The sequence below is a fragment of the Astatotilapia calliptera genome, chromosome 6 (assembly GCF_900246225.1).
Source record: "Astatotilapia calliptera chromosome 6, fAstCal1.2, whole genome shotgun sequence".
In the NCBI taxonomy this organism is placed as follows: domain Eukaryota; kingdom Metazoa; phylum Chordata; class Actinopteri; order Cichliformes; family Cichlidae; genus Astatotilapia; species Astatotilapia calliptera.
In genome coordinates this window covers 9,515,701-9,631,590 of record NC_039307.1, presented here as the reverse complement: position 1 = coordinate 9,631,590, position 115,890 = coordinate 9,515,701, and the positions used below count along the sequence as shown (strand labels likewise).

The following is a 115,890-nucleotide window of genomic DNA, read 5'->3' as shown; positions in this document are numbered from 1 at the left end:
ATTATAAGGCTTTTTTTTTTCAATGTAGGTAAAAAAAAAAATGTCTTCGTTAAATCGGTATATTCGAGCCGTGTGAAGACGATTTTTTTAACTTTGTGTAACGTCTTTGCATTGTTGTTTTTATGCGTGTTTTGTTATATTTATGTTTTGCAGACATGTGACCACTAACCACATGAGCTTAACTTGTCAGCCATTCTAGAGCCAAGTGAATAAAACCTTAGTCATACTGGTGGTTGATCAGCTGCCAACCACCAGTCATGAGGGGAAAAAAAGTATCCCAGACTGGTTGGCAAAAACCCGTGCCCTTTGGTAGAATATTGCTGAGGTGTTAGTTTGAATGGAAGTGATAGACTTGTCTATAAACACTGTCCAGCTACTCAGAGCTGTAGTGAAAAGTGGGATAATAATGGTAAATGGTAAATGGCCTGCATTTGTATAGCGCTTTTCTAGTCCATAGGACCCCAAAGCGCTTTACACTACATTCAGTCATTCACCCATTCACACACACATTCACACACTGGCGATGGCAAGCTACATTGTAGCCACAGCTGCCCTGGGGCGCACTGACAGAGGCGAGGCTGCCGGACACAGGCGCCACCGGGCCCTCTGACCACCACCAGTAGTCTGGAGACCATTTGCCTTCACAGTAAAAGCTTTCTTTTGAAACATGTTGGAGCTCTAAGGCACAATTTGTACCTTGAAGGCAAACTTTCACCATTTCCAGTTGCGTCACACTTTTTTTTTTAGGTTTTACTACCCCTAATACTTAGCAGATGTTTGAAGACAAACGTGGAAAACTACAGGCAACCAGGTAGTAATCAACGCAATCAGTAGGTGGTTTTTTTTGTGCAGCACCTTCTTTGTAACCGATTTCACCCAATGAAAGCCAGTAACCTCCAGAACCACCGCCAAACAGTCGGGGAAAACACATTTTTCTCTAGTAATGGTTATATCACACCCAGTATGGTGGAAAACACCTGAGCAATGTGTGCATAATGTCACAGGAGAAACCTCTATATCTGTGTACTGTCCCATGTCCGGAGCAGCTGGCCTGCTTGCATCTTTTTTGCTGATGTCCCTTAATGTGCACTGTCCCTCTTAAATAAACAAATAAATATAGATACCAAAAGCTAAATAAATAAACTTATTCCCATGGAAGATGAATGAAAAACTTATATCAGAGCTTTTTACCACTTTTTACCACTTTAACTGTATTGAATGTTTTTGACATGTTAATCAAAAGCATTTAAACTATTCATCAAAAGGAAGCAGGCTCATTCTTTTATTTCTCCTAACATCTTGGGTGTGGTGTGGATTTATGCAGGTTATGGATACAATTTGTTGTACATAAGGAATGTATGCACATACACTTGTAGAGTAAACAAAATATGTTGAAAGTATGGTGGTCACGGTCACTCAAAGACTTTAACTGTGGCCTCACTGTGTCCTTTAATATTGACTGTGCATGTTTTTCTCCAATTTGATCAAAATCTTTGTGCACATTTTAGCTATATTTGCATTTGACATCACAGAGATCCTTAAAATGAAGTTAACAGCCCAGTATGTTATCTGCTTGCAACACATGTGTAACACCCTTGCAAGCCTTGGCAAGCTGAAGAAACCATGCCCAAAGGTACATGAGAGGGTTATGGAGAAACGTCAGGCTCTTAATTTTTTGCCAGTTTTGGGTGAGTTGATTAATTTGATGTAAAACTGGGAAAATTTATTATTGTTATTATTGAATAATATTGTTAATGTGTGTGTTGTTTTTTCCAGCTGTGGCAAGTTTCCTCGTCAAGATAAGTAAGTGTGTTAACTGGGTGCTTAAGATATGTGGCTAAGATGACAGAGATCTTCACGCTTTTCAGATGTTTGCTTCTTAAAAATACTCTCAGAAACAAGGTTACAGTAATGTGGACAGTCAGTGTTCGAACAAAAACAACAAGAAAGTTGATATTTTCTTTAGATTTTAAAGTTTTATTGTTCACTTTAATGAAAAGCATTCAATAATGTCTGATGTGTTTCATTTTGTATCAGTCAGCATAGTGGTGCTGTGGTTATCCCTGCTGTTTCACAGCATAAAACTTCTAATGTGTCTTTGTTTTCCCTGTGTCTGCTGGCTGTAATTACAGATATCAGTCAGTAGTCGGTAATACCAGGAAAACCACTTTTCAAATTCTATAAAGCAAAATGGCTTAATGAGTGTCCTGTATGTGATTTAGGACCTTTTTATTATTATTGATGTACAAAATTGCCAACAGCAGTTAAAGACTGGTCCCTGTAAGGTGCAAATCACCATTGCTGGGGTTGTTACTAAAAGAAAAGTAATAGATTACATATTACTCTTAATTTTAAAGAAATGAATGTTTTTTGTAATTTGTGTCACAACTCATTGAATTTTGCCTAACATGGCCTGAAAAGCTTTTGTGATTCCACAAAGTGCTGTAAACATCCCTCTGAGATTTTGGTCCATTTTGACATGATATCATCACACAGTTGCCTCAGATAATCTGAATCTCTTCTAACATCACCTCTCAAAGGTTGTATTTACGTGATTTCTTGATGCAACAGGTCTGCCGGTAATCAGGCCTGGGTGTGGCTAGTGAAAATGAAATCAGCTTTTAAAAATTCCCAAATAATTCATGATTTAACAAGCGGGGGAAATTACCTTTCCAGATAAGTCCAGGTAGGTTTGGAGAGCTTTTGCATTTACTTCTTAGTTTAACATTAAAAATGTTTTTGATTATCTGAAACTTTAAAGAGTGACGAATATTTAAAAAAAAACAAAACAAAACTAAGAAATCAGGAAGGGGGGAACAAATTCCACATACATATGTTTTTTCCATACATCAAAGGTATCTATAATTTTGTACCAGTGTCGTACTAACATTACAGCCTGGGAAAAACAGTTCAAATAAATCATTAAAAGTCCAATATTACAATGAAACCCATGCCCACGCAAGTTGTAAATAAACTTCTGACCACAATTGTACGCTCAAAGTCACTTACCTAGGTCGCTGCATGTTGATGCTGAATAGCATCTTTACGCTGAGCAAACATATCATAGAGTTCATCACCTTGTCTCTGAGGCCGACCCCAGTCACCCTTTTTAAGAACCTAATTTCTACAATTCAACCCACAATCTTCCTTCAGTCACTACACACAGCTTAAGGTCACAGGTAAGAGTAGCAACATAGACTGAACGGTACTTAGCCGGTGTTATTGAGCATAGTTTTAAATCTTTTTATAGTTTCAAGTTTGCATGCACAGTTGTTTCATTTGCTTCTTTAGGTGGATCAAGCTCTTTTCGCCCGGTGCTGACTGGTCCTGACCTGGCCTTCAGTGGCCCGAGGGTGGTTTTCCGTTGTGTTGCATCTAACGTCTCCCCACCAGTCATCTATGAGCTGATAAAGGATGGACGTGTGCGAATTGGCCGCAATAGAGATTTTCAAGGTGGCCAAGTTGCATCATTCCCTATCAAAGTAACTGCAGCGTCAGAAGGGTCATACCACTGCAGGGCCACAGCTGGAGGAACCAGAGAAATCAGCAACAGCATTAAGCTGAGAGTAGTCAGTGAGTATCGGATGCTGGGTAGTTCATTAAAGCTTACTCAACTGACTTTCCCCTTTTCTTCACCAACTGTCTTTTATTCCCTGATTTCCAGCTCCACCATCATATACCAGAGTGACCTCTGAACCCTTCCCCCCAGTTGCATACGAGGGGTCACGCATGGCCCTGAGTTGTGACGCTGAAATGGGGTCCAACCTTTCCTACAGCTGGTTTTTTAACAGGAAGGAAATAACATCTTCGACTTCTCTCCCCTTCCACTTTGTGGAAAACAAGCTGCTGGTGGAGAGGGTAACTCCTGAGTATGCTGGAAATTATTCTTGCAGTGCTTGGTCCAGCGTGAATGGGATCAAAAGGATTTCCAGCAGCACAGAGGTCCAGGTGACAATCAAAGGTACATATTAACAGAATTTACAAAGTTTATAAATACTACGTTTGCTACTTGGCGCTATCAGCCAGTTTAGTTCAGAAATATCTCATGAAACACTGAATAGATTTGCATGCAATTAGGTCCATTGTAATGTTCCCAGAGGGCATTTTTAATGAGTTTTCATTAGCACTGAGGGATTGATATTTTTTCCATTTCAGTGAAGTTAAAACTCTTCCTCCTTCCTCCTGCACCAGTCTATGTTTCAAAGCCAGAGATCTCCTTCTCCGTTCATAAAGAGGGAACCAGTTACCATGGCAATGTGACGTGCTGGTCAACAAGAGGGAGCCCTCCGGTGAACTTGTATCTTTTACTAGACGGTAAAGAAGTGAACTCCGTCACAGCAGCTCAGACCCTGGCTGCCTGGTTCCTTGTAGTCGTAGTCCCCGAGCTGGACATGGGAGAGGCACGATGCCGGGTGAAAACCGAAAATCAGGACCTCACAAGTGAGCCTGTGAACCTGGAAGTAGGTATGAAGATGTGTGAATGATCTCGGTCTTTACCATAGACTGTAGATGGATGCAACCAATGCAAAAGTGACTTAAAGGTGCATTCTTTCTCCTGTTGCCCATTAGAGATGCTTACATTACAATACAATATGAAGTTCAATGTGTAAACGATTCAGATCGGGGGATTATCTAGGATTTCCATCGTGATTTGTCACTATTTAAATAAAACTGAACTGAATTGAAGTTGCGTTCAGTAAGTGTTGATGCAGAAAAGGATCCAAAACAAAAGACTGACCGTTATTTAGTTGAGGTTTATGAAAATCCACAACAGAGAATCAACTAATGAATCCAAATGTCTGAAAAAGTCATAAAGCATAATCAGCAGGGAGAACTGAACTGAACAGGCCGACAAAGGAAGGCAGCAGCTATATCCACAAAGAGGTGAGAGACACCTGGAAGAGACAGAGAAGTAAAACTAAATACTAAACACACAGACGCTGCCAAAATAAAACAGGAAGTAACTAAAACATAAACACGGCTCCCACAGACCAAGAATTAACAACAAGACATGGGAACAAACTGAAAACTCAACCTATGAAAAAATTAAAAAGCTCAAACACATAATTAAAAAAAACGAAACTAGAATTACAAGAATAGAGAAAATCACAAAGAGGAAAACTCTTAAGTAAGGACAGACACAGGACCAAGACAAGTAGACTCAAACCTAAGAGCACAAATTCATGAGGAAAGCGTCGTTTTTCTAGACTTGTTTTTGCAACCAGACGAAACGCCCCCTGCTGGCCATTAGAAAGACTGCATGTTTAAGACACCTCTGCATTGATATGTTTTACATGAAGTCTATATTTTATGTGAGATTTGTGACCCTCTCTTCCTTCTTCTTTGTCTGTCAAGCTCCAGTTGGAGGAAATGTGAAAGTGGAGGTGGAATATCTGTACACAGCTGATTCCAAACTGACTACAGCAAGGCTGAGCTGTCACGTCAGCAGAGGAACTTTTCCTTACATCTCCTGGCTCTTCAATGACTCTGTCCTTCCCTCTGAGTCTCATCCGGATTCCCACACTCAGCCCATCCTGCCTCACATTGCCTTCGCTGACCGAAGACAATCCCTCATCCTCACTAAGCTCAGCCCTGAGGAGTCTGGGTATTACCGCTGCAGGGCCAGGGACAGCTACGATGACTCTGGGCCCTGGGTGGAGAGTGCAGCTGAGCTGGTCCAAGTCACAGGTGAAAGACCAGGACTAAGAGAGGAGTAAAACTTGTGGAGTAGTCATTTTGGGAAGTATACTAACTTGCTTTATTATTGAGGTTTATAAACTCCATGTAATGGTTCTCTGCAAGAAAACATACAGTACCAATTGAAATAAGCAGTCATGATAGATCATTTCCACCTTAAGACTGTCCCTTGAATCTTTATGCCACAGTCCAGACATGAGTGTGGTATTGAGCTTTTTGTCTAGCTCTCTCCAAGAAGGCCAAATTATGCTTTAAAAAGGATTTCTGTTCAACCCAGGCTTTTGTTCACATGCATCATTTAATATAAATGTGTCTTCCTGTGGGTTTCTGCACTTTTTATGCCTTCAGTCAACTCCATGTCTCAAGCAGCGTCCTCAACCGAAACGCCACCAAGTCAAAGTAAAAATATTTTGTTTGTTTTATTAATCTTATTTCTGCACAAAAGTTTGGGGTCATGCAAAAAAAATAAAATAAATCTAAATATTTTAAAATATTTGTATTTATTAAATGAAAGTGCAGAGTGATGAAAAGTACAGTCGATTAAATAATGAATTTGAAGTTATTTTGCCCTCTAAATTCTACTTTTGTCCAAGGAGTAGAGTTACAGCATTGTAGTCTTCATTGATTGTCAGTAATTCATTTTTTTGAATTCTTTAATTTTCTTTTTTTTCCACCCTTTCTTTGTGTCTAAAGTCTTGATTTTTGTGATTATAGTTAGGATTCCTGTTATGCTTCCTTTGTCATTCTAGTGTATTACAAATCTTAGGTCTGGTTTTGTTTTAGTTTTGTTTGTTTTGTTTTTAGTAATAAGTTTTGGTTTGTGATTTCTTGCATTTAGGATTAAAAGAGGATGCTAGGGATAGGGTGAGATGGTGGCAGACCCCTACAGGGAGCAGCTGAAAGAAGAAGAAGAAAAGAGGGTTCTTGATTATCATGATAGCCCCCCTTGTGCTTCCTGCGTCATCTTGTTAGTAGTAGGTGTCAGTATTCATGCCTGTCAGTCTCTTTGGGTTATTCTCTGCTTTTACTTTGAAGGATGTTTTCTCCTGTGCCCTGTGTCAGCGTTGTTTCCTGTCTGTCTTCTTTTGAGTCCTCATTATTCTCACCTGTTGTCAGTTGTGTTCACCTGTGCCCCCCACCCCCACGTAGCTCTGCCTGTCTTTGTGACATAACCTGCTTTGGCTGTTTAGCGTTAGTGAAACTTCCTGTTCTGATCCTAGTGCAGTCTCTATCGCGATCTTCTGCTCTCACCCCCTTTTTTCAGATTTTGAGTTTTTTGCATTGCACTTTTTAAAAGAAAGTGAATTTCAGCGGGCTTTTTGTTTGTGAACTCCATTGTACACAAAGCACCACCTACAAGTGAGACTGGTTTCATGGGTACTGAATAGATGCAAAAACATCACCTCAATAGGCAAAAACAGATGTGTTTGGTGGCCCAGCCAGACATACAACCAGCTGTTTCTTTCTTACATAATTCTTGCATATTTTGGATCTGTGCTGATTGACCTGTTGTACGAGGAAGCTGGCTCCCGACAAGAGCGATCCTAAACGTCTGTCAGCTAAATCCATTTTAATCTGCACAAATCTTATATTTACCTCCACATCATACCCCAAACCAGAACATTTCCTCCATGAGGCTTGACAGATTTGTTCTGTTTTACACAAATTTTCTTCTTTTTAATCCAAACATATTTGGACATCTGTAGCAATTTTGCAGCTCGAGGTTTGTGGGAAACAATGAGGTGTTTGTGTCTCTGTCAGGAGACTCTTTGTATTCTTGCTCAGTCCTGCAAGTTTCCAGCATTGAATGTTGTTCCTTTGTTAGAATAGCCTTTGGCCTTTTTAATGAAAACAAAATTGCGTAAAAATGTAACTGTCATTTAAAAGTCATTAATGATTGATTGATAACGTTTTATTGCTTATTGCTTGTCATTTGCAACATTTCTGGTACAGTTTATACTATTTTATTTCAAAACAAATATGCAGTTCATTCAAACTTGTAGATGTCACAGGTGACCCTAAACTTTTGTGCAGCAGTGTGTGCGCTGCCTCAGAGTGTGAAACTGTCTTCGTCTCATCTCTTTCAGGTTTTTGCATGAACATCACAGAAGCTGTCACCATCGCATTCTGCTGCTTCGTTCTCCTCATGCTAGCAGTGGGTTCAGCCTGCGTGTACAAGATGTTTGAAAACAACCAAGGTGTGTGTGAGAACCAGGAATCCACTGATTGGTACACACGCAGGAATTCCTATTAAAACTTCTTGTCTTCTTGTCATCTTATCTGTTGTTCCAGCTCATACCAACAGTGTTCCAGCAAAGTAAGTTTTACACCTGAAACACTCCAACTATAACTAAGTGTGATCATCTTATATTTACATAACACTTTAAAGCCTGAAAAATGAAATAATGCAAGAAAATTCTTTTTTTTAATGGAGTATTTAGCGAACTTTCTGATGAAGTAAAAAAAAATTAATTAAATACTAATTTGCATATAAGAGTTGTAGTTTGTATCATATTTGCTACATGTGGTATTGTTCTGCAGTCAAATGTCACTGAGCTTTACCTCCATAGGTAAGCTGTTACAGTCAAAGCATCTTGGAGTTTGACTTAATTTCTGAAGAGTCAGACGGGTTCGATTCAGCTGCAAAGTGGCTCAATTTTTTTAAATGAGCTGAACCGAATGTGCTTTAAAAGGGATCAGCACAGAGTTGAGCTTATTGCTTATTGCTTGGAAACTTTCAAAGTTTATGCTTTTCGATGGAATATAGATATTCTGGCCTTTCAAAATATTTTAACCACGAACGGGCTCATATCTAAAATATCTGGACTTTGATATGGCTCTTTTGTTGTTGTGTTATTATTTGCATGTGCATTCTTTACATATTTTCTTTTATAAACTGTTTAACGCTAAGGAAGGATTGTTTGTTAGTTACATCATCCTCTTCATAAATGTTTGTGCCATCTCACCCCAGCTCTGATGCACTCCAGTCTGAACTGACGCCCCAGTCAGGGGGAAATATGGCTGATACTACTGCTACAGATTGTGATGTTCAAAATCAGGTATGCAAGCAAAAACTATAATACTACTATTCAGGATCAGTGAAATGTTAGTGTCCAGTCACACTCTTAATGTCCCTTTCTTTCCTATAATTAAGAAATAAGTATATGTAAATTCACTGAAGGATTTCTGTAAAGAACTACTGCATTTGGTACATAAAACAAGGAACACATTTTTCTCCACTTTCCTTAGTGTGTCAATTTTCCTGTTCTGAGCACAAATTCTATATTTTTCTCAGGGGGATATTTTTGGAATCTGATAGGAAATCACACATGCTTGAACAAACTGATAAGAAATAATCAGTGTACAGGAGACATAAATATATAGCATAAGCTTTCAGACTCAAACTATGTAAACTACATGAAGATTTTGAAGATGCCAAACCCACAGACTAGTGAGCTGCACCAATGGTTCCTAACTGTAACAAGAAAACATTAATTTATTTGTCAGTTCTTAACCTCTACACCATAACCTCCACACTGGCATTTGCCAAAAAATGATTGAGGGAATTTAAGCTGTTATAAATGGCTTTTTGACCTAAAATCTGTCAAAAATAGGTGAGTCATATCACTATATATATCGATCACATCAAGTAATTTAGAGCCAGAAAGAGCATTCCTATCAAAAAGCAGCTGCTGCAACCAGACTTTTACAGTATATATCCTTTATTTATCCAGGTAAAAAGTGTCATTGACATTAAAAATGTGTTTTTCAAGAGAGATCTAGCCGAGGAGGCAGCAGAAACTGTAACAAATATAACATCACAGTTCTAAAAACTTACTGGAAGTAAACAAGAAGGACTGGATTGATGACAATATTGGCACAAATATGCAGAGTCATAAAATACTTCAAAAACAAGTCATTTCCTTGTTTTACGTAAAAATCCTTCATAAATCCTGTTCACTACAGTCTATTTGCTAAAATAAGCGACGATATTAGACGTTAAAAAAACAAAACACAAAGACATTGGAAATCACTTTTTGGCACAACACCAGTGTCCTGCATAACTACTGGTATGTGTGCTTGTGCCCTGATGTTTCATGTGTGGTGCCAGCTAATAACAAAAACAGTTCCTGAGAGTCCTCGCTCTCTGTTGTTCGTGTGTTTGTGTGTTTAGATGTGTGACTGCACAAAGGCACTTATTTTGAACTGTCAGTCATGCAAAACTGTTTTTTCTGGATCCAAGAATAAAAAAAAGTGAGCAGAAAAAGTTGCATTTAAGCCAAAATCAGCTCCCTTAGATGTGATTGTAACATATTTCTCTCTCTCTCTTTCAGATCACTGAGGTCACAGTATGATGCACAAGACTCCTTCACCTCCTAATACAATATTTAATTTTAAATGTTTATATTATGTTCATATTTAATGTTCTTGGGTTACTGAACTTTCTACATGGCACTGTTGGAACATTCAGTTATAGACAAGTGCGAAATTGCATTGCCTACCTCCTGTATACTGTTATTTTGATGCAAATAAATTTTTAATGATTAGATTACTTTTTGTTTCTGGTGTTTTTGCTTTTTTTTTTATTTTATTAAAATAATGCAAAAACACATCATAACACTTACTTTCAGTTTTACTTTACACTGTGTTTCACGTGATATTCATAGCAAACAACACCAGTTAATTAGCTGATATGACAGAGGCACGGAGCAGGGAGGTCCAGAGTAACACTATCAGTTATTTGCACATGTTTCGAAGAGGGTGTGTGCGTACTTTTCCACATGCATTGCCTAAACACACAGTTTAAAACTGACAACTGTCACACTTGTGTCTGACAGCAGCTCCCTGTAATAATTTTCAAGGACTAATGTTGTATTAAAGTCTGTTGTTTTTCCAGAAGATGCTTGCTTCCTTCTTTGTGGTCATTCTGGGTAAGCAACACAAAGGGAACCACAGTAAACTTAATATTTCGCAATGTTAAAATCTTCCAATCTCTTTAGTTTCTTTCTCGTTTTTTCATCCCTGCAGGGTTGTGCTGCTGCTTTAAGGAAAGCAGTAAGTGAGCGTTACTGTTTGTATGTGTGTATTTTAATTGTGTTGTTGTTGATTCTTTTTGTGATATTTTCATTGTCTTTCCTTCTATTCTTTATAGGTCAGTTTTTTCTGGGGCATCCACAACTGTATGGCCCCAATGAGGCTTTGGTGAAAACGTATGTAGAGTTTCAATGTGAAGTGCCGAACCACCCGATAAATCACGAAATCCTGCTGCAGATATTTAAGTGGGTACATTCAATTTAACCACTGTGGTGAGACACGTTACATTAAATGATGACATTTTTCTAATTACTACCCTTTTTACAGGGAGGATGACCCCAACAAGGCATTGGGTGAATACACTTCACTGGAAGGGGAGGCCGCAAACATTCCCATGGTTATCAAAAAGCGTTATGACGGCTATCTGAAGTGTGTGGCTAGCGTACAAAACCGCTCCATCTCTCATATTAATTCCACATCCAGCAACCTACACTATTTAAAGGTTATCGGTGAGTCCCTTTATTTATATGCATATAAACAGTTGCTGACTATCACTCTGGGTTGTCTTTATTATATTTTAATTATTTTTTTAATAAAACTGTTTCATTGTGTTTCACCAGTGCTTTGGATATAAAAAAAAACATAACTGCTTTTGTTTTTGAAGTTGGGGGCTGAAGTTTGGGGAAACAGTAGTCAGTATCAATAAGCATTACTGTTGTTCAGAAAGTGCACCATGATCTCAGCCTGTTCTTGTGTCTGTCCTGCAGAGCCGGTGAAAGGTGCACAGATCATCAATTCTGGTCCAGATGACTTCTTTGAGGGAGAAACACTTCAGCTAATCTGTCAACTTAGCGCTGGAAATTATATCTCCTACAAATGGCTGCACAGTGATCAGCTTGTATCGCCGTCTTCCCTCCGTCGTATTTATGACAACCAGCTCACGATCTACAGGTTAGTGACAATCAAATGAAGCAATCCAGCAGGTGCATGTTACTAATAATCAACAGTCCACTTACATTTGAGCTTCTGACAGCGTAGGATTATCTAAAAAACCACGTGCTGCAAATCAAACGCACTTGATTACCTGATCATCACCAACTGCAACCAAGTTTAAGTTTAGTGAAATACAAACACAGCCAGCAGCTCATACTCACTGTCAAGCATGATGGAGAGCTGATGATTTGGGCTGGTTTTGCAACAACAGATGTTTTCAGTCATTGAGTTGTTCATGAACACCTCTAAGTATTGCACAGTCAAATGTGAGGCCATCTGTCCAACAGCTAAAGCTTTGCCCAAACTGGGTCATGTAATGATTCCAAACATACATACAAATCTACAACAGAATGACTGAAAAAGAAAAGAATCAAGTTCTGATTTAAATGCTGTGGCAGGACTTTAAAAGGGCTGTGCGTAAATGAATACTACTAAAACTCAATTAAATCAAGTAGTATTTTAAAGAAGAATGGGCCAAAATGTCTGATGTTTTACGGTGGCCCTGAGAGGCCTGCAACTTAAGAAAACACCAGTAATAAGAAAAACGCTGCAAAAGCACACAAAATACAACGGAAATAGGAAAAAAGAAAATAGAAATAGGAAAAAACTGATTTCCAAAAGCACAAGGGAAGTGTTTCTGGGGAGACAATAACCCGACGGACATGTTGCAGGAACCCAAAACATGGTAGGTGTGTTTTATCATGATTCATATAATACTGATGATGGATTTTTAGGCTAATAGTTAGACTAACACACTTACCTCTCATCTTTTCTTTCCTCACAAAACCGATAGATCCTCCACTTCTCCACAAGTGTCTCCCAGCGCAATTCTTAGCATATTTTGGTTCCTGCAACTGGTCCGTCGGTTTATTGTCTCCCCAGAAACACTTCCCTTGTGCTTTTGGAAATCTGTTTTTTCCTATTTATGTTTTCTTTTTTCCTATCTCCGTTGTGTTTTGTGTGCTTTTGCAGCGTTTTTCTTGTTTCTGGTGTTTTCTTAAGTTGCAGTCCGTTTGGCCTCTCAGGGCCACCATAGATGTTGCTGTTTGTCAGTTTAAACAAGAGAAAACATTGCATAACCATTAAGAATAATCATTTAAGACTGATTAAGAAATCATCAGCTAATTTATAAAACAGTCATTCAGACCAAATGTTTTGACAGATACAAGGTTTTTAATTTACCAGGTAGGCCCACCCTAAAGCATACCTGATATTCTTCTTTTGACTCTAACAGAAACTAACAGGGACCTGAAACTAGTGTGATTAGACCATAAACTTATCAGAAAATGATTTAAGAGTCAATCTCTCATAGACTCTAGAACTCCTCTAGACTTCTTTTACGTAACTGGAGGAGTTGCCCCCTGCTGGCCATATATTGACACCTATTTTTCCTGTACAGTCTATGGAAACAATAAATTCAAATATTACAGGAATAGTTTTCTTTGTCACCCTCAGAACAAATCCTCAAGACAGTGGCTCCTACAAGTGTGTGGCTACCAACGTCTTCAACAAAACAGTCTTCACCTCCAACAGCTCTGAAATTGAAATCACAGTCAAAGGTTAGCACTCATTTTGTGGGGAAAAATCCTTCTGGTCATGTTTTCGTAAATTCATCATGGTTTGTTTTTTTGACAGCAGATCAACAAAATAACATCACTCTTCTTACTCTTCTTTCAGAGTTTGTGTCAACCCCTGACATCTCCTTCACTGTGTTAAAGGAAGAGCCACAAAATTATTTTGCGATGGTTGTCTGTAACTCAACACGAGGAGATCTGCCTATCACCTACTCGCTGTACCGTGGGAAAGAGCAGGTCTTCAACATGACAGTGGAAAAGAGACATTCCATATTTAAGCTTCCTTTGGTCATGGACCGCCACTTAGGCTTTTTCAGATGCCATGCGAGCAACGGAGAACAGACCACATACAGTCAGTGGTTGCCCTTGCATGTTGGTATGTTTTTAAAACTGTTAAGAAATTACTGAGATAAGCATGTGTTTTTACAGTTAACATCTATTTGTCTTGACATCCCTTTCTGGCATCCAACAGTCCCTGTTAGTGGACCTGTGACAATGCATTATGACTACGACACTGGAGAAAACTACGCTGTAACTGGCCTGAGGTTCTACTGCAAAGCCGAGAAGGGATCACATCCACACTATCAGTGGTTCCACGACAAAACCCTCCTACAGGATCGAGGAACCTACTACTATGTGGTGGACCAGATGCCACAACGATCGATACTCCTGCTATCTGTGGGGAGGGAAAGCGCCGGGACGTACTACTGTGAAGTATCAGACAGCTTCGACAACAGCACCGCCATAAGCAGCAAGAGACGATATTTGGATAAAGAAGGTACAGTTGATTTGAGTCAAACATACAGATACCAGGTGACAGCTTAAATCATCTCTTCATCTTCCTCCCCCTCTAGTGCTGAACCGCATTCCTGACTTTGTAGTGGGAGTTGTATTTGGAAGTTTTGCCTTTTTGATTTTCCTGATGTCTGCTTGTTGCTGGATTGGAGTGATTTTCAGTGAGTACAGATGCTTTTTCTTTCATCTCGTTTTGCAGCCTTTGCATTTGCTGCTGAGAAATAACATTATTCACTTTCGTTTCAGGGAAGAGGCAGTATGGAGAAAAGTCTCTGTGAGTTCTTTGTTTAATTCTGAAACTGCTGAAAAGTATAGTAACTATAATGTCAATGCTTCCTATGTGAAGGGAACTGTGCTACTTCCTCCAGAGTCAGGTTTTTCTTTGTTTTTATTGGGGTGTTATCCACCATAGGCCACTGAAAGAAACAATGGTGGACTATAAGTAACAAAGTAAAGTGGCCCTGCTTCCTGTTTTCCTTTTGCAGCACAGCGGCTTTTCAAAGAACAGCAACAATGAATGTAATGTTCAAGCCTAGATTCTTATTTGTTTGTGGTTAAATATTAAAGCTATCAAGGGAAAAACTCTACTGTATATTAGATGCTACACCCTTCTTGTCTACAGTTAAGACTCACCATCACAGGGTTACCAGAGAGCTATGAGTACATTTGTGATCCTGTCTTTAATGACATGTAAGATTTGGGGAGCTAAGATTGAACATGGGGTGCTGTGGTTTGGAAATTTGGAAAAATTGGGGATTTTTTATGATAATGGAACTGAAACAAGTGATCAATGTGTCTTATAAAAAATGTCACATGAAATGCTACTTACTTATTTTTGACTTCACTAAAATGGGTCAGCTTTCAACAACCTAACAGCAGTTTAAGATATAAATAACGAATGAAATAAAATGAATAACATGGAAGTCTGTGGAGATTGAATCACTTTGGGGTATTAAAGTAACTGTAGTTGTTTTGAATTTGACCACTTTTTTCACACCCCTTTCTCTCCTTCCCTTGTATGGGACTATAAAAATGTCTGTGCTTGCACACTTAATCATTCTTAAGACAGCTGTAGCCTACATGTGCATTTTGTCTCTTTGCAGGTGGAGCTTGGAGATGCAGAGAAGCAAAGCTGTATATGAGGACGAGCTGGTAAGTGGCGATTTCTTTAGTGCATTCAATGACATACTGATTGTATTGTACCACTTTACTCCCAGCACAGTAAGCACCACTCAATAATGTCTTCTTATAGGACTTTTCAGTCCACAGTGATGATTCTGATCTGCTGAAAGCAGCGAGAGAGGATGAATTCGATCAGGTGAGGCCAGATACGTTTCTTTTGTTACCCAGTTAGAGATAAACAAGCCGTTGAAGTATTTTGTTTGTTTTCTCCCCTCAGGCATCTGAATCCTCTGAAGATGAATGGCCCCAGATTCAGAAGAAGACTTTGAAGGATGAACCAGTTTAAAGAACTACGTGGATGTTTGCTCTCTAAACGTGAACTGTTGTAGTGAAATAAACATTTGGTCAGTGCTGCAGCGTCCTTACAGCATGAGCACTTTTACCAGTTATCTGTAAAACATTGTGAAGGACAAGTTAAGTCAGAGGTGCCAAGTTTAATACTGATGAGGATGAGGGAAACAAAATTAAGAAAGAAAGAACTCTCTTTAACCAGTGGAATCATTTTTGACCCCAGTTGTATATTTATATGTGCCTGTGTGATAATTTTTGATTGCAAAATTATTTTCTAACACGAGTTTGTCAGTTTACTTGTTCCACGGCTTTTCTTTGTGCTTTACAGGAATTGGGCGATTTGTATGCATGGATTAAGGAAAGTTATGTGGGGTAATTAATGTGTTTGTTTGGTTTGTTTATTTTTATCATGATTTTCACTCGTAACCTCTACATTGTAATGTTTTGCAGTGAAAACTGGCTAACAAACCAGGATATAGCAAGCTCCGAGTGTTGCAGAAAATATTAAATATTACACATTTAAAAACAACAAATTTGTTCAGACTGTGTCTGGGCTATGATGATTTTATTGTAATTATTTGTTGGTCAAACTATTACAAAGTTATCAGTTCATCTATATTTTGGTGTGAAAAATGATGATAGCATATAATTTAGCATAGAAATTTTATTTTATTTTTTTTGGGCGGGGGGGGGGGGGTGGAATGGTAAAACGTTTAATACAAGAATTCTCTAAATAAATCATCTTTCGTTTGTACATTCGTGTTTGTCTTAACTCATTTCTGGATAAAGACTTTTGAAACACATAATTGACTACATTATAAAATTTGTGAATTTTAGTCATACATGAATGAGCTTATGGCCACTATAGTCAGTAAAACCACTTGGTTACTTGACAAATAATCAATTTGTTTCTAAAATGTTTTTTAGAAACTTTGCACACTTTCTGTTCTGCACAATGTTGCCGCCATTTGTGTAAGCTTGTATCTACCACTGGAAAAAAATACTTTTTTTTTGCCACCTATGAGTAAAAATCTGGGGTTATTATCTACTTTTAAAAATTCAAATATCTAAAATTTATTTTTCTAAATTAGATAATAACTTAAATTTTGTGTCATTGCTGTGAAATTTTCAGATAATAACACAAGATTTTGGCTTTCTTGTCTGAAATAAGCTTCTTTATTCTTAGCCTCACCACACCTGGAATAAAAATGCACTACATTAAAATAAAACAAAACATACATTTAACATTGAATACATATTTGATACATTGGGGTGGCTGTAACTCAGGAGCTAGAGCAGGTCACCTATCAATCTGAAGGTTGGTTGTCTGCTCCATTCTGCTCTGCTGCATCTATCGGAGTGTGAATGCTAGATGAAAAGCACAGAAAAAAGTGCTTGTGTGAATCGGTGAATGAGGTAAATTGTATAAGAGCACTTTGAGTGCTCAGTTATATATAAGAACCAGTGCATTACCTGCAGTTTTCAAACTCTGCAGAACCATTCAGTAGGTGTAATTGGTCCAGTTCTAGAAATTCTGGTAAGTAATGGCTCTCAGAAAATGAAGATTTCTGCAGGGAACCTCTGTAGAGCTTTAACAGGTAAACAGGGTCATTCCTGAATTATGCTTCAGTGGGAAATCTACATGACCCCTACACCATTACCTCCATGGCGGTATTTGCCAAGAAATGACTGAGGGAATTTAAGCTTTTAAAAATGGCTTTTTGACCTAAAATCTGTCAAAAATAGGTGAGTCATATCACTAAATATCGATCACATCAAGTAATTTAGAGCCAGAAAGAGCATTCCTATCAAAAAGCAGCTGCTGCAACCATACTTTTATATATTCTTTATATATCTGGGTAAAAAGTGTCAGTGACATTAAAAATGTGTTTTTCAAGAGAGATCTAGCCAAGGGGGCAGCAGAAACTGTAACAAATATAACATCACAGTTCTAAAAACTTACTGGAAGTAACCAAAAATGACTGGACTGATGACAATATTGGCACAAATATGCAGAATTAAAAAATACTTCAAAACAAGTTATTTCTTTATTTTATGTATAACCCCTTCATAAATCATGTTCACTACAGTCTATCTACTAATATAAGTAACCAACCAATTTCTGAGCCACACAAGTTTGAAGGCATTTTTGACGCTCAAAATGTGGTTTTAGTGTTAGTGTGTTAAGTTCTTGTTAGGTTTAGGCTAAAGGTTAGACATTCATATTTGAAGGTTAGGTTTAGGGAACGCATTGTGTCAATTAGATTTCCTCACTTAGATATAAAATGCAAGGATGTGTGTGTGTGTGTGTGTGTGTGTGTGTGTGTGTGTGTGTGTGTGTGTGTGTGTGTGTGTTTGTGTGTTTGTTTTTCAGAGGCAAACTTATTTGTCCCACTAGCGTTTCCATATCTCATCAGTTCTGATAGTTTGTCTGCGTTTTTGAGTCCTTATGTTGACGCTGTTATTATTATCATTTTTGTTATGATCGTATTATCGCGATGGTTGTTGTTCTCTCGCTGAAGACTGCAGTAGCCGAAAACGCGCAGTAAGCGTCGGTAATCCTGAGCGGACCAATCACAGTAGCTGATAGTTACTTCGCCACCAAGTTTTGTTACGACGTATTTCCCGCTGAAGAGTAACTTGGCCACAGTTTTCTGTGTAGCTCCGCCCCTTCTGCGCACAGCGGCTACCTCAGGTGTCTCCGAGCTGGTCCCACTTGAGTGCAGGAGGCGGCGGTAGCTGGTAGTTTTAGTCGACTGTGACCGGAGCGTTGCTTTCCCCTTAGGTCTACTCGCACCGGAGGATCGGCTGAATGGCAGACATGGAGGAGACGGGCGGTGTAAGTGCGTACGGAGCTGCGCTCGCAGGAGGAGGTTTCGACTTTTACAAGTTTATCCGCCAGCCTCAGACCATCGTGCGCTTTCTCAGCTGGGTGAGTGCTGTTTGTGTTTGAAACTAAAGGTCCAGCGGGGTATGTGAGCAAGTCCGCGCACAGAGGTGAAGATGAGATATGTTGGTAATGCCGCGGGACAGCGGGCAGCTTTGTGCGCTTCCTCCGGCGGGCGTCGTATTTACAGCAAGACTCTCCGTGACAGCGCCGCAGGTCACCCCCGCTGCTGCTGACTGAAAACTGCACTTCCGGGAAAACACTACCTGCCAGATATCGGCATTAATAATTAACTCCTTATAATCCACAAGATTACGTTCTCATAATTTCACTTCACACAGCGGATGGAAGTCGATGTTTTTAAAAGTCTTTATTATTCGAGGCTGAAGCGTCAGAGTAGGTGGTGTTTACATTAAAAAGGGGAAATCGTGCTGAGAGAAAGTTCTCGGAACTTTTACAGCCCTAATCACCTGTTGCTGGGTAAATCTTAAGGCACGCAGAATTTGGGATGTGCAAAGTCCTAAATGAATCTCAATGAGACCGTTGATATAGTGAAAAACATACTGTTGTGCAACCCTGAGTGACTGAGCAGACACCGAAGGACCGTTTTCTGTCCTTGAACACTTCCTAGTTGAAATCGAGCTACGACATCTCCACAGAATGTACTAAGCTTGACTGTCGTGTGCTTTGTAAATGAAGATTAATATTCTCCCGTGCAGGACAGGCCCGGGCAAAGACGAGCGCACACATTAATCTGCAGAGTGAACAGTTTTTAGTGTGGCAGATGAGGACAGACTGTGCCCTTGGCTGTAGCTGTTGTCTGTGTGCATGTGTGTGTCAGTGGTAAACAGGGGCTAACAGGCAGGTAAGGTGACACCCGCTACTCTGTTATGCTTGTTGAATGTCTGCTACTGATCTCCCCCTGTGACTGGCACACATATGCAGTGCAGCTGTGCTCATCTCAGATTCTTCCAGGCTGGATCACTGTGTATCTCTGGTGATTTTAATCTTAGAAAATGACACCTGCATGTATGATTGCACAAAAGAGGAGCACACCTGGTCCTGGGACCAGTGTTATCATAGTTTTTATTTAACTTTTTTTTTTTCATTTTCCATTAACGCTGGCATTTATTGCAATATTGTGTGTCACGAATGAATTGTGTACCAGTGAATGGAATATGTTGCCCGGCTGTTGTAACTAGGCAATTTTTTTTTTTTTTACAAAAACTTTTGCAATATCATTCAACACAGTTTAACCTTTATTAGAATACCGCATTACCACATAGTGTGCTCCAAAACATGGGAAAAGGAGAAGTGCAAACCGCCTCCAGTTCCCCAGAACTTTCCAACAACATGATTGTGGGATTTATCTTCCTATTTTATACCAGTTTTCTTAGTAAATATGACTCACCTTACATTCAGTCATCTTACTGCTTTTCGTAGCTTCTCCTGGGCAAACTTCCTACATGCCTTCCTGAGTTTGCACTTATAATTCCATATGATTGAGAGACCTTTCTAAGTATGAACAGCAACTGTTGTTTAAATAACAGTTTTGACCAATCTGACCACAAACTTAAGACATTTCCTGTATAAAGGGTATGTCCAGTTGTTTCTTTTCCACAGAGTCTTTATATTTTGTTATTTTGATCACTTGTATTGTTACATATTTTTACACACCTGTTTGTTTTGGGTTTTTTGTTTGTTTGTTTGCTTTTTGGGTGGAAGGGCTATAACAGCCTTACCTGAAACAAAAAAGGGCATACACTCGCTCCTGGCCATTAAAAGTAGCTACACCTTCCCTGAAACAGTATATTTGCAGTATATTTATGTAACTAAATGCGTGTCATTTAGGTTTAATGCAAAAACAAGTCATCCAAACAAATCTTATTTGCGTTGCTTATTGACTGAAAGTTCAAATCAACATGTGACACTTGTGCGTCGGTTCGACATTTGTTATTCATTGCACAAATACTTTCAGTTCTTTTAAAAATGTACAAAAATTTCCATCTACTCCTCTGAAAGTCCCTGTCTTACTTTTGTTCCATTTTAGGGAACCCCCCTCCCCGCTTTTCACTTCTCCAATGTCTCTGTCTGCAGCTTATTTTCTGTATCGTTGGTTTCATCCCACCAGCAGGACTTTGGCCTTCTTTCCCTTCCCACCAGTTAAACAGTCTCTCTCTGTCCTCCTCCCAGATCTCATTATAAGCAATGTTAGGGAGCTGGTGGCATCTCAGGAATCACATGGCAGGCAGCTGCACTCAGAAGTAGGTCACATGGTTAGGTGGGTAACCAGAGCACAGAGAAGCCAACCACGGGACAGCCTGTCAGAGGGAATAAACACTCCACATACTAACATGAAGGAAAGTCCATATTTCAGGGGTTGATAGTAAGAAAAGATGTTATGTTATAATTATGTAGCTTGTCCATTTTCCACAAAAATCACCCGCTTTTGTGACTTTGTTGTTGCTAAACAGTTTCATTTCATTTTGATAGATGTGGTGTGAAGACAAGACAAACCTGGGGGTGTTTGCTAACTTTCTCACATGAGTTCTAAAACAAGCCTCTTTTTGATCCTACTTCCAGCTGTTGCATACAAAAACACATTGAAGAATTGGCTGCTTAAAAAGTATTTTACATGTTGCCTTCATGCTACAGCACATTACGTATTTTCTAGGAACTTTCATTTTTCATAAAGTTAGAACAACGGCTGTCTGGAAGGAGCTGAAAAGGTCATGTAATGCGTTTGAAGGTCTGAAAAACAAATAACACTTGAAAGCACAAAGTTCTTTACTTGCCCAACAGGTTTAATTTTTGATCTGCACGCCAACGTTCTGTAAGCTACACTGAACTCACAGATCCAAAGACAGGTGAAGATCTTTTCTTGGTTTTATGTTTATTAACACCAGCATATCTAAAATGCAGATTGTTGTTTTCCATCCATTTTGCCAATTTTGGTGACCTTCACTCTAAATATCCAACCTCTGCTTGATGCAGAGACACAGACACACAGTGATACAGCACTTCTTTAGTACTAACACTGATGTCGTTGGGTTCTTGGCAATACAAAGTGTCCAGTGTAAAATTCATAAACTTTATTCCTAACTATAAGTAAACATCAGACATGGCATAAAAAATGACTGAAACAAAATGTAACAAGTAAATAAATACATAAATGTAACTATTCATCAGTTACTTAAATAATGCATAGTGCAACCAAGAAAAAATATTTGTATTTTTTTGTCATTGTAGTTTGGTATGAGAGTCATTTCTGCGTTTTCCTGTCGTTTAAAGTCATGCTGGTTTCTCTCCTCTGGTCTGTTTCACCGTGTGCATGATTGGAGACAACAAGTAAAGGATGATAATGTTACTGTAACTGACAATAACCCTGACAAATGTTAAAGAGAGAGCGAGCAAGAAGCTGACAGCGACAGAGCTGCCGCTGCATTTTTATCAGGTTTTCTGGGTGTTTTTTTTTTTTTTTCTTCTATTTTAAACCACGAAGAAAAAAGTAGAACTTGTTGGTTTAACAAACCTAAAGTATCTCCAAACTGCTCACACAGTATCTTCGTCTAGCCTATTGTAGCTCTCCAGGGCACAGTTGTACATGCCGAACATCACATTGGATGAATTTTATTTTTAAACAACAATATTATAATGGTGGATTTGCGGCACATGTTACACATGATAGAAAAATATCTGTTTTTGTTGACTCTTAGCTTATTGAATTCGCTATGAGCGTCACATTGAGTCAAACAAGATCATCTTAAGACTGGACACCTCTGCCAGGGCTGAGATATCCCTGCACATCATTCATAAATTGAGTCCAGGAGGATGTCTGGACCCTGATTAGTTTGAGATATTTTGAGCGATGCAAACATCAGCTTTTACCAACAATTCCGCGTTTATTTACTCTTCATTCGTTTTCATTAATGCCCGCCTTCTTTTCTCTTTTTCTGTAGATTTTTGCCATGGTGGTGTTTGCCTGTATCACGGGAGAGGGCTACGTCAACACCCCCTACGAAGCTGAGGCCAAATGCATCTTCAATCACAACGACTCGGCGTGTCATTATGCAGTCGGTATCGGGGTGATTGCTTTCCTGGCATGTGTGGCCTTCCTCGTGTTGGACGTTTACCTGCCTTTTATGAGCAACGCAGAGGAGAGGAGGTTTGCTGTCGTTGCTGACCTGGGATTCTCTGGTGAGCATGAACGTTTATTTTTATAAAGATTGCACAAGGAAGAAGAGACTGACAGAAAAACCTGAGGCAATGACAGGCAAAATAGTTGGTGGTGATGCAAAGTGGGTGGGTGTGTTTGCAGAAGTGTGTTTACAGCCTGGTGCAAACATAGTTTCAGCCTCTATATGTAATTTATCTATTCGTAGCAGCTGTAAAGAGGGCGAAACCATTTTTAGAACTCACTCATTTGGATTCTGTGAAGAGTTAAAGTTGGGGCATGGCTGCTTTGATTGATAGGTGATTGCTATCTCCTGGGCCTCACCTCTGCTAATTAGAGTCACCGAATTGTACCCTCGACTCTGTTTGTGCTGTTGTTTCCCTTTGGAGCATCTGTCCTTGGGAATATGAATTACCCACTCCTGACATAGAGGGAAGGGTCACTACATGTTAATACAAAGTACCTCTTAGTGATCACCTTTAATCCTATAATGCAAGGGTGTCAAACATAAAGGCCCAGTGACCAGAATGGGCCCAATAAAGACTCAGGTCTGGTCCACTGGATGGCTTTGGACAATGTGCAATGTGGAAGGCATAGATTTTTGCATTTTAACTGTGTTTTCACAAGTTTTAGATTTATTTATTTTTTCTACGGATAAAGAGCTCTCCCATTGCCATTCATACTACACCAAATTATGATAAACAATAAAATAACAGAACATTTCCCGATTTTGAGGTCAGAAATATGTGTTTCTTCTTTCATTCATTTCAGTGACCTAGATAAACTCAAACGTATTGTTGAAATGGCGCTTCTTTCTTCTTTAAACTTGGTTCTCTGAATCATTCGCGTCCTGATGGGAGTGCTCTCTTTCAAGATGATACTCGCATCCACTTGGCATGAGCTAAATGGCTACAGCCTTTGCAGTCATCACATCATAAACTAATTGAGCATCTTATGGAGATTATAGATTGAAGTGTTTTCACCACCATCGTCAAAAACGCAAGAAAGTGAGTGATTCATGCATTCAAGCTGTTCCTAAAGCGTGAACTTGTTCATGTCGAAAGCCTCTGAGTGTTGGTGTAATCTGGGACAGGCTGCTGACTGTTTCCCTGACATAACGCAGTATTCATCATTGCAACATTAGACGTGGAATGAGCTGCAGGGTGGAGGAGGAGTATGACCTCACATATTCAGATGAAAATAAACAGACATCGGCTTTCCACAGTCAGCCATTCTTCAGGAAAACAAAAGAGTGTTAGTTTGGAAAAACGGCGCGTTTTCGTGCGAGCAGATGGAGACGGGGGAATCCTGTTGTTTATCTTTTCATATCTGTATTTTCAGCTGAACGCTTCTGTTCCTCCATCCAGTGAGGAAAAGGTGATCATTTGTGCGTCTGTTTCTCTGGATGTTTGTTTTAGGAGTGTGGACCTTCCTGTGGTTTGTGTGTTTCTGCCTGTTGGCCAGTCAGTGGAGTAAAACTCCCGATGACCACTCAATCCCCAAAGACGCCGCACGAGCCACCATAGCTTTCTCCTTCTTCTCTATCGCCACCTGGGTGAGTGGGATTGCGGCTTTGATTTAGTCACTTTATCATTCAGTAAAATTTAGTTTTGAAAGTATTTTGTAGATATTTTGATCGTGTACTTGATGATGCTTTTTTCTGATTTAAAAGAGTGCTTTAACATTTTAGAAAATGTACTGATTCCCTTAGATGTGTTTGTTAACCCCAGTCTTGTAGCTTTTCATTAAGATTAAGATAACAGTGTATCTATGACAGAGGATAAGGAAAAGCCTAATAAGTCCACTCTAAAGAGCTGCTTACATCTTGGTGCCAGATACCACAGAGCCCTTCAAATTGTATTTCTAGCCTATTCCTCAGCAGGTCAGAGCTGCTTCTGGCAGAAAACAGAGGTTTAACACTTTAGGCAGGAATGCTCAGTGTTTTTGGCTCATCAGTGCATAATGAGTGTCTCCCATTAATTTTTTAATCTTGTGTAAAATTTGCATTATTTCTGTTATCGCTGAAAAAAATGCTCATCGGCCTCTCGTGTGATTAATTACTTGCACATTTTTCACAGAAGCTTGAATGACTTCATCATTTTTATTCTCATCATGCAGGGAATCCTAACATACTTCGCCCTGGGTCGTTTCCGCCATGGTGTAAAGGATGTTGCCATCCCTACCTACACGGAGACGGTGCCGGATATTGCCACCCCTTATCCTCCAACCTATGCCCCCACCTCCTACAATCCCACCACTTACACCCCCACCACTTATACAGCCTATCCCAGCAATTTGCCTGACATCCAACAGCAGCCTCCTCTCGCCCAAAACCTCCCGCCCAAGGTAGATGCCGGCTACCAGCCGCCCAGCTACTGAGACAGAGGGGAGGTCACATGGGCCAGGTGGTGTTCGTCTGTCGGTGGACTGACTGCAGTTGCACTGCACACCCGCAGAGCTATATCATATTGATGTGGTTTCACGCTGATTTAACGATGTCAGATTTGAGAGCCTGAGCAGTGCAACTCCATGTTAGAGAAGAGGAACACTGCTGTTTACGTCAGTGGGTCTGTGATCAGGTCTTAAGACATCAGGCTGACTGCTGAGATTAGTGCTGATGATTGGGTAATCTGACCTTTGACCCCTGTGCAAAGATGCAACTTTTACCTCAAATGAGCAGATCCTGGAGGTAGAAGAGGGTCACATAATGTGACATTATGAAGAGTGCTTATGACAGCCACAAGTGGAAGAGGCCAGCATTTAATGTTTTGCTCATGAATCTGTTGGAACTTGAGGATATGCATTTATACAAACAATTCACAAGTAAAACTGCCATTTTCATGGTTGTATGTGGCTGATTATATTTTCTTATTTGGTCATACGTTTTGTTTTGTTTTGTTTGTTCAATTTATTAAGCCTGTGGAGATGCAACTAGTTTACGAGGTATTAAATTAATTTGCAAATGCGAGTTGACTGTTAGTGTGAAAAACTACTGTAAAGCCAAATTCTGACAGAATTGTATTTTGTGAAACTTGGGAGTCTACATACAACCATAAAATTATCTATCCATAAATGTATTCTTTTCCATGTTTACTAACTGTGAGGACCCTGAATTTAATCAAGTCTGACTGAGGCAAATACAGCAGATTTGTGTTTGTAAAAAAAAAATTGGTTAAATGTTTCCAGCCTGCAGCAGCGTTCATTGGACTTTGATCCCACCTTTAAGATAGAGAGGGGGGAGGAGACTCTACACAACTATGCATTCATTGAACAGATTTACCATATCCTAATACAGACGAGTAATTTATTAACTGCCATTAACAATGCTTTCTTGCTAGCCTGTGAACAGATCAGCCTCACACTTCCTCCAAGGTCTCAGTGACATTTTGTTTCCTCAACACTGATTATTATCTGCTTCTTAGTGTTCACTGTGGGAGAGGAAATATACCCAGTGTGTTAGTATAGTTACAGAATAAGTGCTTAATTTGCAACATGTGCATCCACCACATACACTTAGAAAATCTGGGGTTATGCAATGTTGCTTTGTGCCCAACAGTTAAATGTTTGCTGGTTTTTAATCTCAGCTGTTGTCGATCTGATTACACTCAAAACTTGGCCTGGCATCAGTTTTGGCGTGAGTGTGCAAACTCTGAATTGTCAGTTGGATGGGCTCATACTCACTAAACATTTTTCTTATGCTTCTGCTTTTATATCCGTGGATGGGGAATAAGGTTTGTTCCTTTAAAGATGTGCATAAATTACTGAAGCCAACTGTATGAAAACATTGCTTATTTATCATTTGTGCATCAAAGGGAGAAATTTGAATGACATATGTAAGATGGTGAATGATAGTAAATTGTGCCATGATTAAATCTTGAAGTTATTTTAAGGTTAAGCAGCTGTGCATCACAGCTGCCCTCACTGCTGTGCGTGAATGATTTGTTAATTTCCATACTGTTGAAAGTTCTGAAATCAAAATTGGCAACCCGTAGTTGTCAGTGAAAGGAGCTTGAAATGATTCAACTATATTTTTTTTTCTTTAACATTATTTCCTGTTTGCAGCTTCAAAAGTAAGCCATATCTGCCTCAGTGACAAAAATGTAAAGTGATTATTTGCTGCACGTATCAAGTACAAAGTATCCTGCATTTGTGCTTTTGCTTAAATGTTAATCATAACTGGGTTAATGCACATAGCCTCATGTTTTAGATGCGAGACTGGTTTGATTTGCATGGTCTGCAAGTTTTATAAACACTGATCAAATTGTGCTTGGTTCATTGGTTTTTCTATCATTTCCTGTTTTGTTTTTGATCAAGTTCAGTTTCTTTTGCCTTCGTGCCAATGTCACAGATGCACAACTGTTGAATAAAGTCATAGGTTCAGGCGTCTTGTGCATGCTGCGTCATTCATTTGCTGCAGTAGTACAAATTTAATATAGTTTGCAGAGGATATGCTGTACTTTCCCATCCCAACATGACAGCTCACAGCACAGCCTTTGAGTCTGCCTGGATTTAAACAGGTTATTTTAGGCCTCAGATGCTTGTGAGTGTATTTACCGGTAATTACATGTCACAGTATGCACTAAACATTTACATCTTAAAAGTAAAGAATTCCACAGAAATGGCAAAGAGTTTAACCACACATTTTACTTACAATATATAGTAAAACGTTGAGTCTGTGTTTCCATTGAGTATGGCCTTGTGAATGTCAGTACATTTGTTAAACACCTTACATTTACTAATGCTACAGTTCAAGATGTCAAAAGCAACCTAAACTAATGTTACAGATATCACCAAAACACTGAATTCTGTGACAGCAGGTTGTTTACTTAGATTCAAGGTTATTAAGTGCGTCAAGTAAATAATATATATATATATATATATCTATCAAATAGACACCAAATACAAACCAAATAATCTGATTTGATCATATTCTTTAGCAGACATACAAATAATTAAAGATTCAGTTATTTCAAATAAAAACCCATTTACTCTGCAATCTGCTCACACACACACACACACACGATTAAATGTCTGAACTTGTACACCAAGTCTTTGTTTCGTCTTCAGAGGTGTAGAGAGGAGAAGAGCTTCCTGGGAACACCGCTGTCCACGAGTTTTCCTATGAGGGCATTTTGTGGAGTTTCGTTCCTGAAGGGAGAACTGTTCTCTTTGTCAACCATCAGACCTCCGTAACACTTTCTGCACACCGCCTGATATTTGTCTGCTCCACCAATCACTTCCACCTATGACACAGACAAGACTTTATAAGTATACAACAGATTTATTGCAGACTCTCCATCTCCAACTCTAAAGCACTGGAGAAAATACAGGAAATGGTGAGAAAAATTCTCATTTTATATCACTGGATTTTCTATGGCATATTTTCATTCGTTTGAAGTCATCAGCATCATGCTCATCAAAGATCGGTTAGTTCCAGTTAAATCCAGAATCACTAATTAAATATAAGTGAACACTTCTTTTATGTTTTTAATATATTTACTGCATACAGACACTAAGTCTGTCTCATCACCACCCTTTGAAGAGTTCTTTTATCACAGCCTCAGTTATGCCTCCTCACCTCCTTTTCAGCTCCTATCCTCTTGGTGTAGGCAGCTTCTTTGAAACACTGCATGCAGACAGCGTGGAGCTTCACTACACTCTCCGCCAGAGGAACAAGGTTCAGGATGTTTCCAAACGCCTACAAGAATGTGCAGGACAGCAGAAAAGCACAGTCAATATCACTGAATGAACAGAGGTATAATTGCATTACAAGAAAAGAATAGACAATGTAGTGTGGAATAATGAGCGCATTGAGCCGTCTGCATCAGTTCTGCTCCTGCAGATTGTTCAGCATTTCCTTAAAAATGTTCATCGTCTGGGACATTTTGTTACCCCTTTTTCCCAGAGCGGTGCTTGGTGTTGCCCTGCAGCAGCCACAGTCTACCTGTATCACACCGATATGTGGACACTACTCACCTTTCTCTGGAAGGTTCCATCTAAGGCAGCTACAATGATTGTCTTCCCCAAATTAGCCATCTCCTCACAAAACTCCACAGCATCTGGGAACTGCAACATGAAGGAAGCAGAGAGTATTTAATGAAGGTCTCTATGCAAGTAAAGACCTATTAAATCAAATAATTTTTTTAAGCACTGGTCATTCAGGCTAGTGCAACTAGCAACCTCAGATGGCTGACAAAGTAACAAAACAAGATTCAGTGACGACCAATTTTAAATAAATTAAAAATAAGCTAAAATGTAAGTTTAGAATAGCCTAAGGGAGCACATCAAATGAAATTCAGAAATTACTTTAAATATTTTAAATCCAAAATTTTAAGAAAATGGATGAAAAAAGTAAAAATATATAAAAGAAATAACTAAAAACAAGGCTAGAGAAAATAAAATAAATTAATTAAAAAAAATAGCACAATGGCTATTAAAATTTTAAGAGTGTAAGAAACCAAAACAACAAAACTGAATAAACCCAATATATTAGTTAAAATGGAAAAATAAATAAAAACAAAGTAAATGTCTATCAAAATATCTAATAAAAAAAAAAAAAGAAGGACTTTATTTTAAAGTCAGAAAGGTAGCAGTATAGGATTTTTTTCAAAAAAGGAGAGAGAAAAAAAACAAAAAACAATGGGGTAAATGTAAAATGTAAATATATAGATAGACTTACAAACTGTCCTTCATCGATTCCAATCACACAAGCTCGTAGTGCCAAAGGCCGCACATCCGTCAGACAATTTGCTGGTACAGCTTCCATTGTGCTTCTAAAAGATGTACCAGAGAGAAGGAACTTAACTTCAGACAGATGATGTGCAGTCATTGCATTTGCTGTGACTGACCTGCTGAAATATTTACACAATCCATTTGCACACTAACTCCTCCACAGGAAAATGCACATCTGAGAAGTCTCACCACTAGAGGTCAGCTGGTGCTAACGTGTCATAACTTGGATTAAGGTAAAAGGAAGCAGCAAACGCAGCTTCTCCTCTATTTTTATTAAAACTCACCTTTTAGAGAATTACTTAATTGCTGTATTTGTTTGATGTTCATTATTATATGAAGACAATCAGTGGGATTATGCTTTCAGGTGTTCTACCTCTGCTGTATAACAAAATTATTGTTAAGAACTAATGTGTCCAGAGAGAGCACTTCCAGCCTAAGGTGTACTTGTCGGAAAATTGCATGCAGCTGTGCACAAATTAAAAATGAACTACTAAGCAAGACTGCATTGGGCTAATGTCTCCTCTTCCTCCTATTATGAAAACCAGAGGGTATTTCTGTGGATATGAACAGCTCAGCTAAACAACAAAGTAAACAGAAAAAACGAGGCTTACTTGTCATGAGTGGCCATGCCCGTGTCGGAGTACCGTGTATCTTTGGCATATTTGATCACCAGGCAGTTGTACTGGGCTATCTGGAAACGGCGCACTCTTCTCATCAGTTCAGTGCTGCAGAATAAATAAAGTTTGCAAACATCAGTTAAAGCTGGATGTTTATTTTCTACATGGACATAAAACTATAGTGCAGACACTATACACGTAAGCGCGGTAACGAATGCTACATAACATGATTAGTATGAAAATAGTGCAAAAATCTGTGCACTGATCGTTAAAATGTACCATATGCTGTATTAATGTGTATCAACTGTACGCTGTACAGTAACATGAACTGTTTTTATGAATGGGAGCCGGATAAACAATGCAGAATTTGGCGGGAAGTTTTGATTTGGGCGGAAAATCTTCATATAGTTTGTTTTAACATAATTTTACACGTTGGGCACGTAAAAAACTGGCTAATTAACGGCTCTAAAAATGCTTTCTTTAGGTTTATAAGTGAAGAACCCACCTTTTGCCTGAAAACATAGGTCCAAAAATTACCTGCAAACGACAACAAAGAGTCGACATCAGGACGTGAAAGTCGGTTAGATAACAGTTTTTATCACCACAGGTATGCACCGTTTAAAGTTATTTATATTTTCTTAATTACCTGAGGGTAATTTTTGTTGTAGACACCTACCTGAATTTGTCCTCGGGCTTTCCTCGGTGAGTTTGGTAGGACTCTTGGGAAATCTACGCAGTCCATGTTCATTTAAAATACACAATAACTTAGTAATAAAAAAAATAACAGACAAAAAACCAGGTAATTACAACCGCTACTATCAACAAAACGATAACGTAGTCAGGACACAAGAAGTTGAATTTGCCGCGCCGGCAGTTGTCAGCGGATTTATCCACAGTTCCACCAATCAGCACAGAGTCACGTGATATAGTTTGAGCCAAACAGGCTCAACGGCTCATGTCTGCCACTATTGACCAATCAGAGCCAAGAGGGGTGTTTCGTTAGCCTAAAAAATGGAGGGCTAAAGAAAAGCTCTCTTTTTTAGGCTAAAAGCGCATATTTTCTTTAATAATTTACAGTTTTATGTTAATATTTGTAAAGTAAGACCCCTATGCGCTTACGTAAAATAATGTAAGTGATGTTTGTATGTTGAGTATAAAAGCAAAAGGTGTTGTTTCATATATTTTATGCATTAACATACAAGAAGTATCTACTGTATATGCATGAGGTTAATTTTACAAGTTTGATTGCAGGGTCACTTGATGACATTTCACTGTAATATACACTGGCTTGTCAGTTTATTAAGTACACCTGTTCAACTAGTTGTTTGCACAAGTATCGAATCATGGAAGCAAGGTGGTCAAGACAACCTGTTTAAAGAAAGTTCAAAGAAAGGTGATCATAAGTATTTCAGAAACTGCTGGTCTACTGGGATTTTTTTTTTTACTTTGATGGTTCAAAAACGAGAAAATATCCACTGGATGGCAGTTCTCTGGGTGAAAATGCCTTGTTGATGTCAGAGGACAATGGCCAGACAGCTTCAAGGTGATAGGAAATACAACTCAAATTTGTATTTGAGTTACAATGTAACCATTGTAACCATTGTAACGAGTGGTTACAATGTAACGAGTGGTTACAATAACCACTCGTTGCAATGTGTGCAGAAAAGCCTCTCTGAATGAACAACATGTGGAAGCTAGCGCAGGAGACCACACCCGGGTAACCCTATTTCATCTAAGAGCAGAAAACTGAAGCTACAGTTCACATTGGCTCATCTTAATTGGACAATAGAAGAAAAAATGAAATGGAATTGGAAAAATGCTGCCTTGTATGTCTGCTGAGAGATTCAGATAGGGCCAGAATTTGGATGCATGCCTTGTATCTATCCATGGTTTTATATTGTATATTTTCTTGACGAAGTTTTGCCCCCTTGGTAACAACTGAGCATCATTTAAGCACCACCTTATCACAAAGCTTGTTTATTTATTAATTTTTTGTCTTCATCCCTTTTATAAAAACAATGATATGTAGATGGAGTTTAGTAATTATTATCTTTGGTGTTTATGAAACAAAACAGTGGGCCTATGTTTACTTATTTTGGCCAAAGTATTTATTCACAAGGCTAAAGACCCACAGTATTTACATGCTATTCCTCTGTATGTGTATTTATTAAGCATGTATCTCTGTTCTTCAAGAAATAACCTCACCACTGTTAACTGTAACATTTTTTAATGTTTCATTTTGTTTAATATCTATTTAGGTTTAATTTACTAAACATCCGATTTTTATTCAATGCACAGTCTGTATTTTCCATCAGCTGCCCCATGGGTCATCCAAATGACTGTGGTAAATAGATTCCAGCTACCTTCTGTTTTCCTTGTTTTGTCAGCTTTTTTGAATAATTTATAGTTTATGCTATTACTTGTCCCTATGGCTCATTGTAGTGTAGGTCAGAGGCGGAGCCAGACATTTGAAACACCGGGGCTACCAAAAGGTGTTCTGTGGATTTTTTTTTTTTTTTGGGGGGGGGGGGGGGGGGGGGGGGCGTAGAAATGTGAAAATTAATAGGCTCTGTTGAGTTTTGTTCAATGACTTCATATAGGAATAAATATTCAATTCAGGACAACTTAAACTAGTTTTTTATATTAGCAGCGGGCAGAAAAGTCGGGCTGTATCAGACACGAGACTAACCCCAATTCACAGCCCAGAACTGATATAGATTAAACAGGCTACAACAGTTCAAAATCAGGTCTGAGGACTTAACCAAAACAGAACCACAATCAAAACTAGATGATAGTAGCACTAAAATCACCATAGACCTGCACTACACTTGTTTTTTTAATTCTACCAAAGTACAGTATTTCGATTGAGAAAAGTTTATATAATTATTTAGCCTTGTTGTGCAAACAAGCCTGCAAAACTTAATAAATATAGAATTTGAAAAATAACAAACCTAAAAAGAAACACTAGGTATGAGATACATGAGTACCTATGATACGGTGAAACCAGATATTTACATACTCTTCAGATAAAAACACTTTTTTAATTGTAACATCAAATCAGACTAAATGTTAATTATTTTTAGATTGATAAATATAAAAAACATATTTGTTTTTTTTATAATTCAAGTATTTATTAGATTTTGCATTTTATAACAGCAAATACGGAGATGCAACAACCAAAAGCAAGAAGCAAACAAACAAAAACAAACAAAATAAATAACTGTAGCGCGCGGCGGATACACTAAAGCGGTCGCGCCAGAATGCCACGCTAAAAAGAAAGATTCTTTAAAATACAAGGGGGAGCAAGCGAGTCAGATACCACGGGCACAGAGAGGAAGCAGGTCTGATCAGAAACAGTTTATTACTAGGCCAGGGAGCACAAATAAAAAACACCCTTAAAATGTATGTAATAAAATGTTTGCCCTCTACTAAAAACAATTCTAAAACCCGTAAAACTACCATTTTCTACATTCACTAAAAACCCCCCTGCTATAATTAGGCCACATGTTCATTATGGGTCCATCAGCAGGCCAGGAATTCCTCCTTTAGAGCAGAGTCCACGCCAGCCCCGTCTTCAGCAGAGAAGAAAGAGCCACCCATCTTCTTGTCCTTCCGCTGGCCCATCGCTTCCCAGCCCGGCTTGCGTTCTGCACCCGAATCCATGATGTGACCACCGCCACAGCTCCCCTTGCGTCGGTGTCCTGCAACATAACAAATAGGGCCAGAACAATGGTCCCAGAAGCGGCCCTGGCTCATGGCCATGGTGACCCTCTCCCAATCCAGCTGCACCCAGTAAACAACAGTAGAGACCCTACTCACAAATGCAGGCAGAGGTAAACCTCTGCCCTGCTGCCAATCACACGCGTTGTCTCTTACTGTTGCCGTTCCATGAGGTCAGGACTTGGTCGCCGCATCACACTTGCCATCTCGCATTAACCTTCCAGTCTGGGGCCTCTCTCTTTCAGTGCACAGCTAGCCTGTTTTTAAAAGGTCTTTACACAGCTGATAGGCCACCTCTGGACACACCCCTGCCTCAGCAGGTGGTCCCTATCAGCTAATTTGTCCCATGTGCAGCCAGTCCACAGTGGATAAAAACCATGTCACATAACACACTAAAAACCATGCAATAGAAACAGAATAAAACCATGCAAATAAAACACTCATAAATAAACACTAAAAATCAGAATAAAAACAATATACAAGATAAATACAAATTTCCACTGTGTGACATAACTAAAAAAAAACCCCACAACAAAACAAGTGAAGTTTTAACATATGTTGTATTAAGCTCAAATGTCCAAAAACATATTTGTTAACTTTAAGAGTAAAGAGAGAAACTATCTGTATTTCTTAATTGTAAATGGCACCAAATTGTATTCAAACTTGAGCCACACTTATGGAGCTCCACAATTCTTTTCCTAGTGTTTTGGTTGACATCTCTTGGTTTTCCCATGTCACAGAAACAGGCTCTGTGTTTCGCCTTACATGCATCCACAGGTGTGCCACCAATTTACTCACATGGACTCTACTAACCTATCAGAAGCTTCTTCAGCTCAGAATGGAATCGTCTGGAGTTTCTTATTAATTAACAATAAACTTAGTGTATATGTACTCCTCTCTCTCTCTCTCTCTTTATTCTGACATTTAACTAATTCAAAAGATATTTCAATATTTATTTATCCAAAACAAAACAAGTTTACTCTAAATTGATGTTGTACAGTAAAAAAATGTTCTTGTGTTTTCCATAAAGTGTATGTAAATATCTGGTTTAAACTGTGAATATACTGCTGTGTATTGAAGTTCCTCTTGTTTTGCATAGAAATATACTGAACAACATACAAAGCATAATATATAAAATACTACCAGAGTTTTTTCTTTGAAAGAAGCCCCTTATGTCCATTCTTGTATATCAGTGCATTACTGAAACCGATTTATTTAGCCGTGGAGGGTAACAACTGAAAATATGAAATAAGCACACATGTAAGCTAAGACTCGCTAAAGAAACATTATTGTTGTTGTTCGGCTTTTCATTTCGCCGTTTGCTGATTCACTGTTTGATATCAATCTTTCGTGATGCACCGTCATATTTACATTTTTTTTTACAGTACGAATGATTTGCTTTGGTACCTGGTCGAACTTCAGTTCTCCTCTGTCTGCCTGGCTGCGTTTCTCTAACAGCGCACTCGCAGGCAGCAGCTGCCCCGCTTAGTGTCTGAGCTCGGATCATACCAATATTAGGGGGGATTTACGCACAGTCGTAAATTCCTACAGTGTAGGTTCAATGAATTAATTAGTGTCACCTGACTGTTTAGTTAAGCATCTACTTCCTGCTTAGCTGTGCTTAGGTCACATGTTGTAGTTTATTCGACATTACATTAGTGTCACCTGCACTGTTTGTTAAGCTCTACTTCCTGCATAGCTGTGCTTTAGGTCACATGTTTGATCAAATCCCGGAACTAGATATAAATAAAGAAAATGTAGCTTTTAGCAACCGTTACTTCCCATTTTTGTAAAGTAAACAATACGGTTTTAAGCCTCTACCACTCCCTGTCTGACATTTCTGATCTATAAACGACCACGTCCACAATAGACATGGCTGATTTATTTACTTTTCTGAAATGAGGGTCAGTCTGAAGTTCAGTCCACAGTAGAGAGCACGTCTTCTGTATTCATCAGCCAGCGACGACTTTAAACACCACAGGAGAAAAAATAATGCACTGGACAGAGATGAAGAAAGACGTAAGAGCTTAATTTTTATGATTTTTTGTTTTTTCTGTGTTATTAGGATTAGTTCAGTCTTAATTCAGTGTGAAAACAAGTAGAGATCACCCACCCTGCACAGGATTGAGTTAGGAACCGTCTGCAAAATTACCTGGCTTACTGAAACAACAGACTTGGGCAGTAATATAAAACCTATAAGACATGTTTTTCTGCTATTATTTTTTTAATCTTCCGTGTAATGAGAAAATGGAGTGCGCAATTAAATCCCCCATAGAGGGCAAACACCCGGATATTGGTACTTTGGATTGTAAGATATGCTTTATTGATCCCTAAAGTTGGGAAATTACTGCGATATCGCAGCCAAAACTCAAACACAACCCACAACAACATAGTCTAATAAAAAAGAATAGAGCAATAAAAAATACAAAGTCACACAACAAAATAGTTTAATAAGGTAAAATATTCAAATAAAAAAAGAATTCTGTTAAATAGTGTAATAAAGACCGATAAAAAGTTTAAATAAACTACAACAAAAGAAATATACAGAAATTATATAAAAAGCTGAATATAATGTGATGAAGTGCCTCTATAAAGTTGGTGTGTCTGACATGTCTTTATATTCCCTGTAAAGCACTTTGTAATAGATTGCTGTCTTAAAAAGTGCTATATAAATACATTTTACTTCCTTACTAAAATAAATTTAACAAAGCAAAATAAAACAGAATAACACGTACACTACTATAGTTTGTAAAAGTAATTGTCAGATAACAATGCCCAATACACAGTCTAACTGTAGTGGACAGTTCCTGCAGTGTGCATTTTATAATATTTTTCAGTAGAATTTTTTTCCTTTCTTTTTTTTAGCAGCCCTGGTGTAATTTCACTCACCTATTTCACCTTCCAAATATTTTTTTAATGTTTTCGTCACAACTATATCACAGGACTCCCATTCTGATAGCAATAAAAAGAAGTTGGAGTAATATAAGCACCAAAGCAGCGGTGTAATTGCGGCAGCAGAAGGCGCTGTTCACCGTATTTACGTCGCTGGTCGCCGGCTGATGGTGGTTGGTGTCTGTTCTTTCATGGCCGCGCAGCTCTCATGAGTTTCTCTCTCTTGCAGGAGCTCGAGAGGCAGTATTCCCCCAGCAGGTGGTCCCCCAGGATGTCGGCCGACGACGTGATCAAAGCCCACGTGAAGGCTTTAAAGGAAGGTGGGTTTGTTGTGAACTGGATACACACGACTGTGAAACCCGGCTGTGGCGAACAGGCAGGGCAGCAGGAACACAGGTGTCGTGCCAAATGTCGGATACTCGGGGACGTCTGTGTCCGGGTCGATTATTTGTGCCTTACTTTGAAGCTTTGACACGCATTCTGACAGAGAAGCTACAGTTTTTCATTGTGCAGCATTTATAAAAACACTCACAGTGCTTAATGACTTACTCTAAGACTTCCTCTTTAATCTGCCAGATTACAAGATCCTACACCTGTGCATATTACGCATAAAACTACGTATTTTGGATATTTAATGTAGTGTGAGTACTTTTTAAAAACAAAACCTCAGTGAATAAGTAATGCTAATAAGTCTCTCTGTCATCATACGTGTAGTTTTAAGGGCTATAAACATATTTGGGGCATTTTTTTTTTTTTTAGATCTATAAGTCTTAAACCTGAGACCCTTTTCCTGATAGAAATCACCAGTTTTGCCTGTTTTCATTTTTGATAAATGTTTTTAATTTAAGTGGTAAAATCTTTTTCTTTAAACAGAAAACAGTCTACTGATATGAAAATACGCAGCATTGCTCAGAATGATTTCTAATTAATTTGTCAGCAGTAGACAAACATGCATTTGGTCTCTTTGTATCTGTAATCATGGCGTTGTACCTAATGCTGTCTGCTGTTCAGGTACGGAGCGAGCCCGTGGTATGGCTCAAACTTTACTCAATGTCCCATATGGGGAAGGAGATGGAGAGAAACTGGACGTCTATATACCCAACATCAACTCTCTGGGTACGGACATGCATCGTTGCCCCACACACTGTTATCCTCCAGGTACAGAGCTGGTATAGGATTAACAGGCCTCATCCTCTCTCTTTCAGATGTCCACCTTGTTGTTTACATACATGGAGGCTACTGGCAGTTTCTCAGGTCTGTGCTGTTGCTGGAATCTCTACATTTCTAACCATAATTCGATTTCTGGGTCATTCATTTTGGGTTTTTGTGGTCACACAGCAAAGAGGAGTCTGGGTTCATGGCTGTTCCGCTCATTGATAAAGGTGTAGTGGTGGTTGCAGTCGGTTACGACATTGCACCCAAAGGTAGTCTTTCCATTTTTGACAGTATTGTTTCCGTTCTCTCAGGTGAAAAAGGATGATTTAAGAAGATGAACTGAAAAATGTCAGCTTCCTGTTGTGACCTTTCTTTTCAGGTAACATGGACCTGATGGTATCACAAGTTCGCAGGAGTATTGTGTCTGTCGTTCAGCAGTATTCTCACATCAGGTAGCATTGCTTGTTTTTTATATTTGGATTGGATTGTATTTCTTTATTTCTTTAGTTCTTTAAACCTGATGATGAAGAATGTGAAAGCTCATCATCGTCAGGCTTGAAGGATGTCATCTTAAAGCCTCCCAATCTAATGAAATTGTATTTGCAGCTGACTAAAATGTCACTGCCTCTGTTGTAAACGCACTGTGTGTCGTTCTGATGATTCACTCAGTGGTCTGTACCTGTGTGGCCACTCTGCTGGGGCACACCTGGCTGCAATGGTCCTCTCAACTGACTGGTCGCAGTACAGCATCACTCCCCAGATTAAAGGTGAAGGCTGTCAGTTGAAACGGGACATGTAATCAGTAATATAATAAGGCAGAAGTAATTCAGTATTAATAAAATAGGAGGTTAAAACATGATACATTTTTGTTTTCTGATTGTGTTTTAGGTGCTTTTCTTGTGAGTGGCATCTATGACCTCCTGCCCATCTTGTCCACCTACGTCAACGAGCCTTTGAAGATGACAGAGTAGGTGCCTCACTACACTACAGACTGCGGGATAGCTTGTTTAGTACAACTACATACACCATCCCTGTTGTGTTTGCAACTCACTTTTTACAGTTATCTGAGTTTAGAAACACCAATGTGGACATAGACTCTGTGCTTGGTAACAGTAGTTATACTTAAAGACGGCGGTTTTCAAAAAGTTAATATATTAATGAAAGCGACTGATGCAGGAATGCGGTATCATAGTATACTCGCAACTGAACATCTGTTGAAGCCCTGTCTTTTTGGTAGTCCAGCAGATGTATTCCCAGCAACATTGTCCATTCAAGGGGGAAATGATCCAAATCTAATTCTAAAAGTGAATAACTGGAAATTATTTTTTCCCTTTAATGTTGAAGTTACATTCTAGTTGGTTATTATACCAAAAACAGATCTAAGTTAATACGCCCTGATAAAGGCCAAATTCACCAGTTTTGCCCAATTTATTGTTTATTATGAGCGCTTAAGGCCTCAAAGCCCTTTAAAATTCGTTATTAACTAGTATCTTAATATTTACATATACAGATAAAGTAAGCTGGACTCTTATGAATAACAGGAAAATTATGGTGTTACAGTTTAACCTTTCAAAATTAGCTAGCAACCTACCTCTTAAGCTGTCCTACTTTACTACATGTGCTGCAGACATAATAAGAGTATGTTCTAGAGAACGTTCATATGATGTCTCAAAATTTTTATTTAACTTCTTTGTTGTCTTGTGTTTTATGTAATGGTTGTTATAGTTGTAAATAATCCTATCAGAAATTCCTGGATCCAGAGCCGGATCAGGATCAACTGTAAAACTGAGTCACTTGAAGTTTGGCTAAACCTCACTTCTGTTCTTAACGTTTTAGGAAAATTTCTTTCTAACACACAAACTAAACCAATCACTTAACCTTCTCAGCAGTGTTTAAAAACAGAGTGGGTGTAGTTAGAAATAAGTTACCAGACCTAGCCTGCTTCTCTTCTTGAGGCTACATTAATTGGTGCTAACACACCTGAATGTTTGGAGATTGCCTTGGAAGCTTAGTGGTGTAATCCCATTGTTTACAAACTGAAGTTGGGTTTAAAAAGTAATTAGATTTTCACAACTTGTTAACACTTTATGCAATTTCCCAATTTAATTATCGTACTTTCTCAAACTTGGTAGCTGAGGTTGGTTGATGTGCACATTTGTCTTCCATCTCAATGTGTAAATCTAAAAAGTCCTTAAACTCATTTGTCATTGTCCAAATGAGTTTAAGGACTCCTGCAGTAATCCATTTGCATTTGGCTCTAAGTGCCAGTCCGTGTGACGTAAAGAGCATTGTGTGAACGAATGTCGTGATGCTCAACACAAAGGAGAAACTGTGCGTGTAAATGTCCTGGTGTTCATCCGTGTGTCCTCCGTTGGCCTGTGGTGCCAGTCAGTGCCTCATTCCTCTGTCTCGTGGGTGTCTACTGTTTGCAGGGAGGTGGCAGTTAGGAACAGCCCCAGCAAGCTGGTCCCTCAGCTCAAACTCTCCTCCTGCAGCTGTCAGATTGTTGTGGCTGTTGCTGAGAACGACTCGCCAGAGTTTCGCAAGCAGTCTGAGGAATTTTACAAAGTCAGTACCCGTGTCTGAGAACAGATGCAGTTAATGATCGGTGTATAAGAATAATTCAAGATAAATGATTTAGCCTTTAAAATTCTGATGCTTTGTTATGCCTTTTCTTTGCTCCACTGCTTGTTTTGTCCAATTTTCAATTAGAGCTCGTATTCAATTTGCAATACAAGAAAAGCTCCCAAAAATCTAAATTCAAGCTAGGAAATGCTTGTCATTGTTCTTATAAACAACATTTAGTGCATTCCTAAAATATTCTGTTAAATCATCTCCTGGCCTTGTGGTGATTTGGTGTCTCCACCCAACAAGCAACAGTCTTTTAAGATGTAAATCACAAGCAATATGACCTGACTCGGAAACATGGGGTCAGGCTTTTTCGTGTGTCTTTTGTTGGTGGAAACATCAATATACTTTCTAAATATGTTGTTATGCAAATCTGATATTTCCTCTGCTCTTTTTCTTGCTACCTCTTGTATTTCCTTTTAAGACTTTGGAGGCGTCAGGGCTGAATGTCACCATGGAGGATGTGGCGAATACAGATCACTTCAGTATTATTGAGAAGCTGGTTGACGGAGAGTATCACCTAACAAAGGTAAATATGCAAACAAAACCAAAGTTATTGAAAATTATTATGAATGTCAGTGCTTTTTTTTTTTTTTTTTTTTTAACCACTCACCCTGTCTTTCAAAGCTTTATGAGATCAATATACTGTATTAACTTATAGCCTACGGTAGTCAAATTTCACCTCCTAACATTCAGCCGCTCTTTTACTAAAAAGACTAAAAGTTTACAAGTCAAAAAAGTATCTCTGTAGATTATCTTTTCATCAAATGTTCAACAAATGTAGTTGTTTTTAACCTAATTTCTGCTCATGTTTATGGACTATACGTTTTGTCATCATCTTAATTTCCTGGTTTCTTTGTAGCTTCTCCTGAAGATGATGGGGAAGAGCTGAGGTGTTTTATCCATCATCTAATATCAACATACCTCGGTATCAATGAACACCTCTGAACAGAGCCATCATGCAGCAACACTGACTAAAATATGCATTGTTTCAGATTTGTACTCTGGTAAATCTACATTTTGTGTCCATTTGGATCCTTTGTCAGTGAGGTGCTGTGGATTGTTTTGATGTCTAGTTTCACTGTTTATGACCTTGTTCACTGTAGTTACTGCTTCTTTTTTTCTTTTTAAGGCCTAAGCTTTGTATGTTTCAGCCACCATGCTATGAAATTGTGTGCCTAAAACTAAGTCACATAAAAATGGCAATGGTACTAAAACTATAATTTTAGATTCAGTTTGCACAATAGCTGTTAAGTAATCTCTTAAAATGTTTGTCCTGTCTCGTACCTTGCAAAGTCTATTGTTAGTTTTGGTATATTTCTGGTGTTTGTGTGTGGGTGGGTCTGTCTGGTTTGTGAATTGTATTTTTTTGGGGGGGACAACAATAGGAGCTTATGTCAACAATAATGAAACCGAATGTAGCTTTTTATTATAACTTCCACAATGCTTATATGTCACCCAGGGAACTTTAATATGTTGTTGCTGATAAGGAAAATAATGTGTCTTTGCACTTTTTATTTGATTATAATCTAGTTCAAGAATCTGAATATTCAGGCGTTATTTTAAATTGCAGATACAACAAAACTGAAACTGATGCACATCACTACTTATGGCCATTACTCTAACATCTGACAAAACTGTTTACATGACTATGTACACTGTGTTCTGTTTATCGTTACTTATAAAGAGAACAATCAGTAAATGTTTATATTTGAGAAGCGTCAAGTCAAATTTATCTTTGTTTATTGTTTTCTTGTTTAGGAAATGATTTAAACTTGGATACAAGTGTGCAAAGGTAGTGAGGGACTCTAAATCCATTACTGTACTTAGAAAACAACAATTACATATTTGTGCAGTATAACTAATGAAATATTCTATTTTAAAATATTACAGATACTTCATTTATATTGAAAACTATAAATGGCAACTAATCAGTGATGTTTTATTGTTCTAAAGGCAGTTCCAGCAGCAGTTTTACTGTACAGTTTGGCCCATAAGTTTTTGGATAGTGATAGATTTTAACTCAAGCGGTGATTGAAGTGCAGACTTTCAGCTTTAATTCAAGGGCTTTAACAAAAGTGTTTAAGGATTACAGCAATTGTTTTTCGCATAGCTGCTCATTTTCAGAGGCTTAAAAGAAAATGGATCAACTAGAGTAAGTCACAATATTAGGACTGTTTTGACCCTTGGATGAAAACCCTTCGCAGTGTTGTACAGCCTGAAGTCATGGACATCACCAAATGCTGTTTTTCCTCCCTTGAAATGCTCTGCCTATATATATTTTTTGAAACAGTCAGTGTAATACTTTTTGTGTGTTGTTGCAAACCTAACTTTAGGCTATAGAAAAAAACTTCACATTATAATGTAAATAATTCCACATATTGAGTACTAAAGTAATAAGGTAGTTTGATGCTAATTGATGCTAACTGTAAGTACCCCCTTAAAGTCTGGAAACCCCCTTGCTCTCTTTTAAATGACACAATCATGCCATAAATAAAAAATAAATACATACATAAAAAGTTAAAGTACATATTTTAAAATACAAATGTGTGTTGTTTTAACTGACGTAATTGTGTACTCGGTTGGTTCAGGAGCGCTTTGTTTTGATCTTGAAGACTTTTAAAACGACGATAGTGACGATTACAGTGGTTATGATGACATTTCCCCTGTCAATAGTAAGTTAGTAGTCATGGTGATTACTGAGTCATAATTTGGATGTGCAGACGCCCAGTTTAGCTGCTCCGGAGTCTCGGAACAGGAGGAGCTAATCATCGAGAAACTTCCAACCGAACCGTCCCAACAAAGATGGACAGCCGGGCTGATTTACAGACTGTCTACACCAGGTGAGTCCTCAGAGTCTCAGCGAAGAACTCGACCTATTGAACCCTTGAAGCAGTTCACTGATTTTAAATCCGAGGAATAAATGTTGGTAGTAACGTTAAGATGCTAGCCGACGCTAGCTGCGTGGCTAACGGGAGCCGGTGCGTTTCTAACTCTCATAAAGTGTTTAGCCAACTCTTATGTGGCTACTTTAAATACGTTAAATCCTTTAGGTTTTCACAGTTTGAGGCTCCAGTCTACGGCTGTGCTTGTGTGAGAAAGTCGGGCAAAGTTTATAAACTGCCAGGAGGTGATTTGTTTGGTTTTTTACAGGTCGCCTTATCTCTGCTTTCGTGGCCGTGTGGACGCAGGTAGGCACAAAGCGACGGGGGGTGGGGGGTTGGTTATTCAACAGGCAACTAGTGAGAGATGCCTCACTTTATCTGGGACTTCAGCGTTTTTATTTTGTACTTATTTACACGTTTAAACAGTGTCCCACGTATTTACTAGCTTAGAGAGATGTGCTGATCTGTCCCAGTTGTTAAGATGATGAGCAGAAAGGAGAGCAGCTAAACTAGTCTTTACAGTAGAGAAGTGAACGCAGAGGTTTACAAAACTGTAATATAAGACCATAAAACAAACAGGATATATTGTATTTATCCCAAAAGTTGTGAAACTCTCAGATTTGTTATAGATGTTAAATAATGAACACAACTTAAACAGAATAGATTGAATAGCTCTAATAAGTAGATTGCGATAAAGGTCATTACAAATAAAAAGGCTATATTATCTATATCTTATACAAATCATTTAAAGTTAAAATATATAATATAATATTAAATGGTTATTAAACACGTAGTTCGGTGTAACAGTTTAAGAAGTAGAAATCACAATTAAATACAATGCAATATATTATTGATGCCAAACCTTTAATCTGCCCAGTTTGTGATATATCAAACTTAGAAATTAAACAAAATATAGGTATTAATAATTGTGCAGCTCATTTTGCTTGTTAAGTGATATCACAACAGAGATGTGTGTCCTCAGACTGTTGTAACTTTATGGTCCATCCCGTGGTAAATGGAACTGCATTGTTTCTAATGAGCACCAGGAAGCAACTCAGGTGAAAACGGCCCTCTGCCCCTATGCTCTGACCTCAGTCAACCCTTTTCCTTTCAGGTCATACTGAGTAAAACTCAAAGTCTGTTTTATATAATTATGGTCATTTTGAGAAACAGAAAGGAGGATTACCCAGGATATCGTCACTGGTTAAGGATTTGTCAATCAGAAGACATTGTATAACAGGAATTCACAATATGACCACAAACCAGTGGGTGATGACACTTTGACTCCACCCATCTTTCGTACCATTCATGGTTCCAAGCTCAGCTTTGTTTATTCAGCCTTAAATAAAATACGGAAGAAGTTGATGATTGGTAACTAGAGAAAAAATGATATTTTCCTTCATTTGCTCAGAAAGGTTTTATCTTGACCTTGAAAACAGGGTGTACTTCTTAGGTGATAGCTTTGTTAACACAGCTGAGAAATGACCAGGGTTTATTGGACGTTGAAAAGCAGTAAAAGTCAAGAAAATAAACTTTGTCATTCGACCACTTTATAAAACATGGTTACAACGTCCTTTACAGAACACAATAAAAAACAGATCAAAGTAGAAATGGAGTTTGCCAACCTTTGTGCCTACCTTTATTTGTCTTTCTTGGTTCCCTGTTGTTCATTAGTTTTGTTAAAAATGTAACCAATATATTGTTGGAAAGCAAAGCTTGGTCCTGATTCAAAGTGCTTCAGGATGACCTAAAGGTTCATTGAGCTTACTCATCTGTAATTGCTGACCAGGGCTCCTTTGTTCTCCTCAATTCATTATTGAAACTTTCTTGGCTCTGCAGGAAGGGGGAGAAATTTGAGATAGCCGACAAGGAGAGAAAAGGAGGAGACTCTGCGAGATCAGATATTCATGTTGAACGAGGGCTGGCGGAAGGGGGGCAGGGAGTTTATTATGGGATGCGTGCAAAGGAGAAGAAACATGACAGTCGTGGCGTGTTCAGGAGTGAAGAGGCGAGGCAAGGGTGAATAATTGAACTCTTCATACAGCGTACAGTGAGGCTGTGTCTGGCTCTCCAGGGATGTGAATTACGGGCCGTATATTCAGTAGCAACAATGAAGGGTTTGTTTCATAGCCAAGTGCTTGCTAATTTGACATGTGTGTATTTGTGTATGTGGTTTGGAGAGCATGTTAATCGGGAAGTCTGAACTTGTCTAGAGAACTGTTCAAGAGGCAGTTCTCTGGAAAAACTGTGGTGGGAGATTATGTGAAGTATTGCAATAACACGAAACAGGATGTTGCCAAGTCTTTTCTGGTTTGCTTTTTTACACAAATTTTCAGATGCGAGTCTTTCGAAGCATAGGCTTGTTTCCTGTTTAATGTCGTTGCTCTTTAACAGAGAGAGACAGAGTTTTATTGATGCTGCTGTAATGATGCTGATATAATTTGACTATAATTTTGTTTTATTTAGTTCTGCTATTAGTGTTTAATTTATAGCTGTAGTAATGTTCACTGTTTAGGATTAAGTTCTGCGGGATTGCAAGTTGTTGTATAGCAAATAAAGTGAGGTAATCTTTTAAGATGTATGCTAAATATATTTTTTATAGTTATGATAACGGCACATTATAATACTTTATTAAGAGCTCAATCTGTTTTAGTGGTGCAGCTTTTTTTACTGTGCCGGTTTATCGAGGGTCACCTTGGCACCCTTTGCTTTTACAAAACAAACACACTTCTTGTGTTTCAGGCAACTTACTCACTATTTGTGAAACGCGCAAGTACCCATTTTTAACTGAGTAGACTGTGGTTTGTTAAAACAGTCACTACTGTTGAACTCAACGTTTATTGAGCATGCTGTTTAACTTTTGTCTTGGTGTCAAGCTTTAATACATTCATTCACTTAATGTACTACCAGCAGAAGATGACAAACTGATACAACCACACCTCTACGCATCATAAAAACATGTTTACCAGGATAATTTTGTGTCACAGAGTAACTAAAAAATTGTGTTATCAGGAACTGAGCATCCCAGCCTTGCTTGTAACTGGATGACATTGCATTTTTCTTGTAATCTGATGAGCTTTTCTCTGAAACCACAGAGGGACAGTGCTTAATTGCTTAGTGTAGTACATCCTGTACCGCCACCCAGATCCTAGCACATCTCCTGATGTGATATATGTTGCTGAATCGTATTTGCATACAAAACGTTAACTTATAGCCTGCAAGTCCCTTTATTCTGCACCCTCCTGTTCTGTCCTGTTCCTGTTCTGGTTGAGAGTAACAAAAGAAACATGAGGTTCACATTTTGGGGGGGGGGAGTTAAATTGCACAGAGGCTTCCTGTATATAGTCTGATAAATCTGCCCTGTTGTTTTATGTTGCCTCTGTTTTATGTTACTATTAAACTGATTGTTTAAAGTCTTAAATGTCTAACCAGGGATGGCAGCTCCACATGGTTAAACATTGTTGTCACATAGCTCATATGCACCAATAATATTTACCAGTGCTTTCATTTTTAAATAAACTGATGAAATAAACGGAGCAAAGATCTGGTAACTGGCACCCCCTCCATTCAGAGGAAGTAGGATGGGTCAGCTACCTCCTCGGTTTTCTGCCTGAACAGCACAACAAAGACCTGCTGTGAATACAGAACAATAGGAACAAGAGCCCAGTTTTCCTTCTGGTCATCCTCTGCCCTTTGTTCATTCTTTCTATATATTTCAAGTTTTAGTCATTTTTCTACTCAAAATTGAAAGTTGAAAATTTGATTATCAGCTTTCATTTTTTTACAGTATCTCTTAATGCACATGAAATGTTTGACGTGATATGTGTCGATATCATTTGTTTATTGTTTCCATTGTTAGAAAGGGAGAGCTCATCATCATCATCAGTTTCTGTTTTGAACATCAAAACGCAGTTACACAAATATTCAGTAAAGCTTGGTTTGAGCAGTTTGATGTAGGAACCGTTTTCTTTTCCAAGCACTTTGTTCTTTGTCAGATTTAGACTTTTTATATTTCATTTTTTAATGTATCCTCCATCATGCCCCTCTGCTGATAATCCTCTTTGTGTTCATTTCCAGGCCATAATCACCCCCAGACCACAGACAGTAAGGATGAAAAGGATACTTCAATGACCTCCTTTGGCATGGCTGCGCGAGGCCTCCCTTTGGCCTTAGCATCCATGACTCAAACTGCTACCTCCGACACGCGCTTCCACCCAAAATGGCGAGCGATTGCCGTGGCGACCCTGTTCGCTTTAGTGCTCATGTTATATTTGCACCGGACCGTAGAGGACTGGGAGCGTCCAACCAAAGGTTACTACCGGAACAGGGTTCACAGCTTTCAAATGCTCGATGAGGGTGAAGATGACTTATTCAGGGACACCAATAGACAAATTGCACGAAAACTCGGCCGCCAGCAGAGGAGGGAAAAACCGTACAATCACACATATCCTTTGAGTCCACCTGAGAAGACGCTGCACGGCACCCGTTACCGCATAGGAGTGATTGCAGACTTGGACAAAGCGTCACAGAGCTCAAAGGATCAGACGTGGTTCAGCTACATGAAAAGAGGTCACCTGACTGTTTCAGCCTCCGGCGACAGACTGGAAGTGGAATGGGATGCGGAGACGGTCACCCTGGAGAGTCATCTGGCTGAGAAAGGACGAGGTACGTGAACTCAGTGAAGGAACTCAGATTTATAGTTGCATCTAAATATTGTTTTTGTGCTTACATGTGTTAACTCCTCTGCAGGTATGGAGCTATCTGAGCTGGTAGCATTCAATGGTCACCTGTATACTGTGGACGACCGTACAGGTGTGGTGTACAGGATTGAGGGCAACCAGGCAGTTCCTTGGGTTATATTACCTGATGGTGATGGCTCAGTCTCCAAAGGTGAGTCCTTTTCAAAACTCCTGAAGTCTCAACTCACAAACTCCACAGTGCTCTTCACACAGCTTCACACTGGGAGCATTTCAGAAGCAAATAGTTTATTCTCTGTTTTGTTTTTTTTTGTTTGTTTGTTTGTTTGTTTTATCTTTCTGCCATGTTCTGCACCTGCTCTGTGAAACTTGATCTGGCTTCTCTGAAAGATAAACCTGGTTTCTCTGAAAGATAAACCTGGTTTCTCTGAAAGATAAACCTGGTGTTGAAAAAATACACCAGGAAGTGTCCCTGCAGGGAGACTTCTGAAACGTGCCAGAATGCAGCGCTTTCAAATATAATCTATTACTGGGTTTATAGGGATCTTTGTGTCCAGAGGAGGAAAACAATCTGAACAATATGCTGGTCTTAAACAACACAATATGGTTCTTAATGAAATAAAGACAGATAACAGCAGCTGTGGATATGCTAAGGTGGACTAAAGATGGCCAATTAAGTTGGTAAATTAAAAACACAACACGGACTCCAAAACTTCAGGGATCATTTCAGGGAACAGTCACCCTGTTGAGACTATTCAAACCAGTTTATAATGCAATAGAGAGACTGCTGTAATGAGACTTGTGATGCACTCTCCATTGGATGTTAATGGTCCATTTATTTAGCAATAATTCAGCGTACCACTGCTCATGTAAATCCACTATTAGGCAATAAATTAAATATGATAAAACTAAACCACTGCATGGTAGTCCACTTGGTTAGTCAAACACCGGCGCTGTCAAAACCGTTTTTCTTTGTTCATTTGAAAATAAACAACCAAAAATGTCTCACTCGTGTGTCTTTTGTTTGCTTGTGCAGGTTTCAAGGCAGAGTGGCTTGCAGTAAAGGATGAGCACCTGTTTGTTGGAGGCCTGGGGAAGGAATGGACGACGACTTCTGGGGACGTCATCAACAACAATCCCGAGTGGGTAAAAGTTGTTGGTGTCAGTGGGGAGGTGGAGCATCAAAACTGGGTGCCGCACTACAACGCCCTACGGAGTGCAACGGGGATCAAACCACCAGGTACTGTTGGGTGTGTTTTTGGGGGTTTTTTTGTTTTGTTTTGTTCTTCAGTACAGTCTGAATTAGTAATCAGGCTTTATTTCTATTTATTATTAAACTTCTTGAAGACCAACTTATAACCTATAAATTTTGTTAAATGCTTATGTTATATTTGCCTATTTAATTAAAACAAAGATCGCTGATTTACTGCTTTGAGGTTTTTTGTTTGTTTGTTTGTTTTTGTTAAATACAGATTTCATATCTTTTTTTAGGACTAGTATTTGCAGTTTTCTTCTGAAACTACAGTCAGACCAAAATCAAGCTGGCCCAGTTTTCCCTGTTAGTGTAGCGAAATGCAGACGGAGACAGGAAATGTTTTGTAATCCTCTCATGAGCCAGCATGGCTGCTATGATGACAACAGCAGTCCACAAAGTTGTACGTTACCAAAAAACCCAGCTTAATCCAACTTTTGGCTCTTTTTACCTTCTGTGCATCCAAAAACATTTGGTTTATGGGTTATTTAACAGAACAATAACACACGGGTAACAGTCAGCACTTGTTAAGTAAGAGGTCAACTACTTCTCTCTCACGAACTGGCTAAACATCAGAGAAAGTTGCACTTTTGTCCTCCCAACACTTTGTCTTCTGATGTAGTCAACTAGATATGCGAGCTAAGACTTCCTGTTCTGTGGGAATGTCATTGTTAACTGGAGGGGAAAAAAATTATACAAAGCTAAGTTGTCTTCAGACAATTGTGAGTGGGTTTCATTTCATTCCCCTTTTGCATTCCACATGGCTCTCACATGTGATTTAAAATAGAAACCAAAACCTGAATCCTTGTCGTGCCAATAATCCTGCCTCTTGCCCACAGCTACTGCTATACATTGGTTTATAGAGACTAAAGACTTTAAGCATAAATTGTGTTTGAATTCTGGTATAACTGGGCTTAATGGGAAGCTTGATAATGTATAAAAGCCAAATTCAGGCACAAAACAAAGAGCTTAAAAAATTATTGAAACCAAAATATTTGGGAAAGGACAAAACATTGTGAAACGTGGAAATTACCTCCAACTCCTTGCATTCATTTCTGTTACCTTTCCTTGCTCTCTAGGCTACCTTATCCACGAATCAGCAGCTTGGAGTGAGCGTCTCCAGCGGTGGTTCTTCCTCCCTCGCCGTGCCAGTCACGAGCGTTATGAAGAGACGGCAGATGAGCGGCGTGCCACCAACCTCCTCTTGTCCTGCCCTGCAGACATCCGCTCCGTCAGCGTGCAGCGCGTCGGACCGCTCAACCTCACACGTGGCTTCTCCTCTTTTAAATTTGTCCCAGACACAGATGATCAAATCATCCTAGCCCTAAAATCAGAGGAGGATGCAGGCAAGATTGCCACCTACATCATAGCGTTTACACTAGACGGCCAGGTGCTGCTGCCTGAGACAAAGATAGGAGATGTAAAATATGAAGGGCTAGAGTTTATTTGAAAGAGGCAGTGCTGAATATGCAACGTTCCTGTGCAATATGATGTGACCAGATTCAGAGATTATATAACTACGATTATTGAGAGACACAAGAAAAGTTAAAAGGGAAACCCTGAAGCATAGCTGTGTGTCGCCAACCACAGACTGGCTGACTGATGCAGCCAAAAAACAAATGTTTTAAAGGCATTACTACTAAATTTAAGCACTGCTACATTGCCGTCTAAACTTCCTGGTTTGACACTACTGAGTCTGTTAAACACCAGATAAGATGTAGATCTCTTTTCCTGCAGCCGAACTCTGCTGGTCAGACACTCAGGGAAATGAGATGAAGGAGCATTTAAAAAAAAAAAAAGTTAATGTTCTTACATTACTTGAAATATTTAAGGTCACTTGTTGCTTTGGATTTTATTTATCCTTTTGGATACACTGAGGTTTTGTCATAATAGAAACGGAACCGGCCCAAACATGTTCACTTGTTTTATTTCGGCTGTTCTGTAAATGATAAGTTATGCTACGTAAGTCTAGAGGGGTGTACTATGCAGCAAAATTAAGCAGGTAGTGAGATATGTTGAGTTTGGAGTCAAAGTTTTCAGTGCCACAAAGGTGACTTCTCTTTTACTTTCGTTTGAGATCATTATGCTGAATGTAATCTGGGTTTTACAGACCAGCATGCTTTACTCACTTGTTCTCTCATGACATGAGTGACACGTTCCCGTCTGAGGGGATACATTTTTATATAGAACCTGTTCAGGTACTACTGAACAACAGTGCAGTAAAGTTACTGTGGCACAAACTGTGTCAACTTAGTGATGCAGAAAATGCATAAATAGGTGTTTTTCTTTGGTCTTACTTTGTTACTAAGTCTAGTTTACACTGTCAGTATGACATCCTGATAGAAGACCAGAGAATTGATTAGTCTGTAATTATTAAAAAGAATATTCACTTAAGAAAATCAAATATTCACTTTAATTCGGTCCAAAGACTGAGTGACCCATATCGTCTTTATTATGAGGAATTCTCAGACTCAAATGCAGTTTGAATGTTTAAATGGATCCCGTTTAAAAGCTGTAATACGCAGCTGTCATATTAGAAATAAACCCCAGCATGAAGTTTGCACTGCATGGAAAAACGGCCTAATATTTTTTATGTTCTTCATATCACTTCATGACCCATTTCTGCTGATTGGCACTCCATCTGTTTATGTTGTGCAGAAGAGAGTCAAAGGACATCAAATGCCCCCCTTTCATGGGAGAGAGCACAGAGCCTGAAGCAAAAGGCCTAGGGCTGCTTTCACACCGTTTTCAGATCTTCCAGCAGGATGTCACTCTGATTTCTTTACTTCGTATCATTGTTACCGCTTTAGCTTTAGTAAACCTGTAGACTTATTGATTGTTTGGATTGAAATGTATAAGGCCTTTAATTATGTGGTCTAGTTACAAACAGGTGTACAGTTCTGTACACACACACTATAACCTCTTCTTTGATTTTCTGTTAGCCAATCAGAACACAACCAATGGATTCTTGGTTTCTTTTGGCTGGTTGGTGGTCAGGCTCTACGTCTTTTTTTTTTTTTTTACTTTGACCATGGTGCCAGCAAGAGATCTTGCACTCCAGATGTGCTTTGCTTACTGCTGCCCGAACCATTGAAAATAAAGGTTTTCAGATCACAGGGGTACTGTCCACATGTTCTGCGTGTAAGCTTGTCTGAGCGCGCGCACGCACACACACGCGCACACACACACACACGTTAATTGTCACTGAAGGTTTTGTCAAACCAGCTTATGCAAAGAAAGCCTGGCTAAACCAAACTTGCTTCCTATTACACCCCTCAACTTAAATGTTGCCTCACATGTGTTGAGTAATTATGATAAGCTTCTCAAGCCAGAGAACATGAGAATCACCAGCTGTTTAATGTAACCATAATTAATCATTAATATATTCCCTGTATCCCCTGAAAAGATTAAAATTTCTTCTTTAAATGTTCGCGTGTGAATCGTGATTTTAAACAAGAAACCAAAATCTTAATGTTGCATTTGCTGTGGTATTTCGTGCCATTTATTTAACTTGATTAAATCAACAAATTCATCTAAAAAATACCTATACAGTTTCATGTCTACAAAATCAATAGTAATGCATTACACTTCACTATACATTAGTTAGTATTCAGGTTTAATCAGGCCTTTCAAAGACTTGGCAATGGGTGCAGGATCACACCGATTAACCGCCTAACGTGAAAACATTTTGAATCAGTTTAACATGCTCCAAAGTTAGCGATTAGTCACATAGCAGATGTTTATCTCCTCACTTCAAACCTGAGGAAAGTACTCGTGAGCAGTTTTTTTTTTTTCACAGGCTCGTTGCCATTACAAGGATGTCTTGCGGTAGCCCGTCCATCTGTACGAGTTTGAAGGAGCCCAGTTTGGAATAAAAGTCGAGCATCCTCCGATTGCTCTGCCTCAACTCACAAAAGGCTCCTCTAGACCCTAAAAGGAAAACAACAATGGTAACTTTGGAGTTTTGTAATAAAAGAAGCAGTAAAGGCTTTATGTGAAGTATTTCACAGATGCAAATATTCTGAGACTAACTTTATAATTAAGTATATATGGGGGTGTTAAAAGGAGACCATTATGCTTTTCCTTACTTTCTTCCATACATATACTGTTAGAATGGTGGATACACACAATCTTAGAAAGCATTTCAAATCATAAGGTCAGCATGTGTAAAAGTAACCCCTGTGAGCTAACAGCGTGGGCTTCAACCTGCTCAAAACACTGTTTCCTACAGTTTCTCTTTATGTTGGTGACTGCATGCATCCCTAGTATGGTCATCAAAGCCCCACCTATCTCCTGCTTAAACATTCTTTCTGAGTGGGGCAGCCAATCAGAAGAAAGCTGCCTTAAATTGAGGGTAGCTTTAAAGACAAGAGGAGCTAAATGTCTTATTTCATACAGGATGAACCTATACACAGCATAAGATTATTATGAACTGTGATTCATGCAAAGCCACTCTACTGGAACCCAAGAACAAACACGTGGAGTTGGAAAAGACCATAACTGGGCCCTTAAACAGCAAAGCAGCTTATATTATAAACATCTATAGATATAGAATGATATTGCTCTAAATGGAACAGCTCCCCCATGTGGTTAATTTTCTGCCTCATAAACCTCAACATGTGCAGTTAGATGAGCTTCATCCAGAATGATCAAGTTCACAGTGTGAAATCTCGACCTACCACTGCTCCTGATGGAGGACAACAGCTGACCAATCATGCGCTTGGCTGGAGAAGGATCAGTGACCCGAGGGAGCATTTCCAGAGCAATCACTGAGGGGAACTCTTCAAACACTGAACCACTTACTGCCCTCTGGAGTTTGGAAATAGAATACAGTCAAGTGACAGCATTTATGGTTATACTGCATTCTAGAAAAATTTTCACATCTTGCTTTGAATCACCTGGATCTTGGCTGCAGCTGGTTTGGCATCAGTGAGGGCCAGTGCATAACCACACAGCCCGAGGTCATCCTCCAGGATAAGACCACAGAGAGGGGAAGGAGAGATTTCACCTGCTGACAGGCTGCAATGCCCCAGGGGAAAAAAATAAGATGAAGAGGAAGATCACATTCACAGAAGAAAAAAGGTTTATCATCCCAAGTAATTTAAAGTGCGTTTTAACAATATACCCGCTGTATATAAAAGATTGCTGTAGCCATCGTGACATCACTTGTTACTATCTTGGTGTTTTGAAAATAGACGTTCAAAGTGAGGGGCGGTTTTTCCTGAGAACTCGAGGAGTGATGCATGCTTCCTGCTTGTGCAACTTGTGAATCACGTGGACTTTTAATAACGAGGACCACAGTTTCCAAAAATCAACATGAGGAAAGTGGTTAGTGAGGTCACATCACTAACAGAGTAGCTAACTCTTACCTGTCACTGATAAGTGGAGACTGAGCCATCAGAGCAGAGTTGCCTTCTCCTGCTTTCTGCATCTCCCTAAAAATCCTCTCTACCTCTGGCTAGAAAGAAAAAGAAATACTCCATAACATCACTCCTGAATTTTAATCGAGAGAAAACTAAACCACTGATGATCAGCATCTTCACCTTGTCCTCAGGGCAGTAGGGTCGTATGCAGTAAACTGCTGTCATGGGAGGATGTCTGAACAGGTCTCTGTTTCCATGTCCTGGCAGCATCCTCTGTTGGTGCGGAAGAAAACAGATACCAGAAACCCAAAGTTTAAAAATCAGGTGGATCTAGCATCACAAGGTGGTGCTTATATAGTATGCACTACAGATGGATGGTAACGTTAAACATGAAAACAATAAAATAAACGTTTGTGCACATAATCACTGTAGCCAGAAGCTCAGACATCAGATTGCTTTTGTTTTCACGGACATTTTTTTTTTTTTCTTTAAACTCTTGGACCTTGATGATGTCAAGGCACACAGCACTGGAGGCCCCGCCCACCTTTATGAAGGGCAGCCAATCAAATGAAAGCTGGCTTGAAGGGAGCGGATATAAAGCAGCTTGTTTGAGACAGTAGAAGAACCAAGGAGCTGCACCAAGGCTCAGTATAAGATAAAGATGCATTATTTTGAACTGTGAATAATGCAAAGCTACTCTAGTGGAGTGCAAAAATAAAATATGGAGCACAAAACATCAGCTGGAGACCTTGCCTTGTTACTGACTATTATCACTGCTGTGATTTTATATAACAACTCACTGCACTGCTTAGTTTACCTGGAATTCTCCAGACAGGCCTCCTCTGAAGCCCCAAGGTTCAGGATCATCGTTCAATAACTGGGCTGAGGGTTGGCTGTGGCCTCCTGTGGAAGGCAACACACAACAAAATATTAAAAGCTACAGTAAGCAGCTTCAGTTCACACTTTCACACCTCATTTAACCAAAGCATAATCACTTCTCTTAAAAAGATAGAAGGATTAATCATCGAGCTGATAATCTAAATGCAGTTCCCTGCTGATTTTCATGGCTGCTGCAGTTTTTGTTTGGAAAAAAAAATGCTTACAAGCTCATCTCTTATTACAGGTAACAGTGGGAGCAGAAAATCACACAAACTGAATGAGATGCTCCAGCATTTCTTAGTTTCAGAATTCTTCAAAGAATTCAAGAAATATCTGTTTATATAGATGTAAATGTGAGTTTATTGTTGTTTATCAAGTGTTATTTTGTCCGTATTGTGATATGGATATTTTGCTACTAAGGGGTCCGCAACGTCTTCATCTATAGAGCAGTCTTTCAGTGTTGGTTTGCAATATGAGTGGAATATATTCGTTTTCTCACCTAGTGTTTTCACGTAGGCTCGAGCCAGACCGACCCCACTCTTGATGTCACAGATGTAGTTGTACAGATCGTACAGGATGCTGCGGTTCGGGGCATTTGACAGGCGGTTGAACATCTGCACCACTGCCTCACACATGTTATCGAACTGCTGGGCTCTTGAGCACCACTCTGCTGTCTGAAAAAACAGAAAACAGCTGTAGGAGGACAACATGTAGAAAAATGATCTGCGTTTGCATATAAATATAAATACTACCTTGTCTGTCTCTGCAGCTGCTGCCTGACTTTGGTTTTTGAGCCAGTCCAGCTCCTGCAGCATGGTCCTGGCTGTGGTACCGTGTTCGTAGGGCAGGTAGAAGAGGTCTGACAGCAGCTTCAGGTCATCCAGGGTCAGAGGCTCAGCTGTGTACAATGGGTTCTCCCCGGGACCAGGAATGTAGGGGCTCTCACCCATGTCAGTCTGCATGGGCTCCTCTTCTGATGACTCTTTCTTCAGGCGAGGATGACAAGGGCCTGGAAGCACAGACATACCGTGTATTAAAGTGACAACCACCCATTCATGTCTTTTAATATCATTAAACCATATTTAATAAGACTCTACCTCCTGGTTGATCTGTGCTCATGAACTCCTCCAGCCAGTCAGTGAGGGCCAGATTCAGGGCTTTCTGTGGGCTGTAGCAAGGATCCTGCTCTTCATCACCTGGAGGTGAAGGTCAGAGAAAGTGAGACAATGTTTAAGCTCCGTGACCTCACAGACAGCATGGAGTGGATTCCAGCAAACACAACGACAACACTGACAGCATTTCCTGTCAAAACTGGAAAAATAAATCTGCACCATAAATAGATGTTGATGTTGCTTCCACAGACAACAGTGATTCGGGCGGGGTGGGCCTTATGAAGCAAAAAATACTATTCAAAATATTCCAAAAAGTGCATGTTTTTATTTTTAAATATGATGTCTGACTGTCATGGCGTGGTTGTTGGTGTCAGGCAGGCTGAAGTACTCTTTGCGAAAAAAAGGAAAAGAAAAAACCTTGTTGATGCCAGAGGAGAAAGGCCAGACTGTTGGCTTTGAGCACTCCTGAAAGCATCAGGAGCAGGTTGGGTTCACTATATTATGATTGCAAATTACTTTCTACACAGTCGCTGAATGCACTTGAGGGTAGTCCTGTAATGTTTTACCTTCTACAAAAGAAAAAAAATGCATTTGTTAAATCATGACTAACAGAAACTCACCCATCTCCACATCCCTCGGTGTTCCTTCGGCAGGTGCTTTACACCATGTCGCCAGAGTGTGAACGGCCACGAAGTTTGGGTAAAACTCACAATTGGGATTTGTGAGCACTCCTTTCAGTTTTGGGATCAGATCAGTGGGTCTATCCTTTTTGAAAAAAACAATAATATATAGACACCGGAGTCATACTGGTACATACACACAATCTAACACTGTTAAAATAAAGAAGAGAAAAAAATAACCTTATAGGGTCCAAGGAAAAGCCTTTGGGGATCATAATCATTGGCATGAATGTTGTCCCAGATGACTGGTGCCCTCTTCAGGACTGAGGATACCTCCTCTATGGATTCAACTGAGATTTTGTGGGATACTACTTTTGGACCTAAATAAATGAAAAAAAAAAAAAAAAAGTAAAAACAAATGAATAATTAACCTTGGGGAAATTCAAGATCATGGAAACAGGTTCAGGCTCCGGCTGAGTGTAATCTTACCAGTCCACAGTACGTCAATGCCAGGTAGGAGCTTCTCTCCCACAGTGTTCAGGTACGAGGACTGGGTTACACTGGGCGTACAGAAGACAGCACAGTAATCTGAAGATAAAGAGTGACTCATTAAGAAACTGTTAGAATAATGTGTATTATTTTCTACCACAACGCTCCCTGTTTAACTGGACTGTAACTGGACTGGACTGTTTTGCTGTCTGACCTGTAGGACAGAAGAGAAAGACTTCGGGCTCTCCTAAGTGCATGTACACCTCGTTAGTGATGGCCACTTGAGCGTGGGCGAAGGAGCTGAAAGCCTGCTTGTCAGCTGGACACATCTCAGTCTCGATGTCGTCAAAGAGTAAAGAGAAAGACCTGCAGCCAAACTCCTTGACCTAAGGAACAAATGTAATTTCTGTCAGTGAACAGGGTCAAGTGAAAGTTAGCATCGCTTTGCTTACAGCCAAAGACATAAAAAAGGCTATTCCACCTAGAATTACACCAGCCTCTGTATAATTTTACTACCCCACTTTAAATGCATCCATTTTACTGCTAAGCGATGCGCTGTCCAAACCCTCGGAGAGCCACAAAGTGAGATACAACCAATTATAAATTATATTATATTTTTTCCTGCTGCACCCATCACCTCTGCTTCCAAAGTCCTACCTGATCTAGTTTCCTCTTCAGGGCAGCTACTTCTTTAGGGTTGGAGAAAGTAATGTCCAGACCGGGTGAGATTGCATAGACGAACTCGACGTCGTGCTGTTTCGCTGCTGATATCAGGCTCGTTAGTTGTTCTATGAAAAGAAAAGGGACAAAGAAGAAATGCTATTTGATGATGCAGTTCACAAATTCTGTTAATGATCCCTTTACTTCCCATCAATGAACAGATTTAAAACAAAGAGTTAAAGTGACATGGTTTAACCTTAGATTTAGCTGCTTTTGTGTCTGCGGGGAAACTTTACGAGCATATACAGGTGGGTCTGAAGTCCACTGACTTGATGAGGGGTCATCAAAAACATGATAGTTTGAAAAAGGTTAAACATCAAATCATCTTCACTGCACTTCAGATTGTAATGTTTTTGATAACATCCAGACAGTCGACCCAAAGACACTTTAAACACGTCTGAGGAGATAACAATGAGTCGTAAGGGGATGAGTTCGGAAGAGCTGACAGCTGCAAAATGACCAAACTTTTATTATTTTATGTGTTTTAATTTACTTTTATTGTTTGGGGCTCAATTTATAACCAGTTTTGCACGACTATTGAATGAGGACTCAGATATGCACACGTAAATTTAAACACATAGTTTCAGTTCCATTGCAGTTAACTGGACGTTGCAAATTAGTAAGTTGTCTGAGGAGGAAATAGAGTACAGATTTTTTATTTAAATGAGCATTTGTTAAGGTAGCGGACTATGCATGGAGGCACAACTGCTCTGCTAATAGATCAGGGAATTAGTCAGTGTTACTTTTAAAATTAAAGACAGGTGCAACTGAATTTCATCTGCTTCCAAGACCAGAAAGATTTTTGTGGTTTTGAATTATGAATGTGATACGGTGAGACTCACCCGCCTCCTCAGCAGCGTACAAGTCTCTCCAGTACATCCTGTGTTTGTAATCATCCTTGGGGGCGTACAGGTATGTGTTCAAACCCCACTTCTGTTCCCTGCAAAACCAAAATATTATGCCAGAGGTTAGAAATTCTCAGTGCAACATTTCTAAATGTTGGTGCGCATCCTGATCACAATAAAAGCTTCTAGTAATAACAGAAAATAACAACCGAAATTGCCAGTGTAAGAGAAACTGTGACAAAAGCAATGCAAATCACCTGCATGTCATTTCATTCATGCAAATGATTCACCGCAACTACTTTTGGATATTTAAAAAATAAATAAATACATGAATATGAATACAGCTATATTACATATGTCAAAATCAGCAGCTGCTGTTATTACTTTCAGGAAGTGTGTTCATCATTTCCAGTTCTTCGCTTGGTGCCTAAGACCACATACCTCTTAAACAGTTCTGTTCTTTGCTCCATAGTCCACGGCCGCCCATAAAAGCCTGTAACAAGCAAAGGTCGACTTACACTTCAAAACGCGTCATCTTACCAAAAGTGATCAATGCATGATTGATTAATCAGATGCATTTTAAAGCGGGCAGCTGGAAGCATTCAAGAACCTGTAATCTAGCGGAGCCGCGGTGTTTGGGCCCCTGATTCCGGGTCTGCTCACCTTCTACTACGCCGCTGATGAAGCGCCCAGTCCCGGTGACGGGCTGTCGCTTGGTACTGTCCGGTTTCGACATGTTTTCCTGTAATATTCAGTCTCTTCCTGCTTTTTGACTTTAACAGTGCTCAGTCTGCAGCCCCAGCTGTGACACGGCGATACTGACAGTCATGCTTCTGCACGCCAACCTTTGAATTGATTCGCATTTATTGCACCTTATTCTCACGCCTGCGCAGTAACAGTCGGGTTAAACACCTGCAGCATTGCGCAACATCGCGCTAACGCCAATAAATGTCCAAACCTGTAAATGGTCGAAACAGAATCGCAGCTATTGTTTGGTGCGGATAACTGAAGTTCAGCTCATATTCAGACGCATGTGTCTGACTACCGGGTGGACGTCTTAAAGGGACAGTGTGCCCACAACTTAAAGGGACAACACACCAAAAAAAAAAAAAAAAACACGCAGGATGCCACAGGAGTTCAGTATCTTCTACTAACTTTTACAGTTTTAATTTCAACATACCCGGTAGTTTGTTAAGTTAGTTTCGAGAGGGTTTTTTTTTTTTGCTTCGTTTTAGTTTTTATTCTTTAAAATTTTTTATTTTATAGCTTAGGTTTTATTAGATTTAGTCTTCTTAATTATAGAAATATGTAACAAGCAACCTTATTAAGTACACCTGTCCAGCAGCTGCTTGTAAAGGTGGGTGAATCGATCCAAGCATCTATACCAAAGCTGGTCTTGGTGTCTAACGTGACAGGATCGATATTTTGTTTTTATCTTTGAAGTTCAGCATGTAGCCCACTAAAGAGTTTTAAATAAACGGTTTTACTCTTCTTCTTCTTCTTTTTTTTTTTTTAATGAAAAACATCTAACTCAAGATCTGAACAACGTCTGAAACTTTCTGTGTTGATTGTCACATCTATTTTATTTACAGCCTATAAGACATTTACAGATTGACCCAAAGTGATTTAGAGAAAGGCACATTTATATTCCAGGTAAAGCGGAAAGAGTGAAAGGTGTGGTTTTTGTATTAATCAATAATTATTGTGGATAGTAAAAATCACCTACCCTTAATATGTGTTCAGAATTTGCACATTAGTGATCCCATAAATCATGACACAATGCTGGCACATTGATAAGCTGCGTTTATAGATTAAAAGTATCTGTATCGGTACCGCTATTGGTAGTACTGGCCCTGTATTTACTTGGTATCAGATTGATACCAAAATTTGTAGTATTCCACAGCAGTTTATGTAAATAGCCAATCACACTGCAGAAAATCAATGCATTTAGGCCTCTAGACACGATCAAGGCAACCCTCTGAAGTTCAGACTGAGCAACAGTTCAAACATGGCTGGTTGTGCCAGAAGTGCTGGTAATTTTCCCGCACAAACGCCTGGAGGGTTTAGAGGGATGCTCTCTTGGTGAAAATGCCTTGTTGATGGAAAAGTCAGCGGAGGATGGCCAAAAATAACCATTTGTTACAACCAAGGTATGCAGAAGAGCATCTGTGAACAGACAACCTGTTGAACTTAGGTGGGCTACAGCAGCAGAAGACCACGGCAGTGCCACTCCTGTCAACTCAAAGAACAGGAAACCGAAGCTACAGTTTGTAGGGAAACACAAAAATGGGAAAATGGAAGACTGAGAAAATGTTACCTGATCTGATGAGTCTCACTTTCTGCTGTAACCTTCAGATGGTAGCGTCAGAATTTGGCATGAAAGCAGCAAGTCTCGTATCAATGGCAGGATGGATCCAATGGCCTTATATCACACTCCCTTATCTTTTCTGAGGCACAAATTGCAGTTCTTCTTGGTAGTTAATTACTGAAATAAACTGTCTAGATCTTTGCATATAAATCAGCAAACTCTTAGGAGATCGCCCAAAGAACTCCCACTCCCTCTCCTGAGTGTGTGGTTTTGCGAATGCATCATCAGGCTAATTTTACTTTTGTCCACAAAATTGCTGGCCCTAGTTTTTTGAAGCCAGGAGAGGATTTTGTGGCGTCGGAAACTAAGTCTAATCCTAAGTACTGTGATGATGTTAAGATATGTGAACAGTCTATAACAGTAAAAACACCTTCGGGAGCTCAAAATCTCAATATATCAAGTCTCCACAGATAATTGGTGCTTTCTAGTGATTCTAAATGTAGATTTTTTTTTTTAATATGCCAGCAATTTAACTAGAGGTGCAGTCACTATCAGTAGCTGCAGTCCAGAATCACAGGTTTGAATCAGAGGTTTTTTAAGGACTTTTTAAAAATGGGGTCACTGCATAGACCAAAAGAATCACTTGTGTGGGCCCACGGGGAATTATTTTTATCAGAAATAAATTTCACACTTGATGACAATCACTTGAAAATTCAACAGGTTATGATTTTAATTGTCAACCAACAATTAAGGAGACCCCCCTGAAAAACATAGCAGCCAGATTAATGCACAAGATGAAACTGAGGTAATGCAGTGTGGTTACAGCCATAAACATTGTTTATTCTATGTAAAGAGCAATATATCACACCCTTTATTTCAAGCTCACCAATGGAAAGTAAAGCAGTGGAGCAAACCACTGTCTGCCACAATTATCTGGATCTGGTTCAACATCAATATGATGTCACCAAATTTTTCTTGTTTAAGTTTGGTATATGTTTGTGAAGATATAATCCTAAATGTCTAATAAACTACTAGAACAGATCCAAATGTGGACCTACTGGAAAAGTGAACCCCTTCTACATTAGTCCAAGCCCTCAAAAACGTTCATTTAAATCAGTCCGGAACAGCAAAGAAACACACAAATCAACACAATAACAAAAGCTCCTTGTCAGAGGTAAATATCTACATGAAAATATCTAATCACTCAAATTAACCCAAGTAAACAGAAAAACAATAAATTGCCTTTTTTCCCTATACAAACTTTTCTCAGTGCTCTGGAATGCCATAAAAACCTTGTCTCACATCAAGTGCTACATGTCAACTTTGCACACGATTAACTGCATGCATACAAGTGCTACATGTTTGTACATATAAACTGTACACATAAAAACCTTCATGCATTTACAATATAGTTTAGCAAAACATGAAAACTTATAACAAATTTTTCCCATGCCAGTATAAGCACAATGCTCTGAGGTTTGTGGAAAAACCCCCCCAAAGCAAACGCTTCCATCTTTTCTTCCAGGCTTGTGCTGCCGTTCGTCCTCTCGGCTCTGCTACGTCTTTAATCCTCTCTGAGCCTGCTTCAGCAACGAATCAAAGTCGAGGTCCTCAAACTTGGTCCTGGAAGGAGACGCTTCTGCGTCTCTGTTTGCATCTGAGAAAGAGAGGGATGTGCACATGTTCACTGCTGTGTTCAACAAGGTGATGAGGGTGTCCGCGATGTGTATTACAATATTGTGTGAGAGCACTGTAGCAAATACAGCTTTTGTGAAGCTTCAAAATTTCAGTTTATGATAACACTGTTGCACTGTAACTCTTGACCAGCAGTGACACTGGCCCTTAATCCAAGTGCTTCATCTGTCTGCGGAGGCTGCGTGATAACCCACTCTGCCCTCCTTCCCTCTCAGCCTGTCTGTGTGGCCATTCTTTTCTATGAGCACTGGAGAGGATGTGTGCCTTATTTTCAATCAGCAGCACCTGGGCCAGAGCGCCGGTGCTCTACAAAAGTCAATAGGGATTAGTTGCTGGGTGGCTCTCCTCCCTGAAGCCTGGAATGTTTAGAGCTGCTTAAAAAGAGCAACAAGCCCGTTTACTGGACCTGTGTGGATTCAGATACAGATGCACCTTCACCTTTACGAGGTGCCTCGGGCATAAAAAGTTAGAAAATCACTCACCTAATCAATTTATAACTTACACTAGTTACACCATCATCATCATTCATCTTTCTGATTAAGGTTTTCAGCTGTACACAGCGGTGCTGTTGGAGTGCTCTATTCTCACAGAAGTGAGTGGACTGTCATGATAGACTCGAATCGAACATGCTAGTCCTGCTGGGAAGTCATGAGGTGTTTTAGCAGTTGGTTTCTGTTTGTAATGAAACAGATTAAATGTGCACAATTATCATATATGACACCAATTTTAATTCCCAACCCAAAGAGATGACCCACACTGTACAGGTTGGGACACCTCTGGGGTGGCATCTTTGGCTCTGCAATTAAAGAGCATAAACAACAGTTGACTGTGTTGGGTATAAACCCCCTTTTTCCTGTGCTGAACATCTCAGCCTCATGTCTGAACGAGTACTGTGGTTTCTTTCTTTTTTTTAAATGCCTGAGAGCAACTTTCAATTTTAATCTGTTGGATTTAGTCACAATGTCACATCTCTACAACTTCAATTATTTTTTTTGGTTGTCTGGCTACATTTAATATGATTTCATTCAACTTCTTTTTTTCCTTTATTCTGGTAGAATAAACCAAGCGTGTTTCAGCCTGTCCATTCTCACACAGCTATTATAAGGCCGGGCTTTTATTCCCTTGCGGACGCCACAGATGAGTAGTTGTTCTTATTATATTTGTAGACCTTAGCTTGAAGCCTGCATGTGCTGCTGGTGCTCTTATACTGTGCAGAATACACAGTATACTGTCTGTACAGTCATAACAAATTGAAGGATACAGCATGTGTAGGTTCACCTGCCGTTTCATAACACAGTAGTTTTTAGGGCAATTTTTTTTAGTCTTTTCCAGATAAATTTTTTGTTTTTTATCGATTTGTCCGGTAACTCTCTCCTTTCACTATAGTGTAGTGTTTGTCTTGGCTGTTGGTGTTAGACCTACCAAGATCCGTGTAGTTTGTATTACAAAACTGCCGTCTTCCACCAAAGCAGATGTCAAAGGGCAGCTCATCAGGTTGCCGTAGTTTCCCACCATTATCGATGGCTGCGAAAGCATCTTCCATGTTGTAGAAAGTAACAAAGGCATAGTGGTCACTGTGGGAACCAAAGATGTTGAGTTTAATGGTGACCCATTTCACTGTAAAGCCAATAAAAAACGTGTTAAACTGTAATGGTGCATGCTTACCCCCTATCTCTGAAGTGAAGTGACACACACTCCACCTCTCCAAACTGAGAGAAGCGTTCTCTCAGTTCATCGTGAGTCATGGACCTGCGGATGCGGCCGACGTACACCACCCGGCGCTCGTCCTGTGTGAAAGAATTAAATGCGATATAGTTACCGCCCACTGGAAAAGCAAAAAAAAATATCAGTACGTCAGATGAGTTTTACTCACTATGGCTTTCAGTTTCTGAATCCTTATCTCATGCTCTCTCCTGAGCTTCCTGGACTCTCTGCTGCTGCTGCACGGATGAAGAAAATGGAGAGTGAGATTTTGCTCCCACTGAATGTGTCAGTTATCGCATAAAATCAGGGGCAACGACAAGTCAGTGCGATTGTTCTTTATGTCAAAAGTTCGCACTAGTTCTCTAGCAGTTAGCAACAATTGCACTGTATCTGAACTGGATGGTTACAGCTCATCAACAATATTCACTGACCTGCAAAAGTCTCTCCACCGCTTACAGCATATTTGTGGAGATGGTGACCGAGACCGGGATGTGGACCGGGACCAAGATCTGGACCGTGATCTGCTGTATCTTGGTGTACAGCACCCTGACCTGTACCGCCGAGGAGGGGATCGGGACATGGAGCAAGAGGGGGACGATGAACACGAGCTGCTCTCTGAACGCTTGCGATGGAGCCTGCAAGATAGACATATTGTAGCCACAAAAGGCAAAAGCTCAGGCTGAACGTGAATGATAGAAGATGAGTACCTTAATCTTTTTGGAGAGCGAGATGAAGAGCTGGATGAGGAAGAAGAAGAGGAGGACCGGGAGCTGGAGCTTGAATCGGACCGTGGTGATCTTCTCCTGTATCTCCTCTTCTCTCTGCCTCTGACAGGAGGGCTGGGTGGAGGTGTCGGGAAGGTGCATGGAGCGGTCTTGTCTTCACTCCTCCCACGATCTTCTTTGGCAGCACAGTCTGCAAACTGCAGAGCTCTGTCTGTGGTCTCTGATCTGGCCCTGGGCTGATTGAACTGATGCTGCAGCACTGACTGTGTTTTAACAGTTGTAATCTGGTTCTTCTCTTCACCTGCAGCTTGCGAGCCCTGGGTCATCACATGGTGCTCATTTGTGGTTTGAGAAGCATCCTTGAGTAAACGGGGCTTAGCTCTGCTACGCTGAGAAGCATTTACAGGAGAATGATCTACAGAACCGCAGTAATCGTGATCGGCAGATACGTGCACAAATATGTGGGAAGAAGCAAGAGCTGCAGCTGACTCTGACTGAGTTGTGTGAGTCTTCCTGGACGGCAGAGGACGGGGGTCAATTATCTGAATAGCCTTGGATGGAGGATTTTTCCGTCTTGCAGGCTGCTTAGTGCTCAGAATGATTTCAGTGCTGAGGGGCTCAGGGATATCCACAGCCTCCAACACTTGGAGTTTCTGACTTTCTGCAGTGCTTAAAGATTCAAGTGGTCCCACAGAGGACATCGCCGTTAATGAAGCAGCACGGAGAAGCGCGGGCTCGTTCTCACAAACTCTCTCTTCTTTAGCTGGAGGAGGAAAAATAAAAAGAGGTTATGTATCGCAGGACGTGAGCCTCCATAGTACACCGCTGCTAGTAATCTGACAAAATTCACCTTGTGTTTCCTCAAACTGCTCCAACAAGCTGGTCAGATCAGTCGCTTCAATTCCTGATGAAAGAAAGAACAAACGTGAAAAGATCGCTTTGGAAGATGCTCGCCTTTAGTTCTCTCACACTCCTATCATCATCACATTTAACTCAAAATAATAACAACACCATGTAAGCTCAAAATCCTTGGGCTTTCTTATTAATATGTTCTATGAGAAAACAGTAAAAATGAAGACTGAATCTTCTAGTATGCAGAGTTTTTTGGACAGCCTTTAACTTTGCATGCGTCTCCTGTCTGCACACCTGTCTCCACGTCATCGTCCCACACAAGTTTTACCAGTTTTTCCTGGTAGTTCGCAACATGTTCCTTTCCTGCTTTTGTTGTGGAAAGCAAACAGCTTATAAGTGCTCTACTGCCGCACTGTGGTGATCGCAACATAGTATATACTAGCAAAAAAAAGAGAAAGTATGCTTCCTGGCACAAAACATAAAAAATAGCTGTTGTTTTAAATCAGGCATATTTTGCCTTTGAAAATGTTTTCCCCAGATTCCAGTCTTTAAGTCGAGCTAACTGGCTGCTTCTACATTTATTTCACAGTCAATCAACTCCTGTATATTTCCTAAAATGTGAAACTACTCCTTTGTGTTTACCTGAGTCAGCTGTTGCTCCCTGCACTCTGCACCTGGATTGAGGAGGTGGTGGTTCCTCAGGAGGACTCATACTGTGGGTTAGGACCTCGGTTACTGCTCCAGAATCTATGTGAGTGAGGGGCTGACTGAAATGTGGGCTGACAGAGGAACATTTTACTGGTCTCTGTGCGTCAGGACTCGGTGCCTGTGGAGTTTCTGGTAAGCGCTGGGGTCCTTTGGGTGGGCTCAGACTGCATTTTTGAATGTGTGATTTTATGCCCTGTGAGTTTTCTTGTTCCTGAGAGATATAGGAATCATCTGCTATTTCACTAAATGCTGTCTTCGTATCCTGAAGTGGTGCAATGCTCTCTTGGCTATAATCTTTGATTAGAGGTGACACCTGGGGATTTAGCTCTGAGGAACATGTCTGTCTCTGAAGAGGTGCAGCTGAGGATTCAGTGTGGAGTTCTTGAGGCTGTCTGTTGCTCTGCAGGCTTGAATCCCTGGACAGAAACTCCACTTTAGGTGCTGATGAAGAGTTGGAAGTGGATGGTGATGCTGCCTGAAGAACTGGCAGGGAAAGGAGGACAGGATTTGGGGGGTCACTACTAAGTATTGTTGGCTTCTTCACTGGACTTTTCTGGCTTTCATGAAGAATGTCCGGCAGTGGACTGGCAGGCGAGAGGACTTTGGATTCAGTCCTTTGGTGATTTAGTCTGCTGTGATTTACATAAGTGGAAGATTTGGCTTCTGAGGAGTGAAGCTTGCGTGGTGAAGAGGCAAGATGGGATGACTTGAAATCAGGTTTACGGGGGTCTGGGTAGTGATGCGGCATCTTAGGTTTGCAGCCGTTTTGTTTCTGCAAACAGAGGATGGGGGTCAGCTCCTTAGGGGGCTCAGGAACAGAGGGCCACTTGGTAGTGTAGTTCCCCTGTTTCTCTACCAGGGGTTGTCTCTTCTGGCGCAGCTGTCTGTACTGTTGGAGGCTGAGTGATCTGGCCTTTGTCTGAGCTTTAGGCTGCTGGTCCTCAGTTTTGTTATAATTTACCTCCGAGGACGTTGCTGAGGCTTCAATTGCTGGATTTTCAAGTGTGTTTGTGCTGTTCAGTGGAAGTGACTCACTTTCACTAGTATGGCAATTTGTGGGATCGCTCTCATTTAATCCATTTTCCGATTCATCCAATGAAGCCACTCGAACGGGGCCAAAGCTCACTCTTTTCTTCCCTTTGGATGGGGGTGATCTGGAGTTTCCATTCAACAGCACGCTCTTCAGGACTTGCCCGCTATCTCTTCTTTCATCTACCTCATCTCGTATCTTGGTCTCTCTTACAGGCGCCTCGTCATCAGATACTACATTTATCTCTTCATCACTGTCTCCAGTTGGTCTTTCGTACTTCCACACCTCTTCCTGGGAGAATATGGTGGGATGTGTCCTCGGCTGATCCCCTTCCTCCACACGAAGCTTCAGACAGTAGGGATGCATGAGCTTCACCAGGCTGACGAGAGAAGTCGAGGTAAAAACCTCGACTTCGGCATCTGCCTTTTTATTTTTGGGATGAAACATCTGGCCTTGTAGCTTAAACATCTGTGACAGACCGCTTTTCTCTAGTTTGCCCCCCTCGCCTTTCTCCCCATCACTCTGAGTTGTGGATGCTGTAGTTGGTGTTTTAGATCTTGGTCTAAGTCTCTGAGCAAACGATGATCCCTATTAAAAATGAGAGAGAGGGGTCTCAAGATCTCATACTGCATCTGCTGCGAGTAACATGTCCCTTCCTTCCTACCTAAACACAAGTTACCATGGTGATCTAAAAGAGCTGAAGTTGTGACATAGAAAAATCTTTATTTTATTTACAGACACCTCACTAACACACTAATCCTGCTTTGTAAATTTCCACATTAGCTGATCATCATTAGCTTCATGATGAAACAGTCGAAACGCTTCTCCTACTTCTTCTCTGATTACTAGAACAGACTGTGGACAATACAAGTAATTCTTCATTCTAGTTTCTACTCACCACGGTGTTGTCCCTGTACTCTGCCTGGCTGAGGAACTTGGTGTCTGGCAGGGTGTCGAAAGGAGACAGAGTCCTGCCGTCATCCTCCACACAATCCAGCATCTCAGTCAGGGCGGACAGCAGGCGCTCGCTTTCTTCCTCAGCTCTGCTCTTGCACTGAAGCGAGAACGCCAAATCAAAATACATACACAGCCAGTGTGACTGAGTGAAATCATTTAGATGAATCTGCTTTGACTCTGACCTCCGATGCAACAGTGGAGTCTTCCAAGATGGCCAGGATGGAGTGATCCACACAGGACTGTGTGTCCATGTCCACGCCTTCCACACCTGCCCTGCTCAGGACTGGCTGTAAACACAGGCATGACACTTCAATGTCCATGTTATACTGATTTGCATGCACACACATTAGTATATTTACACCTCCTGCTTAATAAAAAACAAAAACCCCAAAACACTCATTTCCCTGGGTGTGACCAAAAGATCAGGAAGCATGACTCTAACTCCAGAGCAAAAACAGGAAGTCCCAGTTCTGACAAAAGTTCAAAAAACTGTGATCAGATCTGATACTTGACTCATGTTTAAAAAGCGAGTACTTGTCTATCACACATAAACCCATACTGACTTACGTATCGTCCTAAATGAAATGCTGTTATTACAGAACATGATAGTTTGATTGCTTACTGCACTCAGCACTATCTGAAGCATTAGAGCAGCTGAATGGTGGTGCAGCTAAGTTGTTTATTAGTTTGTGGAATACAGCAGTTGTGACTAAAATATTAAGACTGTCCATAATGTTGTCCATTTCAGGGTTTAACATAATCAACATCTCAATGACTGTGGGCCAGTAAAAAAAAGGGCATCACATGGACAATAGTAATGGACCACATCTCTTAATCTTCAGGTGTGTTCAGTCCTTCTGCCAAAGGTGCAGAAAATCAAGTATCTAGTGAAACATTTACAAACATTCGCGAAGAACAGTTTGCTGTAAAGAGCTTGATGAATTTGAGTGAGCTGCTGTAATAGGATGCAAACCTTTAACAACTCAGTTTGCGACATTTCTTCTCTCCTAGATTTTCCACAATCAACTGTAAATGGTATTACTGCAGAGTAGAAGCATTTAGAAACTTAGCTCAGCCACGTAGTGTCAGACCACGTAAAGTTACAGAGCGGGTCGCTGAGGTGCACAGGGCACAAAAGTCTCACTGCTCTGCTGACTCAGTAACTCCACAGGACCAAACCTCCTCTGGCATTAACATCAGCACCAAAACGGTCCACCAGCAGCTTTTTCTTACATCATTATTCACAAAATATTTTTTTCTAAACTGCGTCTTTGGATAGCTTAAACATAAATGAAGCCATCCTTAACCACTCCCACCCACCACCTCATTACTATACAACGAATAACTCAATCAAGAAGCTGGTGAAAGGAAAGGTGCCTGTGTTACGTTGGATACTGGGTCTAATAATTTGACCTAAGAAACCCTATAAAATACTATTTATTTTTTAAAGATTTAAATCTGTGACAGCACACTTATAACTCACTGGGAAGCAGGAGTGCGCATCTTTGTTTTAACAGTATTTCATGTTATTAACAAACTTTGCCTATTTTTTGTGGCCGCTGTTTAAAAGACCCCTGCAACTTTTTTAGGCTCTAAATGTGATTATGTGGCTCATGCTATTAAATCAAGAACTGTGTGGGGTATTTAATCGATATACTATAACTAAACACAAAGAGGAGCAGACACTCAGTCAGACAGCAAAGGATTTCTCTTAAAGGAAAGAACAGGAAAGTGAAACCTCAGTTTTTAAGATCAAGTTGTGATGAATGAGTAGGAAGCCGGCTACGGCCCTAGAGGCGGGTGTAACATCTGTACAGCACCTCTGGGAAGTGAAGCAGCTCTCATTTCCTGCACTCCTCTAACCAAGCATTTGCTTGACAGGGCAGCGGTTCATTTCAGTGCCTGGAAATATGTTAAAATTAGGCTTCCGGCAGTCAAGCAAGGACAGCAGCTGGGGGATAGTTGAGGGAAATAAAGCAGCGTGGGTCGTACGGAGGGCGATGCCTTATCTGAACATCTTGTACCTTCGCGGGAACTCACCGGCTTCCCTCCGTTTAAACGTCCAAACTAATAAACATCAAACTAGACACGAACAGCCTCATTAACTAGCTTGTCATTTAGCATTTCCCGCATCCAAACCGTCCAAATGACAGGCGGATCGATCCGCTCCCTGATCACTACCTGAGTAGTACTACGAGCTCGTTTCAGCCACGTGTCGTTATTCGCGCATGTGGCCTCGAGAGCAGGGGATACACGCCCGACTAATGCACCGAAACCCGCCACTATGCGGTCTATTTTATGACCGATGAGCTAAAGTGAGGAAACCGGTACCTCGTTGGGGGTGTTGCTGGCCATAAAGTCGCTGTTGCCGGCATTTACTTCCCCGTCTTTCCCCCTCCACCGCGCCGCCATCTTGCCTCTCCACATGGTCCGCTGGCAGGCCGGAGGGAGACACGTGGTCACCGGTTGGAAGCGCGCGAAAAGCACTGATCTGAGATCGGATTTAACTACGTTAATCAGAGCGAGGACGCGAGTAGAAATCAGATCCCAGGTCAGCTGTCTGCTCGTCACGTTTCTCATTGATTATTAATTAGTTTTAGCTTAAAAAATAGTTTTAGTGACCCACAAAGCGAGACGAATTAGGGACAAATAAAGGAAGCGGGTTTTGACAATGAAAGGTAAAATAAAAGGCAGCTTATTAAAGGAATCGTTTTTCTTTTCTTTTTACAGGATCGTATTCAGAAGCACTTAAATGTTTCTGGACTGCTTTCATTCCACCCAAATTATAATCAATTCAAACAAATAAGTAAAAAATTAACTTATTAAAAGTTGATTCTTGTTACAGGTTTAAAATTTTCATTCATTAGTTATTGCTCAAAGAGACACCTTGTGGCGGAAGAGTCTTGTTACAGATGTTATGTACAAATATAGATATAAGCGATAAAAAATGTGAACTCTCTATAAAAAAACAAGTTATAAAACCAATACACTCAAAGTGAAATGTTAAATTAAAATTAATTATTCTAATATGAATATAAGTGAAAATGGTCCAGGTAGGAGTGATTTCCTGTTCCAATGATAAAATATACCTGATCCACATCAGTATCTATCTAGTGAAGTATCTAGCAAAGTGAAAGCACTATTCAGGATTTCTGGCTCTTTAACTGATACCTTTCTTCTTCTTAATTTGTTCCCTAGGTTTTGCATTAAGATTTCATGAGGTACCCTACCACTGCTGTAAGAAGACCCACCCTCACAGCCTCCATAGTCTGGCCTCGCTGCTCTTCTTGCTCCCTGCTGGCTCTGGAGAAAAGATCTCACTTTGTGCAGAGAAGGACACATGCCACACAAATATGTATAATTTATAAAGTAGCATTTTAGCAAAATAAAGGCAGAAACAGTCAGATACAGCTCAGGCTGCCTGACATTTGTTTGAATCTGTTTTATGGCATGAAGCTTTGATGGAGAGAGCACTAATGGTGTAAGTGGGAGTTATCTTCTAGTGCTTTATTATCGCTGGTGTTATAATTGCTGAGAGTGTGGTAAAAATATCAGTGCAAATGTTTGGCATCAGCGGCTTCATAAAATGTTAGATACCATAATAAGCTACATTAAAACTCAGTCCTTGAAATGGTGACTGTAACCTCCTGGTTTCTGCCCCATCTACAAAACAGGCTAACTGATTGTGCGCATGTTCAGACATCACAATATTTGCTTTGCCAGTACTTTTCCGTTAGAGATTAACAACGGTTTTACTAACTTGTTTAACTTGAAATGGGACCTTTGTGAGGTCCAGTTTTTCCAGTTTAGTCTTCACGTGGACTCAAGGCCACAGAAAGCTTTAAATGAGTTTGATTGATTGTATTTATTGCTTGTTACTCATACAGTTCGGTGTGATTGATGCTTTGTTTCGTTTCTTTCCTCTTCATCTTGTGCAGCTCCACATCATGTTAAGTCATATATGAGAAATTGTTATTATACATCTGAGTAATAAATACAACTGCTCAAATCAGTATTTTCAGCTGTGGTTGATTACATTTGCATATTCAGTACATCAACTATGTGCTTTCCTCTTGTTTCCTTTTCTGTTTACTGTTACACTTTGTTTCTATTTGATTATGAAGTTGAGCCAATCATCGCTCAATCATTTCTGCAGGAGCTGAAGAGTTTGCTTGGTTTTGTCTGTTTGTTGCCTCTGTCTGCACCATAACCAGATGAGGGTGGCCGTCAGTAGTTATAATGTCTCCCCATTTTGTGTGAGTCTTCACCTGCATGTGATGGCAAATACACGAAGCTTCAGACTCTGTTCAGGTGTGGCTATATTATATTTTTAGTTTATTAAGGAACTCCCTGATCTGTCTGACTCTGCTAGCCATTTGCCTCATTGCATGTGAATAAGCTGGGAAGAGGAAATGAAATAAAGAGACCTGGACTCTTATTACCTAATAAATAATAAGCTTTAAAAATAGAGATCTTTATTCACTTTTTTATTCACTTTATTCACCTGGTTAGCACTAAGTGCAGGATTTAACACAAAGGTCTTTTGTAAATGTAAATGTTAGATCTCCACCAGGTGAGAAGAAGCTAACCGCCCACCCACCCAAGTGCTGAACTAACTCATAAAACCTATGCGACGAAGCACACTATGAGCTTTTCATAACTGACTGGATATTTTACGTAAAGGAGACCGGTGGTTTTAAGATAAACTGCCTGATTATTCGTTTCTGTACAAGCCAGAGGAGAGATATGCAGCTGAAGGTCAAAGTTGTTGTGCACACATCAGATCCTTTTTTAAAAATTGTGCACAAGTTGTCAAGCTGTATTTCCTTGAGAGTGTGGTGCTAATTCTTCTAATATATTATCCCAATAGAGCACCTCTCTCCCAGACTGCAGGCTTGCTTGTATTTTCCAGAATTTCCAAAAATAGAGTGGGAGGCAGGTTTCAGCTATCAGACTCCTGTTCGTGGAACCGGCTCCCAGTTTGGCTGCAGGAAACAGACACCCTCACTACTTTCAAAATGGGGCTTCAGCTGTCTTTTTCTTTTAATAAAGCTTATATTTAGGGCTCAATCTGGTGACTGTAAACCATTTTTAACTATGCTGCTATAGACTCAGACTGCTGGAGGATTTCCCATAATGTACTTTTCACTCCCCAATGTGTTTATTGTTTGTGGTCTCTCTGTGCTCTTGTTTTTTCTCACCTCTTATTCTTGTCAATCAACAACAACAACCACAAGTTGCATGTAGATGCTCCTCCCTGAGCTTGGTTCTGCTGGAGGTCTGTTCCTGCTTGCTCATAGGGGATCACCTGATTGCCCCTCTGATATAAGAGAAGCTTTACTTGCAATAAAAAGCACCTTGAGATTACTTTAGTTGGTGATCTGATGCTAAATCAATAAAACAGAATTAAACTGAAATCAGCTGAATTGAATACTCAGCATAATGAAAGTCAGACAGATTAATTTCATAGCATTAATTTTACACTTTTATATGACTGACATAATTTAGGTCCTGGCTATTTAAATATATTTCAGGGAGAAATATCTCATGTTCCTATTTTTGGGTCATGGAGGTGGAAATATTCCACTGCTGCAATGTATTTTCTCCACTAGATGGTGATATTGTACACCTGCCATTACGTTCCACTCATTCTTTTGTTTTCTATTGGATATCAGAAGTTGTGAATCAGTTCATTCTCAACTCCATACCAGCCACCTACAGTTAAAGCTATTTAAATTGCCATAGGCATTTGCATAATAAATGTCAAGGTTGTTCACCTTTCTGTTTGTGCTATCTCGTATTATCTTGTCTTTTTTTTCCTGTGGAGGACTGTGGATGTGTCTGTCCTGTTATCTTGTGCATACCAGGAAGGAGCTGACCTTTCTGCTGAATGTCATGGTGGAGTCAATGGCTGCACCAGATTAGCAGGGAGGAAAAATGTACTCTCTGATATACACTTTTAACAGGGTACCACACATACCCTGCTCATTTACAAGTCTGCCCGATATGTACCTATACTGTACGTCATGTCTACCTTGCAGTCTGCTCAGCTTGTCGCCTGTTTCCCACTCTTTTTGTTGCTTTATATAGTTTAATCCCCTGTCTTCTTCTGTTCTGTTGCTTCAGGTCTCTTCAGCTGCCACACACCGACGACCTCCCACCTCATCTTCCACAACTCTTGAAACACATTACTGCCTGAAATGGGGCCAAAGCATCCTCCAGTCTCCAGTGTGAGTGTGTTCAGGAGTGTGCAGAGGCAAGTGTTTGTGTGTGTGTGTGTGTGTGTGTGTGTCAGGAGAGACAGTTCTGTGTAAGTGGGTCACCTTACTGCCGCATCCAGCGCACAGCCACCCTGCCAGTATATGTCCCCACAATCACGAACACCCACATTTAACCCACTCTCCACACACCACATGCCCCCACTTTTATCCTTTTTCTTCTTCATTTTTTATACTTTTTTAAACTTATTCCTTAAAAATAAGGAAAATATAAAATTCACTCACTAAGTTCTTTTAAGTGCCAGCCTTCACTTTCATTCTTGGTGGGAAGAAAAGCTCTCCTGCTTTTCTTTCATGCCTCATCTGTCCTGTACTTCTCATCTTTTCCTCACTCTTGACCTGCAGGAAGACTCCCACGGTGCTCTTTTGGCATGTTTGAATTTTTAAAGAACCTGTGAGGTCTAAGGAGTCGGGTATAAGCTTTCCTTTATCACTCTAACTCACACTTGCTGCATTTCTCTGTGTGTGTGTGTTTGTCTATATGACTTCCAGTCGTCTTGGCTGCTCGGTCATGCAATGTTTTACGTGTCTCTTATGTGACCTTTCAAATATTGTGTAACACTGGGAGCAGTGTGTTATAAAAAGGCAAAAGCACTCTGATCTTTAACTTGACACCTTCTCTATGGGGGAAAAGCAGGACACACAGGCATTACTTTGGAGACTGCTGAGTTGGGGAGCTCTGTTGCTTTCGTCCTCGTTTGATTTTTTTTTTCTTTGCTTCAAGTAAGTCTTCTTTTTTCTTTGCTTTCAAAGCAGAGTGGAGGAATGCCCTCCCACATGGTTCAGAGAACATCTGTTAGTGAGAAATGAAGGCCTGAGAGAGAAAGAGAAGGAGGGGGAGGTGGTGCAAGGGGACTTACATTAATACAGAAGACGAAAGGAGGTGAAGAAAGAACAGGAGAGCATGCGGAGAGGTGGAAAGGGGAGGAGGGAGAGTGACAAGACCTCAGCTGGGGGAGACCACCCTTTCTGCAGATCAGCAGAGGTGAGACTATCCAGAGGTATCCGAGAGATAGTGACTTACAGGTGCACATGTTTCCGTGCACGTATGCATACAAACACACTCGGCATGGTAACAGAAACCTACATCAATAATGTAGCTGAGAGAAACAGGATGCAGTTTCTGCCTTACATAAGAGTTTACAGACGGCTGGCTCGCTCAGAACAGCCTCTTTCATTCTCTGCTTTGCCCTCAGGCTGGATGCACACAAGATTTCTTGAGCTAATTAACCACCACATTTGCCTTCCAAACAACTTTAACAGATAACTATGCAGCTACAAAGGCATGAGAGTGGCACTAAAGCCATTTTTAACTTCAGTCTACTGACTTTAGGTGATTTGTTTTACTCTCTAGAGCAAAATTTTTCAGCAGTGCTTCTGTAGCTGCTAATTTGCTGGTTCCTACATTATTAAAGTATTGCAACAGGCTTGTTTCTAACAGGCATGACTAATGACCTGGGAAATGAACTTTTGTCTTTGCTGCTGCGCACATACTGATTATAGTCAAACCTGGCAGCACCTAAGCGTGTGGCGTGTTTAATCCAGGTCACAGAGGGTCGCAGAGACATGACAGAGGTTCAGTAGGACTTGGTATATTAATGTTTGATGGGCTATATCCTGTGAGGTAAAGCAGAACAAGTCAAAATCTACTAGAGCATTTTCTAAGATGGCAAACATTGCATCAGCTTTACACGAGTATGTTAGCAGCATACTGACTTCAGCTACTGTTAAACTTATTCCAATAACATTTTTAATACTTTTTAAGTAATGCGACACTGTCGACACAAATAAGAAACTGTTGCTGTAACACACTCTTTAATCTATATTTGAAAAAGAACGGGCAATTTTAGTTTTTTGTTTAGGGGTGGCTGTAGCTGAGGAGGTAGTCCAGGTTATCTTCTAATAGGAACTAAGCTCGATTCCTGGCTGCTCCAGTCTGCGTGCCGAAATATCCTTGGGCAAGATACTGCTTTCATCAGAGTGTGAATATGTGTGAATGCTAGATAAAAAGCACTTCTATAGAAAAAAAGCGCTTGCACAAATGGGTGAATGAGACTTGCTGTATGAAGGCCTTTGAGTGCACAAGTACAAGTGGGCCTGTTAAGTAGGTCAGTTAATAAGCTGACTTATTGAGGAAGAACTCAACATATATACAAGCAGAGCAGTACAAGTCTAAACCAATTGTGCATAGAATTATTTAGAACTTCACTAAACAAACCTAAAGTTTTTATGTAAATCCAGAGAGTGAAACAGAAATAAACCTAAGTATAGTGCTGATGTGGGAGAGTATGAAACCATAAATCTGTATGTTGGATTTATGAGGGGATGAAGATTAACAACCTGTTATTTCAGTCGTGGGGCTGTGAAAATCACCATCACAGGAGCATTTCTGGCAACTTCATCAGTTTTGTTCCTGTTCTGGTGTCAGCTTGGGAATTCCTGATATACCTGCTGTATGCTACCTGCTGTGCACCACACACAGAGTCAGCAAAATGTTGACCGCGTAGACAAACTTCCCTCAAGAGCTGTCTGGCATCACGGAGGAGCAAAAAATGAGTAAATATTAAGCTAGCATTCATCAGGTGGACAAAAAAAACATTTCAAATGAGCATTAGTGCTGCTTTGCATCTTCTGGGTGCATAAATTGGCAACTGCTTGCTGATGCATTAGCTATAACAAGTAATTGAAGTGATAATTTGTCAATATTGTATTTGTCTTTCCCCAAGTGGAGCCAAAATAATCAGTTAATGCTGGGTTTACTGAAGTGTTTTATAGATTAGTGAGAAAAAAGGGGGTAAGAAGAAAAAAACAAGTTAAAGGAAATGCGCATCATAATCCAATAAAGTCTATTGTAAGGCAACACAGCAGGCAACGGTGATACTTGATTAGGTATTTAAAAAACTGCTTTCTTGTTCTCCTTTATTATTTTCTTCTCCGGTGCCTTTTCTTCACCTTCTTGTTTTGTGTTGACTGCCTGTCTTTTATGCTGTAATCTCCCTCCACGGCTTCCTTTGTCTCGGTTATTTCTCTGTTATGCAGGCTTTGACTATCTGCAAACTGGCAAATTGTTAATGCGTGTGCATGCCTGTGTATAAATGATTGTTGTAGAGTTTAAGACGCCGTGCTTTCTGCCCACACCCATTTGAAAGTATGAACTTGTCAAATATGTCTCCATGAAACTGTTAATGTGGGCAGATACATGTGTGAATCACAGTTTTCATTTATAAAATTGCGTGTGTAGAAGCTCATCATGCTTGTGCTATCCTTTTTCTGCCACATTGCCATGGCGACAGTGCCCTCCCGGGGTAATGGGGGACGAGTGCGCCAGAGCTATTTATTCTTTCACCCTCCCTCTTTCCCGCTCTCCCTCCATCCATCTCCCTCTCTTTTCCTTCGTGTCTCTCTCTCTCATTCTCTCTCACCACCTCTCTCACTCACTCCATCTCTGCCCTCTTCCTTCTGCAACCTCGCCGTCTTTCCCTCTCTCCTTCTCCCTCCTTCCTCTGCTCTTTCTTCCCCTCTCTGATTGGCTTAACGCTCTCCTCCTCAAAATGAGATGCTGCCTAATGAGACAGAGGGTGAGGAAGAGAGGGAGGGGGGACAAAGAGCAAGTGTCTTAAAAAAGGCAAGTAGGAATATGTGGGGGAGGCAATCTACGCAGACTTGTGTTGCATGTAAAGAGAGAACCAGATTTAACAAAAACTCTGTGATGTCATTCTGGAGGGAAACGGCACGCTCTTGTTTATAATTAGACATCTCAGGAATGTGCGTATGTGCAGAATGTGTTGTATTCAGTCTTAGGATGTCAGTGGGGGTCATGACCTTTCTAATGGCTAAAATCCCTGAATAAGCACAATTTATACACTGCTCAGCCACAACCATTAAAAGCACTGACAGGTGAAGTGAACAACATTGATTGTCTTGTTACGATGCAGTGTTCTACTCAGAGACCTTGCCCTCACAATAAAGGACACAATAAAGAGCCCCTATGTTTTGATCCGACCGTCAAACCGGCCCAGATCCCGATCCAAATGAGCATCTTTGGGATGCACCAGAACAAGACCAACCCAGCACCCAAAGTTGCTGCCAGGTGTCAGACATCACAGGAAAACTCCACATATTCTGATGGGCAGAGCTGCTTTTGCAGCACCATATTATAATTGGTTTAGCAGTGTAGCTGATTGGTGAGTAGGTGTTTATTTTATTTCTAAGGTGAACAAGAAAGATTTTACCAGTATTTTACGAGAAAATAACTGCAAAAAATTATGAATATGGAAATAAAGATAAATTTGGGTAACTAAATTCTACAGTAGCAACCAGAGCTGGGTGACTTAGTGTGGAAGCAAATGGTTAATTTGCATATAAGCTTCTAAGCTCCTAAGCTTCCAACTTGCAAGTCTTAAGTTATGAACTAATAAGCTGCATAAAAACAGCTAACTGCTAATTAGTGGTAAGTAACTTATAAATACAGTGACAGAACTTCACATGTCAAACCCGAGCACAGATTTCTTGGACATCCTGTTAGTACAATTAATTTGTCTTATAATTGCATTTGCCTTAAAGTGCTCCAAAAGGTGGCAACACCCACACTTGAGAAGTCCATTTCAGTGACTTAGATTAGCTGAGGTGAAGTGTAGCAGACCTCCATTATCTGTAGCGGCCTATGTTTGCATCTACATCAAAGCAGACCTGCCACTAATAATATTTTATGTGCCAGGCTGCAAACTTATTTGTGCCGAAGGGCTGAACATGCAAGTCTGTGGGATCAGACCTGATTCAGGAGCCAGCCTCAAGTGGTCATACAAGGAACTGGAGTTTTTGGCACCTTTTCAGCATTGAAATAGCACCCTGGTTAGGGACCACAAGTTTACAAGATATCAAATGCCAGGAAAAGACCACAACCATCCATGTCGGTGGCACTCAGCCACAAAGCCAATTTGTTCCAAGTTAAATCATTTAAGTATAATATCTATCTAAACTTACAAAAAAGAGGTAATGTGATTTTCCTCAAATTACTGGGTTCTGGGGCTTTGATCAAAAGCAGACATGCATTTGTTGGGAACTATTGTCAGCTGTGGATTAATACGCATTTAGTTACAAACTGAGTACTTTGGAGTAGCAGGGAAGTGCACTCAGGATAAACTGCAGAGCTCATGTATAACTACATGGCTCAGTGATGTAGCTTAATAGTTCTTTGGCAGAGAGGAAAAAATACTTGTTAATCGCAACAACTCGCTGTCAGAGTCTTGTCTTTTATTTATTTATTTTGGCAATTAGAGTAGGATAGTACCTGATGTGTCCTTAAGCAGTCAGGTGTCATGTCGCTTTTAATGTGGGCCTAACTACTCTCTCCTCCTGACACAAACTTGAGCATCTGACCGAGAAAGAGAAATGACATAGTGATGGAGGGAAGATTAGGGCGAGATGGAGGCAGTGGGAGGGAAAGGTAGAATGGAAGAAAGAGTAATAAGGACCGAGAGAGAGAGAGAGCGAGGGGGGAGGGAAGGGCAGGAGAGATAAATGGCCGAGTAGACAGGAAGATGAGTGAAGCGAGAGAGCAACACTGTGTGACATACTGCAGACAGGAAGACTAACGGAGCGAGAGAGCGGATGGGTGAGAAAGGGAGGCGAGAGAGAGGGCGAGAGAGAGGAGGCATGTTAGTTGCATCCTCCTCCCTTTTTCCTCACCCGTTTCCCTCCCCCTGCCCGTAGCAGACCTTGTCCGGATGGTAACAAGCCACTCAGACAGCTGCAGCGTGCACACACACACACACACACACACACACACACACACACACACACACACACACACACACACACACACACACACACACACACACAGAGCCAGATTTCCTGAGGATCATTTAAAGCTTCACTTCTCTACGTGTGTGTGCTCACGTGTGTGTGTGTGTGTGTGTGTGTGTGTGTGTGTGTGTGTGTGTGTCATTGTAGCAGCAGCAGTAAAAAAAAAGGGGAAAAAACAGTCTCTACATATTTAAAGGAGGGAAAAAAGGGACCCACATCACATGGTTGTTATTCTCTCAAATCTGCCTCTCAGGTCACTTTGACAGTCCACTCTCTCTCTCGCCCTAGCTTACTCGCTTGCTCGCTCGCACACACATTCGCACACACACACACACACTCTCTCGCTCTCTCTCTCTCTAGCACTCAGCTGCTCATTCCCTCCCTCTCTCTTTCTCTCTTACTCCCTCTCTCCTCCCACCTGAGCTGTAATTTGCAGGGCTGATGAGGGTGAGGGCAGAGCAGAGGCAGGAGCAGTATTCTCCTCACTCGACAACACGCACTCACTTACACACTTGGACACACACTCGCAGTGTGATTCAGTGTACAGCTACAACTGAGAGAATCTGATCCTTTGTGTGTGTGTGTGTGTGTGTGTGTGTTTGTGTGTGCTCTTTTTTTTAACCTTTTCTTCCCCTCTTTCTCTCTTTTCTCTTTTCCTCCCTCGCCGTCACTCACTCACTCCCTCCCTCCCTCACTCACTCACTCCCTCTTCTCTCTCTCTCTGCTCCCTGGCGGTGTGTATATGTGTGTGTATGTGTCTGTGTGTGTGAACCGTGGGGATAACAGACGCTCATGTGAGCAGCCTCAGTGGCGGCAGCAGTGACTGGTGAGAACGAGGAGAGAGAAAAGGAGAGGAAGAGAGCAGGGATAACAGAGCCACCACCACCATCATTCTGATCGGATTCACACCAGACATGTGAGAAGATGTCCGTGGGCGGCTGCGCGTGTCCCGGTAAGTAGCTGCCGTGGTGATGGTTGTCTTTAACGACAGCCCTGCCGCTGCTGCCTCTGCTGCTGTTGCCAGCCGCTGACTTTTTCTGGTTGTTGTTGTTGTATTTTGGTTGGTGAGTGCAGCGGCTGCTGTGGCGTGACCAACTGGGGCAGAGAGATGGGGAAAGAGGTGCCCCGAGGCCCTAGGGCTCTGTTTGCAAAGGCTCATGGGAGGTCACCCTCTGCGATGGCTGATGAAGTGCAAAGAAAATACTAGGACATATGCAGCAAACATGCATTCTTCTTATCATCGTACTCTTTTAGTTTCAAGATGAAACGCTGAAGATATTTGCTTGCGGCGCGCACATCTGTGCATGAAGTTGTTGCAGTGGCGCCACCAATGCAACTTCTTCCTCTTCCTCCACCAGTTGTTGTTCTTGCTGTTTCTGCTGTTGCTAATGATGCTGATGCTTTCTGACTAATGGCCCAGGTTAACAACAGAGTCCTTTATAAGTTACTCTCTCATCCAAAGTGGAAATCTGACAGCGGAGGTAGTGGAAAAGAAGAGAGGAGGGAAAAAAGGGATCAAAGTGTGACATTTAAAGGGCAAAGATCAGTGGCATGAATCAAAGGCTTGAATGATTGATTTTGCTCCTCTTTTCACAGAAGAGTTATTAATGAATGCTTGATGTTTCGTAGCTCACACAGGAGTATGCTGTTTAGGATATGTGAAGAGGGAGATGAGGGGATGCTCCTCTTGCAGGTACAGAAGCAGTTTTTATCACTGATATCAAAGTGGGGAAGAAAGTGCCCTGCTACATCTGTGGGACGTGATTTTTAAAGATTCAAGTCTTGTTCCTTAACCAAAGCATGGATGTATAATAGCCTTGTTAGGGAGCTTTTTACCTAGAAGTTCTCTTTAAGTTCACAAAACGAGGTCAGCAAGTGCACGGTCGAGTGGGAGAAGGGCAGACGCTGATCTTACTCTAACACAATTACTTGCACCTCTCTCTGTTCGCTGCTGTTTTCTGTGACATCTGAGGCTTCTTCATTCATGTTAAATATCTGTCTTTGGGGTTGAAGAAGTGTCAGTCATATCGCCACAGTCGTAGCTTCATAGGCCGTTTTCATTTTGCGCCATGATAACAAAACAGCCCCGCAGTCCGACTGTTGTATGTCACCATTTTATTAAAATTGGTTGAAGTTGAGTATCGGCTACAGGGCTTCTGGGAACAGCGCCACGGAGAGCGACCTGGAGGGAGTAATATCCGTCATATTAGGCCACCATATTGAGAGGCGTGCGACTTCTGAGGAACTCCCCGCAGTCCCCAAACAGTTGTGTTTAGGTGTGGGACGCCTGACAGCAAACAGATAATTCTTCTGGTTTTATTGACTTTAATCAGGCAGAGGTGGAAAGAACAAGAGAAATAAAGGTCTAGAAATAAACCCTGCACTGCTCAGCCTCAGGCAATATATTATTAAGTGTTACAGCGATTTATGTAGCACTCCTGATAGGATGTGTAGGACATGAAATATAATCCTATAGCTGCGAATGTATTCATAATCATGATAGATGCTCTCAGAATCTGCTGCTGTATAATTCTCAGCAGCAGGAGAGGAGGAAGGAAGTGTGATAAAGTTGTGAGCTGCTGTGTGTATTTATGTGCGTGTAGGGTGCTGCATAACCCTGACGTGGCCTCCTCTCTTCTCCTGCCTACCAGGCCACAGCGGCCACAGTGGTCAACCCTCAAACAGCCGGGATGTGGATAAAGAAATTTAGCCAACCACTCATCGAGTATCGTATTTCCCTGGTGCCAGTCTCGACTTTAGTCATTAGAGAGATGGAGCACTAACTGGTCCCATGTTTTGCGGTCTGGAAACTCTTTAGCATTGCAGATTATTTTAAAGGCGGAAAGTTTCAGAGAAGCAAACTGAGAGACAATGTCAGCTCGTCTCGGCTTGTACAGTTGCAGCTTGTAGACAGATGAATAGGAAGAGACACGACCGAGGATGACGGATCAGAAAGCTGGATAGTATAGAAACATGTTGGCAGACAGATTTGGTATCAGCAAGGGCAAACTCTCTAGACGCACCAGATAACAATTTGTCTGGAGCGCACAATGGTACAGGGAATATGGTGCATCAGAGTTTTCGCCTGTGTGTGTGTGTGTGTGTTCAATCATGTGTTTTCAATCTCTGCGCAGCGCTCCGTGTTACAAAGGCAAACGCTGCCACCTCAGCCGTTAAACAAGCCTGCACAGCAGAGGCGAGAGCATTTGTTTAGAACCGGGCCTTAGCTATCTTGTGGTCAGATTGCATACTTAATCAACGTGGTCATGGAAATTTCCAAAAAGACGTATGACTGCACTCTTCTGCGCTCCACTTTTGCTCTCATATTGTTCTCTCTGGTGTTCCCCTTTTTGCTTTTGGCTTTTTTTTCTGTTTTCTTTTGTATTCTCTTTTTCATTTTCTCCTCATTTTTCTTTTTTTTTCTCACTTAAAAAAAAATATTATTGACAAAGTAGCTTCTTGTCTGGTGACATCTTTCACTTTTCAGCTCCTGGCTTCATAGATGTCGACACATATTTAGCAAAACCCAAACTTTAAAAAGACAACACAACTGTGCAATCTTACTTTCTCATGCACATCTGGTGACCTTAAAGAATACGTGTGATTAATACAGCTTCAGTCACTCACACAGATACACATGTATACACAACATGAGGTAACTGAAAACCAATGTAAACACTGCCTCCTAAAACGGAACAATCACTTCCATTCATTCAAGTCAACTTCAAATGAACCCAAAGCTTGACCCTAAAGTGACGCTAGTTAATTTACACGCTTAAGTTGCCACCCTCTTTATATAATTAAAACACGATCAGAGACTCTGAGAAAGCTGACTAAATACAACAGCATGTAAAATGTGAAACTATATAATTTCTGCCTTTCGGTTGCTTTCGTCTTGTTCTCTGTTGTTTACATTCCTGAGCCGTGTTCAGCGCACAAGGATCCTCCCCCTTCTTGTGTGGGCTCACAGTTTGTACGTGAGTGTGTGTGTGTGTGTGTGTGTGTGTGTGTGTGTGTGTGTGTGTGCGTCTGGATGCACACACACAGCATGTGTCCTGACATGTGGATGACATAAACAGTGGGCCGAAGTGTGTGAGGGAATAACTTTACTCAATGGTTATTGTGTTTTCTGCTTGGAGATCAATTAGATGACTTCATACTATTCTACACTGACCTTACAGTAAAATCCACACTACTCTGTGCCCCCCTCACCTCTGTGACATCTCCCCCCCATACCTCCCCTGTCTCCCCTCTCCCACACAGTTTCAGTCTGCACTGTGTATATACCTTCATCCTTCTTTCCCCTCTCACCCTCCCCTCACTCCCTCTTTTTCTTTGACTCCTCTGATTGCTAGCGTATGTTGGCTGGCTGGCTGGCTAGAGTGGGGGAAGCGGTGGGGAGGAGTAAGGAGGGAGACGGGGAAAGGGAAAGAGAAGGAGAGAGCGACAGAGAGAGAGAGAGAGAGAGAAGGGGGAAGGGACTGTGCCCTCTCATGCAGAGAGTCACATGGTGTCCCTGATTGGAGGAAAATGAGTAAAGACTGCAGCTCTGGCTGAAATGGCAACAGACAAAAACGCACAAAGGCTGAGCTGTTTAAAAACGGGTTGCACAACAAGAGAGCCTGAAGAGGAGGAGGAGGGTGTGACAGAGGGGAAGAGAGAGGGAGTGAGCAGACACCGAGGAAAGATGTGGATTAAGGGAGGAAGAGGAGGAGGAGGAGGAAGCAGGAGAAAGGAGGGAGAAGAGGTGATGGGGGGGGGCAGAGTGCAGAAGAGCCAAGAAAAGAGAAGCAAGTAGGAGATGAACACTGTAGGAGAGGGAGGGAGATGGAGTGGGTGAGACAGAGTGAGAGAGAGAGATCAGACTGTGTTTCTATGTTTTCTGCAAGGCTGAGCGGTGACGTGATTGGCTGAGGGTGTGTGGGGTGGGGGGGGGGCAGACCTGACTCTGAGATCAGAGACAGACAAAATGGCTCCCAGAGAACAGAGAACGCAGCATCAGGGCACTGTCATCTCCACTCACACAGCTGCCAGCTGACACCAGCCACCGCCACACACACTCTCGTGCACATCTGTCACACACACACTTAAATCTAAGCTACCTGCAAAATGCCAGGGAGAAAAGGGGGTGGCGGTGTTGGGGGGGGGGAGTGCAACAGTGAAGATGATGGATAATAATATAGATCATTAAGTTACTACAGCACATGCATGATTCTTTTGACACTTAAAGTAACACACTCATATAATATATTTCAATGCCAAACTGCCTCACAGCTGAGCCTTTTCCTGATTTAATCCCTTCACCTCTTGGCCTGTTATAACATGTGACGCACTTGCCGCTGAACTTCCCAGGTTGCAGTGTGTCTGTGTTTGCCTGCCAAAAAGATCCTGAGTAGGGAATTCACCCAGTGAGTGAGAAAAAAAAAACTGTAGGGCAGCATGAAAACAAAGACACTGGCTCATTGTGGCCACGAGAGGGCGCTGCTATCAAAGGACAAGCTGCAGATTGTAGGTCAGTCCGAATTTTCCACAGTGATTTCTCCTGACTGTAAAGCAGATGAATGAGTGATGGATCTCTGCTGAGCAACAGCAGATCCATTTATATTCAGTGTCGCTTGTTTTGATTGTCGCACTTTTGTTTTCTCTTGCAAATGAGACGCATCAATAACAATTTCCCGTCTGACAGTTGAGCTGTAGGGTGCAAGAGATTCAGATCGTTTAAGTAAAAGCAGTCAAGTCCTTTCAAAGTAAAAGTCCTCACTAAAAAAAAATTACTTATAGTATTTAAAAACTATTTATTTTTCCGAACAAAATATCAATAGTCCCTGTGTTAAGCTTCATTATTTTGGACAGGGGACGTTAACATTATCTATGATTTAATAGAGGGAGAAATTAATAATTTATTAATATTAATCCTATTATACATTTTTTTTAATAAAATAATTTTCTGAATGGATAAAATAAGCTTACTCAAGCTTTGAGCTTTACAATATCTTTTTTATTATCTAAATCTGAACACAGAGGGAGAAAAATAAGACCCAGTTGGGACTTAAGCGCCACTGAAATTAGTTTAATATCACTGTTTTGCACAGACTAGCTGACAAACTCAGCAGTATTAGTATTACATGAGGTTGGAGGGATAAAATTCTTATAAATAAGACCATTTGATACTGGTTCTTAAATGTAAGGGGTTTCAACTTCTATCCCTGATTGTTATTACCTATATTGCTTTTCTGTACACGCACGTACACACACACCCTGTTTTTGGGGTCTCCTGTGATTTAAATAGATAAGTCAAAATTACTTTAGACAGTTATTTCTAACTTTTGATTCCAGTGGTTGTTCATGTAAAGAAAGATTACAAAAACACCCAACAAGATATAGTAAAGCTGTTTTGTGATTAAAATTCTAGAGTGAGGCTACCTGTGCACATCTTTGACCAGGTGATATAGAAGCAGAACCTGATGTTTGTATTATCTTGAACTGATGTTAAAAAATCCTCCAAACATTAAAACATTCAGTGAGCAGCAGTTCTCTGCCCTGATAAATATTAGGAGAATGGACAGAAGGGTTCAAGCTGATATGAATGCAACAGTAACTCAAATAGTTGCTTATCACAACCAAAGAATGACAAAGAGTATCACTGAATGCACAACACGCCAAACTTTGAAGCAGGTGAGCTACAGCAGCAGAAAACCTATTCCTGTCAGATGAGAATAGGAAATCTGAGGCTTTGATTTGGACAAGTTGACCAAAATTGGACAATACAAGATTGGAAAAACATTGCCTCAACAAACAACATGAAAGCATGGATCCACCCTGCCTTTTACCAACAATTCAGACTGCTACTGGTGGTGTAATATGTGGGACATATTTTCTTGGCACACTTTGTCCCCCTTACTAGCAGCTGAGCATTGTTTAAATGCCACAGCCTACCATCTCCATCCCTTTATGACCACAGTCTACCCATCTTCTGATCGCTGCTCCCAGTAGGATATCATCCCATGTCACAAAGTCAAATCATCTTATAGTGGTTTCTTGATCATAACAATGAGTTCACTGTACTCTAATGTGCTCCACAGTCATAGAATCGAAATCCAACAGAGCACTTTTGGGATGTGGTGCAACAGAAGATTCACATTATGGACGTGCAGCAAATGTGTTATCATATCAATACGGACCAAAATCTCAGAGGAATGTTTCCAGCACCTTGTTGAATCTGTGCCATAAAGAATTGAAGCAGTTCTGAAGGGAAAAGGGGGTCCAACCTAGTACTTTGCCCTCATGTAATAACTAAGTACAACTCTTGAGATTAGGAATCTCTTTTGTGAGTGTGTCCTGGGCCCAGATGGGATGCTGTTCAGTGGCAGAAGTAACTAGAGAAAACCTTCCCAGGCTGAGGGAGATCATTTGAACTCCACAAAGAAATCCTCTTGCTGTGAGCCACCATGCTGCTAATTAATGTGAATGCTACTTTCTTCTGTTGTACGTTTCTCTGTTGAGATAAGACATTTTGCTTTAACCCTAAACCTTGAGTCCATTAAAATAACTACAGCTGAAGTTCTGCGTCAGTTAAGTGTCTGCAGCTCTTCTGGCTCACAGTCTCTTTGATCTAAAGCTGGCCACTGTTAGAGCTCATTCCTCCAAAAAGTGGCAGCTTGTCTTTTGGATCTTTTATCAGAGCTGAATCAGACAGAGAGATCTCTGTCCCCCCCCATCTGATCCAATAAAGGAGTAAAGAGGCCTGAGCTGCCAAATGTATCAAATCTGGCAGGCAGACACCAGTGAAACGAGCCCCAGAGACATGTAGCTAGCCTCCGTGTGGACAGTGTGTGCCACTGATGTGTCTAAAGTACTTATTTAATATTGTGAAGTGGGAAAAGTCGAGAAACAGTAGGCATGCTTTTAGCTTTGGGAAAGAAATGCAGTGAATGCTATCTATGAAAAGAGGAGTGGTTCTGTTTTCATTCCTGTTTGGGGAAAAAACGGAAAAAACAGCACTTAACTGATGTCACTCATTCTCCAGTTGGAACTCATCTTTGAGCTGGGATCAGCTCGGTCAGGGCTTTTTCTGCAGTCAAACCGACACAAAACTGTCCTGAGATCAGTGCTTAGGATTGTGCTGAAGGGAGGCTGGCGGGAATGGTTCTTATCAGAACTCTGGCAGATGCATGTGCAGTTGAGTTTCCTGTGGACTAGTAAGTGGAAGTGGCACATTGCACACATTTGCACATGTGCACGATAGCATGCACGCACACACATGCACATGCGAGGCAGACACACACACACACACAGACTGTAGGCATCCTCCTTCCCCCTCCTCGTGCCCCTGAGCCTGACAGTCTGGACATGGAAGATATCAGAGAGTGGGAGAGGCATGAAAACACAGACTCAGGCTCTGAGTTAGATCAGTGTGTAGCCGTGAAAGTGCATTTGTAGGTGACAAAATGGCGATGTCAGAACAGCTAGAGTCTGAAGGAGGTAAGTCTGTCTTGCTGACCTTTTCCTTTTTGCCTTTCTCACAGCTGACGAGGTAACAAAAACCTCTGAGGTCAAATAAAACGGTCGAAAAGAAGAATTTCTGATTTGTCTTTTATTTAAAAGCAAGAACTAGTACAGCATATTTATACCAAAATGCTGTACAAGTTCAGTCTCTTACTCTCTTTTTATTGACTTTAACAAAGGTCAATTTAAACAGGTTGCACTTGTGGGTTTAAAGTGTAGGCTTAGTGAAAACACCATGTGTGTCCGCTTTGAGCACTTATTATACATGGCTTTATGGCTTTAGGTGTGAATGTTTAACTGCAGGAAAATGAGGCAAGCTGACGAAGCGAGGGTTGGGCAGATCTGTGTGAGTGTACCCGTGTGCCTCACTGGTTGGGGTGCTGGTTGAAGATAAGGCTGTCCCTATGCCTGAGAGCAAAGGAGATGGTGTGTGTAAGCCCTTCAAGCCTTATCCTGACACACCTCCCACCCCCACCTCCTCTCCAACACCCCACCACACACACATGCACTGGGGATTAACCCCGTCATGTACCATTTCAATGGGTGAGCTTGGGGAGACACACACACACACAGGATTAACCCTTGTGTGTCCATTTCCATGGATGTTTCTTAGCCTCTCTCTCTGGTTGTGTCAGCAATGATTGCTCATGTTGCCATAGTGACAGGGGCCAGCCAATGTAAGATAGGCAAATCCACATAAGTCACCCACAACAGACACTCTTAGCTACAACAGACTACACCTCCCCCTGGTACTAGACACACAAAGATGCTGCCAAAGGACTGACAGCAGCCTCGTGAGCTGTGAAGAGCTCATGTCACAGGCTTACCATGGTCAAACCAATATACATAAAGTCAGCCCGGGCATCTTTGTTGCTGGTCGGGTGAGAGACAGGCCTTATAGAGGCTTATCCTCTCTACATGCCTGGCTCTGGGAGACAGTGCACTTCACTATACTCTGGATTTCATACATCAGAGTCTACAAAGAGGTTCATATTTGAGTTGCTGTCTTCATTTTGGGCATATAAGAGCAGCAGATCCCGGTGGGATAGATGTCCAACAAACAGATCCATCACTTGAAAAACATACACAAGTATTTTAAATGTATAAATGGAAAAAAGCATAAAAATAAAAATACAATAAAATGTATTACACCTAGATTCAGTGTATCAAAATGCCGGCATGAATTAAAAAAATATAACATAGTAATAATAGTAAAAAGAAATCTGGATGAAAATGTGAGAATAATGTTTAAAAAAATGTGCAAAAATTGCATCTTTACTTATATCTACTGCACACATTTAAATGACTTATAAGTAACTGAGAATTAGATTATTGCATTAAAACTATCATGTATTTATATCATGTGTACAATGTAATAAAGAATCATGGAGCAACATGTATACGGGCACACAAACTGCATACCACTGCAAATACACCCCAGTGCAAGTCTGGTTCAGGATAAAATATTACACCATCAGAACAACAAATGGGATTTTAAATATCAGACAAAGGCAGCAAGTCATAACCCACTGAAATAACTTGTTTAACTGATGCTTGAAGTTTAAATTGTTCTGCATACCAAAATGTGTAAAAAGAAACTTAAAAAAAAATCACATTTCTACTCATGTCCGCTTTGGTGCATATATTTCCAGTCATTTATATGTGTTATCTATAGTGCAGTTAAAAGGTGAAGATGAATGTAATATTAATAATGATGATGATAATAATAATAATAACGACGCTGATGATAAATGTTATTATAATGTTGCAATAATGTCATATTACTGATCAGCACCAGTGTTTAGTCTCACTCCCTCTGTGAAGACCTGTTTACTGAGCAGCTCGCAACAGCGGCTTAATTTATGAATAAATCATTTATGAAACATTGTTTTCACTCCCAGTGTGCATGGGTGGTGTATTAATGAGAACCGTGTTCGTGCTGGTGGCTGTAACAACCTAAAGAGTGCAGCAGGAAGGGAAAGTTTTTTAGTGGGTGAAAGGAAACTACTTTACATCCTCGATATGGGATAATCTGTCTTTTCTGTCCTTTGGGGTTAGATGCTGTAGATCAAATAGTTTGCGTGTTAGATATGACGCTTGCATAAATATGGAAAAATTGCTGTCCTAATACTGCTTGTTCTTTTTATATCACAACTTTGGACATATGGGTGAGATCTCTGCTGGCTGTGATCTGAATATCTGATTATTATTTGAGGCGATTTAAGCAGATTTAGAAGCCTGTGGGATTCTCCTTTTGGCTTAGTGCTTTGTGTGTGTGCGTGGATCTGTGTGTGTGCGCGCAGACTCAGAGAGGAAAAGAGGGTATAGAGATTCCTGATGTTAGGGGATTTACTCGTCCACCTTGGGCAGTTCAGCATACAAACTGAAAGGCAGAATTAACTGACAAACTTATTCTGCTGTCTTTAAGTGTAAATTTATAAGATCTTGGTGTACTTTTGACCAATGGGACTGCTCCACTGCAAATGTATGTGCATCACGTTTGCATCCTGCTTGGGCCCAGGGTCTTGGTTGTCACTGCCTCAGCTCAAGCTGATTGCAGCAAGCCTATGTTCACTAATTAGGTAAACATGACAGCCACTTTGCAGTCAGCATGATCTTTGTCTCCACGCTCATCTCCACTGAGTTGCATTAGGACAATTCTCATCTGTGTCAGTTACAAGGAAGGGATATGGGATGCAGGGAGGAGGAAGGGAAAAATGCTTACCAGACAACCTTTATGTGCAGTTGTGCATTAGTGGGGGGAGGAGGAGCAGAAGTGGGAGAGGGCGGCTGGCGGTGCTGGGCAGAGGAGAGAGGAGCAAATGCATTGCAGAGGGAGAGGAGGAGGAGGGCCTACAGCTATTGTTCATGTCCTCCCGTGAACAAAGGGCTCATCGGGGTCCATATGTAAACCCACAGCAGGCTTCAGCCCACTGACAAGGCCTCATGCGGGACAAAACATAACCGACCGACTCCCGCAATTTAGGCCTTATTCCGTTTGGAGGAGATTTTTTTATTGATCCAATTCAAAGGGACGTATTGTGTGGGTACGTTGCGTCCAGCGGGCCTATCCGTTTTTACGCACGGAGCGTACACACGGTCTATCAGCACGGATCTGTAAACATCAATTTTCTGATAGGACTTCTTTGCAGGTAAAGGGTCGCCTTTCCTCCAAACACACTACTCGACTCTAACGTTTAGCTTTTTTAACGTTTACAGTTGGTGTAGGAACTGCCGCCGGTGTAATTGCTCCTCTTTTTGAGTGCTTTTTCGTTGCGAAGGGATTTAACGCTAAGGCGTTAGCAGGAAGGCTAAAACCAGCTAACTGGTTACAAACAGTTTTCAGGCTAGCTGACGTTAGCCTACCTTGCAGGCCTACGAGGCAGTGTTGTACACAGTCACCGTCGCTGTGGTTGAGGGGATCGGGATTATGTATTGTGTCTTGTTTGTTCACATAAATGTATTGCTTTTCAGATTATTATTGTTTGGCGTTTTGTTGTTAAGCTCGCTCGAGTCCCGTAAAAAATTTAGCCTAGCTAGCAACTATATGCTAGCTTGGTGCCATTCTAATTGCCTTTGTAGCAACTCTACATCCAATCTTCTTTAGCAGTTAAATTTATGAAGCATAGATGCCGAAATAACCTAAACCGGTGTCACTTTACGTTCAAAGTTTAACAATGTGGTTCAGGTTTATCCGGCTCACAAATTCCGTTTGGATACTTGTCCCTCATCTTGTCCCTTGTACCAATCATGGTGGCAGTCTTGAGTGGCAGGAGTGCAAAACCACGACAGGTTATATCCCCATTTAGAGGAGACGTGATGTTGTGATGTTGGGTGGATTTTTGGCGGCTGAGCATGAAGAAAAGTCAATAGTTGAGTGTTTTTTGGCATCCGTGCCAGTTTGACAGATGATCTGCTCTAAAAGTTTCTGTCCACAAGCAGATGTGTGTATGTTTAATGTGTATGTTTCTGTCGACATTGTGTACTGTGTGCTTGTAAAAGAGAGGAACACGATTCCCAGTGGAGGAAGTGGAGTCCAGCTGATGTGATTGTGACTGCCTGTCATTAACCGCTAACGGGAGAGGAGAGGAGCTAATGGAGCTCTCAACAACTAATGGACACACAAAGAATCGATTATTTATTTATTTATCTGTCTTCTGGTGGTGCATCCAGCCCATAGCATAGTGTTGCACATAGTAAACAGCTTGTTTTTAACTCGATTTGAAGCCAGGGTTTCAAATAGATGAGTGTTTTATTGCCTTTTCTTTTTAACTTTTTAGAAAGATGGAAATGTTTTATGGCTCTATACTCTTTACGGAAAACTTTTTTATTAATTTACCTCTGGGTCTGTAAAAGCTGTGATCGCTGCTGTTATTCACAACATATTTGAATGCAATTCCTCCTTTCACTAGAATGGATTTCATAAGGATGCATAGATTAGTGATTTATAGGAACAACATCCTAATGTGTGTGACTTTAAAGGTTAGGCAGCCTCTGTCTGCCCACCTCACCACAGTGTGTCTGCAGATATGTGTTATGAAGTGTTACTAGTACTTTTTACTGGTTTAACTGTTTACTATACATCTTACGTCACTGTGTTCTCATTTCATAACAAACTTTCCTCTGAGACAAGTCCCCCTCTTTGGTTATATCTTTCCTTCAGACATACAGTGACATAAATATGTTTAATATGCAGAGACACCACAGAGAGATATGAAGGAGGTGGGGCTTCACCATGGTGACGCAGAGGTCGTGACCCAGAGGCCGCCACGCCTGGATGGCCTTTATAAGAGAGCCAGGCAATTAGAGTAGAACAGGGACTGGATCTTTATGTGTGTGTGTCAGTGTCATCAGTATGTTTTCTCTTGTGTTTGGGGTTCCTTCTGACTTACTGTTTAGTACTTCATGGTAAGACACCAGTTTCTATGGTAGTGCTGCATGAGGCTTCTTCCATTGTGTTGTTTTATATTTTAATGCCCCAAAAATGAGCCATTCAGGGAAGACCATGGAATGAGTGCAGTTAAAACTGGACCATACTGGTTATTTCAGGCTGATTAGGCATCAGAGGTGTAACAGTTCTCCACTTTTTACTTTGGTTTTCAAAAAAAAACAATTTTTAGCACAGGTCCAGTTATTCAATCATGATTGGATCATGGACCAAAAAAGAAACTATGTATTTATGTATCGCCGCTTCAGTTTTTAGCCAGATAATCTTTAAACCTGACAACTTTACCATACTAGCATGCTTCAAGTAGGTAAGGCAAGATCTGATGCCGTATCGTGGGCCTTTGCATCTTTTCAATCTCAGTATTACAGATTCGTACAGCCCTGTTCGACATCATCATCTTTGGTTTTGTTGGTTTTTTTTCCATAACCTCAGCTTTATCAATATTGAAAAGTTTACTTTTTTTCAGTTAATAAATTTTTTATCTTTATCTTTTGTGTCTAAATTTGGCATGCTTACTATACACACGTCATGTTCTCCGTCAGGTCACAAGTTTTCATCTGCCATAAGTTAAATATAATAATGTATATTACAAATATATACGTCACTTCTATTCCAGGCTGTTCCTCCAAGTCGTTCAAGCTGTACTCCCCCAAGGAGCCCCCCAACGGTAGCACTTTCCCCCCTTTCCACCCCGGCACCATGCTGGACAGAGACGTGGGGTGAGTTTAATTTCTGTGCTGTGTTTGTAAAGCTTGCCAAAAATTAGTCTAGCTGACTGCTTATGGGGCCAACTGTGTTGTTTTTAAAGTATGTTTTCTGTTAGCTGTCAAATGTTTTTCAAATGCTTCTGTGCATTCAAACTGTTGTCGCAAAGTTTTTGCAGTGCGTTTACAATAACCTTACAAGTTATCGACTTAAGTAGCATTATCCTCACTTTAGCTGTCTCAGCTCCGCTCTACAAACACGGCGAAGGAAATCTTGTATCTTTGCATAATTACTTTAAGCCTTTAATTTAAAATCAAACCAACAGATAGAAATCCTCCTCAGTCTGTTTTCCCACGTTTTGTGAGGGATCAGTGTAGCCACTCAATGCTTGCACATTCATTTCAAAGTGTGTAGAGAGATGAGCACATGCAGTAGGTGTGACTGTGAGCACATCAGTGTTGCAAGAGTGTGTTATATTAGCTGAAGCTGGCGTGAAGCGTGAATTTTCCTGGGAAATTTTAGTTCAATATTTATTTAATCCATCCATTTTTATTAGTTACTTATGGTACTTACGGGCGAGGGGGCACAGCCTATCCCAGCTGAAATGGTCAATCACATAGCAACACAGAGAGATGACACACTCACGTCCCCATCTATGGCCAATTTAGTCTCGCCAATTACTGTAACATTCGTGTCTTTGGTCTCTGGGAGGAAGCCGGAGTACTCAGAGAGAACGCACACAGGGATTGGGAGAACATGCAAACCTCAATTAATAATTGAATGGATTATGCTTTAAAAAAGCATCAAGCCTTGAGATCATCTATTGGCATAATAATGTAATAACTGAGTGATGCTACCTTCCAGTATCAGATCCTAAATATAAGCCGTTTTTCAAAGTGTTGCATACGTTGTACAATATTACCACGCACTGGTAAAACACCTTTAATATATGAAGGTTTATTCCTTGTATTTAAGTAAAGGGGGGCCCGCTGATCTTCTGTCATTGAGTGAACATTTGCATCAGTACTGCTGTAATCCAGAGTAGAAAAATGTTATTCATTCATCGTTTACGCCACGAATTATAAAGGCAATTACCTGCTGAACTACTGTGAGCAATGTTTAAACTGTTAACTGCTGTATGAGGTGAAAATTTACAGCCAAAAAATTGCATTAAATTGTGTAGCTCAGTAAAGTTGGAGAATATCGTTGTTTTTTTAAATTTTGGTTGTTTTTCCACCCGTTGTCATTTTGCAATAAATAAATAAATGAATCGGCTGCAGTTGTTGATTGTGTCTGTGCATTTGAGAATTGATATTTACCGTCTCATCCAATTTTTGCCATGTTTGGCTCATGTCCCGGGGTTGTAAAGGCAGACTAGCTCCTTGAGGAGAGCATATTAGCACTATAGCTGAATGTAATAATGTCTCTGTCTCCTGTTTCTCTACAGCCCCACTCCAATGTACCCTCCCACATACCTGGAGCCAGGAATAGGGTAAGACTACATTGTTTCCCATTATTCCAGGCAGGTTTAAAAACCGTAGTAATACAAATACAGATAAGATTGTGAGATTTTTTTTCCCTTCTCTTAATTGCCTAGAGATCTTGCAGTAAGACTGTAAACCTCAACTGGGTTAAACCCTGCTAAATCTAAAGAGTCTATGAGAGCTGTAACCCTACTGCATTTTGATGACTGTCAGCTTTTGTGTTCTTTTCAATTTGTTTCTTCCAGGAGGCACACACCATATGGCAACCAGACAGACTACAGAATATATGAGCTCAACAAACGACTACAGAACTGGACAGAGGTTTGTGTGCATACACAGCCACATACATTGACGCTAAACGCCCCCAAAAAGGTGTTTAATGGATAACTTTCTCCTCTCTACAACGTAGGAGTGTGACAACCTGTGGTGGGATGCATTTACTACAGAGTTCTTTGAGGACGATGCCATGCTGACCATTACTTTCTGTCTGGAAGATGGACCCAAACGTTACAGTAGGGAGCTGTTTGAATGACACAAATCAGATTCAGATTTTCAGAATCAGGTTTTTCAGATTCCGATTTCTTCTTACAGCAATTGGCCGGACGTTAATCCCGAGGTACTTCCGGAGTATATTTGAGGGCGGTGCCACTGAGCTCTACTATGTACTGAAACATCCCAAGGAGTCCTTCCACAATAACTTTGTCTCCCTCGACTGTGATCAGTGCACTATGGTCACACAGAATGGAAAACCCATGTTCACACAGGTGTGTATGTGCAGGGGATGGGGACAATGAGGTATTGGGGACAAATACAGCTGGTACTTCTAAAAACTGATATTTAAAGATGAAATTTCTGTCTATGTCCATCAGAGTAATTCTATTTCGAGACAAAAGTTGAAATATGGAGATTAAAGTTGTTTCAAGTAAAATGGAGTCGGTGGAATCTTCATAATTAACTTTAGTAAAAAGGAAGGAAACAATTTCTCTTTTAGCACGTAGACGTCAAAAAGGTGGTGCAGGAAGCTGCAGCTGCAGAAGGAAAAATAAAAACACTCGGAAGAGTGGATTTGCACAAAATGTAATGGCTGGCAGTGGACAGATGCAAGGATATCAATAGTTCCACCCTCATCCAATAAAGTGGATGTATGCTGTATCACAAGACAGTTGATCAATTTGTTTCACCAACTCATCTAAATAAGGCATTTTGGAAAGGGTATAGAAATCTGTCTTGAAACAATAACTGTAATCGCCACATTTTGACTATTTCTCATCTTTAATCTCGAAATTTCAACTTTATTCTCAAAGTGATCAACATGTTTCTTTTCTTAATTTGTCCCTAATACTCAATAAGATGTAAATTTAGCTTCTCTCACTTTAAGGCACTTTTCATCTGATTGGCTGTCCATTACAAACAGCAGATTGGAGCATCTGGGTTTAGAGCCGTGTCCCTGAAATAAACGTATCAGGAATATTTCCTCTTATTAACATACAGATACATAAGTTTAGAAATAAAATAAAAAATAATAAAACCCATTGTGCAGATCAAAAACTGGTCGTCTCCTCGAGTTACCTGCATGCTACCACAGCATTAAGGACGTGGTTAGTTGCCGTTTTGATCAGATTTTATGAGTGTTTCGTGCATTCTGTCGTGCACAGAATCTCTGTCCCAGGCTCTCCGCAAGTGATTATTAACTTGGTTGACATTGCATTGATGATAGATGTGACCTTCTCTTTCCACCTCTCTCCACTCTTATTTTGAGTATAATTACTGTCCCAAAAATGGAAGGCAACATGCAGCTTTGTTGATCATGAACTTGGCTCATATCATTGTCCTTTTCTGCAGACAACGTAGGGATTTGTTCTACTCGTGTAGTGAGAATCTGATATTCTGTATAACAAGAATTATTTAAAAAAGTATTTTCGAAAAATTTCTTAATGAATTCCCTGCTGCAAAAAACACTAATCTTTAAATGTGTAAACATGTACCCACTCCTGCATAGATTCTATTCGTCTCTCTTCGGTTGTGTACTAACTCCAGTTCTCTGATCTTCTGCAGGTGTGTGTAGAAGGGCGCTTGTACCTGGAGTTCATGTTTGACGACATGATGAGGATAAAGACGTGGCACTTCAGTATCCGACAACACCGTGAACTCATTCCTCGTAGTATACTGGCCATGCATGTGAGTGAATGCAGAGGAAGTAGGAACCCACACCGGCACACGCTGTTTGCTAGATTTCTAATCTCCTTTCCATATGTTCCAGGCCCAAGACTCTCAGATGCTGGACCAGCTGTCCAAAAACATAACAAGATGTGGCCTGTCGAACTCCACCCTCAACTACCTCCGAGTGAGTACAGTACATGTGCAACATTTGGATTTGGAAAAATGTTCTTTCCTTGTGTCTTGATCGTGGTCCAGATGTAATTTCGTAAGAAAACATTTCCATCTCTGAAAACTTTACAGGATGTTAAACAGTTAATTAGGGACATTGAGTAACCTGCCAAACAGCAGCATATGTTATATACAGCATCACTGAGTAGAGTGAGAAGACTGTTCAGAGCAGTTCCTGCTTTTAAAGCACTTTGAATGATTACCTTCTGGTTTATAAATGAATATATAGTTTGTAGTCAAGGTGTGTACAAACTGGAGGCTTTATTTTTGGATGCTTTACAGATCCTGTGGGGTGACAACCAACATAAGCACATTGTGTTCATGTACAGTAAAGATACAAGAATGGTTGAAATGGTTTATTACTAAAAACTGACCCTGTATGTAGAGCGTTTTTGACTAGTAGTGTCTCTGGAGAGCAGTGCTTTGCTTGAATCTCTTGTTTTACAAGCGTGAAGCTGCTGCTTGTTGACAGGAACCTTTAAAACTTTAAGGGGATATTATAAGTCATCATCTTGGCAACATTTTACCAGCATCTATGTCTGCATAATTTACATTTCATTCAACAGCTATTTCCCCATTTGCTTTTAAAAAAAGGCTCTTCATCCTCTACCCGACTGTGCAAATAATCACAGCTGTTTATTAAATTTTGTGTGTGAGACATGAGAAAAATACTGCCTCTTTAGTTATTGGTGACATCCCCTTGCAGAACAGTAATGCTTTAAATGTTCTTGTATGCTTGACAAACAGGCCCAGTTGGATACTAGCAGGCTGTTTGTTTTTCTGCATCTGGCGTGCCTCTCATTTTAAACACAGCACGCAGCACCACCTCACATCCATGTGAAAATTGATTGGAACATGAGCTTTAGATGCCTCTGTAGTGATTAAGCCACTCTAACGTTGCCGCGAAGTGATAACAAATTGTTTTGCTTGATGTTTTATCCCATCGCATTGTCTGATCTCAAACTTTCAAGTCAACCAGTGATGCCAATAATGCTGAACACCAGCTGATAATGCTGGTAATAAATCAAGCGGAGCATCTCTAATTACCTTGAAAAATGGGTAATCACTAACCTGTGGCATCTCCTCTGTTCCTTCCTCTAGCTGTGTGTGATTTTGGAGCCCATGCAGGAGCTGATGTCCAGACACAAGACCTACAGCCTCAGCCCCAGAGACTGCCTCAAGACCTGTCTGTTCCAGAAATGGCAGAGGATGGTGGCACCACCTGGTAGGTGAACCGCATGATTAGATAGGACACGCAGACACGTTGATATGTGGTAACTGGATGTGTAACTTTCTCTCTTTATTCCTTATCTGTAGCTGAGCCATCAAGACAAGCCCCTAACAAACGGCGGAAGCGTAGGATGTCAGGCGGCAGCACCATCAGTGGAGGAGGAGGAACTAACAATAACAACAACAACAAAAAGAAGAGTCCTGGTAGTGGCTTCCCACTGTCCAGCCAAGTTCCGGTGAGTGCTCTGGTGCCATCTAGTGTCTATCATTTGAGCAGACATTATCATTTTGCTCTTTGATAAACTGCTCCATGGATTTGCTAAGGAGAGTTCAGATAATCGTGGCAACAAAAAAGCGGGACTCAATAAACCAAAGTCATTCTGTGTACAAAAATATGAGGACTGACTCAGATTCTGTAATCCTAACCCTAACTAAAACACAGTTGAAACATCTTGTTACTGACTGAGCTAGTAGAAGTACAAATGTCACTTTTAAACCCTCTCATGTTTTTTGCAAACACCTCATCAGGGTTCATTCTTGTTTTGTTTAACTGTAAGATAAACTTGTGCCATTTAATGCATTTTTAATATAGCCGGGAAAAGTTACTAATAGCAACCCAGGAAAATAAAAGCACTGTGCTATGACTTTTGGGTGAGTTCCATACTTTCATTTTCATGGTAGAAAATGTATTAATTTTCTTTAAATTCAGTTGTTGTCATTAGTCTATAGCCATTACTTTTGGAATTAACATTTTAGATGTTGCTTGACTGTAATCAGGTCAGAGCAAGTGTTTTAACAGTAAATACATCTTTATTATTAACAGCTGGTTGGTCAAAGTTCCTGCCAAAACTACAGCAGGTGCAAATGAGAGGTGGCTTTACAGGGGGGGATTCAGAGGCACTAAATGCATCGCTTGTATGATATAAAATCGTATGCCATCTGTTCTAAGATATTCATGTGGTCTGATTGTTGTGCTGTTTTGTAACTCCGTAGGATGTGATGGTGGTGGGAGAGCCCACTCTGATGGGAGGGGAGTTCGGCGACGAGGATGAGCGTCTGATCACACGGCTGGAGAACACACAGTTCGACGCTGCCAATGGCATAGATGACGAGGACAGCTTCAACAACTCTCCGGCGCTGGGCTCCAACTCGCCTTGGAACAACAAGGCTCCTTCCAGCCAGGAGAGCAAGAGCGACAACCCCACCTCACAGGCATCACAGTAGAGCCCAGAGCCCCGCATCCTCAACCTAACCCCTCCCTGTCACTCCTAGGCCCCCACCCCACCTCAATAGCCATGACTGCAACAGTAACAGTCCATCATCTGCTCTCCAATCCAAACACCACTGTAGCGCTCAGATTCAAGCACAGGTAGCCCGAGGGGGCTCGGACTGTTTTGCCGAGCTGGAGGAAGTTTCACAACTTCGATTATTGCGGTGACTTCCTGATAATTAGGCACTGTGTCCCACCTCTCGCTCCCTTTTCGTCATTTCATAGACAAAAAGTCCCATCTGCTCTTGCCAATTTTCAGTTTTGGATGGCAACCGGGTAGCACGAGTGATGATTTAGTCCAGGGGAGAACTGTGCACGCTAAAGTATCCATACTGAAGTTCACATGTAGGAACAGGTGGGGTGGAGGGGAAGGTGGCAGTCGGGCTTCAAGATGGTGGCGAGTCGCTTAGGGACGACTCGTCCACTCCTACGCTAAACATGCCTCTGGATTCTGGTCTGCTCTGCTGATGTGCGGGTCGCCCATAACGTTTGTTAATAGAGTGTGTGTGTGTGTGGGTGTGCGCTTGCATGCGTGCGAGTGTGTGTTTGTGAAAGTTTTGAGAAGAGAAAAGCAGCAGCGTGAGTTTAATGGTGGCTTTGCTGAAGCAGATGGACCAGGATTTAGAATCGGTATGTAAAACCATTTGAAATGAACACACTAATAAGAGAGGTGAAATGTGGCACTAGGGAAACATCAAACACACAGACGCGTGCGCGCACACACACACACAACCACACATAATGATCGAAGGATTTTGAGTCCCCCTAGTGCCCAAATATCTCTGATTAGACTACAGTGAATGCAGTCTTTCAAACAGAACATTGACAACACACACACATGCACAGTCTTACACACACACACACACAGTTACACATTTTAAGAGTTTTTATACAGTATATATTTCCCTAGAATGTTTTTTAATTTGTATTAAACGCCTTCATTTCAATTGTTACTTTTTTATTTTCTACCAATACTGAAAAAGCTACAGACCAAGGAGCAACACAGGACTTTTATCCCTTCCCCCTCTAAAATATATTGTTTTTATCTTTTATGTTTATAAAAGAGAAATACTTTAGTGTGGATGTTTTTATTTTGTCTTTTTGTTCCTTTTTTTTTTTTTTTTTTCCTTTTGAGATTTGAATTTTTGTGTATTTGTGCTTGTATATTTAAGGTAGTAGCAAAGTTCTGTCTGACTGTAATAAAATGTATTCTTACTTAGATTTACCTAAAGCCATCCCAATCTAATGTAAAGAAACAAAAATAGGAAAAAGGAGAAAATTCATGAACCCGTCCCCTCTACCTTCCCACCTGCTCTCTTTCCTCCTCCCTCTTTTTTAAAAATGTAAATTACAACTCCCCCTGGGGGTACAATGCCACCATAGAGAGATGGTTTTACTGTTTATTTTCTTTAATTTATTCAGAAATTCAGTCATGTATTCATCTATACAGAAAGTGATTTTTTTTTTCACTTAACATTCACAATTTTGTGTATTACAACTTGATGTCAAGTGAATGTGCTCGCTGAACTTTAGTTATCCGGTGACTTTCATGTTTCGTCACTGGCTAAACAGATTTTTTGTTTTAAGAAGTTTTCTGTCTAAATTGTCTTTATTTGTATTCATAACCAGAATCATACACATCTTCTTAAACCAGCCTCACATTGAGTTCAGTCTGCATATTTGGTAGCAATGCTGAGTCTGTAAAGTCTAATAAATGAACAGCTGAAGCTCTGTCATTGTTTTGTACATTTCCATTTTGTTACTGTTGAATCCAGCAGCAGTTATGACTGAGTTTGAATGGTGACTTGTACCTTCTCCAGACCCTGTAGGAAAATCATTGTTTGATATATATTTTTTTGATTTGGTTAGTTTCTGCCCTTGATAATTAATGTATGGTACCAATAAAAAGATACATTTTCACTTTAAAAAGCTTCTTTGTAGTTGATTGTACTAAATTTTACACTCAAAGCTTATTTAAGCCAACACTGTTTTTTTAGTTGCATGTTGTGTCCTTTTGGCTTACATAATTTTAAACAACATTATGTAGTGAATATTTCGCAAACACAAAACAGCTTAAACCCTGTTGCATATCTGGTTACTGTTTATTGAAAGCTTATTTTTGGATAAAACTTACACACTTTACTTTGTGTGTTACATAGACTGATCTGCTTTCATCTCAAGACAAGTGAGACCATATAAGCTAAAAAGCATAAGAAAATGACTCATCAAACACATGATCAACTGCCTGGTTTAGGAAAAAGTGCAGTTACAGCAATATGTTTCATATTTTCCGCTTTCGATCACAACTCGAAGACTAAGCGGCATTAGATTGCTGTAAAAAAAAAAAAAATGCACTGGAAAAACAACAACAACAATGCCCTTTTGTGCAAGATTACTATTTTAAAGAACTAGAGGCGCTAACTGGACACTTTATTGGGTAGGTTCTCTGGTATATCACGTTATGTGACTTTATGTTAAATTACCTAGAACCTGGAGTATGTCCTCTCTGGAAGTCCATAAAAATGCACCTTCTTGAATTCCACATAGGAGGTGTTGATACTCTGGGTTTCCTTCATGTAAACTGCCTTTAACAGCCTCTCTACATGTTTAGTATGCTGTTTACTTTTGTGGCGCAAGAATAAAAAAATAATTTAGGAACGGTAGCAAATTTTTTTTTGTAGTTGTCAATGTTAAAAACCCTCCAAATCTTCAGAAGATTATTTTGCATTAGTGAAACATCTCAAAAACAAAACAAACAAAAGCAATGGTTTTGAGTTTTCTGCATACAACAATCTTGAACCCGTCCTCTCTACCTTCATACAGTAGCCATAGATGCCCGGGGTGAAAAACAGAAAGCGTTGATGACAAATATTTTTGTTGCTCTCCTGCCTGTCTCCTCGGTAGTTTATGAATTATAGTACATCCCTCTGTTTTTTCTGAAACAGACCCTTTAGAGCGCAGCTCCTGTTCTAGGAGCCAGTGTGAATTTGTCTGTCTCACAGGCTTGAAGCTGTCCTTCTGGGTGTCCAAAGCCTGCAGGTATTCTGCCCTACCGGGTGGTTAATGGCTGTCAATCAAGTCTACATGTGCCCTGAAACACACATCTACAATAACATTGATGGGGAGAAGAGAGAACCAGTAGGCTTCTGACACCAAGGAACCAGAGATGTTGCCCTTATTGGTGAGACAGATTTCATATCTGTTCAGAGTGGCAACCAACAGTTCTGTCATTCAGGTTTCATCATCAGTCCTTTGTTTATGTAACAAAACCCCCCAAATCAACATCAATAATGTGCCTTCTTCACCCATTCAGTACCAAAAAGCTTTGTTTTTTTCCAAATTGTTTCCACTTGTATTTACAGAAGTGAAATCAAGAGGCTCACTGTGGGTTACCAACATCCTTCAGACATTTACATACACCCTGCCTACCTACCATCATTATTTTTAAACAGGTATTTATTCCTCTTATTGTGCCACATGGTACCTTCACAGCTATAAAGGCTATCATTTGATCTTCTGCCGGGTCAAAGAGCAGACAGTTGGGACACAATAGAAGATTTGGGGAGAGTCAATTGTCTTTGTAAGTCCCAGCAGAAAAAATTATGTATGACTAATTGGGACGATGCACAGTTGGGAGACCAAAAAACAAACAAACATGTGCTGGAACCAAGGCCCTGAGCTGGCCTGGTGTTTGGCTTTGCAAAGTGTAAAATGGGCTGCTGTATTAAAAAATACTAGTTTGGTTTATTTACAGAAACTCTACATGTGAAAGTTTTGCGCCTTTCTACTGTATTCTTTTAATGCACATCAAATGTGCATTAATTTACTTAATTTAAAAACTAAAATATTATTTTTCAAACTGCACTTATTTTTTTGAGACATCTCAGACTTGTCTATATAATAATAGAAAACAATTAAAAAAGAAATAATGCCCTCTGCTGCCTGAAAAGTTTTAAGACAATGGGGTGTGAGGTGTTTTTATCCCATAATTATGGAATGATTTTACTAGCGTAGCCCACATGAAATCAAATTGACATGTGGATGAAGTGAAACAAGTCTGACAGACACTCATGATAGAAAGAATAACATATGTTAAAGAAATTAGTAATAACGAGTAGTTAGTCTTTTGCGAGGCTCATTGTTTGCAACAGGCTTAATTATAAATGACTCATGAATAAAATGAATCATTGTGCTCTATGGCAGGATAATTATGAACTAATCATTAACTAAAGATTCACTAATGTAGTGTCTCTCACTTTGATCTCTAGTAATTAGTTATTTTCTATTACATACTCACTGTCTATGACGTATTGGTCGATAATGAAAAGATATTATTGATTATTGATTCTTTATCAAGTTCCCTCTTGATTGTTGATAGAGCTCATTGTGATTATTCAGCAGTTTGAACCCAGTGTATAAATAGTGACTCAGGTGTGTAAATGCTCCACTTACATGATTCTGACTATGACTTAAAGCTGGCAAACAACCATGCAAGCATTTATATTTGGATCTTATACCATTCTGATGTACAGAACATTTTAGACCCCTCTTTAACAGTTATTAGGGAAGTACTTTTGAATGATGCATCAAACTGTTCCAGATGAATTCTGTACTTGTTCTTTATTAACTACATTGTTACAATATTGTTGTGTTATTGGATTATCTTGAAATATATCATAGTATTTTTGCATTATTAGCTGTCTGACGCTGCCCACAGCTTCATTTAAAACGTGAAATCTAGTGAAACTCTCTTTCAAAGGTCTTTATGTCTGCTGATGTGTTACAACAGAACTATTGAGCTGTGCTGGCATCAAGTAGCTGGCAGACAGAAATGACTGCGGTAGTGTTTAACTTTCCTTTCTGTTTCATCATCAATTTTAACCTTAACAAAGAGTTTCAAGCAATGAGCACCTGCAAAGTTAAAACCTTCTTAATGTTCTCTCACACTCTATAAACCCAGTTTCTCTCCTCTACTCCTTTCTCATTAGGTTCTGATTTTCTTCCACTCTCTTCCTTCGTCTCCTTCTCTGTCTAATGACGCAGTAAAAGCAGAGCTTGTCTAATTTATTTTGGAAATTGAGGTGGTCCATGTACTCCTTACCAGAAATATTACCCCTTGATTGTAAAAGTTAATTTACCAAAAACGCATGAGGTCAAAATATGGACGCATTAACTACTGTTTTGAACTACAGCCAAAACCATTGGGAAATATATTATCTTGGTCCTGAGAAACAGGTCTACCATAAAGACGGCAAAGCACTTGCTCTAATTCACAGATACAGACAAAATGAACGTGCAGTATGAAGTAGTTAAAAGGGAGTTCATTCATCTCAACTCACTGCATAATTTCCACACAACTCCATAGGAAGCAGTCACATAAATATGACAGAAAACTGCTGCTGAAAAGCCATTAAAAGACTGTAACTTTTACAGAAATAAAACTAAGATGTGAAATTAAGCTCCAGGATTTTAATGTACTGAAAATAAATTACAGTCAGAGGTGGGTAAATGTTTATTTCTGCTACCGCAAGCAATCTTTGTGGTATAAAGAAGAGCTTAATAGTTGGACTGTAATGAAGGCCACAAGCTGAAATGAGCTGGGCAAACAATAAAGTTACATACTTTAAGACAAGCCTTAACCCTTCAGACTGTATGCTCTTCTCTCTGAACCTTTGAGATATGTGAAAATATGCCAGAAAACTCTTAAACATTTATTTGCTGTGTCAATTATTTTTTACATTTACTCATCAGGGGCTTGGACACATTGATACTCTTAAATGCTTAGTGAAACTTTCAATTTTCTATGGACCTAAAATTTCCTATCACTAATTTGATATTAACTGGAACAGACTTATAAAATGATCTTTTCATCGTCTGAAAAAAGGGTGTTTGATTATGTAGTTTTGCTGCTTTTCCTGCCTTGTTTAAAAGCAACATGACTGCCAGAAAAGAGGTCAGGTGACCATTTCACGTATGAGCTTTGCTGTTTTCTGGAAGTGTATTATTACCTCACTCAACGTCTTTATAAACACAGTTTTAACAGAATTTAATAAATCGTCACAAACATCTAAGTGTTAATAGAATACACAAATCTGTCGCATCATAAAAAGTACTGTAATCATTTTAACACTTTATTTGTTTTGTAATTTAGAATCTTTGGCTAAAATTGTGTGATATATTAAAGCAAATAGTTGTTTTCCCAGGTTGATGTGGGATCAACATCACCAAGAAGGGGCTGTGTAGTAAAGGTGCACTGGCTATAACTACAGAAAATATAAAAATAACGTTTAGACTCTTTGTTTAATTAACATCGTCACCACTTCAAAAATGAAACAAAACAAAACACAAGCAAAAAATTGACTTTTAGCTGTCTACCATGTCGACAGGAATAAACCAGTCATATCTAAGTAGGCCTGTAACTGGGAGCCACCATCCGAACGTGGCCAGCAATGTCCTCACAAATAAAGACGGTATTATCTGAATGAATCTCCAGTGAAATAGGTCTGTACTGCTATTTGACTTGATTGTGCTTCACTTATATGTGCAACAAAACCTTTTCTGTGAACCACAACATGCTCCAGTTTTTTTTCGTAATTGCAAAATATCTGTCCTTTCTGCTGCATATTTTTGAATCGGATCCGGTGGGTTGATAATCTTGCAGAGATGTGACCCTCTCAGTTATTCCCATTTTACAATGAGTTATTCTCCAGAGTCCCAGTCTTATATTAAATTATAATGAGTTAACGGGTAGGACAGTTTGTACACAGATAGTAAATATTTAATTTTAATCATTCTCTTTGTCACTCAGGGGTAAAAGTTTCAAAAGTAAAAATAGAAAAGGACAAATATATGAGCTCATGCATTTGCGTGAATATCAGCATCCATATGTCTGGTGTCTATATTTTCCTCATTCATTCATACAGACACGTTCTGTAGTATCAGTGTTTGACAGTGTCAGCACTGTTAAATTGTCAAAATGTTCACTGTGTCTCCTTTGCCCGGAAAAGCTGCCCTATGGCGTAAACATGTTGCAATAAGTGTAGCGCTAGGACCCTGCAGATAAGCAGGAGTGTCGACAGCCGTATGCTAGCAGATACTGACTGTATGCTAGCAGATACTGTTGTTACAAGAATTCATGAACTGCAATAGCAGCATAGGTTTTAAAACTTTAATAGAGGTAAGAACAGACGACAGCCACCAATCTAAACAACACAGTAACGTTGCTAATAATCCCTTTCAGATATCAGCTGACAGCCAAATCGTTGTTAATATCTTTGTGTGACAAATATTAAGCTACGTAGCGTTAGCTTCAGCTGGGAGGAATCTGGGCATTTTATTAGATTAACATTTAATGACCTAACCGCTAAAGTGCTTTTCGGATGTCTGCTGGACAACAGTGCATGCTACATGATGTGTTGCCGTTTGTTGTTTACTGCTTGATCCCACCAAGTTAGGTGGCAGTGGTTAGCAAGCTAATGTTAGCTGACAAGCTAGTACTTCAACGTCCAGTTGGCTTAATACTGATCAGTGTGAGCAAATGTCAATATGATATATGATACTCAGATAATCAATTGATGCAAGCCCATAAGATGTTGGCAATGCAAACTGATAATGCACGTTCATTTTAAACGTATTACTCGGTCTGATTATGGGAAAATAACTTCTTAAATAAAAACTGTATACTTACATTCATAACCTGTTCATTATAAAAAGGGTGTGGGACAAAGGCACGAAATCTTGAAAAACAGGTCAGACTATTATCTGTTTCTTATCTTTTCTTTTATTCAAACAATACAGAATATTAATAGCCTTGTTTTTATAATAATCAATTGACGATTGTGGCTCCACAAGCCAGTGCACTCCTAGGGCCAGTCCTAAGTTTGGTCACAGAGGACATCTGGCATAAAATCCTTTACCAAATCAAACATACAGATTTTGAAGGATGAGATTTCCATATTGGATTGGTCGGGGAGTCTGGGTTAACAAGAACTACCTCTGGTGCTGTTGACCAGCAGGGTACAGGTAAAAACTGTGTGCTGGAGAGGGGGGAAGGCATATTCAGTACAGCGAGAAAGAAGGAATGACAGGAGTGTGGAGATGAGGAATTTAAATGTTGGAACTATGACTGGTAAAGGGAGAGTGCTGGCTGGATACATTGTACAAAGGATGCTGATTATGGACCTACCAGGTGGGGAAAAAGGAAGAACACAGGGACAATTCGTGGATGTAGTGAAGGAGGACATGCAAAGAGTTGGTTTGACGAAGGAAAAAGCTAGGAATACAGAGAGATGGAAGCAGATAATCTGCTCTAAAGGGAGCAGCTGAAAAAAGAAGACAAATACGCATTAAATATATATGTCTTTTAACTGTGGTTATCTTCTCAGACTTAATCATGTCTCAGGTGGAGAAGAAGGCAGGGCTGCTGAGGAGGACGTCATCCTCTAAAAAGCCCTTGAAAGAGAAGGTGGTCCTCATGTATGATGAGATTTTTGCAGTGAGTATCATAGAAAGTCAAACAATGTCGATGTTGAGAGTTTTGAGAAATGCATTATGTTCAAGTGCTAACAATGTCATTTCTGCTTGATTTAGAAAGAAGACCCAGCAAAAAATAACCCTCGTTTCTGGGATGAGCTGTTTCTTATGAAGGTAAGGAGAAAGAAGTGTGCTGCATAACAGGAAATCTCTCACAGTGCACTCTGTGGTTATGTGAAGCTGCAGCAGTGATGTGATGCACATAGTTTAAAGAATGCATACTTTAGAAAAGAGGAAGTACTGATGCTCAAATCAAATACACTGCAACCAAATACTGCAGAGATAAGGACTTTTGAAGATTGCCAGGCAGTATAATTTGCATTTATTGTGATACTTCTCTACTATGAATGGTTAGGCTATTGCTTTTTTAACAGGAGAGTAGTCTGAGATTTTGAAGTGAATCTTTTATATGACTTATGCACCCTTAACGTTTAATTCTCCTTGCCTTTCACTCAACACTTTTATCTTTTTTACCCGCAGGTGAACCTAGAGTACCTGGAGTCAAAGTTGGAGAGTGTGGATGGGGAGGACGTCCAGCGCATTCAAGACAACATCAACTCTCTGTTTCACCACTGCGTTCAGGCTCTGGGAGAGGAGCACCAGATCAAAGTGGTCAATGCCCTGCAGGTAACTGTCACCTGGATTTTCAACTGCGTGCACATTGTGTATATAATCATCACATTAGGAGCAATCTAAGTATGTTGATCAGGCTGTTAGCTTCTTTTGACTGATAAATTATGTTAGCTTGACTCCATATTTTTATTTTATAATATCATTTCACAAAAATGTGGAAATGTGTGTTGTGGTTTTTAAAAAATAAAAAATATTTAGGTTAATGGCATTCTATAATGAGTGTGTTGATATGCATAGAGGTGTTATGATTGCAGTTTATAATAACTACAGTATTAAAGCTTAACCCTGTTAAATAATGAAACATACTAAAACTATTTTTCTCCTTGATGCAGTAACAGCGACAATATCATCCCATGACTGTTGTTGTCTCATGCAGGATTTATGGACCTGCATCAGTATTGCTTTTTAGGTCTTTTTCTATTCAGAGTGAAGTTTAAGTATGCAACCAATGCAGAAGTACCCACCTGCAGTGCCCTTCAAAAAACAACACAGTGTAGCCTGGTGGCACTGACATTATGTAGCAGTTGAATGCTGATTGGTTGAAAAGCTGGGTTAAACAGAAAAGGGAGCAATAGCAGAGTTCACCATAAACACCATCAAGCATGGAAAAAAAATCCAAAATCCAAAACAGCACACTCAAAAAGCCCATAGATCTGTCACAACACAGCAGAGTCATTACCGTGTAGTATGACTTCTGTCTATCAAAACTCAAATATATAGTACATATTTACCTGATGTTCCACACCTTTGAGGCATCTCCCCTTGCTGTAAATCTTCGAAAATCTGCATAACATTTAGAAATTACCAATGCAAAATGATGTGGGGTGCTTTACAGACGTGCCGATTCATGAAACATGTGTTAAGCAGCCCATGTGTCCTCCTTTACTTCCAGACTCTCTGTGCACTTTTCCGAGGGGTCCACCAGAAGAACAAGTCGGCGTCCGGGTTTGATATTATCAACATGCTCATGGGGTTTGATAAGGCTGAGCAAAGGATGAAGGTATGTTAGACTCTAAACCAAAATAGAAAGAAATAGAAAATAGAAATAGAAATAGAAATGAAATTGAGTGAAGTCGATTAGTAAATAAAGATGTAAAGGGAAAGATGGGTTGAGTTGTTGCTTTTTTTTTACTCATTCATACACTTCCTTTTGTTTGTGTCTCCTGCAGGACCTGATGGAGAGACTGGACAGCCTTCTCTGTGGAGACAGCTCAGAGAGTCTCAAGAGCCTTTGCCTCAAACTGTTGCTGTGTTTGGTGACGGTGAGATGGAGCATGTATGATAATTATCATTTGATATGCTTGTTCTGCTGTTACACAAAATGTTACAGCTGTTGAAATATTGTGTTACAGGTAACAGACAATATTAGCCAGAACACTATACTAGAATATGTGATGATCAATAGCATCTTTGAAGCCATTCTTCAGGTAAATCATTTGAATAGAAAATATAATTCTGTGATTTTCAGTTATATTTTGAAATTGTCTCTCAGCTCTGGTCTATTCATCTTTGCTCTCTGTTTGTTTCCTGCTCAGATTCTGTCAGATGCATCCAGCAGAGGGCAGCATGGTTATGATGCTGTGGTGCTTCTGGCTCTCCTGGTGAACTATAGAAAATATGAGGTCTGTTTGATGTGCATATGCTGACTTTTGACTGTGCTAGCGTTTCTTCATATAAAGCTTTTTCTACAATAGTCATGAACTCCAGTATAAGACCCATGTGAGACTGAACCGGGTTGTGTATCCAAAAGCAAAGATCAACCTCTTGTTCTCCGACGAATCTCCTTCTGGAAACTGATATGTATCTTCTGCTGTAAAGTCTAAAAATGAGAAGATATGTTAAAGGCAATTATTAGTCTCTAAACACCGCAACAGTAGAGAATAATAGGTAAAAATAACTAAGAGGAAGAAAATAACTCGGGCGTTTTAAATCATGTTTCCAGAATATTAATGGTGCCACACTCTAATTAGTTAAGCCAATGTGGATGAGGGGTAAAACAGTGTCTTCATGCATCATCAGGGTGACTTTACCGGCTGACTGTTTCTATTTGTAGTCTTACTGGGATGCCATCTTGGGTGCATCGGGGACAAAAAGAATAATATTCCAGCATCCATTTTCTGCACTTGGTATAGAGTTTAAAAACATTATTTTTTGTACCAAAGCCCTTCTTGACGCCATATTTTCACCCTCTAGAAAGAAAAATAACCTTCAAAAAGGATGATGTATTTTTATTTGCATTTCTGAACATTGCATTGCTTAGCCTGACCAGTTAAATGTTGCAGGTTGTTAGTGTATATACTGGGTAGGAGGCTCTTGAGTTAGTAAGTTATAATAAATAAAGAATGGTCTTTCATGGTCTTTAATAATAAAGTATTTACTTTTCCTTTTCTGTTATAGTCTGTGAATCCATACATTGTAAAGCTCTCCATTGTGGATGATGAACCAACACTAGATGTAAGTATGCTGTCACTAGCTGTTGTAATTGCAGAATAATAAATAGCCAGCCTGATGTAGGTGGTCTTTACATCAGACAGATAATCAAAGCTTTCACTGACACCTTGAATGTTTTTCTTTTCCAGGGAATGGGTATGGTTGTCCACCAAGCTCTGACAGAATATAACAGGTGCGATTTAAAACTTCCATCTGTCAAAAAGGTGTTTTTAATGATGCAGTACATAGTGTGCTGAGAGTGTTGGTACCATCAGTTTAGTTTGATGTATCCTGCAAATGTTCTATTTCTATTCTCCTTAAAAGAAAACAGGCCTTCATAGCTTTAGTTATTTATATCTGACAGCTTTCTTTGGGAGTCTGTAATGTTTTTTGGATGAGGAAAGGTTCAGATATTAAAATGCTGTGTGTGAAGGAGGTCTTGTTTGTCTGCGTGCATAGACAGACACATCAAAATGATGGATGGTGGCTCAATGCACTTCATTGTTTTTGTGTATAAACTGATTGCCCGTAGATAATAAACTGCAGAGAGCAAAAGGAGGTGTTAGGTAAATGTGTGTTAGGTTAGGCATGGCTGTTTTTATTGCTCTCTTTTGTGGCTTACCTGCCTTTCATTAATTTGTCATTCACTCCTCTTTTTTTGTTCTTTCTACTTTCTGTCCATCTGGTCTTTTTCTCTTTTTAGGCAGTACAAAGACAAAGAGGAGGAGAACCAGGGTGGCTTCTTCTCTACCCTCACTAGTATGGTGGGCAGCATGTTTATAGCAGATGCTGATGAGAAGCTCTCCGTACAGTAAGTGCAAAGCTGTTTCACTTCCTACATCAGACAGATTCATTGTTCTTTATACTCAAGTTAAAAGTAACAGGACAGAATTAGAGTACGAATGAACAGGTTGGCTGAAATACTATAAACAGAAGGAAGACACTCAGATATTAATAAGTTTAACCCAGTATTTACTGTTATATTTACAATGTGTTACATATAGTTTTTAATATCTTTAAGTCCATTTGTCAGAACCTCAGTTTCATTAATAAAAACAAGATTTATCTGGTAGAATTTTAGATATCTCGCCATGTTATTTCATCATTTAGATGCATGGACTTGCATGGAATTAAATCACTATTTTTGCCCATCAGTCCACATCCAGTAAGCCATAATAACACAGGAGTATTTGATTGTGGCCTTTGTCTAAACCACTTAGACAAAGGTACTATAATTTTGCTTTTGCTCCATTTGCATCCATTTTTCAGGTGATGAGTAGACCGAGTGCTCCTCTGAAATAGTGCTTGTGTCATCAGATTAGACGATTTGTTTCATTCATTCATTCATTCATTCATTCATTCATTTATTTGTTCATTTTCAGGCACAACAAATACCTATATTGAACATAAAATGCACAAAACAAAAAACAAAAATTGCCTGAAAAAGGAGTGGGACGAAGAAAACTTATTAAATCCCACCCCTATACTCACTCATCAACAAAAAAAACAATAAACTTCCCGCAGCTAAGCCCATCATTGCATACAGATGTTTGCTCTTGCTTTGTTGCTCATTTTCAGTTCCATATTAGAACCTTGCAAGACTTAAAGTCTTTGTATTATACTGGTCTTTAGTTTAGCATTTCAGTTAATGCTGTCTCTGAAATAAGTTCCATTCCAAGCCATCTTCGTTCTCATTGGATGCCCCTTGCAAACAGAACATTTTTACAACAGGTGGGTGGGGCTTCTGGGCTCGCAGACATAGATGTGTGCTTAAGATGTCCATAGTAGGTATACACGCTCTCTGTGACATCATACCGATCTAAAAGTAGAAAAACATTGTGAAACTGAGTGTTGAGATCAGTCTGATATATATAGTCAGCTGCTGTATAATTCTCTCAGTCACTTCAGTCTTGCTAGTTTACCACCAAGGCCTGATGCTTTGTCCTCCTTCAGGAGGTTCTCTGATCTCTCCGTTAGGGTTAGGGGTCGGGGTTTTTCTTACACCTTTTTTACTTTACTATTTAGTTTGAGTTTTGAGTTAATGCTGAACTGAAGGAAAAGTTTTGTTTCAGATTTCTTGCATCTCACAGGTTTTGGGCTGCTGTGCTTGTGGGTTTATAAATCATTTGTACGCTTCTTCTGGTCTATTCCTCACTACAGCTTTACAGCAGATGTTGTAGGAAGTTTATTGGACTTCTTGGCTTGGTATATAATCACTTTTTCACTGTGAGTTATTTAGTCTAGACTGACGGGGAAAAATATATAGCAGTAGACAATATAACTTTTATATGGTATGATGTTTTTGAAGAAAGTAGAAGATAAAAACTGTTGCATTGTTTAGTACAGACAGTTTGGCTCAGGCCAACTAACTTAATATGTTTAAAACTGCAGTCAAATACTTGTGTTCATAATCAGTATACTCACTGTTGTTTTACATGACTAATGTCCCAATTTCTAACAACATAAAAAT

At 40.2% G+C, this 115,890-nt stretch overlaps 10 protein-coding genes across 20 annotated transcripts in view; 7 read left to right on the top strand and 3 right to left on the bottom strand.

Moving 5' to 3' along the window:
• The first annotated feature begins 1,559 nt into the window (after window positions 1–1,559).
• Window positions 1,560–10,249, top strand: LOC113023778 (Fc receptor-like protein 5). Of its 2 annotated transcripts, XM_026170136.1 has the most exons (11): window positions 1,564–1,688; window positions 1,777–1,803; window positions 3,292–3,573; window positions 3,665–3,961; window positions 4,192–4,464; window positions 5,356–5,688; window positions 6,046–6,096; window positions 7,785–7,895; window positions 7,990–8,014; window positions 8,669–8,756; window positions 10,032–10,249. In XM_026170136.1, the coding sequence occupies exons 1-11, from the start codon at window positions 1,583–1,585 to the stop codon at window positions 10,050–10,052; spliced, it is 1,614 nt and encodes a 537-aa protein (XP_026025921.1). In that variant the 5' UTR covers window positions 1,564–1,582; the 3' UTR covers window positions 10,053–10,249. The 2 variants fall into 2 exon arrangements, with proteins under 2 accessions (XP_026025922.1, XP_026025921.1); XM_026170137.1 differs by lacking the exons at window positions 7,785–7,895; window positions 7,990–8,014; window positions 8,669–8,756; window positions 10,032–10,249 and having other exon boundaries at window positions 1,560–1,688; window positions 5,356–5,739; window positions 6,046–6,094.
• A 75-nt stretch (window positions 10,250–10,324) lies between these two features.
• LOC113023777 (immunoglobulin superfamily DCC subclass member 4) lies at window positions 10,325–16,248 on the top strand. The gene is made up of 13 exons (XM_026170134.1): window positions 10,325–10,628; window positions 10,726–10,752; window positions 10,850–10,976; window positions 11,059–11,240; window positions 11,499–11,682; window positions 13,180–13,283; window positions 13,402–13,674; window positions 13,771–14,076; window positions 14,153–14,254; window positions 14,340–14,367; window positions 15,197–15,245; window positions 15,346–15,411; window positions 15,493–16,248. Exons 1-13 carry the CDS (start codon window positions 10,598–10,600, stop codon window positions 15,559–15,561), a joined length of 1,548 nt encoding a protein of 515 aa, XP_026025919.1. The 5' UTR covers window positions 10,325–10,597; the 3' UTR covers window positions 15,562–16,248.
• Window positions 16,249–18,167: 1,919 nt separating this feature from the next.
• On the top strand, window positions 18,168–27,009 carry syngr2b (synaptogyrin 2b). Its single transcript, XM_026170132.1, has 4 exons — window positions 18,168–18,498; window positions 22,413–22,650; window positions 24,046–24,182; window positions 24,746–27,009. The coding sequence occupies exons 1-4, from the start codon at window positions 18,379–18,381 to the stop codon at window positions 25,004–25,006; spliced, it is 756 nt and encodes a 251-aa protein (XP_026025917.1). The 5' UTR covers window positions 18,168–18,378; the 3' UTR covers window positions 25,007–27,009.
• A 242-nt stretch (window positions 27,010–27,251) lies between these two features.
• On the bottom strand, window positions 27,252–30,905 carry tk1 (thymidine kinase 1, soluble). The gene is made up of 7 exons (XM_026170133.1): window positions 30,653–30,905; window positions 30,482–30,513; window positions 29,971–30,084; window positions 29,307–29,400; window positions 28,604–28,693; window positions 28,206–28,325; window positions 27,252–27,870 (listed from the first exon to the last, which is right to left on the bottom strand). Exons 1-7 carry the CDS (start codon window positions 30,722–30,724, stop codon window positions 27,691–27,693), a joined length of 702 nt encoding a protein of 233 aa, XP_026025918.1. The 5' UTR covers window positions 30,725–30,905; the 3' UTR covers window positions 27,252–27,690.
• A 4,471-nt stretch (window positions 30,906–35,376) lies between these two features.
• afmid (arylformamidase) lies at window positions 35,377–42,102 on the top strand. 2 transcript variants are annotated; one of them, XM_026170130.1, is made up of 11 exons: window positions 35,377–35,715; window positions 36,818–36,908; window positions 37,600–37,704; window positions 37,794–37,842; window positions 37,927–38,012; window positions 38,123–38,195; window positions 38,413–38,510; window positions 38,632–38,710; window positions 40,176–40,311; window positions 40,796–40,900; window positions 41,234–42,102. In XM_026170130.1, exons 1-11 carry the CDS (start codon window positions 35,689–35,691, stop codon window positions 41,261–41,263), a joined length of 879 nt encoding a protein of 292 aa, XP_026025915.1. In that variant the 5' UTR covers window positions 35,377–35,688; the 3' UTR covers window positions 41,264–42,102. The 2 variants fall into 2 exon arrangements, with proteins under 2 accessions (XP_026025915.1, XP_026025916.1); XM_026170131.1 differs by lacking the exons at window positions 35,377–35,715; window positions 36,818–36,908 and adding an exon at window positions 36,928–36,984.
• An 858-nt stretch (window positions 42,103–42,960) lies between these two features.
• On the top strand, window positions 42,961–52,631 carry cant1b (calcium activated nucleotidase 1b). 5 transcript variants are annotated; one of them, XM_026170125.1, is made up of 6 exons: window positions 42,961–43,214; window positions 43,525–43,562; window positions 47,334–47,921; window positions 48,006–48,146; window positions 48,990–49,193; window positions 50,285–52,631. In XM_026170125.1, the coding sequence occupies exons 1-6, from the start codon at window positions 43,177–43,179 to the stop codon at window positions 50,653–50,655; spliced, it is 1,380 nt and encodes a 459-aa protein (XP_026025910.1). In that variant the 5' UTR covers window positions 42,961–43,176; the 3' UTR covers window positions 50,656–52,631. The 5 variants fall into 5 exon arrangements, with proteins under 5 accessions (XP_026025910.1, XP_026025914.1, XP_026025911.1 ...); XM_026170126.1 differs by lacking the exon at window positions 42,961–43,214 and adding an exon at window positions 43,248–43,352; XM_026170129.1 differs by lacking the exon at window positions 43,525–43,562 and having other exon boundaries at window positions 43,092–43,214.
• A 53-nt stretch (window positions 52,632–52,684) lies between these two features.
• Window positions 52,685–60,291, bottom strand: ogal (O-GlcNAcase like). 2 transcript variants are annotated; one of them, XM_026170123.1, is made up of 18 exons: window positions 60,192–60,291; window positions 59,897–60,078; window positions 59,675–59,726; window positions 59,231–59,328; window positions 58,326–58,456; window positions 57,883–58,054; window positions 57,669–57,767; window positions 57,420–57,559; window positions 57,180–57,324; window positions 56,545–56,643; window positions 56,200–56,456; window positions 55,947–56,121; window positions 55,386–55,471; window positions 54,749–54,841; window positions 54,575–54,663; window positions 54,104–54,224; window positions 53,885–54,014; window positions 52,685–53,135 (listed from the first exon to the last, which is right to left on the bottom strand). In XM_026170123.1, the coding sequence occupies exons 2-18, from the start codon at window positions 59,967–59,969 to the stop codon at window positions 52,999–53,001; spliced, it is 2,097 nt and encodes a 698-aa protein (XP_026025908.1). In that variant the 5' UTR covers window positions 59,970–60,078; window positions 60,192–60,291; the 3' UTR covers window positions 52,685–52,998. The 2 variants fall into 2 exon arrangements, with proteins under 2 accessions (XP_026025908.1, XP_026025907.1); XM_026170122.1 differs by having other exon boundaries at window positions 59,897–60,291.
• Window positions 60,292–62,246: 1,955 nt separating this feature from the next.
• Window positions 62,247–71,702, bottom strand: LOC113023770 (peroxisome proliferator-activated receptor gamma coactivator-related protein 1). The gene is made up of 11 exons (XM_026170121.1): window positions 71,544–71,702; window positions 69,395–69,499; window positions 69,154–69,309; window positions 67,160–68,843; window positions 66,516–66,569; window positions 65,648–66,428; window positions 65,372–65,575; window positions 65,110–65,176; window positions 64,902–65,023; window positions 64,659–64,810; window positions 62,247–63,198 (listed from the first exon to the last, which is right to left on the bottom strand). The coding sequence occupies exons 1-11, from the start codon at window positions 71,637–71,639 to the stop codon at window positions 63,098–63,100; spliced, it is 3,522 nt and encodes a 1,173-aa protein (XP_026025906.1). The 5' UTR covers window positions 71,640–71,702; the 3' UTR covers window positions 62,247–63,097.
• A 4,448-nt stretch (window positions 71,703–76,150) lies between these two features.
• Window positions 76,151–102,700, top strand: ldb1b (LIM-domain binding 1b). 3 transcript variants are annotated; one of them, XM_026170120.1, is made up of 11 exons: window positions 76,151–76,475; window positions 95,365–95,467; window positions 96,901–96,945; window positions 97,183–97,258; window positions 97,347–97,449; window positions 97,529–97,701; window positions 98,993–99,115; window positions 99,198–99,281; window positions 100,427–100,550; window positions 100,643–100,791; window positions 101,549–102,700. In XM_026170120.1, the coding sequence occupies exons 2-11, from the start codon at window positions 95,448–95,450 to the stop codon at window positions 101,777–101,779; spliced, it is 1,128 nt and encodes a 375-aa protein (XP_026025905.1). In that variant the 5' UTR covers window positions 76,151–76,475; window positions 95,365–95,447; the 3' UTR covers window positions 101,780–102,700. The 3 variants fall into 3 exon arrangements, with proteins under 3 accessions (XP_026025905.1, XP_026025903.1, XP_026025904.1); XM_026170118.1 differs by lacking the exon at window positions 76,151–76,475 and adding an exon at window positions 89,585–89,776; XM_026170119.1 differs by lacking the exon at window positions 76,151–76,475 and adding an exon at window positions 92,383–92,952.
• Window positions 102,701–108,862: 6,162 nt separating this feature from the next.
• Window positions 108,863–115,890, top strand: part of armh3 (armadillo like helical domain containing 3) — a 23,630-nt gene continuing 16,602 nt past the window's right edge. The window contains exons 1-11 of one of the 2 annotated variants that reach the window (XM_026170117.1): window positions 108,863–109,002; window positions 110,210–110,319; window positions 110,415–110,471; window positions 110,838–110,984; window positions 111,883–111,990; window positions 112,160–112,252; window positions 112,343–112,417; window positions 112,526–112,612; window positions 113,388–113,444; window positions 113,570–113,613; window positions 114,124–114,231. In XM_026170117.1, the coding sequence (XP_026025902.1) occupies window positions 110,218–110,319; window positions 110,415–110,471; window positions 110,838–110,984; window positions 111,883–111,990; window positions 112,160–112,252; window positions 112,343–112,417; window positions 112,526–112,612; window positions 113,388–113,444; window positions 113,570–113,613; window positions 114,124–114,231 (878 nt within the window). In that variant the 5' untranslated portion in view covers window positions 108,863–109,002; window positions 110,210–110,217. The remainder of the gene's footprint in view (window positions 109,003–110,209; window positions 110,320–110,414; window positions 110,472–110,837; window positions 110,985–111,882; window positions 111,991–112,159; window positions 112,253–112,342; window positions 112,418–112,525; window positions 112,613–113,387; window positions 113,445–113,569; window positions 113,614–114,123; window positions 114,232–115,890) is intronic. The other variant, XM_026170116.1, reaches the window with a different exon arrangement.

Bases quoted from the DNA above. Each gene is read 5' to 3' on its own strand.
- LOC113023778 (XM_026170136.1), top strand. From the start codon at position 1,583: ATGTGTAACACCCTTGCAAGCCTTGGCAAGCTGAAGAAACCATGCCCA. The intron at 7,896-7,989 runs GTGTGTGTGAGA...CTGTTGTTCCAG, and splicing joins GATGTTTGAAAACAACCAAG to CTCATACCAACAGTGTTCCA. The intron at 8,015-8,668 runs GTAAGTTTTACA...ATCTCACCCCAG, and splicing joins ACCAACAGTGTTCCAGCAAA to CTCTGATGCACTCCAGTCTG.
- LOC113023777 (XM_026170134.1), top strand. From the start codon at position 10,598: ATGCTTGCTTCCTTCTTTGTGGTCATTCTGG. The intron at 11,241-11,498 runs GTGAGTCCCTTT...TCTGTCCTGCAG, and splicing joins ACACTATTTAAAGGTTATCG to AGCCGGTGAAAGGTGCACAG. The intron at 14,368-15,196 runs GTGAGTTCTTTG...GTCTCTTTGCAG, and splicing joins CAGTATGGAGAAAAGTCTCT to GTGGAGCTTGGAGATGCAGA.
- syngr2b (XM_026170132.1), top strand. From the start codon at position 18,379: ATGGCAGACATGGAGGAGACGGGCGGTGTAAGTGCGTACGGAGCTGCG. The intron at 18,499-22,412 runs GTGAGTGCTGTT...CTTTTTCTGTAG, and splicing joins TCGTGCGCTTTCTCAGCTGG to ATTTTTGCCATGGTGGTGTT. The intron at 22,651-24,045 runs GTGAGCATGAAC...TGTTTGTTTTAG, and splicing joins TGCTGACCTGGGATTCTCTG to GAGTGTGGACCTTCCTGTGG.
- tk1 (XM_026170133.1), bottom strand. From the start codon at position 30,724: ATGAACATGGACTGCGTAGATTTCCCAAGAGTCCTACCAAACTCACCG. The intron at 30,514-30,652 runs GTAGGTGTCTAC...TGTCGTTTGCAG, and splicing joins AAGCCCGAGGACAAATTCAG to GTAATTTTTGGACCTATGTT. The intron at 29,401-29,970 runs GTAAGCCTCGTT...TACATCTTTTAG, and splicing joins GGCATGGCCACTCATGACAA to AAGCACAATGGAAGCTGTAC.
- afmid (XM_026170130.1), top strand. From the start codon at position 35,689: ATGCACTGGACAGAGATGAAGAAAGAC. The intron at 40,312-40,795 runs GTCAGTACCCGT...TTTCCTTTTAAG, and splicing joins AGTCTGAGGAATTTTACAAA to ACTTTGGAGGCGTCAGGGCT. The intron at 40,901-41,233 runs GTAAATATGCAA...GTTTCTTTGTAG, and splicing joins GAGAGTATCACCTAACAAAG to CTTCTCCTGAAGATGATGGG.
- cant1b (XM_026170124.1), top strand. From the start codon at position 45,164: ATGTTGAACGAGGGCTGGCGGAAGGGGGGCAGGGAGTTTATTATGGGA. The intron at 45,276-47,333 runs GTGAATAATTGA...GTTCATTTCCAG, and splicing joins AGTGAAGAGGCGAGGCAAGG to GCCATAATCACCCCCAGACC. The intron at 48,147-48,989 runs GTGAGTCCTTTT...TTGCTTGTGCAG, and splicing joins TGATGGCTCAGTCTCCAAAG to GTTTCAAGGCAGAGTGGCTT.
- ogal (XM_026170122.1), bottom strand. From the start codon at position 59,969: ATGTCGAAACCGGACAGTACCAAGCGACAGCCCGTCACCGGGACTGGG. The intron at 56,644-57,179 runs GTGAGTTTCTGT...CTTCACCTCCAG, and splicing joins ACCGAGGGATGTGGAGATGG to GTGATGAAGAGCAGGATCCT. The intron at 56,457-56,544 runs GTAGAGTCTTAT...CTGTGCTTCCAG, and splicing joins GAGCACAGATCAACCAGGAG to GCCCTTGTCATCCTCGCCTG.
- LOC113023770 (XM_026170121.1), bottom strand. From the start codon at position 71,639: ATGTGGAGAGGCAAGATGGCGGCGCGGTGGAGGGGGAAAGACGGGGAA. The intron at 69,500-71,543 runs GTACCGGTTTCC...CTGTGTTTACAG, and splicing joins CCAGCAACACCCCCAACGAG to CCAGTCCTGAGCAGGGCAGG. The intron at 65,177-65,371 runs GTCAGTGAATAT...TCATCCGTGCAG, and splicing joins CGGTGGAGAGACTTTTGCAG to CAGCAGCAGAGAGTCCAGGA.
- ldb1b (XM_026170118.1), top strand. From the start codon at position 89,743: ATGGCGATGTCAGAACAGCTAGAGTCTGAAGGAG. The intron at 95,468-96,900 runs GTGAGTTTAATT...GTTTCTCTACAG, and splicing joins ATGCTGGACAGAGACGTGGG to CCCCACTCCAATGTACCCTC. The intron at 99,116-99,197 runs GTGAGTGAATGC...CATATGTTCCAG, and splicing joins GTAGTATACTGGCCATGCAT to GCCCAAGACTCTCAGATGCT.